Here is a 144,179-nt window from a genome sequence, read left to right on the forward strand (position 1 = left end):
TGTGAATCAAAAGAGATGCAGGGCTTTCTAAGTTATTTTCCAATACCTCTTGAGGGTCGCTACTGCATAGATCAACACCCTTCTGGTTAAGAAGATGGCTTGGACTAGGAAAGGGAGCCATTTTTCTAGTGGTTCTCAATGTACTCATCGCTACTCTTCCTCCTTTGGTTATGCCTTGGGCCTTTGATTAATGAGCATAACTTTTGTAATCCATTTATCATGTGGTGGATGCTCGAGTTAAGAATGCAGAATTAATGTTTAAGCCTGTTCCCAGGCAAAGAAGGATTATTAACATCAAATCATTGAAAAATGAATGGTCTCATTTAAATCTAAATTAGGAATATCAGGAGGAAGACACATCCTTTCCAAGGGCACAATGCTCATAGTTCTAACTCCTAAGTCAATTAAGAACATGTATTTTAAAGAACTAAGTGTATTAGCTGGGGAAAAAAAAAAGTTGACATATATATATATATATATATATATACATATGTATATAATTATCAAAAGAATACAAATATTTATGACTTGTATCTACTCAAGCATTGTGAAATTACTGAGACATCTGTTCTTTGATCCCTGTTTCCTCCTACAAACAAGGTAAAAGGCTTGGACTTAAGTGAGGAGGATTCTGCTAGTTTGGCTCTTGTGAATAGTTATCTCCCATCTGGAAGGTCAGTGGTATGGTTGACCAGCTTCAGTTTATGCCCATAAGTGGTTGGGTGTTATAGATTGTGTAAGCCTATCCTTGTAACCCTAGTGTAAAGCAAGACTCAATTAATAGAAACTAGATTTTTTTTTTTAAAGCATATGTAGTGAAACCCTAAGGTCGAGAGGGATCACTTATTTATGCAAGTCATCAGTGCAGGACACCTGGGTGGCTCAGTGGTTAAGTATCTATCTGCCTTCAGCTGAGGATGTAACTCCAGGGTCCTGGGATCGAGTCCCATGTTAGGCTCCTGCTTCTCCCTCTGCCTGTGTCTCTGCCTCACTCTGTGTCTCTCATGAATAAATAAATAAAATCTTTAAAAAAAAAATAAAAACATCATTAGTGCTGAAGTTCTAAAAAGAGGTTTGTTAACACATATCAGAACACATATTTTAAAAAAACACATATTTTCTTTTTTTATTATTTTATTTTATTTAAAAAAACACATATTTTCATTTAAAAAGCCTTATACAAATGCCTGTGTGTCAATGATCATAAATAACACTTTTAAAAAAGTATTTATTTATTTATTTATTTATTTATTTATTTATTTTCCCTATGCCAGGTGTTATACAAAGCTCACTACGTGCCTCAGCACATTTAATGCTACAGATTGTCTATATTGGTGGCTTTCAAACTTTTTTGGTCACAGCTCACAGCAAGAAACATATCGCATATACTACTAAGGAAACATGCATTCACAGATATATTTTGTTCTGTTCTATTCTATGGTGGTTGGAAAAATATTGATTTAACCTCCCATATTTATTATGCAAACCACTCATGGGCTTGAAAACAGTTGGAAAAACACTGCTGTATGTGGTTAATACTATTATTTAGGAGTTAGGCATCGGCCTATTTGATTTTTTAAGTGATCAGCCAGTGATTTGAAATATTGTGCATATGTGTGTTTATTCAGTGCATAGGAAATATTATATGTGTTTTGGGTGCGTGTGTATTTCTCTATGCCACACTATATTGTTATAATTTCAGTTTCAAATGGTTTAATCAACAAATGCTATGAAGATAACTGGTTACATTTTTTGGCAAAAGTAAAGTTATCCAACAATTTCACACCTTATTGTGAAATGCAAATTAAAATAACAGTGAGAGGGATCCCTGGGTGGCGCAGCGGTTTAGCGCCTGCCTTTGGCCCAGGGCGCGATCCTGGAGACCCGGGATCGAATCCCACGTCGGGCTCCCGGTGCATGGAGCCTGCTTCTCCCTCTGCCTGTGTCTCTGCCTCTTTCTCTCTCTCTCTCTGTGACTATCATAAATAAATAAAAAAAAAAGTCTACTCAAATTTTCTAAAAAAAAAAAATAAAATAAAATAAAATAACAGTGAGATACTTTTGTTTTTTAAACTATCAGTCTCTGCTGGAGTGAATTTGAATGTGTACAAACTATCTGCAGGGTAACTTGATAATGTGTATCAAAAGCCTTAACAATATGTATAAACAATGAACCAAAAATTCAATTACTAGAAATTTATCCTAAGGAAGTAATTAAGCATATGGTCAAACTTTTAGCATAATTAACTGCAAGGCTGCCTTTTTTTTACAGTTGTTTGTAGTAGTGAAAAACTTAAAACAACCAAATGTTTCAACAAAGAATGGATTAGATGTCATAGTGAATATTCATACAACAGAGGGCCCCTATGCCATTAAGATATCATGTGACAAATGCTTATATACTGACATTGAAATATGCTTGTGAGTTTTATCAAAAAAAAAAAAAAAAAAAAACAGAGAGAGAGAGAGGAGAGAGATATGATGGAAAGAAATAGCCATTACTCACCAGACTTAGGGATTGAAATTAGGGAAACAGAGGGAGGGATTGGCAATTATATCTAGAGATGCTACAGGTCAGGTATGAGAGTGCATCTCTGGAATATTGGAAATGTATGGAGTGTGGTGACACTAGGGAGAAATGATGAAGGTGTGGAGAAGGTGTGGTCGTGAGAGGTGTGACAGGAGAAAGATGAGTGGAGGCGAGGAACCTAGAAAGAAGGGGCTTATGATGTTCTCTCTCTCTGATTTTGCTCTCTGGTGTGTTTGCTTACAGACCTCTTAAGAAAAACTCTTGAACAGGGGTTCCTGTGTGCCTGACTATTTTGGCTCAGGTCATGATCTCAGGGTCCTGGATCCAGCCCCCATAGGGGGGGCTCCCTGTAGTGGGGAGTCTGCTTGAGGTCCTCTCTCTCCCTCTGCACTTCCCTTCACTCATGTCCCCTCTCTCTAAAAATAAACAAGTAAATAAACCTTAAAAAAAAAATAAAGCTGTAGGACAGCTGCCATTATTCACCAAGGAAATCTGAGCCTATGTCTGATCTCACCTACTATCCTTGTGCTTTTCCACTTCTGTGACCCTGATTTACTATCTTACTGGAATATGTCTGGATTTTTCTTTTCAGGTAACTCTTATTTCTCAGTACAGGTATTTCAAAACACTTTTTGTTGGTATTAGAGCTATTATAATTTCTTTCATTTATTTTCTAGCTGGTTACTGCTGGGACACCTATTCCACAATCAGGATTCCACATGATTATCTTCTAACCAGACACTAACTCCCTTTAATACAATAATGTTCTTAAATAATCTCTTTGTTTTTTAGATATATAACCACATAATCAGTGAATAGTGAAATTATTGGCCATTTTCTCATATAATCAACAAATAATGAATTTATTATCTGCTAAGATATAACTTTGTTTCCTTTTTCATCTAAGCTGATTAAGCAAGTTTTGGTTAATATTTGTTCTACAGATTTTGATAATTTATTTTATTAGCAATTTTAATGGGCACTGCCTGGGGTAGCTTTTCTTAATTTTAACATAAAATATGCAACTGATGATTTGGGGGAAAAAAACAATAACAACAACCTTTTCTTTGTTGATGGTATATCACATTTTATATTCATTCACATTCCCTTTTGAAATTTTATAAGTTGTGTGACATTATTCTTAAATGTTAAGTGTAGGTATGTCTTCATTTTTTGTTTTTTTGTTTTAAGTAACCTCTACACCCAATGCTGAGCTCCAAATCGTGATCCTGAGATCAAACGTCACATGCTCTTCCAACTTAGCCAGCCAGGCACCCCCAATTGTGTCTTCATGAGTAGTTTTTTCCTTTCTTTTGTAAACTTTCTATAATATTATTTTTAAAGATATAAATATATACAAATTAAGTTGGGGAAAACCTGAGCATAATGAATGAATAATTTTTGTATTTATCCCTTTTTTTAAAGATTTTATTTATTTATTTCAGAGACAGCATGCATAAAAGAGAATGAGTGGGAGGTGGGGGAAAGGCAGAGAGAGAAGCAGGCTCCCCAGGGAGCAGGGAGCCCAACACAGGGCTCAATCCTAGGACCCCAGGAGCTGGAGTCATGACCGGAGCTGAAGGCAGATGCCCAACCAACTGAGCCACCCAGGCGCCCCTGTATTTATTCTTTAATGGTAGCATACACATTTCTGTAGCAGCAGAAATCTACTGTGTGCCATTACTCTTTTTGCAAAGCCACAATTAAAAACTAATAAGCACACACTGTACATTACTTTCCAATGGTCAATGAGACTTTTTAATGCAAATTTTGGGGCTTAAAAATCATTAAGGGACAATTTGCTCATCATAATTAAGATGAAATTAAACAAGAGCTGCATCAAAGTTTGGAGACTATAGCCAGTAAAAACAGCTATAGAAGTCACCACAACTGAAAATATGCTGAATAAACGTAAAATGGAAATAGGCTGTTACACCATTTTAGATAATTGGTTATATTTCATATTAAGTCATGTCTTTCTTTGACAGATATGTCACAGAGTAATTAATATTAATCCAAACAGAGTTAAACTGAACTTCACAGTAATGATATAAGAATCATATATGCTGCCAATTGTCTTCCTTTTGCCAGAAAGAAGTTCGCAATACAGAATATTGGTTCATTCAATACTAACGAAGTCAACATAGTGATTGACACATAGAAGTGTGTTTAGCTAAAGGAGAAAAATTGTCATAGATCATAAATGAGTACTTATGGTTTTCTTTGACATTATTCAAGAGAATATATAAGGCAACGTGGGACATGAAATACTGAGACTGTCTACAGTCAATCCTCATTATTTATGATTTCCATATTTGTGAATTCATCTACTTGCTAAAATGTATTTATTAGCCCAAAATCAATACTCAAAGAGCATTTGAGATCATCCATGGACATGCAGAGCACAGAGAGCCCGTGAGCAAAAGAAAGACGAGAGAATGAAAACAAGCTGCTGCAGTTTTCTCTCCATTTTGGTTCTGTTCCTTTTGGAGGCCTATTGCACATGCTGGCTCTTGAATTTTCATTGTTTGCTTACGATGGAGCATGTGTGCTTTTGTTACTTGTAATCAAACAATCTGCTTTTATTCATAGACACAGAAAAATACCAAATCTCAAAAAAAAAAAAAAAACTGCTTCTCTTAATATTTTCAAGCCATTATTTCCATTATTGGCTTCTAATGAGGCTACTGAGAAGCTAGGTGTATCGGTACAAAATTCATTTCCCTGTGATTGCTATAATGACTTTATCTTTGGAGTTCTACAGTTTTATTATGATATATCCATTTACTTATTCACTTTTATGCATTTATTTTCATTTATTCTGCTTGGAATTCATTGTTGACTTTCAATAAAGAAAATTTCCATCCATTTTATTTTCAAATAGTTATATATCCTCTGTTCTTTCTATTTTTCCTTTCTGAAAATCAAATTAGTGCTAAGTATGAATTTATCACTCTTCTATTTACATATCCTAAATTTCTATTTCAGATGCATAAGTTTTTCTTGATGCATTCTGGATAATCAAGCCAGTTTTCTGGATTTCTAATTTCTCTCTCCCCATGTTTAATCCGCTGCAAAATAATCATTGAGTCTATAATTACAGCTTCACATTTTTTTTTCATTCTGAGGAGATGTATATTTCTTTAATGGAAGTACCTTTTTCAGAGTCAATAGTGTTTTATTCATTAATCTTATTTCCAGTTCTGTCTTTTTTTTTTTTTTTTCCTGCTATGGTTTGAGTATTTATGGCTCCACAAAATTTATATGTTGAAATCCTAATGCCCAATATGATGGTATTGTTGGGGCCATTGGGAAGCTGTTAAGTCCTGAGGGTGAAGCCCTCATGAATAGGATTAGTGCTCTTTTAAAAGAGACCCCACCCAGCTCCCCAGATCCTCTGTCACGTGAAGACAGTCTGCAACTCAGAAGAGGACCTTCACCAGAATCTGACTATACTGGCACTCTGGTCTTGGAATTCCAGCCTCCAGATCTGTAAGAAATAAGATTCTGTTGCTTTTAAGCTACCCAGTCGGTGGTATTTTGTTACAGAGGCCTAAATGAACTATGAGAATTTATATTCATTAAATTTCACTGCTTCATATTTTAAATCTGATAAAGTCAATGTTTCAAGATTTTGCAGGCACAATTCAGCAGGTTATTTTTGCTGATTCTTCCTTATGGTGCCATGTTTCTTCAAAGGGTTAAGAATTTCCTTAAATTTTGAGCTCTTTCCTATTGGCATTTTGCTTAATGAAACTCAATGAAGGCCCTGGGCCTAAAGTCTGTCCTTCTATATAGTATTTGATTTTGCTTCCGTCAGATACACTGCAAGGACATTGGGTTACCACATCTGGGGATTTGGTTTTCTTTCCTCATTTACCAAAAACTAACAGTGAAGCAGGTGTTTTCAAGCATTCACTCTGATAAAAGATCTGTAATTTAGAATACTGTTCTTTATAAAACTAATACAGTTGTCATCCCTCCTTCTGTACATGTTAAAAGTTGGCTTTAGCCATCATTGATTAGTCTGTTTCTGCAGGGTTATTTACAGCAGATATCTTACCTCTCCAAATTCAAACTGTTTATAGCCACTAAGGAGTTTCTATCTACAGACACGAATTTCTATGCAGAGATTGGTTATGGAAATGATATTGATATAGATACACTTTTATATTTCACACAGATTTTTATGTGTTCTGTAATATGAATATTTCTCTGGATCTATTGTCATCAATATTTCCAGATATAGAAATATGATTTAATTTAAGAATAAATTGTTTTATACAGGAGAAAGCTACTGATACTACCATCTTTGCTTTTCATGTAGCAATGATAAAAATAATTTCATTATTAAGCATATACCATGAACTTAAAAAGTATAGAAAATATCACAAAATGTTATCAAAGTCTTGATGATGTTGGATTTAATTATAAAACTTCTCTCTTTTCCTTAAATCACTAATAATTTGTCGGAATACATAGGTGTGTGTGTACATATATGAAAATATATATAAGAGTATTTAGTGGTAGAAATGTCTAAAATTATAGTTTAAAATATTAATGCAAAAAAGCTAGAAGTGTGAATTCCCTTTCCTCCCCAATTTGTAGCAACCAGAAAACAGGAGAGCTTGTTGCATTAGGACAAAAAAACAGTTTGTGAGCACCAGACTATAAAGGCAGACAATGACACACAAATAGAATGGGGATTTTTCAGTGCAAATAAATAAGGCAATAAAAGTCAATCAGTGTAAACCGTGTATTGATTCTTCAAGATTACTGTGGTCAGGGTTGAAAAAAAATATGCAGCTTGGACATGGGGGAAACAGGGAATACCAAATAAAAGGTAAACACACAACCAAAAAAAATCACAAAATATTACAAAAAAATATATAAAATGAAAGAAAGTTGACAACCTTAGCAATCAAAACTGATATCTGAGAAAACAGAGTTAAAATAACAGTTTAATGTATTTATAAAAGAATAAAATTATTATTGTAAATAAGGATATCACATACATAAAAAATTATATTGTGCAAGTTTTCTTAGAAATGAAAAGTAAGAAGGTCAAAATTAACCCAAGAATGAAGGAATGGATTGATAGTAGACAAGCTGTAATTGTCAGCCAATGTAATTGAAAAGGTTATATACTGTTAAAGTTTAAATTATTTTTTACTATGAGTCAGTTCTCCATGGGTTTTTCATGTTTCTGCAATGTTATGAGCAGAGACATGGGCAGTTTTTGTCCGAATACCTTCTCAACCATGCTAATACTGAGATCAGATAGAAATACAGTATCTACCAGCAGATTTGTTTGCTAGCCGCTATATTAAAACATAGCCTCCAGCTAGGGCAAAGGTTGGGCCATTTGTTTTACATCTCATTATAAAAAATTGAATTTCTTGAGCTTAAGATTCTTTGTGACATAAACTCATTGTATGCATAGCATCCATCTGAGCGGCTCTATGCTGCCTGGATGATATCAAAAGGAACCAAGGTGAGTAGGAAGCACATGACTCTGTGCCATGACTAATGAAATCCTTTGTCTTTGAACCAGAAACCTTAGATCTTCAGCCAACAGCCATGAGAATGTGGCAGTCTAGCTTAGTAGCTTGCAGGATGAAAAATATTTACCTAATGTGAATATATCATAGTTTGCTTTTTCATTCTCCTATACAAGGCCATACTGGATAGGGCTAATTTTGGGTAATTATGAGTAAAGCTCCTCTGAACATTTACATTGAAGTATCTGAGTGTTTTCAATCAGTTGAGTAAATTCAAAACTGTCAAATTATGAAGCAAGACAAGAAAGCTTTGTAAGAAACTGTTTACTATCTTCCAAAATGTCTGTAGCATTTTTCATTCCCACTAGTATTTTTTTTTTAAATTTTTATTTATTTATGATAGGCACACAGTGAGAGAGAGAGAGAGGCAGAGACACAGGCAGAGGGAGAAGCAGGCTCCATGCACTGGGAGCCCAACGTGGGATTCGATCCTGGGTCTCCAGGATCGCGCCCTGGGCCAAAGGCAGGCACTAAACCGCTGCACCACCCAGGGATCCCTATTCCCACTAGTATTAAATGAGAATTCCTACTGCTGCTAATCCTTGCTAGTTCTTAAAGTTGTCAGGTTTTTGGATTTTAGTCATTTTTTTTAGGTTTGTACAGGTATATCTATATCTTCTTTAGGGAAGTGTATGTTCAAATCTTTTGTGTATTAAATGAAATTGCTATTTTCCCATTGTTGAGTCTTAAGAATTCTTTATATATCTTGGATAAAAGACCTTAAACAGATGCATGTTTTGCATATAATTTCTCCCATTGTGTGGCTTATTTCTTCATCCTATTAATTATGTTTTTCATAAAGATGAAGTATTTAATTTTTATAAATTCCAAATTACTAGATTTTTCTTTCATGTACTGTGCTACTGATGTTTTATCTAAATTTTCATTGCCAAGTACAGGTCATTTAGACTTTTTCCCCATGTTTCCTTTTAGAAATGTTATATTTAAGTCTATGACCAATTGAAATATGTAATAAAATTTTAAATTCGTCATTTGAAAATAATTGGAGAGCTAGAGAGTACAGAATATTGCCTGGATATGGAACACAGGAACACTCCTACTTTACTATTCACTAAGGACTTAAATTATTTCTGGGGCAGCCTGGGTGGCTCAGCGGTTTAACACCTGCCTTTGGCCCAGGGTGTGATCCTGGAGACCTGGGATTGAGTCCCACATTGGGCTCCCTGCATGGGGCCTGCTTCTCCCTCTACCTGTGTCTCTGCCTCTTTCTCTTTCTCTGTCTCTCAAGAATAAATAAAAATAAAATATTTTAAAAATTTATTTCTGAAAAAAATTTTATTCAAGTTTTAGAAAATCTTTAGCTCAGGGTGCCTGAGTAGCTCAGTCCATTAAGCATCTACCTTCGCCTCAGGTCATGATCCCAGGGTCCTGGGATGGAGTTCCACATGGGGCTCCCTGCTCAGCAGGGGGTCTGTTTCTCCCTCTATCTCTCCCCCTACTCTTGTGCATACTCTCTTTTTTTCATGTTCTCTCTCTCTAATAAATAAATAAAATCTTTAAAAAAATCTTTACATTAAAATGGAAGAAAAAGCAGGGATGACTGCTATTACCACCATTATTTAATATTAGATATTCATGCAAATAAAATAAGAAAAGAAAGAGAAAAATAAAAAAATGACAAACATCAAAAAGATATGAAAAATTATATTATTTGAAAAGAAATGATTACCTTTATAGAAAATTCTAATTATTATCATAGGATGCCTGGATACTGTATAGAGTATATGTATCTATAATATATATCAGCAATGGTCAATTTGAAAACATAAAAAAAAGATTATAGCTACAATAAAAATTTAGATAAGAAATAGATAAATTAAATAAAACAATGCCTTAATGGTGAAAACTATGCTACTCTTGTGAAGAATATTATTTCAATCTCAATAAGAATCTCAACAAAATAGTTAAGAAATTTGGATGGTTATACTGTATGTGAAACTCTATAGATGGTGTGAAATCAAGAACAATGAGGTCAGAGAAGTACTAGGAGGTGAAAATGTTAAGAGCTGGAGTAATTTTAACATTCGTGTACTGGCACAAGAATGGATAAATATATGAGTAGTACTGAACAAAGAGTAGAGAAATGTATCTGCTGACACCAAAGAATTATATGACAACACTCATAGTTCAATTCTATGAGGGAAAATGCTCTTGTAAATAAATGACTTTGGGAAAATTTGTTAGCCATATTATTTCCACGGTTAATAAATCTTATTAAGAAATAATCAATGGGGGCAAAAAATTTCACAGAAAAAAATAAGACATCTAGTAAACTATAAGGTCAGCTTCATTAGCAACCAGGAAAATGCAAAAATTGCCACGTATGTTGTTTTTCTCATCAGGTTGGAAAAAATATAAAAAATCATGATGATGATTAATGTGTATATAGTAGGATACTCCAATACATAGTTGGTGGGAATATAAATTATATTGTCCATTTATGTAAAAAATAAAACCATAATGACATTATTTATTCTTTTTACATTATTATGGCTGGATATAGATATAGATTTAGATGGATAGGTACAAATGATATGGAGAATGTTTGAGGAAATACACGCTTTATGCAGACATATCCAGAACCATGAAACATAAATGTGAAGTTGACTGGGGACACAGGACAGGCAGTACATCCCACAGAAAAGAATGTTTAGTTCTGACATTGATGCCTCGTGGGAGGGGATCCAGGAGAGGGAACTCACCTCAGAACATCACAAATTTGTAGGAAAGTTGGAACGGGCTGCATGGAATGTCTAGTCAAATAATAGATCAGGATGAAAGCTTCCCAGGGGAGCAATAGTCTTTCTAGAAAGGGGAAACGTTGGGAGCTCATCAGCTGATGCTATTATCCACTTCTCTTGGGGTTGGCTAAGACCTGCTGGGCTAGATAAACACCATGAGGAGGAAGGAAGCAAGCTCTCAGATCCACTCTACGCACACCTACCTGATAATGGTGGTCATCTCTGGAGAAAGGTAAAGGACAATGTGTGGTGAGGTATGTTAAGATAACTTGGCTTTGTACATTATGCATTCTACGTTTTCTATGTATCCTTTGTATTCTTTGTTTGAATTCGTTGACCAGAAAATTAATGTAAAATAACACATTGCTCTTGCTTTGTAGTGGTAGGAGGGCTATAAACATCTGTTCTTTCTAATGATAAATGGTATGAGCGTAAAGGTATTCTAATGTCTGGGTAGATAAGAAATACTGAAATACAAGGAAATGGGTACAGAGTGAATTTAAAGACTTTCCTCAGGGCACTATAGGAGAATTCGAGAATTCCATGCTCTCAGCTAAAGTCACTCTGCAAAAAGAAAACAAAACAAAACAAACAAACCCAGAACAAGCCCACTTTGCCTCTTTAAGGGAGCAATCACAGTCATTGTGTTAACAGGCCAGGCCTTTTGTAACCATTTTGTCCTGCAAATAAATACATGCTGAATATTTGGCTTCTTGCCAATGGAGACCCATAACAGCTGAGAGAAGATGACAGAAAATGGCCCCTAAGCAGATAGGCAATCCACTGCCTTTTTGCATCTGACCACAGATGCTACACTGAAGTGTTTATTAAATCTGGCGGAATGTAGAACCTTTATGGCTTTTAATGGAAGCAGCATGTAAAGTGAAGGATTTGCAAACAGAGCTCCACTTCTTCATACCTTTGGCTCAACAAAGTAGGCATCTCCTGTTGTGTCCCTGCCACATCAGTATCCTGGTGCAGAAAAACAATTTTTTTCTAACTTTTATCTCTTGAAAGGGAATCTAATTAAATTGTGATTGCTGCATTCATTTTCCAGATGTAATATCTGTTTTGCTTCATGGGCTCAGCAGTTGTGACAATGGACCTGCCATCCTGCTCAGTAAGTGGGTCTCATGAATGCTGTGAAAAAGACCCGACAAAAACCCCATAACAAGTGCTGCTCTGCTGGAAAGGTCCAGAATAATACATTGTTCCCCAACTCCTCGCTGGATCTCTGATCACAGTATCAACTTTCTGTACCAATGGATCCTGCTGTTTTTTTCTTTTTTTATAAATGTGAATGTACCAATAAACCATTTATGAAAGGGAAGAAGATAAAATACATATGTGAGTATAAGAGCAAGAGAGTGTCCCCAAGTGATTCCATTCGTTGAAGCTCTATCTTTGAAAATATCAATTACATGACAGATGGGATGTGGAAGATGGTTGAAAAACTGACACTCAACCTATTTCATCAATAAGTGGTTTAGCAATAAACAAAAATGCTAATGGTGTGTTGTGGTAAATGCTATTGCTAACTGCTCTGCTCTAATTACCCAGAACTATAATATAATATAGAATCTTTATTTTTTTCTCCATGGGTTTTCCTGCTGTTCTCTTTTTATAAATGGTCTCCTCCTTAACTCTTCACCTGTAGAATCCTTACCCAGCTTTCAAGCAACAATTCCCCAAGAAAGCCCCCTGAATTTCCAGTCCCTGAGATGCATTCGTTGATCTTTAGTGTCTACGCATCTTGTGTCTGCATCTATCACAGTAGGGATTACGAGTGGGCTAGGTATCTTGCCTATGCTCCCTCCATCAGGTCTACACTCATGCATCTCCACCAGACTTTTGGCCCCAGAAGGCTGCCTTGTATAAAATACAAAGGACTGTCATAATCTGTACTTTCTGGAGCTTTGACCAATTGGAAGCCATGGAAGGATATGAGAGAGAATCAGGTCAGGGATCTCATCCCTGTGGATTCCTCCTTGGACTAATAATCTTCAATCCCAAATCAGTACTTCTTTCATGGTGTTCTCCTATAAATAACCACCCACTAAGGGCTATACTAAATCTTCTTCCCCTTATCCCTTATCTGTATAAGTCTGCTGGTTACTAGTTTTGGGTTATGGCTTTATCTTATGATCGTGCCACATTCTTTCTTTTTCTTTTTTTTGTTTAGAGAGAGTGGCACAGAGAAAGAGGGAAAAGAAGAACCTCGAGGTTCTCAGGGCTTGATCCAATGACCCTGAGTTCACAGTCTGAGCCTAAATCAAGAGTCAGACACTCAACTGACTGAGCCACCCAGGCACCTCCACATTGTTATTTCTGTAAATAACCCCTCTTCAAGATATGTATTCTACATAACAAACATCTCCCAAATTTAGTGACTTTATCAACAAATATTTTACTCTTACCCATAATGTTTTAGGTTACGAAATCTGGCAAGCCTTGGCCAGTCAATTCTTGTGTATCATGGAGCATTGACTGGCTTCACTTGGTGGTATTTGGCTGCATATGGACTAGTCTGGAGTCTCTAAGAAGGCTTCATTAATATTCCTAGAGCATTGTAAGGCCAGCTAGAAAGAGGCTAGGAGAGGCCTTTCCCTTTTCCATGTGGTCCTAAGGCATTTCCATCTTGTCTTTCTAGTAGGGTAGTCAGATTTTTTGCATGGTGAATTTCACATGGCTTGGAGAGATCTTCTCTCACAGCTTGATTAGATAAAAAACAAAACAAAACAAAACAAAAACTGCTGGTCCTCTAAAAAATGAGGCTAGTATCTGGCTTTATTAGTTTTCCACTGCTATAGGGCAAACCTCCCATCATATTCATGTGTCCCAATCACACTTAAGGGGATGCGATTATAAGGAGTGTGTACACCAAAGGGCAGGAATCTTAGAGATGGCATTAGAAGTTTGCTTATCACGGTCCTCCCAAGGATTCATATCCCTCCAAAATGAGAACTACATTCCCTCCCCCCTCTAAAGGTTCTCAAAAGTCTCATAGGATTAGCTCAAAGTCCAAGAACCTCATCATCCAAATCATCTAAATCGGATAAATATGAAACTCCAGGCAATAAGTAATTTATTAAAATCGGCTTTTGGAGCAAAATTTATCTCCATATGTGCACATGCGAGACTAAAGAGATCATGCTGTAGCCCTAACACTCCCATCATATGATGGCATGACAAGTGTTTGGTAATAGGTACTTATATTCCAGTTCAAAGGCAGAAAAAAAAAAAACAGAAGGTGCTAAGGAGCAACTGGTTCCTGGAAGTTCTGTAATCAGCTGGGCAAATAGTGAGATTTTCTGGACTCTGTTTCAAAGATTCAGAATAATCCTCCGGGTTCCTAGGCTTTGCCCTCTGAGCTATTGTTTCTGCTCTGAGTCTTCTTTCCTTTTCCATGAAAAGTAGCAAGTTTTGGAAATAGAGTAGTTTTATCAGCCCGCTTACTGCCAATAAAATGTTGGTGGCCTGGAAGCCTCCCTTCATTTCAAGTGCTGTCTCTTTCAATCCAAGCTAGCAGTATTCTGCTGAAAAATATTTCTCAAGAGCATCGGAGTCTTCAATGGACCTTACTGGGTTCCACTCCATTAGGCTAAAACTACACCCACCAATCTTCTTTTACCTTTCTGTGACTCAGCAGAAGGTTGTAAAGTCACACATTCAGTGTACTGCTTATGTTTCTCACTTTCCATATATTATGATGTTTTGACATCTTCAAAATCTTTCTGTTTCGGGAGCGACTTCCCTTCCCAGGGCTTGCCCATTCTTAGAAATGGCAAATGAGTATGCCTTTCATATGCCGTCTAACCAATCCAGAACTATGCCTCCTCTATCTGGCTCTTACATCCTGGCAGACAATACTCCTCTGCTTTTTCATCTCAGGGCCAGGCACCAGTGAACTGGAGACCACCCCCCACAGCCCAAAGTCCACCGGACTTCTTCAAATAACCACTCTTGAGATGTTGATTCTGTCCTGCCTTACCTTTCCTGCAGAAATCCCAAATAAGGCTCTGGCCTAAACTTTATCCTTGATCCTCTATTGTGCCCCCTGACTCAAACCAGGTGCTTCCCCCATGACCCTGTGTGGCATATGACGATCCCCTTTTTAGGACCTGAGACTTCGTAAACTTTTGCTTCCCTGAGCCTCTTGTCTCCTCTGGTGGCCAAGCCTGGTTGACCATCACATGAAAGAACACAGAACATTTGGCCTTTTCCTTATGCCAGGCCATTGGCAATATTATTTTATTTTTAGCATTATTGTTACCTAGAGCATTATTGTTACCTAGATGTCAAAATCTTTAAGTCCTATTTCTTTCTTAACTTTTCCTTCAATGCATGTCTCTCACATTTTACTATAAACACAAGAAGCCAGGGGGAATCTTCTATAATTTGCTTAGAAATCTCATCAGTGATGTATTTACACTCATCACTTATCAGATCTGCTGTCAACACTGACACAACAGCAGAAACAATTCTAGGAGCTTTCTGATAGCACACAATGAAGATCCCTTTACTTCAGTTTCCAATAACGTTCTTAATTCCTTCTGAGCCCTTGCGGGGAACATCCTTAATGTCCATGTTTCTATTAAAAGTCTGTTCAAGGCACCTGAGAATTTCTTCATTAACTTCAATATTCTTCCAGTCGCTACCCATTGCCTAGTTGCAAGGTTGCTAGCATATTTTAGATATTACAGCAGCAACTTAACTTGATGTCAAATCCGTATTGTTTTTGATTGTTGTGTAATCAATTACTACAAATTTATGCTGAAAAAAAAACACACAAACTTATTATTTCAAAAATCTGTAGGTCAGGAAGTCCAGGCACAGCATGGCAGGTTCTCTGCTTAGGGTCTGACAAGGCTGAAGTCAAGACATCGGCTGGACTGAGGTCTCATTTGAGGCTCAAGAGCCTCTTCAAATTTCATTCAGGTTTTTGGCAGACTTCACTTCTTCGTGGTTATAGCACCAAGGTTCTTGTTTTCCTGTTGACTATCACCCAGGGGCTACTCTCCCATCCTCACGGCTCCCAGTTCTGTGCCATGTGTTTCAGGCCATACGTCCACTGACAACATGGCTCACTGCAACTTTAAGAACCACCAAGAGATGGGGGCCTAGGTGGCTCAGCCGTTGGGCACCTGCCTTCGGCTCAGGGCATGACCCCAGGGTCCTGGGATCGAGTCCCACATCGGGCTCCTTGCGGGGAACCTGCTTCTCCCTCTGCCTGTGTCTCTGCCTCTTTCTCTGTGTGTCTCTCGTGAATAAATAAAAAAATCTTAAAAAAAAAAAAAAAGAGCCAGGAAGAGAATTTCTCTAATGATTTGAATCTCTTTCTTCATAAAAGACCTCTCCCTTTTCAGATTTACCTGATTAGCTCAGGCACACCCAAGATACTGTCCTTTTGATTAACTCAAAAGCAACTTATGTGCTGTATTTGCATCTGCAAAACCCCTTCTTCTCAATATGTAATAGAATCACAGGCGTGATAGCCTATCATAGTCACAGTCCTACTCACACTTAAGGGACAGAGATTATCGATGGTGCATATAGAAGGAGATGTCTATATGTCTCCTTCACCAACCAATTAACAACATGCAATTTCTATCAAGCTCTTTCGGTCGAAGCGATCCCAGGGTTCACAGGTTCTAGGGGAGGGGAAAAGACCTAACCTCTCAATGACAGTTATCTCGAAAGATGTGTGGCCATTTCAAACCTACCTCAGTCCATGTTCTGGCCACAATTTATTTATATTCCTACAACCTGCAGAATGTTTTCACCCTTTTCTAATGATGAAGGATAGTTGGAAGACAGGCAGGTAGGGGCAAGGGACCCCTGCTCTAAGAAGAAATCACCCTTAAAAGGATTTTACACCCACCCTGAAAGGAGCCCTCCACCCTCTTCCATGTGACAAAAATCTGATTGGATGACAGGTGCAGGGATGGTTAATCAGATTAAAACAGACAGCCAACAAGCCCATAAAAACCCCTAGACTTAAAACTCTGGTGACAACCTTCTGGGGTCCTCCCCCTTTTTGGGAGCTTTGTACTATCACTTCACTACCTCTCAATAAACTTCGCTCTGCTGCCCACCACTCTTCATCTGATCTACCTCTTCATTCTTCAAAGTGGTGCAACCAAGAACTGCGGGCACCGAAGGAGAAGGAAATCCTGTAACACTGAGAGCCCCAGAGTTGCATTCTGGCACTGGCTTCAAGTTCAGGATCTCATCATCTCATTTAGGCCCAGATAAAGGAAGCACCTTGAGTGCAGTTCTTTGAATGTGACTCCTTCTAGTAAGAAAAATAGTCGATTTCTACTCACATGTCAAAAATTACAATGGGGTAATGACAAAAAAAGGATAATCATAACCAAGTCCTCTATTCCAAAAGAGGGGAAATGGAAGACACACAACAGTTACTGATCCATAATTATTTCAAGAAACCCAGCAAGGCACATCTGGTGAACTCTTAATTAGGGCCAAGTCCTGCTCCCTGGGGATGATTCCCTATGGTTTTTGTCTCCACCTGTGAATCATCCAGCCTTTTCCATAAGAAATGGCTGGTGTTTGCAGCTGAGTAGGTTTCTCAGCTTATTCCCTGCCCTTAATAGATTGAGGGTCCTTCTTTTCATTTTGTTCTGTCTCTGTCCTTTTCAATCTAAGTCATTTAAAAAATGTGTTGGCTTCCTTTCTTGTCAAATTGTAATTCACTTCATTAGACACAACTGCACTCACAAATCTCTTACAGATAACCTTCTCTATCCCTGGGCTCCCTCTGAGGTGGTGTAGGGACTGTATTAATTTGCTCAGGCTGTTGTAACAAAGTACCACAGACCAGGAAGAGCAACAAATATTTATTGTCCGGCGGTTGGGTTCTGGAGGTCACAGGTGAGGACTTCGACACAACAAATTGGAGGGGACCACAATTCAGCCCACAGCAGGAATACTGTGCTGGATATTCTTAGAAGGCCTCATTTATAACTGAAACCACTTATAAGGCATAACTTTAATACTCTTAAAAGCTAAATCTTTTTAAGGTCTTAATGAGAGCCTTATAACTACACCCTGATTTTATCTTTGCTGTGAGGTCATACTTTAATGTCCTGGATTTAACTTTGCCTTGAGGCCAAGTCTTTAAGAGTCTTTTGCAAGCTGGAAAGACCATCCCAGGCTTCTGTATGCTTTCTAAATTCTGCTAAAAAACGAAAAACAAAAAACAAAAAACAAAAAACAAAACAAAAACAAAAACAAAAAATAAATAAATAAATAAATGAAAAATAAAAAACAATGAAAAACTAAAATCTCCTCTGAGTTTCCCTCTCATACCTCTCTTTTCTCAGAGGTAGCTAGAAAATGCAAGTTACCACTTTCTAGAAAATTTTCCAACCTCCACAAGTATGTGAAGTAATTGGATATTTTCCATGTTTCCATAGGCAAGTGTGTTACTCTCCGTCACAACATAAAAACAGTCTTTTTGCCCCAGCCTTTCATAACATTTTCTTATGTCCTCTAAACCTTCATCAATGGGGTGCATGAAACCCTTCCAACGAGCAGAGTACCTTGAACTACTTCTGGCTTCCATTCTGCAGCTCTTTCCAAGCCAGTGTCAAACACAGTCTTGTTTTATGTCAGGACAGGGATCCATTTCCTGGTATCAAATCTGTTCCTCTTGTTGGTTGCTGCATTACAAACCACCCACAAAACTAGCGGATTCAAACAATTGTTACATTATACTGCACACTTCTGTGGGTCAGGAATTCGGGGCAGGGCTTAGCTGGCCAGTTCTTTTGCCCCACATGACTTTAACCAGTGGTATGAACTGGGCAACTATTCTTATCTGGGATGTCTATGAAGGTTCACTAACACTTCCAACACTTTGCCTGGGATAGTTGGAAAGATGGGCTGACTGAACTGCTCTCTCTTTCAGTGTGGTCTCAGAGTGTCTCCGAGCTCTTTCCTGCATGGGGGCTAGCCTTACTTCTTACACCGTGGTTGGGGGCTTGGGTAAAATAAGATGGAAGCCTCTCTTCCTCTTAAAGGCTGGGCCCTGAACTCAAGTAGCATCATCTGCCATGCTCTCTTGATCAAAGTCATCACAAGCTAGTCCAAATTCAAAGAGAGTGGAAACTCTCTCAATGGAGTTTCAAAGAATTGATAACCCCTTTAAATCTCCACAGCCTCTTATAAACAAACTTTTGAAAAGATGATCCTCATTTGAATATGCCATCTGTTTTCTGTTGAGCCCTTGACTGATACAGTAATGGGTATCATAAGAGGTTTCAGGAAACGGATCTCTAAAATGAGATTTTGAATTTTAATTAATCATATATTTGAGGGTACAAAGTTAATCTACTTTTAACAGGAGGAAATGCGATATTAATTATCTAGTGCATATAATCACATCATGATTAATCACAATATCGGTGGTAGTGATACTAGATGCAAAGCAGGTGGAAGGCAAGGTATTGGAGGATCTTTGAATGGGATCGTTAGTTGCTATAAGAATAGCAAGTATAAACTCGTGGAATCATAAGTTTTCTAATAGTGCGAGAGAGCATCTACAAGAGTCAAGAGAAAATAAAATCTATGAATAACTAAAATATGTATGAAAACTTTAGGGCTCACTGGTAACTCTGACAAAGTCCCTCATCGTTTTGCAGTCATATGACAGAAATGACATAAGTCCAGGTCTGGGAATAAGAGCTACAAACAGTAAGACAATAATAATGAAAGTTGCACCAATTCAATCTGGCCAAGTCTCTTAGACTAACTCAAGGGAAAATACGTGATCCTGAGAAAAGAGATGGAGATATCTGGGCAGACATAGATAAGGCTGAAAGTTTGAGTCTCCAAATTTCTTTGTAAACCCCTTGCTGGCAGAAGCAGCTCTCTCTTGCAAAAGAGCCTTCCAAAATCTACACCTGGGAGGTTGCCTTAGAAGCACACCTGCATCACCCTTTTGCTTCTCCTTATAAGAAAGTTTAGACCCTAATATAGCCTAGATTACACAGGATAGGAAGTTTTAAGACCTTGCTTTAAGTAAAGAAATTTAGCAGTAATTTCATGTTTTTTTTTTTTTGTTTTTTTTTTTTTTTACTTGTGTGTGTGTGTGTGTGTGTGAGAGAGAGAGAGAGAGAGAGAGCATGAACAGGGTTAGGAGGAGAGAGAAGCAGGCTCCTTGTTCAGCAAGGAGCTCTATCCCAGGACTTTGGGATTATGACCTGAGCTGAAGGCAGATGCTTAACCAACTGAGCCACCCAGGCACCCCCATAATTTTAGTTTTAATGGCAGAGACAGCAGTATATGATTTTTTGTCATGCTCCAGAGTTATTTCAACCTTCCAACTTCCACATCATATATAGTCTGCAAAGACTTTAATCTTCTTAATATCCCATAGAATGTAATGCTGGCCCATATCACTGATACCATTTGGATCCTTGTTGTAGATGATGTTACTGGCCCAAATTACCCTTCCCTTAAGCCTTTTGCCATGTGACTTTTGCGTTCCTTCCATAAAGGTGGATATTTTTTGCTACTCATTGACATTAGGCTCAGTCGCATCCCTTACTCTGGCATGGCAGTAGAAATGACAGACTGTCTGTTCTGACCTACAGTTGAAGAAGCCTCGTGTGCTTCTCCTTGGTATCTTGCTCAGCTGCCATCACCAGGACATGTTCCCACTGGCACCCTAAGTAGCAGGGAAAGGATGAGATAGCTATCGTGGCAGAGGCTGCACTTCAAAACTGACACCTTCCCCAGCTGGCATAGACCGAAGCAGAGCCACCCCAGCGGATCTGTAAACTTGGCGTGAAATGGTTGTTGTATTATGTCTTGAAAGTTTGTGGTTATTTGCTAGGCAATATTTTACTGATAGACTCAGTACACCCAGAGAAAGTTAAGGGTGTTGTCATTGATAACATTTCTAAGGAGGTAGTAGTCTGGCATATGATGGACTATCTCTTTCAAAGTGAAAGATAAGTACCCTGCTCTGTACACCATAAAGAGAGAGATATAAATACGTGGTGGACTCTTCATATTTTAGCAGCAACATATACAGATGTTTCTGATATATGGTGGTATATGTGATCCCAATAAAATAAATGGTCTGCAGAATTGTGCACTAAATACAGCAGATGCATTTTATGTTACTTGATGTTTCTCTTCCAGTTTTCTCCCACTTCTAGCCCCATGACTTTCTGCCAGGAGTGCCAGTAGCAGATGATTTAAGTTTCAGGTTTTAGTAGGATCAAACTGATTCATCTCATAATGTAGAGGCTAAGGTAGGGGCAGCAGAAAACATTTCTCATTTTCCCTTCTAGGTTCTTTGGTTGATCTAATAATTAATTGGACATAAGACAGATTAACAAGAGAAAAAAATTTAATTTCGTAAGTACAGGGGCCATCAAGACACAGAGTCTCAAAGGCAGGCAGTTGAGGTTTATCTGCTATCCTGATCAGAAAAGGAAAAGGGGAGGGGTTTGGGGTTTCACAGGGGTGGAAGGTAATTTACAGGAGATGACAAGAAAAAAAAAAAAACGTTTGGCAAACAAATTTGCCATGCCATGCAGGTAAGTTTCTTATAGAAAAAGTTATCTCTAGTTTTAGCCCTCTATCTAAGTTCTTTCAGGCAGTTAAAGAACAGATTAACAGAAAATAAATAAATAAATAAATAAATAAATAAATAAATAAATAAATAATTTTTAAAAAGCAGCAACAACCACCACCTCCCCCCAAAGCAAAGCAAAACAAAACAAAACAACCACTGAAACCCTCTTCTGAGTCTATTGGATCCTAGTTGCCTTCGGCTCAAAAACATCCACATGCCAAAGCAGTACAATTTGGAGTGACCAGACTCTCCCTCACTGGAACAGAAATTTAACTATTTTTTCTTTAATTATTATAAACTTGTCCCCAGATGAAGGGAAAGACAGGGTGTTCAGAAGTAGGAGGGTAAACTCTAAACGATGTCTCTGCTTACACTGCAGATCTGTTCTTCACTCTCCTCTTCAGCTCACTTCTTGGGGGGATGACTTGCACCAACATATGGATGGGCTTGCTTATTCTCTGTCTTCTGGTTTGCTTCAGCCAATGGGAGTCACTCCAAGAGATTAGAGGAAGAATGACATCTTTTTTTATTCCCTGGCTTTCCTTCAAAGTTATTTTGGACCGTTTTGTTTTGTTTTACTTGACCGAAGACTTTCCTAAAAGTTGCCTCCTCTGTGAAATTATTACTTTCTGTTTCTGTTCATCATTTACTTCTCATCTTTTTGGGTGATAACAACTATCTTGGCTGCAGCATGCTGAACTATCAGCATTATTTTCTCCCTGACTGCACTTCTATAAAGAGTCCCTTTGTAAATTAACCCTCTTCAAATTACCCTAAATTGTCTGTGCCATTTGTTTTCTTACAGTAATTGGCTGACTCAACAGTCTGCTCTACATGTTTGATAAAGTGGCTGTTTGATGCCTTGACTATAAGCTTTTTATAGAAAGTGATCCCATCCTTATGTCCTTAGCAGAGTTAGCATTTAATAAATTATGACTGAATACATGAAAGAAGGAATACATGATGAAGATCATCCAAAGACATTTGGAATCAATGTTAGAGGGAAAATATTTACATAAAGAACTACAAGCTTCTTCTTATCTAGGGCTCTGGTTGGCATCTGCATCATCCAAATAAATCTTCTCCTCTGTGTTCCTTCTCTTTGGATTTCTTGTCCTGCTGGATAATTTCTACTTAACGTTGAGTTTCAGGAGCTTACGCATCAGTTCTAACCTCACAGAGGAGTATGAACCAAACCTGAGGGGAAAATCTAGATCATTGTGATTCTAAACTCTGCAAAAATGCCATCATTTAAAAAAACCCAGGTAGAAGTTCTATTATATCAAAATGTTCTTAGTCTTAGAAATAAAATGGAGCTCCATAGTGCCACATGAAGTCCTTCTTTTCTGGAGGATGTTAGATAAAACCTTGTTCGCATTGTCACTAAAATGTTGGAAAATAGAGAATATAATATTTACAAGCATAGAGACTCATGTGAGGACAAGAAATCAGCTAACATCTCTGGGCAGTCGAAGACATACTTAGGATGAACTCTTTTCAATAAATAAATTTCCAGAATTAGAGACGGCAGAGGACCTAGACTTTAATGCATAGTGACAATGAAGAATTGGCATGGTAGAACAGTCTGTGCATTTACACCTCCAGGACATTTGCCCCAAGAAATCTCTCCAGTCTCCCTTCAAGGAGAGTGATCTTTTGTGGGCCTCTCACATTGAGCAAGTTGACTACGCTACTAATCACACATCCACAGATTTCACACCTTCTCTCTGGATAGAATGCACAAAACTCGTATCACCTGTATGAGGCTGTAAGAGTAAGAGTACAACTTACTGCATCCAAACATTTTAGGAGATGGTTCCAGTTTTTTGTTTGTTTGTTTGTTTGTTTGTTTTGTTTTTGTTTTTTGTTTTTGTTTTTGTTTTTTACCTTTTTTATATTGTCATCATGAGAATTCAGTAAGAACAGAACAACTCCTTAGGAACTTTCAGGCTACTTTAGATGCTACACGGATCCAAAATATTTTGGATCAATACTTGAGCTATTTGGGATTAAAACCCAAAAACCACAATAGAGTTACAGAGTCCTTGAAATGTAGCACATCCTTTTTGATATACCATTTCTTTTTCAAACATCACACAAGTACAACTTTATATTTCCTTTGCTTCAGAGTGTGCAGCAAGAACAAGAAAGACTTTTGAGACAGTAGTGCATTTATACTATGCCTCTTAATGCCTGAACAGACTGAAATCAAATCAGAATTTAAAAATCCAGAGGAAAGGGATGGTACGAAATTAGATGAGAGAGAAGTAGAAAAAGATATTAACAACGACAAAAAGAATGAAAACAGAGAAATAAAAGAGAAAGACAGGAAAAAGAAACCAGACTTTCTCTTCCCAGGTGAGAGGAATCCAAGGGGCAAGACTCACTAGATTCAGATATTACATAGGTAAGCAGCAATTTCAATAGCCTTTTAAAAGATTCAACATAGTGGAGGATAAATATCAATGAAGCAAACAAAGCAGCACAGCAAGGGGCAGGGATTGGTGGTGTGAATTCAGTGAGAATCTTGCTTGAGAGGACACAGACTCTCCATAGTTCTCTCCTTCTTTTCATTGCTTATCTAGACTGTCATCTCCTTTCTTCTTTCTTTCCTGTTTAATGTGTATTGCTTACATGAAATCTTTAGTGGCCTCAGGTATGGCTCTGATAGATAATCTCATACTGTAATGGCAAAGTCCAAGGAACCACCATTAGAAAATTACTCACATTCCAAGAAGATGATCTTTATTAACAGGGTAATGTGGGCCTGCAAATGAGGGTATTCAGGTCCCTAAAAAAGACCCCAAGAACAGGCAGTCAACTTCATAACCAATAATAAAAAGCAATTTATACAGAGCTTGGTGTATTAAATGTATAAATTAAATTAATAAGGAAAATTGGCTCTTCTTTACGAGTATATTCTCCAACCAGAATAGGTTATTAAGTGCAGAATTGTTTAGACTGGAGATAGGAAAAGCTATGGAACGAGGAGAAGGCAGAGGAACACAGGTGAGTTGAGGGCTTGCTGGTTGAGACACAGGAAATTGGGAGGTAGTTAATGTAGATTCCTCCCAGAAAGTTGAGAGGATAGAAAAGCTTGAGCTTAGAGTCAGAACTTAGACATGAGAGTGTATGAAAGATACCAGGAGAGCGTCAGGCAGTCACCTGGGAGGAGAGGAAACCAGAGGACAATTTTGCTTGTTTATTTCAGCGATAGGGAAGCCAATAAACGTGTGCCTCTGTCGATACAGAATCAGTAAGGGAGACGCTGACCGACGTGTTGAGAGAGACCATGAAAGCTCGCTATTCCCGTTATTTTAATAACATTTAGGAAATTTTCAAGTCTCTTTGGCAGAGATGCTCTGCAGATGGATACTTTGTTGTTGTTGTTGTTTTTAATAGATTTTTACTGGCTTCATTTTTCAAGGAGGGCATTTTCTGACTCTGTCTTTATTTCTGTTTTAGCCTATTGTCAAGTATAAGAGAGAAAATACCTGATCTATTCTTGTATAATTAGAAATGGCATTTAAAGAAAATTTAAATCACACCTATAATGCAGTTAGAAGAACCATAATTATTAGTGGAATTTGGTTATAGGCTAGTATATATATACTGACAAAAAATATTGAATAAAATAAGTATTATTATATATATTTTACTCAGTTTTTTAAAAAGATGTTATTTATTTATTCTTAGAGACAGAGAGAGAGGCAGAGACAAAGGCAGAGGGAGAAGTAGGCTCCATGCAGGGAGCCTGATGTGGGACCTGATCCCAGGACCCAGGGGTCACACCCTGGACTGAAGGCAGCGCTAAACCGCTGAGCCCCCCTGGGCTGCCCTATTTTACTCAGTTTTAACTAGGCGATACATGTAATATATATATATATATATATATATATATATATATATATATATATATATTTAACCATGCTATCTCTCTATCTATATAACATGGTTAAAAGTAAAAGTGGTATGCCATACTTAAAAAATAAATAAAAAAATAAATAAAATAAATAAATTTAAAAATATCATCCCATAACTTGTTTTCACAATATTCCACTTTTAGCCTTATATCATCTTCAATAAGCATTTCATTTACCTAATGAAAAACATATTTAAAGTAATGAGTACACAGTGTTTTAATTTGCATATGCAAATATGTTTAATCACTAGGAATAGCTGGCAGAAGGAAAGTGTATGCATGTAATTATTTCAGTGACTGCCCACTCCTTCAAGTTTGGGAAATGCTTTATAGAGGGGATTAGAGATTAGTACTTTTTAAGGGAAAGAGACTAAATTCTTCAATGTGGAAAATGACCATAATGATAATAATAGTTGTCAATTACTGGATAATTAGTGTTATGTGCCGTCCATGTATCATTTCTATACCTAAACAAGGCAGACATTATTATTCTCACTTCAGAGATGAAGAAACTGGAGTTCGGTGAAGTGAAATGACCTACTGAAGGTCGTGTATTAGAGTAACAAAGTTGGGATTCAAACCAGATCTGTTGGACTCTTTAGGCTGACCTCTTTCCCTATTTAAGGAAAACCTTTAATTACCAATTCATGTTACCCACATTCAAAAACCTTTTCATTTTCTAATGCTTTATATTTAGTTTGCAGGTGGGGAGATGAGATTGCCGATGGAAAGTGGCATTTCAAAGAATAAGTGAATGTTGATAATACCACTTGTTTACATGGATACCAGGAATAGTTGTTTTCGATCCAATAAAATACGTAGAAAATGCCACATATGACTTCTAAATGGAACTGAAAATTAAGTATGAATACATCATTAAAATGGTGTTCCTCAGCTTCAAGAATTTGTTCTTTCTTGATATCAGTCTAATGGAAGGAAATGAAAATCTATATGGATTGAGATGCAACTGCAGCTCCAAGACAATGCAGAAGGTACTGTGAGGAGTAAAGGACTGTACTCATGAGCATACCTCCCATGCAAGGAACTATGGAGAGCCAGAAGGAGACCCATGGCAGGGCTCCAATACTTAGCAACCATTTTTCCTTTTATATTTTTATGTATATAAAAGTAGGTAGTTAATATTAAAGAAAATTATTCAAACCCTAGGTTTTAACATACCCTGTATGGTTTTTATTTGCCTGAAAGTGTCATTTTACCAATTCTCACCAAACAGAGCCTTTTTCAGTCATCCTTAATGAGAAACATTTCCCCAAGTGTATCTCTGCATCGATTTGGCTCGTACCTCTATACTATACTGTTTTCTGTTTCACAAATCATTCCCTAACCTTACATGAAGAACCACTGTACTTTCTTTAAGACTTAATTTTATTTGGAAGTGCTACATCTGACACACCAGTCTTTATTAAAAGCTCTGTCTCTGATTTACAATTATACCTTATGTGAAAGCCTTCATAACAACTGTCATATATTTGTAGCTGTTGTTGTTGTTTGTCTGGCCTGCTAATTTGTCAGTTTCCTTAAGGTAGAAGTTGTATTTTTAAAATCAGATTTCTTAGTACCCATCATAACTTAGTATGCATATTAAGAGTCCAATAAGAATTTTTGAGTTAAAAGTTAAATGAATAAAAAAAAGCAGGAAATATCTGATGCCTACTGTATTTTCCTTTGGCTAATTTAATTTCTATCCCATTCCTATGGCCATATAAATTTTTGTACAGTTGCAACTAGATGCATTCATTTGTTTTCATATCCCTTTGTAACACTAGCGTTCATGCATATATTCCAAATTTTGGTAAGGCATAACATATCAACTCGATGGACAACAAGGTTCTATAAGGAATGATTGGGAGAGAGACAACAGACTCTGACAGGCTTCCAGAAACTTGGGAAGCAATAGTAAAGATTATGATATCCTTTTGCTGCTCAGTGGAGTAGTTATAAATTTGAACATCTAGAATCATCAATATCTCTCATTCACTATCTGGATAGTTTGGGACTTTTATTGGTAATATATTTTTGCCCAGGGCCTAGGAACTTTCATATGAAGATTTTTATTTTATTTTCCATTTTTTGTCTATAGGTTTATAGTCTCTGATTAGGACTATTTGAAAAGGAATGAGAAAGAAACAGAAAATTCTAAAAAAAGAAAAATAAGGAGTGCCTAGGTGACTCAGTCTATTAAGTGTCCAACTCTTGATTTCACCTCAGGTCATGATCTCAGGGTCATGAAACTGAGCCCTGCATTCGGCTCCATGCTGGGTGTGGAGCCTGCTTGAGATTCTCTCTCTCCTTCTCTCTCTCTCTCATAAAAGAAAGAAAGAGAAAGAAAGAAAGAAGAAAGAAAGAAAGAAAGAAAGAAAGAAAGAAAGAAAGAAAGAAAGAAAGAAAGAGAAACACCTGGATGGCTCAGCAGTTGAGCATCTGCCTTCAGTTCAGGTCCTGATCCCGGGATCCGGAATCAAGTTCTGCATGGGCTCCTTGCAGGGTACCTACTTCTCCCTCTGCCTATATCTCTGCCTCTCTCTCTTTCTGTGTCTCTCATGAATAAATAAATAAAATCTTTAAAAAAAGAAAGAAATTAAAAAGAAACAGAAAAGAAACATGTGTTCACAGATTCAAATAAATGAAGAGGAATCTCCTTGTCTAATATATTCATAATCACCAAAAGAGGCCAAATCATTCTTAGGAATGTGACTTTTTACATTCCTGGTTAGGGTCCTCATTTTATCTCCACCTGTTGTACTTGTGTCAAATCCTGTGAACATACTGGCTTACATGGCAAAAAAGGGCTTTGCAGAGGTGATTAAGGACCTAGAGATGGGGATATTATCTTGGTTATTTAGTTGGGCTCAGTGTAATCATAAAGGCCCTTGTCAGAGAGAGGCCAAAGGGTCAGAAATAGAAAGAGCTGTGAAAACAAAGGCAGAGTGTCAGTGATGTGATGCAAATTTGAAGATGTTATGCTGCTGGTTTTGAGATGAATGAAGGGGACAAAACCATCAAATGCAGGTGGTCTGGAGAAGCTGGACAAGGCAAGGAAACTGGTTCTCTCTTAAAGCCCTCAGAGCCCTCAGAGTCTTCAGAGCCTAAAGTACTAGGAAGCCTTCTTGGAACATATCTTGAAACCTTTTTTGGAAAATATAATGGAAAACCATGTACTTGAAGTCAACTATGTCTGCCTGAGAGAGATTTCAACCTCTAGCTATGCTCAGTAACTGGCACTGGACTTGCCCTTCAGCCATACACACTGCAAAACTGGACAGAACATAGGGGGCAACTATTTTCATTCATTGATAAAGCTGGAAGATTGTATCTATAATTCTTAAAAGAAATTCAGGAATTTTCCCTGTTCTCTAATTAGGGGCACATCCCCCTACTGTGGTGCAAGGTGGAGAAACCCAAGTAGCATGGGTTAGAGGTAGGAGAGATTACATTTCTGTGATGCTGAAGCAGTTCAAATTTGTAGAACAGGACATAGGAGAGCATAAAGCTCCTAGGCTGTGCAGGAACAGAGCAATATTCCATTAAGCCCAGGAGAAAGGAGATTTTATGAGGCTGAAACCTCGCTGCTGCAGCCAAAGCAGAGAAACATCAGTGGGCTTGTCCATTCAGTCGCATCCCAGAGAGGTCATAATTTCTGGAAATAAAAGAAAAATAGAGTTTGGGCCATTCTCTAGGACTAAGAACAAAACCAAAAGAGACCTCTGCAATGCTAACAAAGAACAATTATAGCCTTTGACAACCAAAAGAATCAGCCAGGGATGCAACTGTCAGCCAGAGAATAACATAATGCTCTTTAAAGGAAACAATATAACTCCACAACGTATTTCAATATTTAACATAAAATAATACATTAGATGTATATAAATAGATACAGAAATATGCGAAACAATGCAGAAAGAGTGATACACAATCACAAAAACAACAAAGAAAAGATAATAGAAACCAGTCCCTAGAAGGTTTAGAAGTTGAATTTAACAGGAAAAAAAAAAAAACCACTTTTTTTTTTTTTTTAAAGATTTTACTATTCATTCATGAGAGACACAGAAGAGAGAGACAGGCAGACACATAGGCAGAGGAAGAAGCAGGCTCCAGGCGGGGAGCCTGATGTGGGACTTGATCCTGGACCCAGGCAGGGATCACGCCCTGAGCCGAAGGCAGATGCTCAACCACTGAGCCCAGGCAGTGGCATCCCAAGAAAAACACCTTAAAGCAAACATTATGAATATGTTATAGAACCTATAGGAAAGCATGATCATAAAGACAGAAAAGATAGAGAATCCTAGCAGAGAAATGAAAACTTCAGTAAAACAAGGCTCTAGAATAGAAAAATGCAATATCTGAAATAAATTCGCTGTATGATAAAACAATCAGTGAATTTGAAGATAGATAAATATAAATTCTCTAATCTGAAGAAAAAAGACAAAGAATTTAAAATTGTTTTGTGAAAGGAGTTTGTGTCACCTATAGGAGAAGTTGGACAGTTCATGGTGGAGAAGAGGTAAAATATACAAGTCCAGGAAAGACAGGAGGATGATCAAGGGAAGGATACTATGTGAATTTCGTACATTGTTTATGGGTTACTAAAATATTTTTGAAGGAATATTATAAAAATTAAAGATGTATATTGCATATAACCAAAAAGGCAATAAAGGACATAAAAGGAACAATTTAAAAAGTACTCAATTCACTGAAACAATGCGGAAAAGAAAGGTGAACAAAGAGAAGATGTAATAAATAGAAATCAAATAACCAGGTTGGCAGGATGAAAAGAAAATACTGTGATAATTACACAAATGTGAATAAACTCACTAACTAGGGGCAGAAATTAAAAAGAATGGGTAAAAAACAAGAACCAACTAACTTAGCTAACTATTGCAGCTGCAATAACTTCCTAAAAATTGAGTTGCCGGAATACGTAGTACCTCACAGATCTGGAGGTTGGAAGTCCGTGGTGATTAGCAGGCCTGTGCTCCTTCTGAGGGTCAATGGCATAATCAGTTTCCTATTTTCTAGCCTCCAAAGGCAGGTCTCAGCTATGTATCAACTCCAACCCCTGTTGGAGCTGTTTTGTCTTCACAGCTCTTTTTTTTTTTTTTTAAAGATTTTATTTATTTATTCTTGAGAGAGACACAGAGAGAGAAAGAGACACAGGCAGAGGGAGGAGCAGGGAGCCCCATGTGGGACTTGATCCTTGGGCCCCGAGATCATGCCCTGGGCTGACACTCAACCGCTGAGCCACCCAAGCGTCCCTTCACAGATCTTTGACCCTGCCCTCCCCCCTGGCTCCCTTTGTCTGTGATGAGGACTGGACCAGCCTGGATAATCCAGGATATGCCCTCTGTATCAAGATCCTTAATCACAGCTACAAAGTCCTTTTTAACACCCAAAATAGCATATTCATAGATTACAGGGTTCTTTGAGGACATCCTTCAGGGCCACTTCTCTGTCTATCACAAACAACGACAGACTTTTTACAAGAAACAAACTTTTATTTTTTAAAGATTTTATTTATTTATTCATGAGAGACACACACACACAGAGAGAGAGAGAGAGAGAGAGAGAGAGGCAGAGACACAGGCAGAGAGAGAAGCAGGCTCCATGCAGGGAGCCCGACGTGAGACTTAATCCCTGAACTCTAGAATCACACCCTGGGCCAAAGGCCGGTGCTAAACCGCTGAGCCACCCAGGGATCCCCAAGAAACAAATTTTAAACATAAAGATCAAATCAGATTGAGAGTAAATACCATGCAAACACTTAACATGACAAAGCTTGTAAGGATATATTAATGTCAGAAAATGTAGACTTCAAATGAAGAGTATTACCAAAGATAGAGGGCTCATACATAATAAGTGTCAGCTTGTCAGAACATATAGAAATCTACCTCTATGAAATAACCTAAGCCCCCAAATATGTGAAGTGAAAATTGGCAGAACTAAAGGGACATAGATACACAGTAATATTGAAACATAAGACTGCTCTCTCTGAAACCGGTAGAAAAAGTATATAAAAAATCAGGGGATTTAGAAGACTTAGACAGCACTGTAAGTCACTTGATCTCATCCTAATTTAACAAAAATACAGATTCTTTTCAGTCATACAGATCTTGGTCTGGGCCATGAAACAGTTCCCAATAAAATTTAAAGGACTAAAATTTATACAAGAATATATTCCAAGATCAAAGCAGTCTGATATTGAAAACAAATAACCAATAAGATATTTAGAAAACCTTAAAATATCTGGATATTAGCAAACACTTATAAGTAAGCCATCAGTCAAATAAGGAGTTCTAAGAGGGGTTAAAAATGTTACAATGATAGTTAAATACAATATACGAAAAATTAAAGGATGTAGCAAAAGTGGTGCTCAGAGGGAAGTCTCCTGTTTTAAATGCTGATGGTACAAAAGCAGAAAGGTACAAATTCAGTGATTTGTACTGCGACCTTAAGAAGACAGGAAACAGAAAAGCAGAAGTGAAATCACAACAAATAAATAAAAGGAAATCATGTAAAAACCAGGGCGGAAATCAACAAAATAGAAGAGACAAACAGTAGAGAACGTGAACCAAATTTATTTCTTTTATTTTTTTTAAGGTTTATTTACTTATTTTAGAGATTGAAAGAGAGAGAGGGAGATAGTGGGCACATCAGTAGGGGCAGAAGGAAGTGGGGATAATCCTCAAGCAGACTCCCCGCTGAGCACAGAGCCCAAAGCTGGGCTCCATCTCACAACCCCTGAGATCGTGACCTGAGCCAAAACCAAGAGTCTGATGCTTAGCTTAACCAACTGAGCCACCCAGGTGCTCTCCCAAAGTACCTTCTTTGAAAAGAGTTCAAAATTGTTAAACCTCCAAATAGAACAGATGAAGAAGATAAAACAAAAACAAAAACAAAACCAATATTAGAATTAAAAGATACCACTATTCCTCAGGAATAAGAAGGATAATGATTAAATACCATGAACAGTTTTATATTAATAAAGTCAAAAAAGTTACAAGAAATGGATAGAATTTTTTAAAACAACTTATCAGAATTAACACAACCAGAAATAGGACTGCTCTACATGTTAAAGAAATTGAATTTGTCATTAAAATAAATTCCAATACATAAAACCTTCAGGGCCAGATAATTTGAATCATGTGAAATCATGTGAAAGGAAATAATGCTTACCTTACACAACTATTTCAGAAAATAGAGGAGGAGGAAGCACAGTTGCCAACTCTCTAGGGTCAGTGGAACTGTGAGACCGAAACCACACGAGGACCTTACAGGAAACAAAAATTATAGAGATAACACTCTCACTACTATAGATTAAGAACAAACTTAAAATATTAGAAAACCAATTACACAGTACATACAGAGGATACAAAATATATTATCAACAGGGTTTATGCCAGGAATATAACTAACATTGGGAAGTTATTCAGTTAGTTAACTATATTAACAGGTTTTAAAAAATCATATGCTAATCCAGAAAGATGCAGAAAGAGCATTTGACAAAACTCAACACCCTTTCAAAATTAAATATCTCAGGAGGGTAGGAATTGAACTGAAACTTCCTCAGTCTGAAACTGAATAGGTAAAGCCTATGGCTAACACTATACTTAAGGCAAAATACAGCAGGCTCTCCTTGTAAGATCAATAACAAGAAAACAAAGGTCTATTGGTATTACTTTTATGCAACATTGTGCCATAAGGTGCAGCTAGTTCAATAAGGCAGGAAAAGTAAGCTAAAGGAATTACAGTTGGGAAGGAAGAAGTAAAATTGTTTTTATTTGTAGATGATATGATAGTGTATGTAGAAAATCCCAAGGAATCCAAAAAAGGGAGGGAAACTACTGAAATTAAATCACAGTATTAGCAACATTACAAGACATAGTGTCAATATACAAAACAAATTACATAAAAAAATCAATTGTATTTCCATATATTAGGAATAAACAATTTCTTACAAAGAATTTAAATCTATAATATTCAGAAACATTAAGTACTTAGGAATAAATTTAATAAAATGCTTTTAAGAATTCTACATTGAGAACTATAAAACATTTCTGACAGAAATTAAAAACAACCTAACTGAATAAGAAGGTACTCCCTATTTATTGGATTGGATGTCCCTATAGTATAAAGATGTCAATTATCTTAAATTGGTCTTTAAATTAATTGAAATACCAATCAAAATCCCAACAGGATTTTTTTTTTGTAGATATTGTCAAGCTAATTCTAAAATACATATACAATACAAAATACAAATCACCTAAATTTGACAAAATAGCTTCAAAGAAGAAAAACAAAGACTTATACTACCCGACTTTAAAATTCATTACAAAACATTGTAGTAGCAATCGAGATTAGGATGTGGATTACATGGGTCAAAGCTCATTGTACTATACTCATAAGATATATGTAGTTCACAATTAGATTTTATCTCAATAAGAAAAATATTGAAAGCCATAAAAAATAGATTATAAAAACATACAAATGGCTCTGTCTGAATCCTATTTAATCTATATGTGTTTGTGTAGTCACCTAAATGTCTTTTTATTCCTTAGTCTACAATAAAAATGCATAATACCAAAAGGTGTTGTTGAAAGTTATTCACAGAATTAAAAATGCAAATCCTCTTCTAGTCTTCATCCAACTGGCATATTACTTTTAGATATTTCCTTTTAGCCTGACCCCAGAATATAAGATGATACATAGGACTCTAGCCTCCCAAATTGTGCCTCCCATTAAGTCCTAATCAATAATAAAACTGGGTCTAAGCTGCCCAGACCCTGCTATCTTTCCTAGGTGGCCCTATGGAAGTTGAGCCTGGGCCTTAGGAACAGTGAGATCTTAATTTGGTTCGGCCTAGAGGGGCAGAAATGGGGTTGGGTGGGATAAGCTAAGGATTAAATATTATAACCTATGTAGAGTTTTTATCAGAGTTTATGATACAGTAGAAACTAAATATCGGCTCTTCTTGTAGTTAAAGGGACTATTTTTATCTATAAGTAGTTCACACTCTGAAAGGAATTGTACTATAAACTAAAGCTGGGGAGGAAAGGAAGATAGGTGAAACCATTTCCAATTTACCTAAGGTCAGTGGCCTGAGCGGATTCCCCTTTTAGAAAGGTCACCTTGTCTGCTGTGTGATTGACAGATTGGAAGGAAGAGTAACATGGCGACAACTGTAGAAATACAGGCCACACTTAACACCTGCCTCAGCTGGTAGCATCAGGAAGGTGGTAAAGGTGGATAGAATAATCCCGAGAGGCAGAATCAATATGATAATCACTAGACCTGGAGTTTGGTCATGATAGAAAAAAATCTATATGTGTTCTCAGATTTCTGGTTTGGATGTTCCATGCCATTGTCAGCTTGAGAATGAGCTCAGATGATCAATTTATCTGTGGGCCTTTTCAATTTTTAAGTAACATTGACCTGGAAGACTCGAGAAGTGTTTAAATGTGAAACATCTGAAGAGAGATACTCAGTAGGCAAATGAGAATGTGCCTGGAGTTCTGCAGTAAATTCAGAGATGGTCGTAACTGAATTTCTTGTTTTAATTAAGCTGTTTTAGCTCCCTGGCAAAATCACAGGTAGGACAATGTCATCTACTCTCTGGCTTCCATCCCATGAATCTATTGAAACCTTTAAGATGTGACTTTTCTGAGATGCAGTTTCCACTGATGGGGACCAGGATCTTCATGAAATTCATGTCTGGCCATTCACCCTACTGCTCTTCCCTAATTCTGTACCTGACAAACTATTTTTTTAGTCTCTTGTTTCTGCACCCATATTCAATGGATGCTCTTATTCTAACCTCTTTTTTTCAGGTGTACACAGTTTCCTTCACTTCCACACTTTGATCACGTACATACACCATAGGTTTTAACTTTAGCTCAATGCTTTGGCCAAAGCTATAGATTAAAAATTTTAACTGATTACTTAGCTCCTCTACATCTTCAGTTTACAGGCACCTCACCTCAGTTGGCCCATCTAAAATAAAGCCCATAATCACCTCCCAAACCATACTCCTACTGTTTTCCTGACCTAAATTAATCACATTTCCCTAGCTGTCTGAAATAGGTGTGTCTCAACATTCATCCTTGGATCTCACTTCCCATAAGTCATTGAAGTCTGATTTATCTTACCCCTTAAATCCTTGATGTCAGCATACTTTGAGATACACTCTTAACTGGTCTCTTTACTTCATTCTCACAATGTCATGCCTGAGTCAGCAGCAGCAGCTTCACCTGAGAACTTGTGAGAACACTACTGAATCAGAAACTCTGAGAGTTGAGCCTAGTAAGCTAGGTTTCGGCTCCTGGTGATTCTGATTCATGCTACTTTCAAGCACGAGCATGGCAGGGATTAGCGGTCTGATAGTTTGGTGTCTTCAGTGAAGATTCAGGCAACCTAGATTTAGTGCATATGACGATGCATAAAGATTTCACCAGCTGTACTTTAATTTCTTCATCTGTCAATTAAGCGGGTTCAATCAGATAATCTCTAGGACAGTTACAAGAATGTTTCCAGATGCTTTCTAGGTGATAAGTCCTGTGCTAAGGGTTTGCATGCATGAACTCATTTAGAACTAAGCAAGAATAATTGAGTTAGTCATTATTTTATTCCCATCATATGTATGAATAAACTGAAGTACAATAAGATCACTTCCTGAAATCTCACAACCACTAAATGAATGCAGACTCAGATGAAAGCTAATATCCGTGATCATTCCCTTAACTTTACACTCTTCTGCATCCAAGGCTCCCTGCTCTATGGAAAGAGTGGTAAAAGGAAAGAACTGATGAAACCAATAAAACATTGAATATAATATATCTCTCTCTCTCACTATAATATATGATAAAATGTCTCACATATAGTTAATATTGTATAATAAAGATAATATCATGGGGCACCTGGGTGGCTCAGAGGTTTGGCATCTGCCATTGGCTCAGGTCTTGATCCTGGGGTCCTGGGAGAGAGTCCTGCCTTGGGCTCCCCATAGGGAGCCTGCTTCTCCCTCTGCCTATGTCTCCACCTCTCTGTCTCCCATGAATAAATAAATAAAATATTTTTTAAAAATTAAAAAAGATAATATTACAATAATATAATATATCATATCATTTTATATAATATATAAATCATATATAATAAATTATATACCAATTATATATTATAAGTTGTCATTAATATAGTGTATTATATTATTGTAATATTAGAAGCCAAACCAAGCCTTGCCAAGCCAAGTGAAATAGTCTCATGTTTTGATGAGCACTAAACTGTTCAACTCAGAAAATTGGAAAATTGGATTATGGTTGATGCGCAGTACCATGGGCTTGGTTCCCATTGCATTTCCCACAGTTACTTGGGGAGAATTTCTCTAGATAAATGTCATCCTGAGCGTTTAAAAAGTATATTTAATCTCTCCTAGTAATTAGTCTGCAGGCATGTATTTATGGATTGAGTAAAGTAAGGAGTTTGTTAATTTTTGTGGAGAAATAAGGGCAAATTTGTGATTTTCAGAGGTTGAAATATAACACAGGCATTGGAACATTTTTGTAGCTCAAAATAAAGAACATTGAGTGAACAGTTCAGGAGAGGTATATTTGCAAGTTTAAGTGGGTATAATTTTTCCCCAATATATATATATGATTAGTTAGTCAGTTAAATGGCAGAAAATTGGGGATCCCTGGGTGGCTCGGTGGCTTAGCACCTGCCTTCAGCCCAGGGCATGATCCTGGAGACCCGGGATCAAGTCCCACATCAGGCTTCCTGCATGGAGCCTGCTTCTCCCTCTGCCTGTGTCTCTGCCTCTCTCTCTCTTTGTGTCTCTCATGAATAAATAAATAAAAATTTAAAAAAATAAGTAAATAAATGGCAGAAAATTTTTCCCTCTCAGTCTGTGCTCCCTAGAGTATAACCTCTCTCGTTGGATGAAAAAATAATTTACCATTTCTTAAGCCTGACACCAAATACTAATTGTGGACGTGTTACTGTTCCTCTCTGAAAATATCTGATCCACCAACAGCTTAGAAGCTCTTACTTCCCAATGTTCAACTCCAGACGACTTTCTGTTTCTCTACTTCCACTACACTAACCCAAAATACTGTTACCTTTGGCCCAGGCTTTTGCTACATTCCCTAATGTGCTCCCATTAAGAATTACATTATTTTTTTTGAAGACACAGACTTTCTTACATAAGATATAAAACTGGACATTAGTGTATTAATTATTTATTGCTGTTGTAGCAAATTGAGCAGGCTAAAACTGTACAGTTTTATTCTCTCACAGTTTCTGTTGGTCAGAAGCCCAGAAGTGCTCAACTAGGTCCCCTCATTCAGGTGTCTCAAAGCTGAAATCAAGATATTGGCAGAGACAGAAGATGCTTACAGTTATCCAGGTAAAAAAAAAAATGATAGGAGTTTAAGTAGGGAAAGTGAGGAATATTTTACAGAAGATAGATTATTCATTACAGGTAAATAAGGTCATCAGGCAATGATGCTCAGTTTCTAAAAATGTAGGTCTGGTTTGACTATATGCAAGCCCACCCTGCCTTCCTTGTAGAATATAACATGGTTCCTCCACTTTGCAGATGCCCCATGCATCTTCCTAATATTTCCCTATGCATTGTAAAATCTAACCATTCAGAAACTCATCATTCCTTGAAGAAACAAATGGATAAAATGAATGACTCATATATTTGTACCTGGAACATAATATCCTACCTCTGCCTAGAAAGGTCAAGAAAGAGCCTGCTCAATGTCACCTCCCCTATGAATCCTTCCCTGCCAACCTCTCATATAAAGCATTAATTTCCATTTATGGGCTTCCAAAGCACTCTGTTTATATCGTTATCACATGATTCACAAATAGGAATTGATATAAGGTTAAGGTTGTGTATATCTGTACTTCTCTATTGTGTTAGAGTCCTCTAGAGGAACAGAATAGGATGATAGATGATAGATAAAGATGATGACAGATAGATAGATAGATAGATAGATAGATAGGGAGATAGAGAGATAGATAGAGCTAGCCATGTATATTATAAGGATCTGGTTCACCTAATTATGTAAACTGAGAAGTCCCACAGCCTGTGGTCTGCGAGCTGGAGTTCTCGTCTAAGCCTGATGGCCTGGGAATTAGGAGCACCAAAGGTGTCTGTACAGATTGAGTACAAGAAAAGACCAACGTCTCAGTTTGAAGACAGCCAGATGGAAAGAGAGAATTCTTTCTTACTCAGCTTTTTGCTCTATTCAAGCCTCCAACTGACTGGATGAGACCTACCCATATTGGGGAAGGCAATCTGCTTTACTCAGTCTACCCATTTAAATGTGAATGTCATGCAGAAACACCCTCACAGACACACTCAGAATGATGTTTAACCAAATATCTGGGCACCGCATGTCCCAAGCAAATTGACATAAAATTTGCCATCATGTCTATCGACACCATGATTTTCAAATTAGGGATAACTTTATACCCTGGCAGTGTCAAGTGTATAAGAGGTGTTTAGTAAATATTTGTTAAATAAATAAAACACTTTATTAATATTATCAGCTCTCCAGCCATTTGGGGTAAAAAAAAAAGTACCATGAAACATGAACTCACTGGGTAAACAAAAAATCATCTAGCACTGATCTGTTTGTTGGTTTCAGGGCTGCACATGTTTCCTAAATGCAGCACAGCTGACAATCTTAAAAGTGAACAAGAAGAGCTACTTTGTCCCATAATATGCATTTATGGGATGAATAAATAAAACTTCCATTAAAGAAAGATCTGTTAGTGTGCAACCACATACTTGACTGAACTTTAGCTTCTTCATCAATCTAGTCTTCTTGTTCTGTTTTCTCTGGAATGATTGGTGCTTGGGGTGCAAAACTCTATCAAGGGGTTCTGGAATCCCTCAGGAGTTTCAGTTAAGCTATCTTCCAATCCGCTCATTTATAAGGAACTCTTGAGAAAATTAATAAACCTTCTTGTTCTTGTCCTCCTCTTCCTCTTCTTTTTTCCTCCTCTTCCTCCTTCTTCTCTACCACCTTTCTCCTTCCCTTTCTTCTTTCCCTCCCTCCTTCATTTATAGAGATGATTATTATAGGGTGTTATGGCAATCAAATAAGTCATAGCAGAAAAAATTCAGAAACCTTTTGAGACCAACCATTACCTATTGTTCTATCTCATGCAGTCTAAATACTCTCAGGAAGGTCTTTTCCAATCTGCAAAAGCCCTCCTTAAACAAAATTGGCTTTTGTAGATTTGATTTATAGTAATGCAATTGGTGCGCATTATGATCCTGAGATTTAGGGACATGATTATAATCTGGAGGAGACGTTCAAGAGTATAAATAAAATGGAAAAAGAGAGGTAAAAATCTATGAACTGTACATTAATATGCTAAGTTAATACACAGCTATATAAAGGGAACTTCCAGCCAGGACTTTACTCAGCCCCAAACAATGAGCCCTTGCATCTTCCTATAGATTTGTTGAACAAAAATGTTATAATATCCCCATAAAGCCATATCAAAATAATATTCAAGATAGTCCTTGTTTGGACAATAAAAAATACTGAGTTTTATCACATTGAGCAAATGCTACTAATGAAATATCAGGATGAACTACCTCTTCAGCAACTGGAGGCTTTCATTAAATATTTATATATACCATGTAGAGTGGGAAAGAAAGTAAAGATCTACAACTTTCTCACATTGTAATGAGCTCACTAGAACTTCACTTCTTGGGTGCTGAGAAAATTAATACTTTATCATGATGCATAGAAACATAGAACTTAGAGCTAGAAGATGATGAGTAATAAATTGGTCAAATACTACATTCCATAGATAAGGAATCTGATGTTTAGAGTTAGAATAAGAGAAATTGTAGGTTAAAAAATTATATGCGAAAAAAATTATATGCATTATATATATATAATATATATGACCTAGGATGAATATTCATATATATATTAAATATATTCACATGTTATATATGTATATATTTATATACATTATCTATTCATAGATGTTATCTATTTATGTATATCATATTTTCATATATATTAAATTTAGAGAGAAAAACTAATATGAGAATCTGTCCTTCTGGGAAAAACCTAATGTTTTTATTCCTATACTTTTAATCATTCAAATGCTACCTTAATTTTGCTTTTCTAGTAAAAGAAAGACTATTGCAGCACATCCAGAAAGAAGAAATCAGTATATAGACACTCAGGAAATTCAAGATTCAATTTCTGACAGATTGTACCATATTATTCCTGCAGCAGGGAGGGAGATTTATAGGTATTGGTCCATTCAGAACTGGATAAAAGTAGAACGAAGAAACCTGGTCACATCATGTCTATTATGATAATCAAAATAAACATCTGGCCCAACAGTAGACTGAAAATATACTATATATTTTTAATGCAGTTGAAGAAATACACATAACATTGAAAAAAAGTCACAAAGAGTATCCATATGCTTTGTTCTTAAGGTGAACACATTCCCAATATCTTTGCCAAACCTACCAAGAAAATCAAGTTCGTTTGATATATTCTGTGGTTCCCCACCTCAATGTTTAAGTTGATAGTAGTCAATAACTCATATTTAAACTAGTAACATTTAGGATTACAGAAACAAAAAGCAGATCAATTCCCTGTAATTTCTCTTCCTTGAACTCATACATGACCTGGGTAGGTATCCACATGGTAGTTCCCTCTCAAATATTTTTTTTCCTCTCAAATATTATTACTGACTTAGGTCAATTAACTCTTTCCTACTGTTGACAATTACAGTATATGCATCTCTTCTTTATTCACTCTAGGACTTTGCCAGTTATTTAAAAATCTTGGAGAATGAAGATTCTGTAGAATTTGTGGTAGAAGAATATGGGAAGAGATCATAAACCCAACTGAGCACATTGCGTTAGCATGGTACAGAGAACTGTGGAGGCAAAATTTCAATTAATAGGAGTATGAATGGAGACCTCATTTTGCACACCACACTCTATCACTGTTGACACCCATCCCTCCAAGGCCACAAAATAAAACTTTCCTTCTCATAGAGACAGGGCACCATTCAATGCAATGGCCCTCTCTACTGTGAGACTAAATTAGCCTTGCTCTGGGAATGAGATCGCTTAAATAGTCACATAGGCACAATGAAATAGAACTTTTTTCATGCATTGTTCCAGAAGAGAGAAAAAGATTGTCAAGCTTCTGAAAATTATCAATATCAATTTATAAAAGGAAGAGTTAAGTGGAAGCATATAAAACTAAAAACAGTATAGAGTCTTGGCCTGTCTGTCCTCACTGGACTAAGTGCCAGCAATGAATATAAAAAATATACAGGAGGAACCTATCAAGGTTTGGAGGTGTACACGTGTATGAGAGGGTCCACAGTACTAGTTACTAGATAAGGCATAAGGTTAGTAGTTTCACAGATACTCCTCATACCTTTGGGCAAAACTAAGTAATGACAGCTTATACTTACATACTATTTACTGTGCTAGACACCACTCTAATTGCTTTACACACATTAACTAATTTAATCCTCACAACACCATATGTGTGGAATTGTTATTCTGACTTCACAAATAATGGCTTGGATATACAGTTAAGTAACTTCCTTAAGGTCACAAAGCGAGTAAATGGAAAGGTTGGGATTTGGAAGGTAGCCTATGTTATAATTCCCCTATGCTTACATCTTTAGAGTGAGTCCCTAGAACACTGCCCCTGTCCTTCACAGGACATCAAAGGTTCCTGAGGGTTGCCTTGTCAATGGTAGTGGAGAATGCAGATCTATAGTCTTTCTAGAGATGACCAGGGTGTTGGCAGGACTAATACCTAGCTGGTGTGCCCAGTACATCTCAACTGGATATCAAAATGGAAATCCTTCTGACTGACAGGAAAAGAGCAGCTGCCCTAGGCTCTGAGTGCCTCCCACTCTCCAAACCCTTCTTAGCATCATTTTAAGAGGACTCCACACAAAACATGAAATAAAGGGTTAAAATGGTCACAGATTCCATTCCACTGCTCTGTTTGTCAGTTGCTGTACCATACCACTTGGAGTACTGTTTTGGATACAAGCTCTGGGTACCAGACGAAGGTGAGGTTCTTTAGGGAAATGCTATGATAGGCTGCATGTCTTAAGCTGCAATGAAGTTCCATCTGACTCTCAGAGGATTCCCTAAAGTAGAGGGAGCTGTACAGAAAATAAGCCTGCTCTTGAAGAGTACAGTGACCCATTCATCTCCACCAGTACTAAGGATCCCTTGTGCTATGGGTACATGAGGTATGGGGTAGCACAGGGCACCCCACCAGCCCTCGGGACACTAACTACTCCCTCTAGAGAGCCAATCCTGAAAACTAACCCTCCACTCCTAGTGCTCACTGTTATGACTGGCAGTGGTGGACACTTGATGGCTAGGAGAGATCAGTGACTGGTGAAAATGAAGGATCAAATATGGAGAAGCATAGAACTGAAACTGATTTAAACATCCCAAGTTGATGGAGAGTCACTGAAATAGATCACATGATCTGCCAATTTCAAGACTAAATCTCTTGGCAGAAAGCAGGTGGGGGTGCCAGTAGGAAGAAGAAATGACATTTGTTTCATGTTCAAGGGTCTAATTGTTAAAATAGCATTTCCCCCACTCATGTTACAATACATTATGAAATATCAGAGGTGGAAGGAATGAATAATAGAAGTGATTTAGGCAGATCTCTGACCCTTTAAGGAACTTTCTCTATAGCACTCTTAAAACATGGCCATCTAGCCACATTAAATAATCCCATAAAGAGGCAGTCATAATTTTACAATGAAATACTAATATTTAAAGGTAGATATTCATTAAAAGGTCTTCTTTGTATTTGCACAGTACACTGTAATTCGAAAAATGCTTTCACCCACATTATCTTATTGTCTCATCATTACAGCTCATGTTGGGGTACAGGGTCAGATGTTTAGAACATCTACTCCAATTGTAGGAACTTGAGAAATAGAAAATGTAGGCAATTAAATGAATTTATTCTGACCTCAGTAGAGTACTCCCAAGAATTAAAAAAGGGGTTTCCTGTGATTATTTTCTTCCCTTTTGAATCACTCCCTTTTGAATAAAAGCAAGATGTAGCAAAACTTCCTGCTTACTTACTAACAATCCAGTTAATTGAAGGTTAAATTAAGATTTTTCTTTATGAGTAGCCATTATTGGTCCTTGCCCTCTCACCACCTCTTAAACCTTATTCATGTTTCAGACTTTGCTAATGGAAGATGAGAAATATCTGTCCCCTAGAGAGCATGCACACAATACACAGACACACATTCACTCATCTATCCACACCATCAAACTGTTTGAAGACTATCAATTCTTAGTACTTGAAAATTTACCATATAGACAAGTGTTTGGCTTCATATTGGATTTTTAAAAATGAAAATACTTCCATGTGTGTCATTAACTTTGGTGTGAACCTTGATACTTTAATCAAATTCTTCCACCTTTTTTGGGAGCAATTAGATATTTAGGCAGGAATTTGAATTAGGGAATAGAACAGGGGAAAGAAAAGAGTAGAAAGAGGTGAGTTTTCAGTGTATAGTATGAGAAGACCTAGTTAGGGATATTTTTAAGTTAGAAAAAGGAAAGGAGTGGCAGAGTAGATCATGGGAGGGGAAGAATCAGAGACAATGGCAATGATAACATGGACAAATTTCAGGATAAAATTTCTAAACGTAGGCATTCCTCAGATATATTGCATGTTTGGTTCCAGACCACTGCAATAAAGTGATTATCACAATAAAGCAAGTAAAATGAATTTTTGGTTTCTCAATAGATATAAAAGTCATGTTACCCTATACTGTAGTCTATTAAGTATGCAGTAGCATTATGTCTAAAAAAACAGTGTTCATACCTTAATAAAAATACTTTGTTGCTAAAAAAAGGCTAACCATTATTTGAGCTCTCAGGGAGTCATAATGTTTTTGGTGGTGGAGGGTCTTTTCTTTTTTTTTTTTTTTTTAAGACTTTTTATTTATTCATGACAGACACACAGAGAGAGAGAGGCAGAGGCACAGGCAGAAGGAGAAGCAGGCTCCATGCAGGGAACCTGACGTGGGACTGTATCCCCGGTCTCCAGGATCATACCCCGGGCTGGAGGTTGTGCTAAACCACTAGGCCACTGGGGATGCCTGAGGGTCTTTTCTTGATACTGATCAGGGTGGTCGTTGCCAAGGTTGGGGTGGCTGTGGCAACTTCTTAAAATAATACAACGGCGAACTTGGCCACTTTGATAGCTTCTTCCTTTCATGAGCAATTGCTCTGTAGCTTGACATGCTGTTTCATAACATTTTATCCACAGTAGAACTTCTTTCAAAATTGGAGTCAATCTTCTCAAGCCCTGACAGCACTTTATCAACAAGTTTATGGAATATTCTAAATCATTTCTTGTCATTTCAACAGTCTTCACAGCATCTTCACCAGGGCTAGATTTCATCTCAAGAAACCACATTTATTGCTCACCCGTAAGAAGCAATTCCTCATCTGTTAGGCTTTTATTATGAGATTGCAGCAATTCACTCACATCTTCAGGCTACACTTCTAAGTCTAGTTTTCTTGCTGTTTCCACCACATTTGTAGTTACTTCCTTCCATGAAGTCTTGAATCTCTGAAAGCCACTCATGAGGATTGGAATTAAATTTTTCCAAATTCCTCTGGAAGTTGACATTTGACCTCTTATAAATCATGAATGTTCCTAATGGCATATAGAATGGTGAATCCTTTCCAGAAAGCTTACAATTTATTTTGCCCAGATCCATCAGAGGAATTATAATGTATGGTAGCTATAGCCTTACAGTTTTATTTCTTAACAACACTTGAAAGTCAAAATTACTTTTTGTCCATAGGCTGGACAACTGGATGTTATGTTAGCAGCCATGAAAACATTATTCTCATTGAATATCTCCACCAGAGCTCTTTGGTGACTAAGAACATTGTCAGTGAACAGTAATATTTTGAAAGGAATCCTCTTTTCTTCACAGTAGATCTCAGTAGTGGGCTTCAAATATTTAGTAAACTATGTTGTAAACAGATGTGTTATCATCTGAGCTTTTCTGGTTCCATTTATCAAGCACAAGCAGAGTATATTTAACATAATTCTTTAGGGCCCTAGGATTTTCAGAATGGTAATTGAGCATTGGCTTCAAGCCACCAGCTATGTGACCCCTCCACCCCCCAAGAGAGTTAGCCTGTCCTTTGAAGCTTTGAAGACAGGTATTGGCTTCTCTCAGGCTATGAAAGCTGTAGATGACATCTTCTTCCAACATAAGACTGTTTCATTTACATTTAAAGTATGTTGTTTTGTATAGCCACCTTTATTAATTATCTTAGTTAGGTCTTCGGGATAACTCACTACAGCTGCTACATTAATTAGTACTTGCTGCTTCACCTTGTACTTTCATGTTATGAAGACAGTCTCTCTCCTTAAACTTTATGAATCAACCTCTGCTAGCTTCAAACTTTCCTTCTGCAGCTTTCTCGCCTCTCTAAGCCTTCATGGAATTAAAGAGTGTTAGGGCCTTACTCTGGATTAGGCTTTGGTGTAAGGGAATGTTGTGACTGGTTTGATCGATCCAGAGCACTAAAACTATCTCCATCTGTGCAATAAGACTATTTTGCTTTCTTATCATTCACATGTTCATTGGACAGTACTTTTAATTTCCTTCATGAACTTTCCTTACCTTTATGATTTGGGTAATTATTTGGCACAAGAGGCCTAGCTTTTGCCGTCTTCCTCACTAAGAATCATTTCTAGATTTTGATGTAAAGTGAAAGACATGTGACCTTCCCTTTCATTCAAACCCACAGAGGCCATTGTAGGATTATGAATGGGCTTAATTTTAATATTGTTGTGTCTCAGAAATAGGGAGGCCCAAGGAGAAGGAGAGAGAAGGGATAGCAGCTGGTCAGTGGAACAGTTATAACACACACATTAATGGATTAAATATGCTGTCTTATAAGGTACAGTTCATGGGACCCCAAAACAATGACAATAATAGCATCAAAGATCACAGATCATACATCACCATAATAAATATAATACTCTTGAAAAAGCTTGAAATATTGTGAGAATTACCAAAAATGTGACACAGAGACTTAAAGAGAGCAGATGTTGGAAAAAAGACTTGCTTGACTTGGGGTTGCCACAAATCCTCAATTTGTAAAAACAAAACAAAACAAAACAAAACAACAACAACAACAACAAAACCCCCCACAATATCTATAAAGCCCATTAAAGCAAAGTGCATTGGATATCTGGGTGGCTTAGCAGTTGAACACCTGGAGGCATGGTCCTGGAATCCCAGGATCGAGTCCCATATTGTGCTCCCTGCATGGAGCCTGCTTCTCCTCCCTCTGCTCATGTCTCTGCCTCTTTCTCTGTGTCTCTCATAAATAAATAAGTAAAATCTTTTTAAAAAAAGCAAAGTGCAATGAAACAAGATATGCATATACTCAGCAGCATTCACTAGACATTTCCTTCAAGAGATTTAAGGTCTAAATAGGGGGCTAGAAGATGATTAAAAGTCATTAAGAAACACATAGTCTATTCCATATATGTGAACACTTAAAAAAATACCTTGTTAAATGATAAAATGTTCAAACAAAAAGCCACCAGAGGAGGTCTAGTCAAAAGGATGAGCATACATAAACAGAAAAAAGAATATATTCCGTATAAGAAACAATTTATGAGTAAAAACTTGACTCCAATTATTTCTCCATCTTTTATACATCCATCCAATCTATATTTATTGAGTTCCTACTATGTGTAAGACACAGTGCTGTTAGTATCTGAAGAAGAGCTGGGGACCCACCAGGAAGAAATGAAAAAAGTTTCCAGAGAAATGGTGAAAAGACTTTAGGATGATTATTTCTACACCATCTCAAGAGGCTTTTGAAAACCAGACTGAACACTTTGAATTTCATCCATTAGGCATTGGAAGCTATTCTATATTTCTTTTCTCTCCTTTGAGAATAGATTGTGTACCTAAACTTCTACTCTTTAAAGAACCCTGTTTTGAAATTATAGACTTAAGGTGGAGAAATTTCTGAAGAAACCATGTTATTTCCATCTAAAAATTTAATGTTCCACTCTTTAAATGGCATTTTCAGAGAAGATTTCAGTAAAATGAATGTTGCCAAAAGGAACCTATAATTCCAAAGGAAGCAATATTAATTAGAGAAATATGTGCCTCTGAATTCATCTAATTTGCATTTCATTTTATGGTTTATTTTTTGCAAACAGTTTACGAAATGATTGCAGTTGCAGATGGTTAAATTATTACCATCAGATGGCTGCCATGGCTGATATTACAGAAAAGGATAGAATCTGGTTCTTCATAAATAGAAGAAAATAAGTCTTCAGCTTAAAAAAAAAAAAAAGTGTGTCTTTCCACTATGACTGGACTTTGATGGCAGTGAGAAGGACTCAATCTTTTGGAAGGTCCAGATTGACCAAGAATGCTTGCCAAATCAAATTTGTCCTTCATATCTAGAAAGCAGCTACCCCAGTTTTTGTGACTTTCTTTAACAAGTTTGGCTGTTACAGACTTTGGAGTTAGGTGGGCCTTATAAGAGGATGCTAGATTCCATATCTAGCCAATACTAGCTATCATGACCAACCATTCTGGTTTGCCCAACACTGTTCCAGTTTTAGCACTGAAAGTCCCTCATTCTAAGAAGCTCCTATGTCTTGGGATAGACTGGTATAGTTGATCATTCCTGGCTCATAATCTTCATGGAAAATTGGTAATTGGTGCCAGCACAACATTTTTTTGTGTGTGTGTGTGTGTGAGAGCAAAGATAAAGTGTTTCCAGAAAATTATATAGGTCATTCATCTTCCACGTATCAATAAAAACTGGATTTAAGGATAATCTTTCAAAGCTTAGAGTATGCTAGGCTGTGATTATTGTAGTTACAAGCAAGTGAAAGATTTTATATGTGAATGCTATCTACTAACACTATTCAGGTTAAAGCACCATTTAAAAAGATTTCACATAGTAATAGAAAAAAGTCATTTTTAATGATCTCCACTTATAGAAAAGCATTTATAACTACAAAATAATTGTTGTATAAGCAACAAAAGTTAGGCTTCATTCCAAATGAATGCCAATGCATTTCACCTAGATACAGACAGTACTAAATCAAGCACAGCGTTTTCAGCATTTATTAAACATTCAATAGATTCTTGATAGACCTTTTCTCTGTTCTAGACTCTGATGGGCTTGGCAGTGATAGTGGAAAATGAAAATGTATAAAGCCTCTGTAATCATAAATATGCTAAGATGAAGAGAGACAAAGCATGGGTATCTCTGAGAGAATTGAGGGGAAAGAGGCAACTGGTTGGGTATTGATGGGGTTATGGATGTGGGTGGGTGGTAAGGAAGAAGAGGGAGGTTCCTTGGAGAAAGCAACTTTAACGTAACATCTGCAACATGTGCAATACTACAAGTTAGTTGGGAAGTATCATCATCAGGCCTTGGCAATAAATTCATAGACTAAGGGTATGATGTGGAGGGAAGTATTAGTACCTTCCAAATTTTTGGTCTTGTGTACTTGGGTTTCTGGTGTTGCTTAGAGGTAACAGATCAGTGAAGGAAGATAGTGAATTTTGCTTTAAAATTTAAAGACTATTTGACACCAATGGCAAAGCAAACCGGTTGGTTCAAGGGTTGCCTGGAGTAATAAAGGATGGTGAGCTTTATTTACCTGAAGAGTAATGTTTATGTTCCTGAGAACATACAGTAGAGCTAAAACAAAATGAATGAGTAAATGAAAAACTACTCCTGACAGATTATAATGATATAGATATAGGTGATGGGGCTCTTTCAAATTGCATTAGCAATTTGTGTCTTACACTGCATTGGCAGATAAACAGTACCCAGAATGAGAAATATTAATAATATTATAATATTAATATTAATATATTCTACTCTGCATTTTTAGACCATTGCTACTCAAACAGTTGTTGGTTAACTAGCAGCTTTAGCATCTCAGGGCAGCTTAGCAGAAATGAAGAGTCTAGGGCTTCACCCTTTCTAGTGAATCAGAAGTTGCATCCTAACAAGAACTTCCAGTGATGGGAACATTGAAAGTTAAGAAGCACTGTTTCAGGCCACCCTTAAAATACTTCTTTTGCTTCAGAGTATCACACTCTTAAGAAAATCACAGCCACCTGGAAAAATGTGAAGAGAATACAGTTAGAACAGTAAGGAAACTCAACAGAAGGAATAGAAAAGCTTAGCCAAGAGATACGCTGATGTTCTAGGGGTACGGATTTTCTTTCTTCAAAACTACTCAAGGTCTATCATGCGAATGCCAAGGTTAAAATTAGGACCAACGAATAAAACAAAAACAAAATACAAGAAATGTGTTTTAGCTCAATATAAAGCAGAATCCCGAAGAGAAAAAAAATGTGTCCAAAAATGTAAAGGAGATGAGGGTTGATGGTATCTGTAAATTTGCTAACACTAGAGATAAACAGAAGAGGAAGGAAAAAGGAAATCATTAGTATTTATTTTGTCAATATGATCCACGTACTCTATTGTGCTTTGTGTATTCCTCATTTTACCAGATGTATCCCTTCATAATCATTACAGAAGATAAAAAAGCAGACAAAACATGGTACAAATCACAAAAGTTAAAACACTGAAAGCTCGAGCTGGTTTCATTAACCCTATTGGCTCAATACCATGGCAATTAGAATGGCCATAGTGAGTTTTTCTCTTCCATTTTACTGCTTATAGCTAGCTGTGCCTTGTCTTGGGCCCTCTACCCACTTCCTCCCAACGCTATCCAACACATTTTTCACACAATTTTTATCTTTATTTCCTACATGTGGATGCACAGGTTCTCTTCCATTTTATTGGGTGGCAATTTTGAAATCTTTAAGTGGTAACGGGAGTTGAGCATGGTTTATGTTGGCCATTAGGGCTTGTCTGAGTTGGGAACTATGCAAGGTGTAAGGATGTCTGCAAGGTCAAGCTTCAGAGCTTTTATTAGTCTCAAGTCTCATTTGGTTTCAACCTGCACACTGATAGTGCCTCTCTTCTCTGTAATATTTCCTTTTGAAAGAGGATGCTTTCCATATTTCAGACCTCAAAATTGTACTGCATGAAATAACACAGAGAAATGAATCACTGGTTGCTGTTTTATTACCAAGACTCATTACATAAATAATATGGGTTTTATATAGCAAATATGTGCGATAGTGTTTACAGTGAGTTGACCAGTAAGCATGTGGAACTTCCATGTTACAAATTTTCATAAATGCCATTAAAGAAGTAATTACCTTGTAAAAATCAAATGAAAAATAGAATAAGTACTGATTTTTTCCCCCTTTTTGTAATACATGCTTCTGACCCTGGAACTGCTGTACAAATTCTCACTACAGCGTGATTGATCTAATACAATTCATGAGTGCTATCTTGTCACAATTGAAGAGCGAAAGAACTTCTCAGCTCTAGGGATCAGCTTTTATTTAAGTTGCATTGTTAATTTTTTTTTCTCAGTAGCTCATTAATTACCTAATCACCTAAGAGGATCAAAGTTCTGTCTTTTGAAGATTAATGAGAAGAAAGAAAGCAACTGATACTTAATGTTACCTACTGTGTGCTGAGGACCTTAAGCATATTTTATTTAATCCTCAAGTGATATTACATTGAAGCATGATTATGCCATTATTTTATAGTTGAAGAAACTGAACCATAGTGATGTGAACTGTAAGCTCACTCTGTTTTGAATGTTGTACATGCACTGGATTCTTAATCTTCTCAACAATACTATTAGGAAGGAATCATTAACCCCATTTTGTGGACAAAAATTGATGATCGTTATAGGTGGTTTAAAAATAGCTATTTTTTTAACCTATTTAAGTCTCGGTTACCTACATAAAAATGTTTCTCAGTCTTGACAGTATTAACATTTTGGATTGGACAATTCTCTGTTGTGGAGGCTGTCCCATGCATTGCAGGATATTTAGTAGCATCCCTGGCCTCTACCTGGTACTAAATACTCGTTGGATTTTGCCACCTACCAACAATTGTGACAACTAAAATACATTGTCAGATATTTCCTAAGGGGCAATATCACCCCAGGTAAGAACATTGACACATAAGGACAGTCATTGCAAGTAAGTGACAATCCTGGGATCCTAAGGGAGAACCAAAAGAATATAAATCCCTTGATCATTTAAATATTTACTATTAAGTAGTAATTATAGCTAATATCTATTGAGTACATATTTATGAGGTGACTATTATTATTCTTTTTTTCTCATATAGGGAAAATGAGTCACAGAAAGGCTGAATTATTTCCATAAGGTTAAAGACTTGTAAGTGGTAGTGATTTTCAACTCAAGAAGTATGAGCTCAACCCACTTTTTATATATCCCATGTCCTTTTTCTCATATGGTAGACACTCTTGGGGACCTACCCAGCAGCCACCCCAAACTCCTTCTGCCTTACAGGAAGAGTCAACGTTCCATCAGTGTGACTGTCCATGTCAGATACTAGATTTCCCTTTCCTTACTGCTGACTAATCCATCCAGGGTAATGGGTTTAGTCTGAGTTGATGGTATGGTTGTTGGTGGTGGACATTCTGACAGTTTTCCTCTTGGTTAAAAGAAAGACATGGTCAAAGGGAGTCCTTCTCTTTCCCTCCCATTTGGACTCTGAGATATGTGGTCATCCATTATGACCACGACAGCAAAGTCAGAGTGTGAAAGTCAGGGTTTTAAAGACTGGAGGCAGAAAAGTACTATCACTGAAAACTGAACTCACCCTTGGGGCCATCTATCTCCAAATATTTATTTTGAGTGATAATAACAATTCCTATTAGTTAAGTCACTTAAAGGGGCATTATTTCACTTGCAGCTGAAATCACCTTCACTTACTTGCTCCCAAGAAGCAAATCCTTTGGATATCTTTGGATATCTTTTTTATCTTTTTGGGGAACTCAGGTACAAAAGGTTTAATTATATTCCTCCAGTCCCAACAGGTGACTTCCTCTTCTAATAGCTACATCTTTCTTCTTCTTCTTCTTTTTTTTTAACTCCATTTCCTGCCTTCATTCCCACAAGCAACAAATCTGAAGGATTTAATGTATATTTATTAGTAGGCATTTATATCAAATGTGAGACTGTGTTTTGTTTGCATGTGTCACTAATTTGTATAATAAAAATCAGATAGTGATAACTGGTATTATGAGCATTTACATGTCCCAGGAATTAGTTAAGTGCTTATTAGGCATTGACTCATTTAATGCCCACAAAAACCATGTAAGACAGGTACTATCATTATCCAAACCTTATCAATAAGGAAACTGAGGTAAGAAGGGGTACATAAATGACACTGAGCTATAGATCTCGTTCTGCTCATTACATTTTTTTAAGGATTTTATTTATTTATTCATGAGACACACACACACACACACACACAAACACAGAGAGAGAGAGAGAGAGAGAGAGAGAGAGGCAGAGATCATAGGCAGAGGGAGAAGCAGACTCCATGCAGGGAGCCTGATGTGGGACTTGATCCTGGGACTCTAGGATCATGCCCTGAGCCAAAGGCAGATGCTCAACTGCTGAGCCACCCAGGTGTCCCACTCATTACATTTTTTAATCAGTACTTTGAGTTCTAGGTCTACCCACACTGATGTCTATGTACATATTGTATTGATTATGGCATGGTATTTTATTATGCACATCTTTCATACAGACCCCTTGATGGTGTCCAAATTTCTGCCACCAAAGACAAAGAAATGTTGAACATCCTTATCCATGTTCACTAAGAGACCCCTGTCTATAGGATATACAGAAAACTATATATACAGAAGCAGAAGGGCAGATTCACAGGAAACATGCACTATTTACTTTGAGTAAAGTTTATAACCTGATTGGCTGCACTAGACTTCATGACCACCAAACAGGCACGAGGGTACTTATATCCCCACATCCCTGCCAACATTTGGTAGTGTCCAGCACTGTAATTTTTGTTAGGCTATTAAGACTGAAATAATATCTCATTATGTTTACATTTCCATTTTTCTATTAAATGAATTACTAATACATTTAAGCATTCTTCCTATGATTTATAATGGGATTACTCCTAAGAATTTATTCTTTAAAACACAACTCAGGGGATCCCTGGGTGGCTCAGCAGTTTAGTGCCTGTCTTCAGCCCAGGGCGTGATCCTGGATACCCGGGATTGAGTCCCACGTCGGGCTCCCTGCATGGAGCCTGCTTCTCCCTCTGCCTATGTCTCTGCCTCTCTTTCTCTCTGTGACTCTTATGAATAAATAAATAAAATCTTTAAAAATATATAAATAAATAATAAATAAATAATAAAGACAACTCAGAATACCCCCTCCTTTACTAAAGATGCACATTATCTTCATTCTATACAATGTCCAAATGGGAAAATTCTTTCACATGCTAAATATAATAGCTTATTTGTGAGCGATCAATAGAAGAGGCAGACTTGATAGTAAAAAAAAAAAAATACAGGATAAAGATAATTCCATTTTGTTGCTTGGATAGTAAATAGAAAATACAAGAAAAGGAATAGGTATTTCATTGCTGGGGACATGTGCTATGATTTTTCTGGTCATCATTGTGGTTAAGATTCTTTAGTTATTTGAGTTTCATTTGTTTCCCCACTCCTAGCTGAAGATCTACGCTAGAACTCTGCATGGTGTGTGGGAGAGTTCATGCTCTCAAATCATTCAACCTAGAGTAATGATAACGCAATAATGTAAGTGAAGATAAATGAGCCTGGAGTTGGAACATTTAACCCAGCTGAGACACTGGAGTTCAGGGGTATTCTTTGAGAGGATGGTGCTTCATCTTGTGCTTCATCTTTCACTTAATTAAAAAGTTCAGGGGCACCTATATGGCTCAGTTGGTTAAGCTTCTGACTCTTGATTTGGGCTCAAGTTATGATATCAGGGTCATGAGGTTAAGCCTTTCTGTGCTGGGTGTGGAGCCTGCTTAAGATTCTCTTGCTCTCCCTCTCCTTCTGCCCTTTCTCCCTACCTCCCCCTACCCTCTATTAAAAAAGAAGAAGAAGAAGAAGAAGAAGAAGAAGAAGAAGAAGAAGAAGAAGAAGAAGAAGAAGAAGAAGAAGAAGAAGAAGAAGAAGAAGAAGAAGGAGAAACAGGAAAGAAAGAAACATAAAAATATTTTTTAAAAAATTCAGAAAGTACCGTAAGATCTACATTTCTTTCCTTGACTGTGAAAACATACGCACGCTCAATCCACTTCATCATTACCCCAGACACAGATGCAAGAGGCAGCAGTGTATTTGCAAGGAATGACAAGAAGCTCAGTGTTTCTGGGGCACAGAGTGTGATACAAGTGGGAAGACAGAGAAGAGATGGGCAAAGCCTCACATGCCATGGGCAGGAGCTTGGACTTCACTGTATTGTTGATGGGGAGCCAGTGAAAGGTTTTAAACGGAAGGGATTTGGTCAGAATTGCAGCTCAGTGGATGATGGATTTGAAGGGGATGGATAAGAAAAAGAAAGTGACAATAGTAATTCAGATGACCAGCAATGAAGTCCTAAATAGAATAGTGGCAAAGGCATAAAAAAGAAAGACTGATTGAGGAAATAACATCAGCAGGATACGTGCTTGGAAATATGAGGAGCTTAAGTGGAGAGAGAGGGAAAGGGGACAGTCCAAAATGTCCTCTAGGTTCTAGAAATCACAAATTATAGTGAGAAGAAAAATACAAGGAGGATGATTTTCCAAGACAGTTCACTACTCTCTTAGGCCCATCAATCAGGAAGCAAAGAAGCCCTGATGCCACAGAAAAAAGAGCCAGAGTTTTAACAGATGAACATGTCTGGGCAGTGTTATAAACACTTTATATCGAGTAACTCATTTAATCCCTGAAACAACTCTATGACACAGGTCCTATAATAACCTACATTTTACAGATGAGAAAATCAAAGATTGAGTTTAGGTGACCCACCAAAAATCACACAGCAGAGATGTGAGTTGAGCATAAGCAGTGTAGTTTCAGAGTCTGTGTTTCAGGGTCTGCGCTCTTACTGATGACACTACTGTGCTTAGAGTTCCAGCTGGGCAGGCCTTGCTGAATAAGCATTAGCCCCATTGCTCCCCACACATCTCAGGCAAACCTCTAGCACCTTTATTCACCTGTCCTTGCTGCTTGTTTCTACCATGAAGTGAGGAGCAACCTGTGTGAAGGCTAAGACAGGACAGAGTGGAAGCAAAGAGATTCTGAGTTCTGGTCCAAACATAAATGCTTCCTTGCTCTATTACAGAAGCTTGACTCTAGTCCTCAGAACAACCATGAAAGCTGAAGTCACATCTGCAATACACGTTTTGATGGATGCTCCCATTGCAGTGAATTGGTGTCCATCTGCAACCTGGCACTTTCTCGAGGTGACAGGAGAGAGGCTTACAGTCTTCTCTTTTTTTTTTAGAAGAATGGAAAATGTAAGTGAGGACATATGCCTCTGGTTGAGTGTATTCTCATGTCTTAGTTCTGGTGGTACAGAGAAGTACCAGCTATAGAAGGTATTACCGGTAGTCTCCTATCAGGAGAAGACTGCCTACATTTCTCCAACCTATTCTTTGGGAAGGCAGATAGCATTAGGCAGCACAGATAAGAGGAACATGTTCAGAGCAAGGCCCTCAGATGATGGTGACTTCATTCCCTCAGGAGGCTAGCATGAGTTACATTAATGAAACTGACTAAAAACACTTGGTTGCCACCACTTGAAAGAAAGGGTAGAAGAGGAGGTAAGGACTTGTAGGCATTAGATAAAAGGTCAGTTTTGGATATTTTGTGTGTGGGAACATCAGGGACCGCCGGGTTGAGATTATACAGCTGGCAGATGTGTCAGAACTGAAGCAAGACATCTGTGGTGAATAGTACCTTAGGAATTGTCTATTTCTTATTATGCTAATCTCTGTGTAATTTTTATTTTGCTGTGATCATGGTCAATGTTCTTTATTTCCTGGGTACAAAAGTCAATGACTTCCCTATATCTATTTCAGCATAACAATGATAGATTAACAATGTTCGGCAATGGCATTCACCAAGTAGAGACAAGCACATCGATGGGGGAGCCCCGTAGGTGCGGATGAGCAGAACCCTGATAAAAACCAACGTGTGAAGGTTGCAGAATGGAAGAGGAGTTAACTTAGCAGGCTACAAGAGTTGTGAGAGGGTCTTCCTAGATAAAAGGGTGTAGAGGTTCAAGAGCAAGAGAGCGATCATGAATGCGCATTAAGCATGGAGAACCAGCAAGATGAAGACCAAAAAGAGAAAAGTCCCATTAAGAATGTAGAAATATTAGGATGACAGGTTTCCTTAATCATAGCAGTTGATGGCTGATTGCTGTGGGTTGGGGAATGAAGGAGAGATCAGGAAGTGACATAATGTTTGATTAAATTAGGGGGAACAGTTTGACATTATTAAAATAATTTAACATTCTTTTGCAATTTCTCCAGTTCAATGAAATAAAACCTGACTGATGTGGAAATGTTGGGGTTTGGAGTTGACAGCCAACAAAGAATTCTAGAGGCGTCTTTGGGGCAAAAAGGTGGTTTTATTAAAGCACAGGGACAGGACTCAAGGGCAGAAAGAGCTGCATTGGGGTTGTGATGGGTGAATAATTATGTACTTTCAAGTAAGGAGGGAGTTGGGGACTGCACAAGCCTCCGTGATATTTTGGAAATAAAGTTTCCAGGACCCTGAGGGGGCTAGCTCTTGTTAGGAAAAGGTCATTTATGGGCATCCCAGGTGGCTCAGCCATTTAGCGCTGCCTTTGGCCCAGGGTGTGATCCTGGAGACCTGGGATCAAGTCCCACGTTGGGCTCCTTGTATGGAGCCTGCTTCTCCCTCTGCCTGTGTCTCTGCCCCTCTCTCTCTCTCTCTGTATCTCATGAATAAGTAAATAAAATATTTTTTTTAAAAAAAGGAAAAGGTCATTTATTACTGTTTAGTAAAACCTCAGTCATGTGACCCTTTGGGTGTGTATATTGGTGGGCCACATGCTTGGAAGATGACTGCCAACATATGTTTTGGGTGAGTAGAAACAAAGGAGGTTTCCAAAGGAATTTCCATATGTTTAAGGTAGACTCATGGGATCCCAGGAGGTGGGGACAATGTTAAGTAAGATTGCCGTTTGCCCTTAGAAAGTGTCAACATCTAGGGAGCTGAGCTGCTAGAGGGTCACTCTGCTTATTTCAAGGACTTGTCAATGGGCTGTAAGTAGTAAGGAAATTTAATTTTTTCTTTTGCTTTTGTTTCCCACATCACTGACTGGGTTAACTAGCAGAAAATATAATAGTCTCTATCAACAGAAAAAAATATGACCAGGATAGCTGAGAAAATTAAGGAAATTCTACTGAAACTATCGTGGTTGAGTAAGATGGTTGGATACACATTCTGACATGTCAATGTCATGTCAAAACTATGTTAATGGTTTTCCTATTCAGAATAATTTGTTGCATGATATACTGGAAAATTAGCCAAATCAGAAGAGCACCACAAATATAAATTAGCGAGATTTACTGTAATAAGAAATTGATCAACAAAGATATTTAAAAAATACATAAGACTTGGGATCCCTGGGTGGCTCAGCGGTTTGGCGCCTGCCTTTGGCCCAGGGCGCGATCCTGGAGACCGGGAATCGAGTCCCACATCAGGCTCCCGGCATGGAGCCTGCTTCTCCCTCTGCCTATGTCTCTGCCTCTCTCTCTCTCTGTGTCTATCGTAAATAAATAAATTAAAAAAAAAATACATAAGACTCTGCTTTCAAGATGGTATAGGCACACTTTCCCATATCCCTCATGATAAATAGAATTAAAATCCTGGACATTCTTTAAAACAGACATAAGAAGACTCAGAAAAGTCAAGAGAAGGCAGGCCAGCTCGAAACCTCAGGCCGTGAAAAATGACATCCTGGTGAATCTCCTGCATTTTCTTTTGGCCTCATGTAGCCCAGACTTGGAGCCAAAAAAGACAAGCCAGAAATGCCAACGTGGAAAACAACAAGAACACCTCAGTGAAAGCCTATTTTCTCTGTGAATAGAACAGTAAAGGGGCCGCCTGGCCCTTTTTAGACAACAACTGATCTTCCTCAACCAAACCCTACAAAACGGGTTCCCCCACCCCCACCCCCAGCGAGCAAAGGACTTGGGGGAGCTTTGATTCCCGCCACTGTGAAGCTCTAATGAGGCCTCCTTGCAATAGCAGTGTAGGCTCAGAGACCCAGCAGGCATCTGGGACTTTCATCTCCATCAGCTGGCAATAACCGCTCCCTCATGCAGCCACAAAAGCATTAGAAGCATAAATAGTGAACTCCTTTTCATAAACTTGCTGCAGGGAAGGACTTCTTATTTATTTTTATCTATTTAATTTTGAATAGATAACAAATTAACATTATTCTTGATTTTAAATGCACAAAAGGGCACACATCGAAAGTTTCTTATCTTCTTACACCCAGTCCAGTTCTCCCCGCATGAACACCAGGGTTCATGGTTCTCTGTATAACCTTCACAATGTATTACATGGAAACAAGTAAAAGTGCGCCCTTGTAGTTCCCATTTTTACATAAATAGAAGCACACCATTCACATTGTTTTGACCTCTCCCTCCCTACCACCACTAATTTGTCTCATGAGTGTAAATAGCACTAGCCTATGTGTCAGCTACTTTTTTTTTTAAGATTTTATTTATTTATTCATGAGAGACACATATAGAAGCAGAGACACACAGGCAGAGGGAGAAACAGGCCCCCCGCAGGGAGCCTGATGTGGGACTCGATCCCAGGGCCCCGGGATCATGCCCTGAGGAGCCAAAGGTAGATGCTCAACAACTGAGTCACCCAGGGGCCCTTATGTGTCAGCTCCTAGTCTTTCTAAGTCCTCTTCAAGTATCTATTCATGTAATCCTCACAACGATCCTATGAAGGAAGCAATATTGCCATTTTCATTTTTAAAATTAGAAAAATAATGTGCAGAGGGGTTAAGTTTCTCTTGTTCGGTATGCAGCTCTAGAGTCCAAACTTATAAAAACGTTGCTTTCATGTCTTGATAGCTCTCCATGTTAGTATACGAAGAGCTTTCTCCTTTCCTATGGCTACAAAGTACTATATGATATGGTTGTACCATATTTTTTGAACTGGCTGCCTATTGATGTTATTCCTATCTTTTGTTATTTCAAAAACATGCTGCACTGTGTGTCCTTGTAGATGCTGTGGGGGATGGCCACCAACAGTGGGATGACCCCATTGGGTGGAGGCTGGCTGCTTGGGAGGTGAAATAATTCACCCAAAGCAGAACAAAGGAGATAGAAGTTTTTTGAATTCATTATGAGGGAGTAGTGGGCCAGACACCAAAGGAAAGACTATGAGAAGGCAGCAGCGGGGGTGAGGTGGGGGAGCAGTGTTATTTAAGGGGGGAAGTGAGAGGGTATGGGAACATACAGAACTTTCCTTTTTTTGCTACCTGTGTCTGGGTGTAATTAAGCCATCGGTCAGCTAGGGTTTATGGATGTTTTGAAATTGGTCAACTAATGGGCCTGTATGGATTCAGCCCGGGGGTTGGGGGTCACTGTGGGCCCCTCTTCTTTCCTCAGGTTTCCATTGTTCAAGTCCGTTGCCTAAAAGCAGCCTCTACAGATACTTCCCTTAGTATTAGTCTGAAATGCAAAATGAATGTACTAGAGCAGAATTACCAGGTAAAAGCATGAGCATTTATAATTTAAACAGATATTTGCCAAATTGCTCTCCATTTTGCATTGCATTGATACATATATTCCACCAGCAATGGAAAACAAATGATTAGAAGGATATAAAACAAAATTAGTATTATGCGTTTTCCTTCCTTCAATTAGAAGAACAGGTAATTTTTTTTTTTGATAACTGATAATTTTTAAAAGTTGCCTATTGTATTTCGTTTTCCCTCAAGGTAAGATGATATATGAGGGACCAATTTTTATCTATTTGTATTTTCCCTTTCCAATCTATCTCACCTCATTCCCAACTCATTCCCCAGATTCATACTTTTTAAAGCAGGTTTTTATTTTTTAATTCTTCTTCTTCTTCTTCTTCTTCTTCTTCTTCTTCTTCTTCTTCTTCTTCTTCTTCTTCTTCTTCTTCAGATGTACTTATTTACTTGAGAGAGAGACAGGGAGGAGTGCACATGCATGGTTGGGGGAAAGGGGCTACAGAGAGAGGGTGAGAACCTCAGGTAGATCCCTGCTGAGCACAGAGCCAGACAAGGGGCTGGATCCCACAACACTGAGATCATGACCTGAGTGGAAATCAAGAGTCAGACGATTAACCAATTGAGTCCCCCAGGGGCCTTATTCTTAAATTATTGTCTTGCTCTTTTTTTTTTTTTTTCATGGTTGAAGAGATAAAATGCTTTGAAGTCAATACACATCCCTACCTTTGCTCATTGAAGAGATTGATGTTTATCAAGAAGACAGCCCTTTGGAGAGAAAAAAGGAGCAGGTGGCTCTTTGCTGTAGAGGTGGGGGCCGCCAAGGGCATCACACTGCAGGGAGGGCTCACAAACTCTTTTGTGGCAGTTCTTTGGTAAGGTGGCAAGATTTCAGAGGCAATGAATATGTAAAAACCAAGGAGAGGTGGATCCAAGGTACAGGAGGTCCCAGCATCTCCAAAGGATCCTGTAACACAAATACGGTCCAGCTGTGTTGAAGTGGCACACATTGGAACAGAATTTACCTCAAGAGTTTTCAATGAGGATGAGTAACCACAAAAAAAGAGGGACTTCCCCATAGGGTTGATGCTCTACTAGACTCCAGGGTATTAGATGGGTCTTGGGAGGATTTCAAATCCTATTAATGACCAGAAAGTTAATTTGCATTTGTTTAGTGGAATGCAGGGGGAGCTCAGAGCTGTAGCCTGTAAAGCTGTTTCATACCTAAAAGGCAGAAGACTCCCCAGAAGCAGATATTACCGCCCTCCTTCCTTTTCCCAGCAAGAGGCCATTGGAATTTCCAGCCTGCATGGAAGACTGCATGTGTGTGTAATGAAGAAACCACTGGACCTAGTATCAATTAACGATTAGTTTGGTGAAAAAGGCACAAAAGGGAAGAGTTCTACTTGGAAATTATCTTCAGAGGTCGATAATTTTAATGAATAACACTTTAAGAATCCTATTTCCTAATTCCGAAATTGCTCCCTTTAATCAGTGCCGTCCAAGTTGTGTTTGCACTGAGCATATAAGCTTTGTCCTGTGGAGACAGTGACAGAGTTAAGATCTTTCTTTCTTTAGGATATTGTTCTTTTATTACCCAAAGAGAGTATTCACCAAGCTAGTGAAGATTTTCTTGAAGATGTGGGCGGGGGGGAATACTGAATGTGTAGATATTGAACCATTTCTCTAGCCCTCTCAACGCTTAATGTGATTACCAAACCCCAGGACAGGTTCCTGGGGAAATCCATATGAATTTTGTTTTCATCTACCAATAGATATTTGAGGAAGATGATTCATCTCCTCTTACTTTAGTGCCTTAGGTCTGTCTTTAAAAAGGCATACCATCTAGTGAAATTGGAATTACTTTTGTCCTCTTCAATCTTAGTGGAATTTTACCAGGAACTGCTTTGAGATATCTGGTGAAAATACAACTGTTCATTCCTTGAAAAATGCTATAAATGGATTACTTATTTTTAGTTGGAAAACAAAACACAATGTGTCTAGAGTCACTTTATTTTTTTTTAAGATTTTATTTATTTATTCATGAGAGACACATAGAGGCAGAGACAGAGAGGGAAAAGCAGGCTCCCTGTGGGGAACTTGATGTGGGACTTGATCTCAGGACCCCAGGATCACGACCTGAGCCAAAGGCAGATGCTCAACCACTCAGCCACCCAGATACCTTTAAAGCACTTTAAAAGTCAGAATTCCATTTACCTGGAGGATATTAATTGAGAAAAAAACGTATTTTTAAAAAACACAAATAAAAAGTGCTGACCTGTAACTAAATAAGTACTTTCCAGTAATGGCCATGGTAACTGCATTTGAAAATCTTTATGAAAACAACAAAAAGAAAACTAACCTGGTTCCAAGACTAATTTCTGCTCCTTTTCTTTTTTTGCATCAATTTTTTTCTTGTATTTGCTTGTGGAAGTACCACGCATGATAGATCAGAGCAAGCACAAAGTAAAAGCACCTGTTAATATCCCACCGAGAGCCTGTTGACCAGGCTGGTGTGCCATCTGACAGTTGCTATCAATGTTTGATGCTAAGGACTCAACAACTCTCCCTTTTCTCTGGAGCATTTCCCTCAGCCTATGGGACCCATCTTACTCAGGAGGCATCCCACAGCTAAACGTTGACTGCCCTGAGAATAAAACACACCAAACCCCTTGCCTCAGATGGAGACATAGATCTATCAGGACATTCTGGATTACTTGAGACTATATCCTTGTTCAAATCCTTCCCCTTCATTCCCACCACTTTTCTCACTCCCTTACAGATTTCCCCTAAAAGGCACCCTTTAGTAAATGATGTGCACCCAATCCCTTTCTCAGGCTCTATTTCTAAGCAATCAGAGTTGTCATGTTGTATGTTCAAGATGAGTAGGTATTTCAGAGAACCAACTAGTGATTGCCAGAGGGGAGGGGAGTAACATGGATGGGCAAAATAGGTGAAGGGGATAAAGAGGTGTAAACTTCCAGTTATAAAATAAATAAGTCACAAGAATGAAAAGTATAGCGTAGGAAATATATGTTATACATGTCAATAAAGTTGTAATAACTTCATATGGTGACATTTGGTGACTATACTCACCACGGTGAGCATTTCATAATGTGTATAATTGTCAAATCACTGTAGTGCACCTAAAACTAATATAATATTGTAGGTCAATTATACTTCAACAAAAAATAATACTTCAGAAAGTTGTTTGGGTTAAATGAAGACTTTAGCTCACTGTGTATTCAAAACAAATATCACCATTATTAAAAAAAAAAAAAATGAGGGGCATTCCTGGTGGCTCTGTGGTTTAGCGCCGCCTTCCGTCCAGAGTGTGATCCTAGATACCCGGGATGGAGTCCCGTGTCAGGCTCCCTGCATGGAGCCTGCTTCTCCCTCTGCCTGTGTCTCTGCCTCTGTGTGTGTGTGTGTGTGTCTCTCATGAATAAATAAATAAAATCTTTAAAAAAAAAGAGTAGATATTTCAAAAAGAACAAGGTAGAAAAAGATGTATTTGTGTAGAAGAACAGTGTCTGCATAACATCCCCACTGTCCCACAAAAAGAAAAAGCTTAAAGCTGTGCTGCTCAGGAAGGTGTTACTTGGAACTTCTTGGGTTAAATGGAAGAAGACAGGAAGTGGAGGCCAGATGAGAGATAAGTCTGTAAAGATGGGTTCTAGTCAGCTTAGGAGGGAGGAAACATCTATCTATACCTCGTCCTCCCTAGAAGACCACAGAGACCTGTGCTGTGGTTTGAAGTTGGGGTGAAGCCAAATATCCTATATCAAGGCTAAATCCTCCCTTCTTTGTGATTCCCTGTGCCTTTCCTTCTTTCATGTGTGGGTTTCAGCGAGTAATGGCAACAGTCACAGGTATCCTGAGGCAAAAGGAATCTTTCAGGTTTCTTTCTTTCTTTCTTTCTTTCTTTCTTTCTTTCTTTCTTTCTTTCTTTCTTTCTTGATATGCACAACTGAGAATCAACACATCACTCTCCTTTACCTTTTACTCGGATTATTTTGACACCTGTGTCTGATAGTGACACATGTGTCCACAAGACGAATCCAGAGTGCTGCTGGATATAAATATAAGCTAGAGGAGTCACAGTCCAGGATGTAAATGGTAAATTCTACAAAGTCCCTAAGACACCTTCTGATTCTCACTGAACAATCCCTCCAAATGTTGGAGCTTTCATGTTACCACCAATGTACCCAATTCAGTGTAATTTCATGTGCTGCTTACAGACATCTCTCAAACTCTTCCCCTTGGGAGCTCTCTGTGGAGCCTGAATGAGGAATTCTAAGAGAAGCAGACCTGTGACCCTCTCCTCATGCCAGAGCAATCACCACCTGTCCAGTGTGAGAACTGGCTGGGAGATTCTGTAACAGAGGCAATGAGTTTTGGAATCATAGATGAGACCACATCACAAAGATTATATTTCAACTGCCTGCAGAGGTTGGGAATTGGGGTAACAAATACTAGCTCATGTCCCAACCTAGTCAACCTGAAGTCTCTACAATCCTCCAAACAGGCAGCCCTATTCCGAAGAGTTATTTGGGTGAATACAATCAGATTTGCCTTCAATTTACTTAAGGAGATCACAGGGAAAGTACTAGTGGGCAGTGGGGCTGCAGGGGTCACAGCTCACCAGTGGCTACTCATCTATGATATCTCTAAACTCTCGTCTTTACAATCTTGCGATTTTGCAGAGCATTTTTCTAATTATGATAATACATAATGAAAGCAGGAAAAATGCAAAGCACAGTACATCACAGAGGAAAGAAAATCCATGATAAATGCTGACACCAACAATGGTGACTGTTTATATTGATAAATTACGACATTTTGATGATTTGATGCAGATATTTTTGCAGGGATTTGTAATTGCTGGAGACATCATGAAGCAGTACTGTTGAACCAAGTCTTTTGCTGCAGCCTTATAAAAATAGCAACTTTAAAATGTAAAAGTCACGTGTACCATAGGTAGCACCATATAGGGATGGGGTCTGTGTCACTGCTCTAAACTCCATTTCCTCACATACACTCATTCCAAGAGATTCAGGGAGGGTTGAAAAAGAAATAGGACCAGTTGTAAACAGACCAGCTTGGTACATTTCTTCAACATACAATGTATCTTGGGGAAATGTGTCGCTAAGTGTCCATGTTCTTAATGCTTTCCATTTTAAATGTGCATTCTGAGAAGAAGCATTTTTTTTTCTGATAGAAATGAGTCCTTGGAATTAAACTGGAACTTTCTGTATATGTGTGTGAGTGCATGTACACACACACATTCATATATTGCACACACAGTTATTTCTATTTGGTTAGAATGTTCATAACAACAAAACGTTGTACAACCTAAATGGCAATCAAGTGGTGATCAATTTAAAAAATTTATCGTAAAACATATAAAGTCTAGGTAATAATTAAAAATATTTATACATACATGTGTATGTGTCTGTGTATGTGTGCAAGTGACAAGGTAAGCATATATGTTTTGAGTATAGTTTCTCATTTTACTTTTTCATTTAAAACTTTGATGAAACTTAGTGATAGGGACGCCTGGGTGGCTCAGTTGTTGATAGTCTTCCTTTGGCTCAGGGCGTGACCCTGGGGTCCTGGGATCGAGTCCCACATCGGGCTTCCTTCAGGGAGTCTGCTTCTCCCTATGCCTGAGTTTCTGCCTCTCTCTCTCTGTGTCTCTCCTGACTAAATAAATAAAATATTAAAAATAAAAACCCTTAGAATAGTATAAACGTTGAACTTTGTTCCTCAAAAACAGTGACTATGCCTTTTTATAAAATGTGTATAGAATGTTCATAAGTTTGACCAAATAATAATACACAAAACCTCCATGTATTTCAAAGTAGAAATAATATAGTATTCTCTGATCACACTGAACTGCAACAAGAATGTAATAACAAGACAAAATATCAAAAAGTCCTTAAGACCTGGAACTTGTGAAAAATTTTCCAAAACAATTTAAGAAAAGAAAGTAAAACCAAATTGTAAAATTTCTAAAAAACACCAATTGTGAAAGCCATTCATATCAGAAAGTATGAGGTAAAGGCATCAAGTTTTAATTGGAGATTGGAAAAATGAAAATAACAAACCAAGGGAAAGGCAGAAGGATGGATTCATTAAAGATAAAATGTAATCTTTTTGAATGTAATCAATTAGAAGCAAGAAAAATGTCAGAATAAGTAAAAAGAGCACTGAAGCTTTGAGCAAACTTTATCGGTTAGTAGAAAATACAAATACAAAAATAACAAAGGATGAAGAGTAAATCATCATATTTGGAGGAAATTAAAACATCGACAAGAAACTATATTGTTCAACTCTGCAAAAGCAATGGAAATTCCAGGAAAAAAAAAAAAAACATCTTTTAGGGAATTTTCACTTAATTGAGTGACCCCAACACAACCAGAATATCTATAAACCACTCACTAGGAAAAAATAAAGTTGTGAAAATGTTATCCCTCTATCTAAAATCAGCAAACTCAGACATTTCACAGGGAAATTTTACCAAAACTTTCATAGATCAGAAAATCACAAAGCTATTAAAATTTTTTCAGTAATAAGAAGAAAGACACCAAGTAAGTCTCTTTTATGAAGCTCATCTTACACTGACATCAAAATCCAGCAAAGAATTTATAAATGGGCCAAACCAAACACTGTTGAGATTATTAATGAAAATGCTAAATATTATCAAAGACAACATAGCCACATATTAAAACAATAATACTATGGCATCATTTATTCCATTACAGCAAGAATGAGCATTTAGAAACCTATTAATTTTATCATAATCATGGATTCTGGGAGAAAGACATAGATCATTTCATAGATGTTGAAAGGTCTTTGATAAAATTTAGTATCCTTAAAAGGATGCATTGGTGTTCTTTAAACATGATGAAATACAGCTATCTGAACCCCAAATTCTTTTTTTTTTGTCATGAAACTATTAGAAGCATTCTCACTAGAATTTTAAGACAAGGATGGCCACTATTACCATAATTACGATATCATTTTGAAAGCATTAGCCATTGTAGATAGGCAAGTGAAAGAAATTAGACATGAAAATGAGAAAGAAAATCATGCTTTTCTTGATTTGCCAGTGATGTGAATATACAATTGAAATATCCATGATTCAACTGGTAAAAGCAGTTACGGGGAAGAAACTCAGATTAATTTTCAGATATAAAATCCATATGCAGAAATTAAAAAGCTTCTTTTTTACAACCAAAACCAAAAAGCATGTAATGGAAACTATTCCATCACAAATAATTTCAATAATGATAAAAAATACCACTTAATAAACTTAATAAAAATACACTCTCCAGATATGAAGAATAAAATGTTCTTGAAAGACTCAAAAAGAAGGACTTGAAAAGATAGAAAGTAATTACTGTGATTGGAATAAGAAAACTCATATTTTTACAAATATTAATTCTTCCTAACTTAATGTGAGCTCAGTAATAATAATTGGCACTTAACAAATGCATACTAAATTTTATATAAAAATCAATAAGATATGAAAAAGATAAGCAACAAGAGATTACCTGATTAGTGTATTAAAATGCATTATAAAACTAGACAAAATACAGGAGTGAGATACTAAGTCACAGATGTAAAGTAATGGAAAAAATAAAATCAAATACATATAAAATATTACTACCAGAGAAGTATAAACTTTTTTAAAAATTAGAAAATGATGAGTTAAACAATAAATGTGTTTGTTTTTTTTTTTTCCTGATCAAAATGACCATTTAGAGGAAAAAAAGGCTTACATATAACTAATATACTAGGGGAAATTTCAAATGGACCAAAGATGTTATGATAAGAAAATCTGTAAGTATACTTAAAGGAAAAAATACTGTACAGGTAAAAATGTTTTATAATATAGGAGTGGGAAAGGCCTATCCAGTAACGACAACAAAACCTAGAAGTCTCAAAATTTGGTAAATTTTATTACATTAGAAATAAATTATGAATGTAAAAACATAAAAAAGTCAAAACATAAATGATCAACTACATTTCACAAATCATAGCACAAAGAATTAATTGCCTAATTAAGAAAAGAATTTCTATTAATTAGCAAGAAAAGTGACAACTAAATGGGAAAATGGACAAAAGTTTAGAGAATTTCACGGTAATTAACGTTTACTCTCACTGATAATACAAAAAAAGCAAAGACTCAGAAAACAATGGGGCCATGTTAAAAGGCCACAGAGGCAAGTGAATGAAGCTCTGCAAAGCCAAATGCTGGACTATTTGAGCAACAAAAGAAATGGGGAGAAGAATGAATTACTAACCCTAGAATAATGTAACATTCCATGGGTCCAGACTGATATGAACAAGGGGGTCAACCAATCAATCAATAAGCAACGACTAAAGAGGAGGGGAAAGAAAACCTCTTCCTTAGAGTAGAATTGCAGCCACTTGGTGTAGAATGAATGGTGGCAATCACCTTCTATCTTCAACAGATCTAAGAGTAGTGAGATAATTAATGATTTAACAACAGGTAGATAGTCTCAAAGCATCTCCCAGAAAATATCCAATAATTAGAAAGGGGAAATTCCAATACAGAGGAAAACCTACCAGGTACCATCTGAAGGAAGTGATCAAACTTGACATCATAAGTATTGGAACAAAACCCACTTCATATGCCTTGTGATTCAATAAAAGACACAATGTTACTTCTGCTGCACACTTACCACAGAATTTAGTGGTACAGAGACATAGGCAAGCCAAAATTAGAGACATTATACAAAAAAATCTGGCTAGTCCTCTTAAAAAATATCAAGGTAATAAAAGAAAGGGTAATAAAGATATAGAAACTTCCAGATTCGAGGAGAATAAGGTATCACAGCAACTGCACAATGTATAATCCTGAATTTAATCCTAAATCATTAGAAAGACATCAGTAGAATATTTAGTGAAATTTTGAAAAGGTGTATAAATTACAGTTTTGTCTCAATGTTAATTTCCTGATGTTGGTAATTGTACTGTGTTTATGTGAGATGTTAATATTGGAAGGCTATTGTTGATGTGTATACCAGATATTTAGTAATCTGCAACACTTGTAGTCTATCTTTTTTAAATGAAAAGTTAAATTTTAATAATGAAAAGTCCCACACAATTGTTTTATTACAGTAGCAGTAATTTTTATAACACAGTGTGGGTCAGTGTGTGGGAAAACAAAAACCTTACTATTATTAGTGGAGATAAAAACTGGTACAATCTCTATGGAGTGTGTCAAAATCCAAATCTTTATGGAATGCAAATTAAAATTTAAAATGCATATTATCTTTTGACTCTGCCTTTCTACATCTAGGATCTTATCCTCCGGTAAACATTCTCACATGCAAAATGGTTACGTGTAGAGAAACAGTCACTGCAGCATCATTGGTAACAGAACGACTAGAGGCGACATGAATTTCCATCCATGGAGGACTGGTTGATTCAAACAATAAAATATATAAGATAAAATAATCAATAAAACCATATTCAAATACTTTAAAAATGAAAGAATAAGGAAGCATTTATTTTAGGTAATCATATTGAATATAGAAAACAGTTACAGGCAGAAGACAAGATTCATAAAATTTTATTAATATTTGTAACTACTGCCATATATGTTTCTTTGAAAGGAAATGTAAGAAACATTATTTACATTGATAGTATGCTAAAAGGCAGGTAGTAAACAACATGAGCATTGTATCATTGTACCCAGACTTCTTGAATTCCAATTTATTAACTGGCAGTACTAGTTTTAAGTCCTAGAGTAAATTACTTAACCACACGAGCCTCAGTTTCCTTATCTGAGAAATAGGCAAATGACTGTTGCTGCTTAGAGAGTCGTTTTGAGGATTAACTGAGTCATTTGATTTAAAAGACTCAGTCATTTGCTTCAACGTGGATGGAACTGGAGGGTATGATGCTGAGTGAAGTAAGTCAATCGGAGAAAGACAATCATCATATGGTTTCATTCATATGTGGAATATAAGAAATAGTGAGAGGGACCATAAGGGAAAGGAGGAGAACTGAGTGGGAAAAATTAGAGAAGGAGACAAACCATGAGAGACCCCTAACTCTGGGAAACAAACAAAGGATTGCCGAAGGGAAGGTGGGTGGGGGGATGGGGTGACTGGGTGACAGGCACTGAGGAGGACACATGATGGGATGAGCACTGGGTGTTATACTATATGTTGGCAAATGGAATGTAAACTAAAAAAAAAAAACAAAACAAAAAACAAAACTTAGTACAGGGATGCCTAGGGGGCTCAGTTGGTCAAGCATCTGACTTCTGATTTTGGCTCAGGTCATGACCTTAGGGTGTGTGATCTCAAGCCCTGCAACAAAACGGACTCCTTGCTCAGCACTCAGGGGGTGTCTGCTGGAGATTCTCTTTCTCAGTCTGTCCACACTCCCCTTACCCCAGGAAGCTCTCTCTCTCTCCTCCAAATAAATAAATCTTAAAATAAATAAATAAATAAATAAATAAATAAATAAATAAATAAATAAAAATAAATGGCTTAGAAAGGTGTCCAGTGCTTTAAAACAGTTCAACCAACGCCATTTTTGTTACAGCCTTTAGGGAGAGGAAGTTTGTGAGTGTGACGCCAGGGTGGGAACAAGACTTTCACTGTATAAATGTTCACATTTTGAATTGTGAGCTCTGTGACTGACTCTATTAGCTCTTTAGAGACAGGAGAGAAGAGATGAGAAAAAAAATTCCAATCAAAAATAGTATTTTATTGTTCTATAAGGAGAAAAAAAATCTCAAAGGTCTCATGCCTGTTATCCAGTTGTGTCCCAATGGTAACTTCACTAAAAATAGCTCTTCTGCTGGAGATGAGTTTATACCTTATTAATGATATCAAATTATTTTTGCCAATATTTATTTTAATTATTGGCTTTATGTTTTCATTATAATTATTGTGACACGTTGTCTTAAAAGAATAATCTAAATTTTGGACACATACTGATTGTGTTTGTTCAACATGAAACACATTTCTATTTATTTTTATTTATTTTTGTTTTATTCTCAAACACTTGTTTTTATCAATGAAAATACATAATTTTTTTAACTAACAAAAATAATATTTTGTTTCAGTATTCATGCTAGCTTATGTATATGGGCTTAATAGTACATGGGTGGTTACAGGTAAGATACAGGCTCAAAATTTTATTAAATCTCTGTAATTTTAATTTAGAACCATGTCTCTATATTTTCTGTACAAACAAATTTCATGAAATTATTATCTTGTGAATAATTATTTAAAGTGGAGAGAATTTGCCAAGTATGGCCTATAATAAAATATGGCTTGATGTAATAAAATGCATTTAACTAATTTAGCTAAGTTAAAAAGCTTTATTATCCTTAATCTTTGATTCTAGAACTGGAAAATGAATCAGGGATTTCAATTTGCATAAAAAGCTATATGAGTATGTGCATATACTCATGGGGCTTTAATCTCATAAATTCTGCACTCTCTGCCAAGACCAACACTATCACTGAAAATTAATTTGATATCAAAAGCTCTAATTGTGTTACAATTAAAACCCATCATTACCTCCGTTTTTAGGAAGGGAAAGTATCCAAGCCCTTCTTGCCAAATCTGAGTTCTTTAAGACTTTGTATTAGACTGACTGCTAGAGACGCTTAATAAAATCTGAAAATAGGAGTTGCAGCCCCAAGCAACATACTGTATCTCTTTAGTTGTATTTTTAATATCCTCTCTTTGCTGCAGGACTAGTCACCAAACATGCTCCGAATCTTTCCCGGTAAGGAGAAAGAAAATGGCATTAATGAGACTTTGTCTCCTCCATGTCATGTACGTTGCGGGATGTTTAACATATATCACTGCATTTAATACTCAAAATAGTCATACGATATAGGGACTCAACCCCATTTCAAATAAGAAAACTGTCAAAGAAATTACATAGTCCAGGCTAGGTTAAAACCATACCCCAAGTCTCCTATGACTAATTTCTACTTCTCAGGTTCTATACGCTGTGCCCTCTTTCTTCCAAGTCTTTCCTCCATATGCCTTATCAAACTCAGGGGTTTGATGCAAATAGGATTTATGCTTTGACTTAGAATAGTGATTCTCCAGCTATAATGTGCGTATGAAACCTGGAGACCTTGTTCAAATGCAGATTCTGATTCTGATTCGGTGGGGCTGAGTTTGGAAATTCTGCATTTCTATCAGGCTCTGGGGAAATATGCATGCTGCTATAATGTGGGGAGTAAAGCAATAGTGTCTTCTCTCCTCTCTCTGGAACATTCCAGTTGCAAGCAGAGCCTTATTAGGCATCAGTTGTGCAACCTGCATTTCCTGAGTTTCATACTAAGGCCTCATTGGGTTGGCCAGGCCAGCCTAATTATAAAGTTGACTAATTTTATGGGTGATAAAGAAGACGAATATCCAGCTGTGTTTGTCTTCCTCCATTACACAAGTCATGCATATTCGTTATTAACAATCAGAAACTAACAAGCAAAATTGAACAATCAATTACAAAATATTTACCTGAAAACTACATTCAGAAGGAAGAAGTACTCAGAAAAAGATTCTGATCTATCATCTATCTATCATCTATCTATCTATCTATCTATCTATCTATCTATCTATCATCTATCTCATCTATTATCTATCATCTATCATCTATCTATGTCATCTATCTTTCCAGAATGATAATGAACATACCACTTCATATCTTTCTGGAAATTTGTTTTGCATTAATAAATCTACATCTACCCCGTCATTAAACAGTTAGAGGAACTAGCTATCTTCCTTGCAAGCCCACAGTCTGTAAGTCACTTTCTTTCTCTGGGCCCACGTCTTCTCACTTGTAAAATGAATTGAACCAGGTGATCTGATATACCCTCTCCAGATCACTGGTGGAAATTACCATTCTTCACATCGTTAGCTCAGTGTTTTACATTGCTGTATACTAATGACTACATCCCCATTTCTCATGAGCTTTCAAAAGAATAAGGTCGAGGAAACAGCAGGTGTACAATCTTTGCAGTCTCGAAAGGCTTAGCCTTAAGGAAATCTGCACGCAACAGCAATCTGCATTTATGCTTCCAGAGCATGAACGGGTGTGCAGTATTTGCCTGGGTGTCTGCCAGCTGCGGGCTCGGCATTGGAAGGTCAGCTGTGCCTTCCGTGGAAGAAACTGTCTTCCTTGATTAACATGAGTTTTACAGAGGAACATATAAAATGTACACACCACCAAAATGCGTTTTCACTTCTGCAAGATACCTCTGGGTATTCAGGCACTCATTTTGAGTTATTTATGTGGTATCTGGCACATATAGAGCCTGCCATTTCATTTCCTGTCAGAAGTCATTCTTGTTAAGTATTATTAAACCCCACTTAATGAAAAAGGGACAAGTTCTCACGTGTATTTGCATGAAGCTAATACAATCAATACTAGACAGAAAATTAACTTAAATTTGGGATCAGTGGGTGGCAACAAGTAGCTGAGCCTCTCTCCACCTCTCTCTGCAGATATTGTGTGACTCCCATGTTTAAGAGCGTACACTGAAAGGACTTTAGTTTACTGTGGTTCCATTCGAGAACATAGGCATTTTGCCCATTTTTGTTTGTTTTAGAGCCTCTCTCCTTTGTGTACATGATTCATACTCAGGATTTTTACTTGCCAGTGAAACACCAACTGCCTCAGCCAGCCCCACCTGGAGCCACCTCTTGATGGAGCCCATGTATTGTTGTAAAACATTTGGATGTCCCTCCACAAACATACCAATTGTTTTTTAAATTTAGAGATTTGGAAGGAGGAGATTTCCTTTTGTTCCTTTTCCTTCTCTCTGTCCTTCCTTCCTTTAATCTACTCATTAAATTTAGTATTTAGTATTGAAATGTCTAAAATTTCTGCCAAATCTTGCAATTTTATAAGACTGGGAATCTCTTTATTTCCAATCTAATAGGCATTCGAGGCAGGATACATATTTTATGACCCAGTCACTATGTTCCTGGTATAAAGCACCTTGTTTTCCCTTTGATACCCTTCCTTCTACAAGGAGCCAGTAGGACATACATGAGCCATGACATCCATCTTACTACCCTTCTCACATTTAGAAAATGTGGCCTATTGTTTCTTTGAGAGATGACCTCAATCACACATTTCTGAGTATGTCCACAGGTTGCAGTAGTGTTTACGAGGTTCAATAAAAATGTCATGTTTTTGTCTCTTTCACTGCCTCAAAATCACATCTTGTACAGGAAGAGTGAGGGCCAACATCCGGCTCTGGAAACAGGCTACCAGGGTTCACATCTCAGATCTGTGTGACCTTTGGTAAATTACCTCTCTGTACCCCAATTTCCTCATCTTTGAAATGAGGCTAATAACATCACCAACCTCAAAGGGTTGAGTTGAGTATGAAATCAGGTATAATATGTGTTAGTGCTGGAGCAGTGTCTGGCTCCTCGCAAGCCAAATACTGGCATGTTTTCCATTATTGTCATCTTCATTATCTCATAAGAGTGAGAAAAACGTTTCTATAAAGTTTCCTGTGATTTGAGGCTTTTATGCTCTGTCCAGTGAAATTTAATCCCAAAGATTACCTCATTGCTTCAAGTTTAGTTTTGACATTACCTTCTCTGTGAACTATTGCCAGATCCCAGCAGACTGACTTAAACTGTGATTTCACTAAGTCGAAAGAGAATATGAAAACATCTCCTTTAGAACTCTTAGAATAACTGTATTTTTTTCTTTCTTTGCTTCATTTGCCCTTTGCCCCATGTATCCTCTTGTTCTTTTCTAATAAATACCAGCTTATCCCCTTTTCAATCCTAGCACCAAAAATAGTCCTTGGCTTATCGCTGACATTCGTGAATGTTCATTCAATGGATGTGTGAATAAATGAAGGCACAAACAAAGAAATCTGTGGTCATCGAACGTGGTGTATCATTCCAGATCCATTCATATTCAATATTCCTTTCTTTAATTGCCTGTTTACCTCTTTCTACTCTTTGTTGCTGATTAAGCAGCTCACTCACTGAGATGTTGCTGCAGCAAAGCGAATCAGAAGCAGCAGAAGTCATCATGCAGACTGTGCTCATTCCTTCTTCTTGTAATAGGTAATAGGACGGTAGTGACCGTGGCATTCTGGAGGCGTAGCCCATGAGGGCCACTGAGAAGGAAATTCTGAACACTTTCCCCTTCTTTTTGAGCATGCTCAACAGGTACTTAATAGGACAATTTATCTTTTTAAGCCACTAATCCCCAATTTTCCCTATTTTGTGTCTTCCTCTGAACTTCTCAACTCTCAGCCTGAGGCTGCTTACCAAATAAAGAAAGACCAGAACCCAATCTCTTCAATATATCAAATCACTAATCCATCCCACTAAGGAGAGGCCTTGAGATATATATTGGGGAGCAAAATTACACCATTAAGGGGAAGTTAACATTGTTTGAGCCTTGTTTCGAGAACTACATGAATATTAGAAATGTAATGCAGGAAATAAAATATTGCTGTTACTTATATTCCAAAATGAGCCTTTTTTCATTATAAGAATTAGACATGTTTTATCACCTCTTACATTAACTTGATTCACATGTGTCCTGTTTTATTTCTAAATTGGCCAGATTAGCACTGTTGATGTACTTTGACCCCTAAATTATGGACTTTCACTTATTTTTCCTTAGTGATAAAAAGTGGAAAGCAGAAAACAGTCTCTATAAAATAATGAATGTGTATTTGAGTTTTGACATTACCTGACAGGCCTAGGAGAATGCCAAATGGACGGTATATATGGTTTTTATTTTTAAAGTCTACATATGTCATGGAAAATTGTCCATGGATTATATGATACAGAGACCTGAGGCTCATTTAATCTAATCTGTTTTTCACCTTGGAGAGGATCTTGAATGAAAGGACTTGAGGGAAGCAATGTAATTGCAACTACAGCCAGTTGTAGCTTTGTTTCTTTTAAAAATCTTTTTAGTTTGTTTTGCTTCTTTTTTTCTTTTCTTTTTTTTTTCATCTTGAGAGCTGGAAAGCCGGGGCAAATGTCTCTCATGGGAAGTCTACAAAACTAGATGTGTCCACAGGAAGACGTTGGTGTTGTGTAAGGAGAGGAGAACGTGGAGAATGGAGCTGAGAGGGATGAGTTTCAATACTTGCATGTTCAGGAACATGCATCCTCCAGGGTACTTGGGACTCCTGATATATTTAGTTGCACAGGAAACTATACACCATCATTGTTTATTTTTTAAAGATTTATTCATTTATTTTAGAAGAAGCACAGGTAGGAGAGGGAGAGAATCTGAGGCCGATTCCGAGTTGAGCGAGGACCCCGATGCGAGGCTTGATCTCACAACCCTGAGATCACAACCTGAGCTGAAACCAAGAGCTGGCTGCTTAACCAACTGCACCACCCAGGTGCCCCTGTTTCTCATCAGTTTTTATGTTGATGCCTCTCTAGTCATTTTGGTAGTTTAAAGTTCATTTTCTAGCAGAATCTTGAAGACGGCCTCCTGGCAAAAATATTTTCTGGATTTTTGCATAAGGATGACAGGTCTTCTTTTTTGTGTGGTGTAACACATATTACATTTTTTATGGAATAAATATTATTATATGTAATTTTGAATACTTTTTCTGTCAAATAATAAGTTTGGAGACAGAGCAGTTGCAGAGTGGGCTTATTTGGAGACTCAACCAAGTGAAATCTCAGCTTTTTTAGCTTTTTTTTTATTTTCAGCTTTCTGCTCTGCCTTCCTCAGCATATTGGCTGTTGTCCTCTAACTGACATCTTTTCTTCCCCCTTAATATTCAATTTATTTATTTATTTTAAAGATTTTATTTATTTATTTGAAATACAGAAAGAAAGTGTGAGCACACAAGCAAGAGAGGAAGGGGCAGAGGGAGAAGCAGATTCCCTGCTGAGTAGGGAGCACAATGTGGGGCTCAATCCCAGGACCCTGGGATCATGACCTGAGCTGAAGGCAGCTGCTTAACTGACTGAGTCACCCAGGAGCCCTACAATTTATTTAAATTAAACAAGCAAATTAAAAAACACCAAGACAGTTCATCCATTTCTCCCACCCCCTCACCCCCCCACCTCTGGCAACCACCAACCACCAATTGGTTAACTGCATCTATCAGCTTGGATTGATTGATTGGCTTCGATTCCACATATAAGATTGCATGATACTAGTTTTTCTCTCTAACTTATTTTACTAAGGATAATGCCCTCCAGATCTACCCACGTAGTTACAAATGGCAATATTTCATTTTTTTGTGGCCAAATAATATTCCATTATATATATATATATACCACCATGTCTTTATCCATTCAATGACTGATGGACACTTAGATTGTTTCCATATCTTGGCTACTGTAAATAATGCTGTAATGAACATGGGGGTGCATATATCAAGTTACTGTTTTCACTTTCTTCAGATAAATACCCAGAAGTGGAATTGCTAGATCATATGATAGTTCTATTTTTGATTTTTTAAAGAACTTCTGTAATTGTTTTCCATAATGGCTGTACCAATTTACAATCCCAGTAACAATACACAAATATCCTCTTTCTCCACATCTTTGTAACACTTGTTGTTTCTTATCTTTTTGGTGACAGCCGTTCTAAGCCGTGGGAGGTAATATCTCACTGTGGTTTTGATTTGCACTTCCTGCAGAGTATCTTTTCACGTATCTATTGGCTATGTATATATCTTATTCCAAAAAATGTCTATTCAGATGTTCTGCCCATTTTTTAATGAGACTTTTTTTTTTTTTTTGCTATTGAGTTATATGAGTTCTTTACATATTTTGGATATTAGCCCCTTCTCAGATGTATGATTAGCAAATACAGTCTCCCTCTTAGTAGGTTGCCTTTTCATCTTGTTGATGATTTCCTTTGCTGTATTGGAGCTTTTAAGTTTGATTTAGTTCCCCTTATTCAATTTTACTTTTATTGCTTTTGCTTTTGGTGTCAGATTTCAAAAAATCATTGCCAAACCCTATGCCAAGGAGCTTACCACCTGTTTTCTTCTAGGAGTTTTAGAGTTTCAGGTCTTAAATTACACCTTTAATCCATTCTGAGCTAATTTTTATGTATGGTGTAAGATAGCAGACAAATTTCATTCCTTTGCATGTGGCTGTCCAATTATCCCAACACTATTTATTAAAAAGACTATCTCATACCTATTGTCTATTCTTAGCTCTTTTATCATAAATTATATGAACATATATTCATGAGCTATTTCTGGGCTCTCTATTCTGTTCCATGACCTATGTGTCTGCTTTTATGGCAGCACCATACAATTTTAATTACTATAGTTGTAATAAAAGTTGAAACAGGATGCATGATGCTTCCAGCTTTGTCTTTTTTTCTCAAGACTGCTTTGGCTATTTCTGTGAAAATGCTGGAATTTTGATGGAAATTACAGTGAATATATAGATTTCTTTAGGTAGTATGGACACTTTAACAATATTGATTCTTCCAGTCCATGAGCGTGGAATATTTTTCCATTTATTTGTGTCTTCTTCAATTTCTTTCATTAATTTCTTGTAGTTTTCTTTTTTAATATTTTATTTATTTATTAATGAGAGGCATACACAGAGAGAGGCAGAGACACAGGCAGAGGGAGAAGCAGACTCCCTGTGGGGACCCCGATGGGGGACTTGATCCCAGGACTCCAGGATCACGACCTGAACCGGAGGCAGATGCTCAAGCACTGAGCCACCCAGGTGCCTCAATTTCTTGTAGTTTTCAATATACATGAAGATCTTTTACCTCCTTGGTTAAATTTATTCCTATGTATTTTATTGAATTTGATGCAATTATAAATGGGGTTGTTTTCTTAATTTCTCTAATAGTTCATTATTAATGCACAGAAATGCAACACATTTTTGCGTATTGATTTTGTACTTTACAACTTTACTGAATTCACTTATTAGTTTTAGTAGTTTTTTTTGATGGAGGATTTAGGGTTTTTTATATGTAATATCATGTCATATGCAAATAGTGGCAACTTTATATCTTCCTTTTGAATTTGAATGCCTTTTATTTCATTTTCCTACCTTATTGCTCTGGGTAGAACTCTATACTGTGTTCAATAAAAGTGGGAAGAGTAGGTAACCTTGCTTTGTTCCTGATATTGGAGGAAAAGTTTTCAGCTTTCTAGACTATTCATCCAACATTAGCAGACTATACATTCTTCTTAAGTTCACATAGGAATTTGCCTAGATATTCTTTGCCTAGCTAGAATATATTCTAAGCTATACAAAAAAACACATAAATAAATTTAAAATAATAGAAATCATACAGAATCTACTCTTAGATCACAATGGAATTAAACTAGAAATAAATAACAGAAATATAACTGGAAAACAACAAAATACATGGAGACTAACAACACACTTCTAAATAACACGTGAGTCAAAGGAGAAATCTCAAGAGAAATTTAAAAATATTTTGAACTAGATGAAAATGCAAACTCAAATGATCAAAATTTGCAGGATGTAGTGAAAGTGGTTCTTAGAAGGAAATTCATAGCATTGAATACATATATTAATAAAGGAGAAAGTTCTAAACTTAGTAATTAAACTTCCATCTTAAGAAACCAGAAACTTAAGGAGCACCTGCATGGCTCAGTTGGTCAAGCGTTCAACTCTTGGTTTTAGTTCAGGTCATGATCTCATGGGTCATGAGATCAAGCCCTGCATTGGGCTCCTTGATGAGCATGGAGTCTGCTTGAGGATTCTCTCTCCCCCTGCCCCTCCCCTCATTCGCACTCACTCCCTCTCTTTCAAAATAAATAAATGAGACCTTTTTTAAAAAAAAAAAAAGGAAACCAGAAAAATAAGAACAAATTTAAGGAGAAGAAAATAAAGAATAAGAATTATAAAAGAACTTGACAAAATTAAAAATAGGACATCAATGGAGGAAAATTAAAACCAACAGCTAATTCTTTGAAAAGATACATAAATTCAATAAGCCTATTTTGCTCTGGAAAAAGACATCAGGAGAATGAGAAGACAAGCAGACACTTGGAGAAAATATTTGCAAAGACAAATCTAATAAAGGACTATTATCCAAAATACACAAAAAACTCTTAAAAATCAACTACAAAAAACCAACCCATTTAAATAAATCAGAAAAAGACATGAACAGATACTTCATCAGAGGAGATATACAGTTGGCAAATAAGCATATATAAAGATGTTCAGCATCATGTCATTATGGAATTGAAATTACATCAACAATGAGGTACCGCTTACAAATCTATTCATGAAACCATGTCCCAAAGGGTCAATAAGGTTGAAACTAGCAGAAAGTTTAAAGCTTGTTTTTCAGAAAACTATTTCCCTCTACTCATATATTGTGCCTTTTCAGATCCCACTAACGAATCCAGTAGCTGTCTCTGCAGAGCCTGGACTCAGGGTCAACTGATATGATTCCAGCCTTGATCAAGCAAGGCCCTGCATTCCTGTCCTGAGATAAGGAGCCCAAGACCTCATTCAGTTTTTACTTGCTCTTAGACTATTCCCATAGCCTCTTCTCCTTGTCCTAAGATAATTTCCTGGTGTCAGAAGCTCACTTTTGCCTGCTTCTGATGTTTCCACCCGAAGGTAAAAACAAGATATGTGTTACATGTACATATATGCTCAATGCACATGCTCCATATTTCCTCATGAATAGGCACAAGTTTCTCTGCCTTTTTAATCAGTATGTATGTAATCTCCTGAATTTCTTTTTAATGAACGCCAGTCCTTAACCTAGAATCTTGGAGATGGTCTTTAGACATCAGTTTGCCATCTCCCCAGGTTGCCAGACCCCTGAATAAAGCAACCTTTACTTTCCAACCAACACTTGTCTTTCAAGCTGGCTTTCAAGCAGCAAGCAGTCTAAGTTGGGTTTCAGTAACATTAGGATGGTCAAAACCTGGAACCCTGACACCAAAGGCTGGCAAGGATGTGGAGCAAGAGGACCTCTCATTCACTGATGGTGAGAATGCAAAATGGTACAGCCACTTTGGAAGACAACTTGGCAGTTTCTTACAAAACCAAATGTAGTCTCATCTGGTGATTCAGCAGTTTTGACCCTTGGAATTGACCCAAAAGAACTGAAAACATATCCACAAACAACCTGCCATGAATGTTTATGGAAGCTTTCTCCAGAACTGTCAGAGATCAGCAGCAAAAAACCTTGTCCTTTAGTAGGTGAGTGAGTAAATAAATAAACCGTGGAATATCCAGACGATAGAATATTATACAGTGCTTAAAAAAAAAAAAAAAAAGAAATACCAAGTCATGAAAAGAAAGATATAGAGAAAACATAAATGCAGTATTACTGGGTGAAACACAGCAATCCGAAGAGTCAGTCATACTGTATGATTCCAACTATATGACATTCTGGAAAAGGCAAAATTATGGAGACAGTAAAAATGTCAGTGTTATCGGGAGATGGAGAGAGGAGGGGTAAAGAGCACAGAGGGCTTTTGGGGCAGGGGTACTCTTCTGTATGATACTGTAATGGTGGATACATGTCATTTAACACTTGCCAAAACCCATGAGGAGTGAGCCCTAGTGCAAACCATGGACTCGGGTGCTAACGATGTGTCAGCGCAGGTTCATTGGTGCCACTGTGGTGTGAGATGCTGATAGTGGGGGAGGACCTACCTGTGTGGAGAGGGGTTAATTCTTTTAATCCAGTAATTTTATCAGAATATGTCTTGATATTGGCTATTTCTAGGCAGAGGTCCTCAGGGATATGTTATAGTTTGTTAATATGTAGTTTCAAATCTGTTTTTTTCTTCCTTTTTCCTTCCTTCCTTCCTTCCTTCCTTCCTTCCTTCCTTCCTTCCTTCCTTCCTTCCTTCCATCCTTCCTTCCTCCATCCCTTTCCCTCTGTCTCTCCCGCCATCCTTTTCTCCCTCCTTCCATCCCTCCCTCCCTCCCTCCCTCCCTCCCTCCCTTCCTTTTTAATTTCAAGCAAGGGTTATTGTCCTCTTGCTTTGGTTTTGTTTTCAGAGATGTCTATCATTTCTAGGGCAATCTCTTTTACTCATCACTGGTATTTATCACTGTCTCAATTCCTTTTTATTGCTTCATTTCTTTTTAATTTAAAAAAAGTCCTCTTTATCTTCCGTTTTTTAAGACATAACCTTCTGTTTTTTCTTTCTTTTGTTCTGTTTCTTCCAGAGTCATTTTAATGGCTGATGTTATTATTTATTCTTTTCTGAGTTCAGTACCCTATTTGTGAGTTTTGCTAATTCCTATTCACATTTCCCCTTCATATCCTGTATGTTATTAATGTTTTTTGCTCTTTTTGAAATAGTGACAGTGTTAGCTTGTTTCGTGGATACATCTGTTTAGTGTGCCCCCATAACTTGTAAAGAACTTAGTCGGCTCTGATTCTCATTTTTTTTTTTCTTATAAGAGCTTTCGTTTAGATTTAAGCTTGACATTTTTTCATTACTCCAAATATGGTGTGTTTTCTGTTATTATCTTTATTATTTCATGAGAGAAAGTAGAAAACTTCTATTTGGTTTATGGTGATTTGACGCTTTTCTGGATTTTAGTGTGAAATTAGTTTTTCTGATCTTTTAGAAGGAAGCACATTGCTCAGGAAGGAAAGTTTTTCTAACTTCCCAGAGCTTCCTCGTCTGTGCTTTACTTTCTGAGATTTCCTGGCTCATGTTTTTCCTTTCCCACTTTTATGTAGATCTTCTCATATCTTCCCTCTCTTGCCCTGTCCTGATTAACTAGACTCCCAGAGGTTTTTGCTCACTGAGGGACCCCCTAAAGTGAACCCCTTAAGAGGCTATTTGGGGAATTCTTGGGGGCCGGGCTGCTGTACTTCTTTATTACTTCTTACCCTAGGTCACCCAGTCTATGGAGAGCTGACCCCTTTCCTTGCCTGTGGCAGCTGCTGTTCTCAGGTTGTTGGCCCATTATGTTTTACAGAGAATATCTGTTGGCTCTTCAAGGTTACCTCTAAGTTCCAAAAGACGCCACTCTACTTGCTTCTTCTGTTTTCTTCTCACAGAAATAGCGGTGCAATGCCTACCTGTCTTGTGGCCCTTGGTGTATTTTGCAGTTCATGGAGAGGGACTCAGTTTTGTTGTAAATGCTCCCCATGTGTTTTTTCACTGTGTAGTTGCTGTCTATTTTTATGCGGGAATTCAAAGAGATTGAGAAATCTTGCCAGGGCCCGATGGCATTAGAAAAATATTTGTGGGTCTTTTATGAAGCATTAAGAAACATGAATGTCTTGGATTTATTAAGTAGTCCTTTAGAATCTGTATAGGAGCCAAATTTGGCCAAATTAATCCCATTTCTTGATGGTTCTTTTGCTGTTACATCAGTTGATTTTAATAGGGAAGAGTGATACAAGTCTATCACTAGAGTGATGGAAGTCTATCGCCAATCACTGTTATTGTATGGATCTTCTGAATGACTTTTTTTAATTTAGGAAAAGAAGTGTCTAAGCATTATGTTGAAAATTAAAGCTGTCTAAACAAAACTGTGATCACTTTGGATGAGGTATGGGTTAGACATGAAATGGAAGTTGCAAAACACGAATTACTCAAGAAAACATCTCAGAAGAAAAGAGATTGTCATTGTAACTCCCCATAAGCAGCTCTTCACGTTTTAACAACTAATGGGATTAAGACACATCCACAGCCATGAGTCACTGCCCTTCCTTTGAAGAGCCAGCTGTTTGGCATTTTGCTAGGTTGATAAATACCGGTTATTACACTTTTATTTAACTTTCCATTAATCAGGTATTCCAATGGACAAAGTATGCTGAAATTACAGAACCTTTATCTGGTAGTGTTTTTCCTAAAATGCTTGCCAGAACCAAGCCCAGAAAAAATCCTTAGGAAGCATGTATTGAATACTTACTGATAGACTGAATGGTGCCATGTGTTATGTAGGACTGTGTGGTTTGCACTGAACTGCCACCTGTTATTGATATTTTTAATTCCCATTCAAGACAACAGTGAGTTGGATATTTTACAGATGAGGAAGTTGAGGTCAGAATAGGTCTAGGACTTGTCTGAGCTTCCCGGTTCATGTGTGTTGATGTTTCTACTATTTCATAGTTTTGAATAATGATTATTTTGTAGAAATAGTGGAAAATTCATCCCCTGTTATACTGACTTAAGAAAAATGTGCTTTATGTGTAGGCATCATTTTCATCAATTCATTTTTCTCTGCTTGTATTTCCCATATACTTATTTTATCATTTTAATGATTCTCTCACTAATAATTATGTCTTCTAAGAAATATATTAAAGGATTTTCTTCTTGCAGTTAATGTACTATAGAAAGCTAATGATAATTGATCACCTGACACGTGCTAACTACTCTGCTAAATTTTTTTCACAGGATGTTTTATCTGACAGTCACACCACCTCTGTTACACTTTTTACAGACTAACCACTCCTTATTTTATAAGTTGAAGAAGTTAAATTACTTTCCCAAGGTCACATAATTTGTTAGGTGGAGAGCCAGAATTCAAAACTATATTTGAGTTCAAATTAATATGACTTCATATAAAAAACACTGACCTTCCTCCTTATGTTGATATGCAATATATGAAATTTATCACACTCCATATGTGCCCAAGGTCCTTCTATTAGAATTTTTCTTTTTTTATTTGTTCCTTTTATGACTTGTCCAGGTACATTTTTATTACCTAGATTTTGCAAAACACCAACATGTTTATACTAACAAAGATGCTTTGGTCATCATATGAGCTATATGGAATGCTTAAATGTACTAAGTAGTCAGCTTTTTGGCTTTGAAATAGTAGCTCCTTTCCCCTGATAATGAGTTAAAGCCCTTATTTTATAAGTAGTGCTCTTTAAGAATATAAGTGGTTCATATTTATATCCTAGCCAGCTTTCAAACATTACTGTGTTGATATTCTGGGAATCAAAGAACAAGTTGTTCAGGGAGGAATTTTATGGAGCAGCACTTGATATTTCAGGGGGTAGAACAGAATATGTATATATGACTAAGTCCATTGAGTCCCAGAAGACGGTCCATCTGAAGGTAAAAAGCAAGAGTTGAGTAATTCAAGAAGGGATTGAAAAAAAAAATGTGATCTGTAGCTCAGAGGGTATAAAGGAACAATTTTATTAGCTAGAGTGGTTTATCAGTATATATGTTGTTTCTTATATGTATAGCAAGATATATACCATTTTATTCTTTGTCAAATACTATGCAGAGAGAAAAAGAAAGCTGTATACAGATGGTGTTGTAAATAAAATATTTCAGTAAATTGATGACAAATAAGGCTACCATTCATAGATGCCCTCTTAAGAGGGTGATGAAGGAGCTAAACTAAAGAGATTCCAGATTCTGTCTGCCAGAGTTGAAAAATAAAGGCAGATAGTGTAACAGAATAGCAAGGCGTTCTTCTCCTTGGACCACACAAGAGAAACCATCAGTCCATCCTGCAGAGTAGATAAGGACAATGGTGAATGGTCAGTGTCTAGCTAGGAAGCCGCATTGTAGCAAAGTACAGCTGTGAATATTGGTATTAAAACTGTTCATTTGGAAAGGAAGCTAAGACCTTACTTTTCTCTTTAGTTCTCTCCAGAACAAGTGATTGTGTAGACCCTGTATGATCAGGGATAGGTCAAGAGAATTGAAATATTTATTGCCATATCTTTAGAGGGTGCAAGTGATGATGGTGCATATATCTCATCTGAGAATACAGCAGTAGATGGTAAACCAGGCTCCTTGTGTCTCTCTTTATTTAAATAGCTTCAACTTAGGAGTGTCTTATTTGATTAAGTTGACTCACAGTGGCTTAAGACAAAATTATAAATAAGAGTTAATGTTGAACTATAAGATTTTAACTGACATTCAGTTTAATCCAGGGCTATCAGAATCAAGGTAAGTTTCTTTTTTTTAAGATTTTACTTATTTATTCATGAGAGACAGAGAGAGAGAGAGAGAGGCAGAGACACAGGCAGAAGAAGAAGCAGGCTCCATGCAGGGAGCCCGATGTGGGACTCGATCCTAGGTCTCCAGGATCCCACCCTGGGCTGAAGGCAGTGCTAAACCGCTGGGCCACCCAGGGTGCCCTCAAGATAAGTTTCATGTAAGGAAGACATGGTTTGAAATCCATGGGTCATTGGAAGGAAGAGATGCTTTAGAGGGCTGAGCTTTGATAGGGATTAGTGACTTTACAAGGGTTGAACAAGAATTGAACTCAACACTGAATAAGCAGATGTGAAGAACAGAGCAGGGGCAAACTGGGTGTGACTGTAAGAGTCTGAAGTTTATAGAAAATAATATGGATAATTCTAGAAGTAATGTGGATTTGGGACTCTCAAAGGATCCATAAGATCAAGGAAGATAATGAATAGTCCTTATGAACCAAAGTTCTTAATATGGGGCCATCTTTTTTTTTTAATTTTTTACTTATTTATGATAGTCACAGAGAGAGAGAGAGAGAGGCAGAGACATAGGCAGAGGGAGAAGCAGGCTCCATGCACCGGGAGCCTGATGTGGGATTCGATCCTGGGTCTCCAGGATCGCGCCCTGGGCCAAAGGCAGGCGCCAAACCGCTGTGCCACCCAGGGATCCCAATATGGGGCCATCTTTGTTGGTTATTCATCCAGCATCTAATTAGAACACAAATGTCCCATAAGTGTGAGTTTAGGGTGAAGTGATCTGTGCATTGAATGGATAGGTGCTCAAGTACCCAAGACACAGTAACTCTATGCAACATACCAGGTCGGTGAGGTTAGTAGATAGCAATTTTGAAGGTCTCCCCAAAGTGGCCAGGGACAATAAAAAGTCTCTAGCTTACTTGGTTCTATGTCCTCTCTAAGAAGAATGAATAGTTATCCACCTAAATATTCTCCCTTAACTCACCATCTAAATACTGATAGCTTACCCTTGTCAGAACACAGAACTTGAGCCAGGAGCCAGGAAAGGAGTGGAAAAAAGAGACATGTAGTATGATGAGCTGTCTGACAAATAGAAATGAGCAAAAGGGGACAAAAACAGCAACCAATGTTAATTAGAAAGCTTTATGGAGATCTGAGGATCACTGGTGAAAAATATCAACAACATTAATGATGTTTAAGATGGAGACCCAGATCTTGCTGCCCGGCACCCTATAATATTTTATTCAACAAATATTTACAAAAATTGGGGCAGGCAATGTGCCAAATACAAAGGAATAATAATAATAATAATAATAATAATAATGACAGTAATTACTCTCAGGGTGTTATACTCTACTAAGGAATACACACAAGTGGTCCAGAACTATATGCTGATTTATTCTTGGAAAATTACAGGGCTTTATGAAAGCATGTTGGAAGAGCTCCTATGTCAGTCTTTGGGATGGGCAGGGATGAAAGAAGAAAAGACCAAGTAGAGTGGAGTGAATAGGTGGCCTCAATACAGAGAACGAGCCACTGCTCCAGCAGACTGGCATGAACCTCAAGCATATTACATAATATGAAGAAAGAGGTGGTCCAGAAAACTAGCACAATGGATGAAGATGCCAAACTCACTTCCTTCCAAATTATTTCAGGTGTCTGGTAGGCGTGCAGTCTATTTGAGAGAGCAATGGAGGAATGACATCTTCAAGGAAGATTGTTTCTAAAGGCATGGAGTCAGAGAAAGAATTCTATGAGGAGATTGAAAATACAAGGGGATGTTTCTGCCACACAGTGTTGAGTTCCAGGAGTAGAAGTGATGGATGAAATAGTTGGAAAAGAAGAAAGAATCATGAAGTATGATGAAGCCGAAGTTATCAGAGAGAATTTTTGAACCAAGATATTTTTGACTCAGAGCAGTAAACAAGAATAATGACAATCTGAACAATCACAGGTCAGCTACTTACAAAATTTCTAAACATATTTGCTCCTACTCAGTGTTGGACTGTGGGATTTTTCCCCTGGCTGGACGAAGTCATCCATGCCCTGAATATACACCATACCTCTGAGAGAGTGCAAGCTTCATGCGAGGCCAGAGTGTTGTGAACCTTGAAAGCTGCCTATAAGTTATACAAACTTAATATTTTTCATAAAAAAACTCAAGTCACTCTTCTGTCACTTGACCCTTGGTCCTATGATTAACTTCTCTTCAAGAGCCACTCTGCAAAAACAAGAGCAATGGGAGAGGAAGAAAGTTGCATGAAAGAGTTAAAGATAATTTATACACATTTAAATAGGCTAGCAGCTCTTTTTTTTTTTTTTTTAGGCTAGCTGTTCTAAGCAGATTCTTTTCACTTCTTCCCCCATTTCCCCCATTACATTTTTGGGAGAGTATTTCGGGCTTGACCTTCATATAAATTTTTTGGATTCCTTCTATATTTTTTCTCTTCTTTTCCCACAATTTCAAATAGCTTTTCTTGAGCATCTGTTACTTGACAGGCATGGTGTTAAGCGGTGCAGATGCAAACATAAATCGGCACAATCCCTGCCACTGGGGAATGTGCAGTCTAGTGTGAGGGATGTTTAAACAAATGCCTTTAATATAATGAGATAGTTATGCATTAATTCCATGAGAACACAAATGTATCCACCTACCTGCCCATTAGCAACTCAACACACATCTACTGAATTCCATCTATGTGCTAGGTACTGGCCAGTCACTGAGTTATCAGGGCAAATAGTGACCCAGCCTTCAAGGAGCCACGATTCTAATTAATTAAGGATCTTTTCTAGTGGACAAGTGACTGATTGCCTTTCCTAGGCTACACCATGGAGGTGACATATTAAATCGTTTTGGAAGGACAATGAAGCGCTGTATCAGGTAGAGTAAAAAAAAATCAACACAGGTAGCAGAAAAGGCAAAACACAAAGACACAATAATTCATGGGATGTTTGAGGATGAACAACAAGCAGACAAAATATAACTAGAGTGGTGACTGCAGAGTGTGTTCATAGTATACTGGTTCTGTGGCTAATTTATTAGGAACTTTGAGGCAAAAAAAATATTTTTGTGAGGAAAAGAAAATTGGGAAATACCAGCTAAATAAAAATAGAATGGGTTTGTTTACTGTTGAATTTTTTGCCACCCTTAATATGGAGAATGCATATCCAGAAGAAGCCTATAGCTTGCACAGTTAGCAAGCTATTTGACCACAAAGTACCTTTGCTAGTGAACATTTTTCAGGACAACCTTTCTGTGGAAATAAGGCCAATGATGGGCCAGAGCAAGAGAGCACGCCGGCATGCAGCTGCATATGGAGCTACATAGGCCAGTTTGAGTCACTGGAAAAGGCTTTTGGGCAGTAAAGTGGACTCTATTGACTGGACAGGAATACAGAAGAGACATGGTTGATTTCTGTCATTACTTTTCTCTGAATTAATTTACTTTATAAAAATGTTTACTCCTCAAGATTTAATATAAAGGAATATACAGGAAATAATATACCAGACACACATGTGCTTTCATTTAAAGTTTAGCAGCTGTCAATATTTTGACATATTTGCTTTAGATCATATTTTAAAGAGCTAATTATATCAGCAAATACAAATCTCAAAAAAAACCACAATTTTCAGCACAAACAGCAATCAAATTGCAGAGTGTCTTCTATGGTACCACATATAGAGTTTAAATACCTGTAAAAATTACTATGTAATGTTTATAGATTCATGAATATATACTAGAGTACAAAAATGTTCATGGGAATTATAAACACTGAATTAAAGATTGAGGATTTTCGTAGAGATAATGAGAAGGAAGAGTTTTGAATTGTGGCTAAGTTTGAAATTCCTCAATGAAAACAAAAATCATATGTAAAACAAGTAAGAAATGGGAAAATCAGTCAATTAAAGGTCTGTCTTTGGCTCAGGTCGAGGTCCCTGGATCCTGGGATTAAGCCCTGTGTCAGGGTCCCTGCTCAGGGGAGTCTGCTTCTCCTTCTCCCTCTGCTCCTCCCCATCACTGGTGCTCTCTCTCTCCCTCTCTCTCAAATCAGTAGATAAAATCTTTAAAAAGTAATAAATAAATATAAAACAGATGAGAAACAATGCTAACATATATAAAGCTGGGTGATGATCACCTTAGGTACAGCTTCCCGGAAATAGAATTTGGGACAGTGATTTGTGGGGATGTATTTTTGTGGGTATTTTAACAATTTTTAAAAGAAATGAAAGAAGAAGTATTGGATGGAGGGAAAAACTGGCCTGCAATTTAGTCAGAGCGAGGACACCATCTGATTCCTTCAGGAGCTCTGGAACTGAGATGACTCTTCAGAGATTTCCCAAATGGAGACAAAGGTGTCAGGTATTAGAACCTCATGGTTGGAACATGGCTGTTTTCCCTGAAGTGTCAATTCTGAATTGATTCTAAAGAAAATATTGCCATTCCCATTATTGGGTTACAGTACTCTTTTTTAATCATCTAGATTTCCCTCTCTCTACTCCAGCATAAGGATCTTCAATTCTATACAAGACTGTGTCAGTTCATTTTACCTTTTTTTTTAAAGTTAGTACCATTCAATTGATTTTTAATTTCTGCCTGATTAGCTCTAAATTCTGCAGTCATGAAGTCTCTTGAGTCCTTTATGCTTTTTTCTAGAGCCACCAGTAGCTGTATAATAGTGCTTCTGAATTGGCTTTCTGACATTGAATTGTAATCCAGATTTTGTAACTCTGTGGGAGAGAGGACTGTTTCTGATTCTTTCTTTTGAGGTGAGGTTTTCCTTCTAGTCATTTTGCTCAGTGCAGAGTGGCCAAAAGCAAGTTGTACTGGGAAAAGGAGAAAAAGAGAGGAGAGAAAGAAGGAAAGAAAAGAGAAAGAGAAAAAAAAGGGAGAAAAAAAAAACGAAAAAAAAAAAGAAGAAAAAGAGAAAGAAAAAGAAAGAAAGGAGAAAAGAGGGGAGTGGGGGAAGGAAACAAATCAAAAAGCAAAACAAAAAAAAAAAAAAAAAGAAAGAAAAAAAAAAGAACCACGGGGGAGTATGCAATGAAACGCCGGGACACCTGCACCCCGATGTTTATAGCAGCAATGGCCACGATAGCCAAACTGTGGAAGGAGCCTCGGTGTCCAACGAAAGATGAATGGATAAAGAAGATGTGGTTTATGTATACAATGGAATATTACTCAGCTATTAGAAATGACAAATACCCACCATTTGCTTCAACGTGGATGGAACTGGAGGGTATTATGCTGAGTGAAGTAAGTCAGTCGGAGAAGGACAAACATTATATGTTCTCATTCATTTGGGGAATATAAATAATAGTGAAAGGGAATATAAGGGAAGGGAGAAGAAATGTGTGGGAAATATCAGAAAGGGAGACAGAACGTAAAGACTGCTAACTCTGGGAAACGAACTAGGGGTGGTGGAAGGGGAGGAGGGCGGGGGGTGGGGGTGAATGGATGACGGGCACTGGGGTTTATTCTGTATGTTGGTAAATTGAACACCAATAAAAAATAAATTAAAAAAAATAAATAAAAGTTAGTACCATAAAGTCCATATACTCGCTAATCAGGGCCAGAAACTATGGCCCCAAGGGACAAATCTGGATTGCTGCTTGTTTCTTTCACACAGCAGTGCTCACGCATTTACACATTATTTGTGGTAGTTTTGACCTACAATGGCAGTTAGTAGTTGTGACACAAGCTGTGTAACCCACCAAGCCTAAAGTATTTACCACATGACCCTTTATGTAAAAAGTTTGCCAATTCTACTTTAAAAGCCTTGGCCATTTTTATATTTTGTTTTGAGAAAATCCATATGTGGTGACACAGCAGTGGATAAGGGCTAACATCTTTGACTATTTGACATTTCTTTACTCTTTTTCTAACAGAAAATTAAAAAAAAATGTACTAAAGCCAGTGGACAGGGGCAATGCTTTCTTGCATCTCTGCAAGGAAAATCCTAAATGCAAGAAGCCCCTGTGGTGAAGTCATTTCTTGTCCTAAAATATGTCTCAACAACAACAGGGAACAAGTCAAGGAAAAAAAAAAAGTGTTAAGATCTACTTTTACAGTTTGTAGGCAATCGCAAGTTACTTGACTTGGGTGGCAATAAGTAAAAGTGATAAATATATATATATATACACACACACATGCACACACACATGCATGACACTACTCCCTTCACACAAACTGGCTTCTTTCCTTCTCAAAGGACCAATCCCATTGAAACGTCACCTAGAAGCATCTTGTCTGATGCTGTTATACATTTGTCTATTTTGGATTAATACTCTTAAAATTGTGTTTTGTAACCTTCTCTAGGAAAGTCTACTTTAAGAAATCTCATCAGCACACAAAATAAGTATAAGGCAACCAACCTTTATATTTATACAGAGACAGATATTATAGACCTACATATACATGAAAATACACAGGTAAACACAGATATGGATACAGGAACAGAGCTACATATACAAATATATGTTCTTTTGAATCTTTCTAGGTATATATTTCTCCTTCCTTATGGATGTGGACTTTTCCATAGGTCTAATCTCAGCTTTTGTTTATAGGATTACTCTGAATGAGGGGATATCCATCCACATCACCTATGTGTTTGTCCATAAATGGAGTGGATTTGTTTCCTTTATCATTTTTTTTCTCAGTACTACTTGGTTTTTGTTAGTAATAACCTTTGATCAGACCTTAAACTCAACAGAAGGTTAATGAAAATTCATGTGATGAGTTCTGAAGTCCAGAAACAGTGTAATTAGCAGGCTGTGTGCAACCGAGCTACGATATTTATCTGTACTCTTACTGAAAAAAGAATCTCTGAGCTGGGATGATTTCTCTACATGCCTGCAGCTGGAGATGCCACATGGACCCTGGGCTGTGCCAAAGTGAGGACATGCAACTGTTACCCATCAGCAGTAACAAGACAGATCTCAAGTGCTTTTCTTTCCACCTGCCCTCTCCAGTGGCTCTTTGCCTTTCTAGATTAAAAACCATACCAAGAGGAGGGATGCCTGGGTGACTCAGCGGTTGAGTGGCTGCCTTTGGCTCAGGGTGTGATTCCGGTCTGGGGATCCAGTCCCACATCGAGCTCCCTACATGGAGCCTGCTTCTTCCCCTGCCTGTGTCTCTACCTTTCTCTCTGTGTCTCTCATGAATAAATAAATAAAATCTTAGAAAAAAAATAGCAAGGAGAGACCTTCCAAGATGGTGCAGGAGTAGGGGATCCTAATTCATCTGGTCCCTGGAAATCAGCGATGGTTATCAAATCATCCTGAAAACAAGCAAAATCAACTGGAGATCTGAGAAAAGTTTTGCTACAATTCTACAAACAGAAAAGCGACCACTTTTTGCCAGGTAGGAGATGCAGAGATGAGAACATGAGGTGATATATCAGATAAACCGGGACTGGGGGAGCCTCTAAGCCAGCTACTGGAAAGTGCGATAAGCAGTGGGGTACAAAATTTACCTTTTAGAAGTTTACCTGAAAGGTGCTCAGGAGGTGGAGCAGGGTGGAATCCTAGGGGGGCCCATGTAGTCTCAGGATCCTCAGAATCACAAAAAGAATCGGGGTGCCTGAGTGCAGCAGAGTTCCCAAGCATGGGAGCTGGGAAGCTGGCTGCAAAGAGCCAGCCCTGGCATAAGCTCTCTGCTTGGTGTGGCCATAAAACCAGAATCCCTTTCCAAAATACACCCAGGATCTAGTTTATTGTTCTGTTTTGTTCAACTTCTTTTCTGATTTTACTCCCATTTTTTCCCCTTTTCTTTTTAGTTTTTTCTCCTCTGATTTATGTAGTATATATTTTTTCTGGTGTCATTGTTGCTATATTTGTATTTTCCTTCACTTTCATCTATTCTTTTCTGGACATTGTGACAACAGGGAAGAACTCACCCCAAAAAGGAGAACAAGAAGCAGAACTCACAGGCAGGGAACAAATAAATATGGATATAAGTAAGATGTTGAAACTAGAATTCTAAACAATGATTATACAGGTACTAGTTTGGCTTGAAAAAAGCATAGAAGACCCTAGTGAATCCCTCCCTGGAGAAATAAAAGAACTAAAACCTAATCAGGTCAAAATCAGAAAGGCTGTTTCTGGGTTGCAATAAAAAATGGAGGCTCTAACTGCTAAGATAAGACAGAAGAGAGAGTCAGTGATATAGAAGACAAAATGATAGAAAATAAGGAAGCTGAGAGCTTTCACCTAAGGTCAGGAATATAGAGGCGATGTCCACTATTACCACTACACTTCAACATAATACTAGCAGTCCCAACCTCAGCAATCAAATAACAAAAAGAAATAAAAAGCACAAAAATTGGCAATGAAGAAGCCAAACTCTCATTCTTTGCAGATGACAGGATACTCTATGTGGAAAACCCAAAAGACTCCACCTCAAAACAGCTAGATCTCAGACAAGATTTCAGCAAAGTGGCAGGATATAAAATCCATACACAGAAATCAGTTGCATTTCTATACACTAACAGTGAGACAGAAGAAAAAGAAGTTAAGAAATTGATCCCATTTACAATTGCAACAAAAAACATAATATGCCTAGGAATAAATCTAACCAAAGAGGTAAAGGATATGTACACTTAAAACTATAGAATATTTGTGAGAGAAATTGAGGGAGATACAAAGAAATGGAAAAACATTCCATGCTCATGGATTGGAAGGACAAATATTGTTAAAATGTCTATGCTACCCAGAGCAATCTATACATTCGAAGCAATCCCTGTCAAAATACCATCAACTTTTTTTCACAGAGCTAAAATAAATAATCCTCAAAATTGTTTGGAAACAGAAAAGACCCTGAATTGCCAAAGGTATGTTGAAAAAGAAAACCAAAGCTGGTCGCATCACAATTCTGGAACCCAGACTATATTACAAAGATGTTATCATCAAGACAGTATGGCACTGGCACAAAAACAACACATAGATCAATGGAACAGAACAGAGAACCCAGAAATGGACCCTCAACTCCAAGGTCAACTAATCTCTAACAAAGCAGGAAAGAATATCCAATGGAATAAAGACAGTCTCTTCAACAAATAGTGCTGGGAAAATTGGACAGCCACATGTAGGAGAATGAAACTGGACCATTTTCTTATGCTATTCACAAAAATAAACTCAAAATGGATGAAAGTCCTAAGTGTGAGACAGGAATCCATCAAAATCCTAGTGGAGAACACAGGCAGCAACCTCCTACACATCAGCCACAGCAACTCCATGCTATACTTGTCTCCAAAAGCAAGGGAAACAAAAGCAAAAATGAACTATTCAGACTTCATCAAGATTAAAAGCTTTTGCATAGCAAAGGAAACAGTTGACAAAACCAAAAGAAAACTGACAGAATGGGAGAAGACATTTGCAAATGTCTTATCAGATAAGGGGTTAGTATCCAAGATCTATAAGAACTTATCAAACTCAACATTCAAAAAACAAATTAATCCAATCAAGAAATGGGCGGAAGACATAAACAGAAATTTCTCCAAAGATGACATACAAATGGTCAATCGACACACGAAAAAATGGTCAACATCACTTGTCATTAAGGAAATATAGATCAAAACCACAATGAGATATCACCTCACACCCATCAGAATGGCTAAAGTTAACAAGTCAGGGACAATAAATGTTGGTGAGCATGCAGATAAAGGGAAGTCCCCTTACACTGCTGGTGGGAATGCAAGCTGGGGCAGCCACTCTGGAAAACAGTGTGGAAGTTCCTCAAAAAGTTAAAAATAGAGCTACCCTATGATGCAGCAATTGCACTACTAGGTATTTACCCCCAAAGGATACAAATGTAGTGATCCAAAGGGTCACCTGCACCCCAATGTTTATAGCAGCAATGTCCACAATAGCCAAACTAAGGAGAGAGCCCAAATGTCCATCGACAGGTGAATGGGTAAAGAAGACATGGTCTCTATATACAATGGATATTACTGAGCCACCAGAAAGGGTGAAATCTTACCATTTGCAATGATGTGGATGGAACTGGAGGGTATTATGCTGAGTGAAATAAGTCAATCAGAGAAAGACAATTGCCATGTGATCTCACTCATATGTGGAATTTAAGAAACAAAACAGAGGATCATAGGGGAAGGGAAGGTAAAATAAAATAAGATGAAATCAGAATGGGAGACAAACCATAAGAGATTCTTCAACTATAGGAAACAAAATGAGAGGTGCTGAAAGGGACAGGGGTCGGGGCATTAAGGAGAGCACTTGATATAATGAGCACTGGGCATTGTATGCAACTGATGAATCACTGAACTTTACCTCTGAAAATAATAATTATGTTATTTAATTGAATTTAAATAAAATTCAATAAAACCTATGACAAGATTCTTTGAGAATATCCTCTATTTAGTTCCTTGGTAAGTTAGAGGTATGAATTAGCCCTTGGTTAATGCTATCCTTCTATTAGTTCTCTGCTGCTGGGAAAATGTTTGAAATCTTGGCATGTAAAATACATCCAATGGTGAAATACAAATTTTCCTTGAAACATTAGTGGAGTTTAATGGAGGTAGGGTAGGGAGGCATATGGTCCATTGGTTTGTTTATATTGTTATCCCATAATATAGATTTTAATTCAGAGATTTCCTCCTGCATGTGCCATGTGAGCCCAGTAATTTTCAAAGATCATTGGAGATAAGAACACAAAATTAAACACTCACAATTTACATTTTGCTAAAGGAAACACTATAAAAGAAAGAAAGAAAGAGAAAGAAAGAAAGAAAGAAAGAAAGAAAGAAAGAAAGAAAGAAAAGAAAGGAAAAGAAAAAGAAAAAGAAAGAAAGAAAGAAAGAAAGAAAGAAAGAAAGAAAGAAAGAAAGAAAGAAAGAAAGAAAGAAGAAAGAAAGAAAGAAAGAAAGAAAGAAAGAAAGAAAGAAAGAAAGAAAGAAAGAAAGAAAAGAAAGAAAGAAAGAAAGAAAGAAAGAAAGAAAGAAAATGACCCTTTACAACCTTTCTCCAACTTCTAATGATGATATAAGATATGCTGGCCTCTTTTTTGATAACCAGTTTGTGGGCTCATAGTCTATTGAATATGCGATGGACTGAGAGAAATAGAGAAAATATTTTTTCTTGTGTTTCAGCAGTTCTACGAGCTATTTTAACAATTCACATATTTATTTTGTGTTCTCTTCATTTCTTGGTGTGACAAATAACTCATTCATGCTCTTTTACATTGATTTCAATAAACTATGAATAAAATATTTATAGAATGAACATTTCATCTTCCATAGTCTCAATATTCAGATGTTTGTTCTTACTAGACATAGCCTTTATTTTCCTTTAAGTAGATCTAGGTGATGTAAATGAGTGTTTGCTTATGAATACAAAACATCCACTAACACTTATTAACAAACAAAAATATTCAGACCCACCAGATGACCATCTGAAAATTGAATGGGCACATCCTTCTTGCTTGCAGGTAAAATTTAAGATTATAGTATTGATGATTATAAAAATCTGAATTCTACTTCTTAAATATTTGTTCTGAGCCAGCACCACACTAGATGCTTTGCATGTATTTTATGATATCTTTGTTAGATAACATATAAAAGATATGCATATTTTATGCTTGTCTTGTTAGATAATGTTTGCCATCCCCATTTTCAGAGAAAATAACTGAGATTTAAAGAGCTTATATGACTATTCCATAGTCACTTACTGGAAAATGGCAGAATTAGGATTTCAATTAAGGTCTGTGATACTACAAGTCCCAATCTCTTAATTACTAGAGTACATGACTTTACACAATTAAAATATGCTTACATTTACCACTGTAGTTTTTCAGGCAACAAATCCTCTGTGACGACTGAAATCATGAGATGTCAATAATGGTCCAAACCTGGCCATTCAAGGTATTAGTATCTCAAATATGAGTCACATTTTTAAAATTCACATTCATTTCAATCTCTTTTTCTTCCATTTACCAAAGAACTTACAGAATTTCCTACTATATGATGCCCTATAAGTGCCATTCAACTTTAACATCTCTAATTACCTTCCAGATAGTATTCAACCGCGAGCATGGCCTCTTGCATAGAACGGCAGGCAGCAGCTGTATCTCCCCCAACCTAAGATATTATTTTCAATTTTTAATTTAATATTTGGTAAAGGATACTAGGTGGACAAAAACATGTCAGTAGGCATATCTGAGTACACACACACACACACACACACACACACACAAAGAAGCTGGATTCATCAAGACTTTTGTCATTGAAATTAGAAATATTATTTTGCTCGGTATTCTTGAGCAAGGAGTAGTGGGTATAGGGAAGCTCCCTCTAGGCGTGGATGGGAATGTTTATCTTTTATCTAACCATAGGATCAAAATATGAACAGGAGGAGAGTGGTCCCGACTCTGTTTATTGCAACAGAGTTGGAAAAAATCTGACTAATAGAACAACTTAGTAAATACCAATCACTTTTGAGTCCTCCATGGGCAAATGACATTGAATAATTGGCTCGAAGAACATGAACTTCCTTAGGAACCTTGAATAAAGTCTGTGTAGTTCAGGGAGGTGGAGAAACAGAACAAACTTGTGTTTTTGGCCAATCTCTTTTGCTGTGTTCTGATTGTTAATTTCTTGAGAACTATTAAGGTTTCTTACGAAATCTAATTTTAAGGGATGAAAATCTAATCAATAGGTGTGGATAACTACATCTTTCTTTGCTTTTTCTTTTTTTTTTTTTTTTTAGTCAGGTTTATTGTGTCATAATTTACAAAATAAAATTCACCTTTGTATTCAATTTTATATTTGCAAGTTTGACAAATATATGCTGTCATGTAAATACCACTAACACAGTAAAAATAGATTATTTTCTCACTTCCCACAATTCTCTCCTCCCTTTTGCAGTCAATCCCCTTCCCCAACCTCTGGTTCATAGTATCCACTGTTCTAATGTCTGCTCCCATAATTTGTTCTTTCCCAGAGTGCTGTCCAAATGGAATTGTATAATATGCTCTCTTTGTGTAAGAATTTTGAGATTCACTCATGTTTATGCATGTGTCATTAGGTCATTATTATTATTGAGCAGTATTTTGTTATATTGGTGTACCACCATTTGTTTATCCACTTACCAGTGGCTGGACATTTGAGTTCTTTCCAATTCTGGGTTATTATGAACATTCCAGGAAAGGTTTTGTGTGATCATATATTTTCATATTTCCAGGAGTTAGATTGCTGGGTAATGTGCTTATCTTCATAAGATACCACCAAACTGTCTTCCAAAGTTGTGCCACTTTGCATTTTCACCAGGGATGTACAAAAATTCCAGTTGTTCCACATGCTTGTCAACACTTGGTATTGTCAGAATGTTTTTTCAATTTTAGCCATTCTATAAGGTATGTGTTCACCAACTTGTGGTTTTAATTTGCATAAGGTGATCTGACACCTAAATCCAATGTGGTATGTTGGATTGGATTCTGGAACAACAACAAAGAAAGAAGACATTATTAAAGATCTGATGAAATCTGAATAAAGTCTGTAGTTGAGTAATAGTGTTGTGCCAATGTTAATTTCTTAGTTTTGATAAACAGTTATGAAAGATAGTGATGATTATGTATACAAGGTGAGTTATAATTAGGGAATTAGTTACTATACAGAAATTTCTATACTATTTTGCAAGTAAAAGGTGCCACGAATGTAAAAGATACAATTAATAAAGGTGCCATGTGACATTTATTAACTTCCCCAGGGTGCCTGGGTGGCTCAGTGGTTGAGCATTTGCCTTTGGCTCAGGACGTGATCCCAGGGTCCTGGGATCAAGTCCTACATCAGGCTCCCCACAGGGAGCTTGCTTCTCCCTCTGCCTGTGTCTCTGCCCCCTCTATGTCTCTCATGAATAAATAAATAAAATATTTAAAAATAAAAATAAATAAGAATAAATAGAAATAAATAGAAAAATCATAATTAGACCCCTGAGGATCTGCAGCAAGTTCCTGTTCTGTAGTAGAGAACCATACACCATTTGACAAACAGTTGCTGGTCTGTTACTGCTGGTGTGCTACTGGTCTGCTACAGTAAAATGCTGACCATGGGCATCATTTGATCACATGGATATAGTGGCATCCTGTCAAATTCATGAAATCCTAGGCTGAATGAGCTCATCAGCAATTTATTGTAATATGAAAGTGGTATATCCAGATATAATACGAGTCAGGTGGCTCGTTTATTATAACTGCATGAGCAGATGCGCCAGACTTTGACATCATTTGCTAATGTTGCATCTGTGATTCTTTCCAAGCATCTACCAGAAAACACATGAAAGAATTCTTTTGGACCAGCCAATAGAAGTAGAAAAAGGCCAAGCTTCAGACATCTGGTTACCCACGTTGTGTGGAAAGAGAAGCAGTCCAAGATAGAATGCAGATGGACTCATGGGCAATGGCAATTGACTGGCTGGATTTCTGTGGGCCTAGAAGAAAGTTGGAAGATAACAATGGTTGAAGACTTTATGGTGTATATTGATGCCCACCAGCAAATAGTCAATGGAGTAAGTCCTGAATTGCCAAGCAAGGGCCTCAGTCAGTCCCTGTCATCTATTACGTCATTCCTAACACCATGAGGTCATGAGTGGAGTAGTAGCCATTGTATCAGAGATACAGGATGCACATGGTCCCAACTGTATGTATTCCAGCTCACTAAGACGGATACAGTTACTACTTCTGCTAAATGCTGAATCTGCCACAACACAAACCCACACTAGATCTTAATAAGAAATTATCTGCCAAGAGGGCTTTTTGGTAGCAAGTTTATGACATTGGATCCCTGCTACCTTGAAGACAGCCATTTGTCCTGACTATAATCCATATCCAATAAATTTTGGGTATGGATTTTTCTTTCTTGGTAATATAGTCTCAGTTAATATGCTATCCAACGATATTCAGAATATCTGATGCATAAACACAGAATCCCGCATAATAACACAGAATCCTGCATAATAACACAATAGACAAAGTGATCAACCTCATAACAAAGGAGATATGTCAGTGGACACATGACTGGATGTCATTATACATATGAAACTACACCGAGGCTGATATCTTAACCAGCTATACCAAACATAAACATAAGATAAACATCTAAACCAAACATCTACCAATTTGGAGATGTGAGTATATGAGGTCTTCAGTAAGGAAAATGAGTATAGGAGCTAAGGGGAGAGAAACAGGAATGGCCTTAATTACTATAACTTGCAATAATCCATGTAGGAAATTTGTACTTCTTCTTTTTATTCTTTTGTTTTCTTTTTTCTTTTTCTTTTCTTTTCTTTTCTTTCTTTCTTTTTTTTTTTTTTTTTAAGGAGGGTGGAGTGGCAGAGGAAAAGGGAGAGAGAGAATCTTAAGCAGGCTCCACACCCAGCATGAGGCCCAATGTGGTGCTTGATCTCACAACTCCGGGATCATGACCTGAGCCAAAATCAAGAGTCAGATGCCTAACCAACTGAGCCACCTGGGTACTTTGAAGTTTATATTTCTATTTTCCATTACCTTAGACTTTGAGAATCTCGAGCTCTTAATTGTTGGAAGAGTAACACTGCCAGCAGAGTACATAGTTGGAGTCCATTCAAATCTATTTTCAAACTTTCACCTACTCTTTTTTTGATTGATCCTTTGCACCAAGAGAACAGAGGCAAGAAAATGAGTCAACATTCCACCAGGGGTAATCAGTATGTGATAAATTTATTTATTCATCAGTAGGGGTGTATTTATTTATCCCTGGGGGCAGGGGTAGTACCTACATGATCCACTTGGGAATTGTTTAGTACTCCATTATCTAATGTTGATGGTAAAAGGAAGTATAGCAGCCATGCATGAAGAGAGTTCCTGGTTATGGAGATAAGTCTCCCCTCATCAGTTATGCCTCTTTGACCAGCAGAGGTGCTAGCCATGCTTAAGGGGAATTTACAAGGGATTGTAAAAGAGAAAGGAAGGAAGATGATGAGTACAATTTGTGGTTTCAAGGTCTTCTAACTAACTGTTATCTTCTAAGTTACTCAAGGGAAAGAGACCACTTGGAATTCTGAAGAGATGTTTCTCTCATGATGTGAACCTACCACCCAAAGCACAAGACTCTGAGTGATGAATGGTGTAAAGTGTGCTGTGTGTCATGCTGCACTGCTCAAAGCTCCCCTTTCATGACTGGGACACTCATTTCCCTGACTTCTGGGATTGTTGCTTGCCAATGGCTCATGGCTGAGTACTTCTCTGGACATTGCTTTCTGTTAAAGAAAACCACCTTGCCCAAGGATACACCAGAGTACTGTGCTGGTGAGCTAGTTCTCCAAAAGCAAAGCCCTGAATAAATATCCCCATGATGGCCAATGTCAAGGTATCAACAGTTTAATAACCAGCTCACAGACTTCTTAAATATTTAGCAGTTGGCTCTCTTGAGGCTTGACGCAGTACAGATTCCATCACTCCTATGGCTTATAGGCCTGTACACTCCTCTTTGGGGGCAGCCTGCCTCCAATGACTAGTCAGTGAAGGGGCAAATGGGAATAACACATCCAGCTCCAGAATGCCTCTGCTACCCTGCTTCATAGTTTAACCTACCCTTCTGCCTAAACTCATCTCCTTCCCCCTTCAGGTATATTCCTGGAAAATCTCTAATAAAATTCTTGAACATAAATCTTCTTCTCAAAATCTGTTCTTAGGGACCAACCCTGGATAATGTAGAAACACTGAAAGAATGAATACTCATTCTTTTCTCATTATTTTTTCCCTATCATTGTAATTTATATTTTAGGAAGCAAAAAGTGAATGATCATAATATATTTTCCACATTCTTAAGGTAGCAGTAGAGAGTAGAAGAGAATGGATCAGAAAAGCAACAGGCACAAAGGATAATAAAAAGTAACTCCAACATCCATGTCAGTGGTACATCTGCGCCATGCTCACGTGGACCTCGTCTCCATTTAAGATGCAGAATGTTACCCTGACGAAGTTACACTTCTCTTTCTATAAAAGCTTGTGTAAAAAAGATTTAAACTTTTTTTTGAGCCCACTATTTTCAAAATGTAAGCATCATGGCCTAAAATGGAATTTGTGATGTGGCCATAATGTTTATTTCACAACAATATAAGAAACAGTTTTATAGAAACCTCATTCTGAAATTCTAAGGGAGGCAAATAAGAATAATTTCCCTGCATTCTCCTCCCATCAACAGGAACCTAATTTTGCCAGTATGATATGAAATGTGAGATCGTTAAATCTTTTTGAAGCATTTGACTGGCAGATAAGGATGAAAATTGTCAGATGCCTGATGGTCAATCTCAGATTTCAGCTGTACAGCATTTCTAAATGTGACATTAAATAATTTTGGAGGAAAATACATTTCTACCCATCTTCTTTGAATAGATACCTTCTAACTTCTCGTTGCTTAAAAAATTCCCAGGATGTTACACTAAGAAAAAAATACACTATTGAATAGAAATTTCTCAACAGTCAGATGGACAGAATAATAATGAACATGAATAATACTAAAAGTAAAACCTAAATCATTCTGTAGCTAAGTCCTTAACATGCCCCTTCCTTAGGAATATTTGTTCCATATAATTCCAATAGTTGCACACTTTGATTAAAATCTTTTACTGTCCTTAGAAAATGAGTTTTGGAATGCACAATTTAAAGGAAAAAGAAGATATGTAAAAGAAGCACAGTCAGCCTAATTTGAATTTAATTTTGAAATTTTTACATACCACCATGTTCGCCTGAACATCTGCGATCCCGTTCTGTTAATGGGAATGAAAACCTAAAACTATGGTGAGTAGGGTACAAACGAGAAGGAAAATACAAACTGAGACTCTATAATGTTTCATAAACTGTATTAAACACATTATAAATGTTATTCATTAATCCTCACCCACATCACTATAAGCTCTTCTATCTCCATTTGATGGATTGGGAAAATAAATGCCAGTAATTTGCCAAAGTCATATAGCTGTGTCTTCTCCTCCTGTCTTCTCCTCACTGCTCCTGATAAACACCACTAGGCCTCATGCATCACTTCCCTAACAGCATGACTTTGACTTCTCTATCCACCTTTATCTTAAAGGAGTGCTTCCCAGAGCAATGCCTTTTAAAAAACATTACAGTAGATACCTACTGCTGTGTAACAAATGGCCCCAAATGTAGCAACCTAAAACAACCAATATTTATTATCTCACATGGTTTCTTGGCTTTGGCAGATGATTTTGATTCAGGGTCTCTTATGAAGTGGCAGTCTTGCTGTCAGCTATGCTGGAGCTCATCTGGAGTCTTAACAGAAGGTGGGTTCCAAGATGGCTTTCTCATGTGATTCTTGGAAAGAGGCTTCAGGTCCCTCCTGGATGGTGGAAGAAGGTCTTGGTTCCTCTTGACGAGGTCCACTCCACACTTCTGCCTGAGCATCCTCACAACGTGACACCTGCCTTTCCCCGGAGCAAGGATCCAAAAAGAACTAAGCAGAAGACACAATGTCACAGCACATAGGCTTGGAAGTGACATCCCAAGACCTACCATTTTCTACTGTTCAAACAGACTAATCCCAATACAATGTGTGGCAGGCCTAAACAAGGTTGTAGACACCAGGAGGTAGAGATTAGGCCCAGGTATAAATGGTGCTCTTTGAATTTAATTCCTTACGTACTCTCAAGTACAATTCCTCCCTCAATCTGAAGACCTGTGAAATCAAACAGGTAAGTCATCCTGCCACACGTTAGACAAAAGACACAGCTACATGCCTCTTTGAGATAGCTCTTCTCTACATTAGATTTATCCTGAGCCACCTGAAGAACAATGCCCTTGAACGTCTTAGAAGTTTGATTTGCACTTAGAAGTTTGATTAAGGGTATCTGTGAGCTACAACCTTACACTCTTTAGAGGACCTGTAGTCAGACAGAATTAAACACTGATGCACCACATTTTTTTTAAGTGAGCTCTATGCCCAACATGAGGCTTGAACTCATAACCCTGAGATCAAGAGTGGCATGCTCTACCGATGGAGCCAGCCAGGTGCCCTGCTGATGCACCGCTTTTGATTTTTCTCAGGTCTTAACAAAAGATGTTACTGTCACACCTTAGGTTTTATCATTAGCCCCTGTGTTCCTAGCAGTGCCCTGGGGTGGATCATTGTTTAGAAGTCATTTCTTAATTTTAGCATCATTTTCCCACTGAACTGAAAATGTTCAACACTGTTAAATCCCAGCTCCTTCGTATTTAACAGACCTCCTTTTACTTTCTCTCACTTCACATTTTACTTTAAGCAGCGGGATGAAAACAAGTGGTGCCTCTAACACTCCGGCTGGAAATCTTAGCTACATCACAAAATTCATTAGGCACATCTTCTATGTTCCTTGTTCTCGCAGGGAGTGGTGTTGCTAAACACTCTGCCACTACATAAAAGGATCTCCTTCACTCCGGTTTCCGAGATTTTCCTCTTTCATCCATCACTGCCTCCTTGAGGGCAATGACATTTCTACAAAATTTCCTCAAGGCTCCTCAGGCTTTTCCGAACCCCCCCATCAGCCCTCACTTCCACTCACTGACTTACTTCAAAACCGCTGCACATTTTAAGTATTAGTTCACACTTAGACACTTTGGCACCCAAAGCTGTCTTAGTTATCAATTGCCACGTACACATTCTCCCAGAATGTTGCAGTTTGCAAACAACATTTATCATACTACATGTTTTCTGAGGGGTAGAAATTCAGGAGCCACCGAGCTGGGTGGTTTCAGTGAGGATCTCTAAGGAGGTCATAGTCACGTTCTGGACTGCAGCTGACCCTACTGAATATTTGATGGGGGCTGAAGGATGTGTTCTGAAGATGTCACTTATGTGGCAAAAGGCTCTGTTCTGTGCCACGTATGCTCCTCCATGGGGCTGTCGAGTTTCCTCATGACATAGCAGCTGAGGAAGTGCTGGCTTCCCCAGGAGAAAGTGACCCAAGAGAGAGCCATATAAAAGGTTATATGTCTTTCATAATTGTGATGGTTAACTCTATGTGTCAATATGGCTGAACTACAGGGTCCAGATATTTTGTCAAATGTTATTCTAGATTTGTGTGTGTGTGTATGTGTGTGTGTGTTTTGAATAAGAGTCACATTTAAATCTTTGAGAAAATCAGATGGCTAGGTACACTGTGGGTGGGCCTCAAACAATCAGTTGAAGGGCCTAATATCAGCAAAAGAGTGACCTGTCCTAAGCAAGAAGGAATCATGCCAGCAGACAGCCTTTAGATTTCAACTGCAACATTAGTTCTTCTCTGGATCTCTAGCTTGCTGGCTCATTCTTCAGATTTTATTTATTTATTTATTTTTAAAGATTTTATTTATTCATTCATGAGAGACACACAGAGAGAGGCAGAGGCACAGGCAGAGGGAGGAGAAGCAGGCTCAAGGCAGGGAGCCTGATGCAGGAATCGATCCTGGGACTCCAGGATCACGCCCTGGGCCAAAGGTAGGCACTAAACGGCTGAGCCACCCAGGGATCCCACTCTTCAGATTTTAGACCTGCCAGTTTCTATAATTGCATGAGCCAATTCCTTCAGTGAATTTCTCTGCCTCTCTCCTGTTTCTCTAAAGAACTCGAACTAATACAACAACCTCATCTCAGAAGTGACATGCCAGCTTTTGTGTGTTCTATTAGTCACGCAGATCAATCTTGGCAAAATGAAAGAAGGGACCAAACAAGGTCATGAATACCAAGGGGCAGGAATTCTCTGGGGTTGTTTTGAAGGTCAGCTACCACAACTATCTACCATTTAATGATACCCAAGGTCATGTTTGCAGTGAGAACGTCTGCTTGGAATTACAGATTTGCAAACCCAGTTGCATATTTGACATCACAGCTAGTTGTAAATAAGCAATGGACATTTAATAGCGCTCCTGACCACTGCCCATCACCATCACCTAACCTGTTCCTCTGCTGGTGTTCCCAATTACAGTTAATAGCGTTAGTGATCATCATTCTTCAGGTGAAACTTTTAGTCCAATCTTGGTTCTATTTGTCCCACACTACACATGTGATCATGAATCTGTCAACTACTTTCCAAAACACCCTGGTATCAATGAGTTTTCACTTTTCACAGCCTTTATAACCATTGCTGTCATCCAAGCCTCTACCATTACATACAAGTGGAATCATAGAAAAATAAATACTGTCTCTTCTTTCTGCTGTCATCAAGGACCTAAATTTGCCAGTACATTTTGGAATATAGTATTTTTAAGATTAAAAAAAAAATCATTCTATGCCTGCGTACACAGAATGCGTAATGCCTGTGGTTTGTGTGTGTAGTGGGGGGGGAGCCCTGATTTGGGTACCTTCGTAAGAGTTTCTGAATATGGGCCCAGCATGTTCTGATGGGGGATCACAATTTTTTATACAGACTTGTTCGTTTTGCTTTGTTTCTGCCTCTCCTGAACTCTTTGTCAACTACCACTTGGCATTTTGAATGGGAAGGTGTCACCATTCATCAAATTAAAATGCACATACAAATGCATTTTAATGTGCAGTGTACATTAAAAGGCCTCCTTCAGATATTATATGACCCAGCTTAACAATGTAATTTTACCATTAAGACATTTTATCACAATAGAATTACCAACTCTAATTTGTTTATTTATTTTCCCCCTCTCAATTAATCTTCTCCCAGACCAACAAGTATTTTTTCCATTTATTAATGGCACAATGGGAAAATAATTACTAAGATGAGTATGGTTTGGGTCTCTGAGTTTTCAATAAATAGAGTAAATGGAGTAGAAAATGCTTCTTATGTACCCATATCAAACTCTGTATGGGGCACAGATAAAGATCCTCCTAGGGGGTCTTTATGTAATTGCAGACTGATAAGGACCCCTTCCAGAAAGTGAGTGTTCATACTTTGTGATAAGACTACATACTGATCAAGGAGGTGATAAGAATCAACAATACAAAAAATGTTGCCTTTTTTCAACTCCTGTTACACATTACCCTTTCTGGATAACCTAGGTCAGTATATTAGTTATCTATAGATATGTAAAAATTACTCCAAATCTTAGCATCTTAACACAATATTGATTGTCTCACTTTCTGTAGGTTAGAGTCGATGTAGATGGATAGTTCTGGATCCGGGTTTCTCAGGGGTCAGAGTAGTAGTCATGGGCTAGCCAGGCCTGTAGTCATGTGGAGCTTGAGGACCTGCTTCCAAACTCACTCATGTGGTTGCAGGCAGGCTTTGGTTCTTTACCATCTGTTGGCTGAATAGTTGAGTTCCTCGCCTTATAGGTCATCCCACTGGGCTGCTCACAGCATGGCAGCTTGCTTCCCTGAGAGCAAGTGATTGGGGAGAGAGCCCAAGACATGAGCCACAAAACAATAAATTAATCTCTTAGGTGACATACCATCAGGGCACTGGATTCTCTCTGTTACAAGTGATTTGCTAAGTCCAGCCCACATTCAAGTTGAGCACAGTAAGGCTCCACCTCTTGAAGGGAGAAGCATCAAATAATCAGAAATTTGCTTACAACCACCACAGCCAGATAATCACCCACTTCACCTGGGCCATCGCTGGCCCAGATCTGTTATCAGCTCTGATACACCTGCCAAGCCATCCTCCAGAGATTGGCACTTACTGTGAAAGGAGACAGCCTTCTTCCTCTGGCTGCACTGTCTATATGAAACTTGCACAATGTCATGTAGAGTCTCATTCTGAAGCAACAGAAAACCTGCAGAAGGAAAATGAAACTTCACATTTTATCATGGAATCATTTTCTAGTGGTTTTGAGAGTAAATTCTAAAGCCAAACTCTTTTGTTCCCATACTGGCCTTGACACTCAATTACTGTGCGACTTTGAAAAATGATTTAAACATTATGCCCTTAAAGTTTACATTTGCAAAATGCAGATAATAGCAACGACTATCCAGTAGGCTGCTGAGATGATTAAATGTGTCAGTAAATATATATACATTATATATATATATATATATATATATATATATATATATATATATATAGTGCTTAGAATATTGCTGGACAGATATTTACTATTAATATCACTATTTTATTAATATCATTTTTATTATCATTATTTTAATTGAAATCTCTTCTACCCCTAGTCCCACTCATGGTCCATAATATCGGCATGCATTCTACAAATATAAGAACTTGGTAATGAGCCAGACTTTGTTTCAGGCATTGGAGGTGCAGTAGTGAACAAAACAGACTAAAATTCTGCTTTGCAGAAGCTTCTGTTTTTGTGCCTTTTGCTCACATCATTTGTGATATCCTCTTGGCTTTGCCAGTAACCTGTCAATCTGAGCAAGTCATTTATTCATTCTTTCTCAAGGTGTTTCCCATTTGCAAAATAAGGGTGATGAAGGTTTTACTATTTTCAGGGTTCTTTTTTTTTTTCATAATGGTGTTCCAGATAGGGTCAAAATTCCCCAGAAATGTTTCCAGCATTTTGCAAATATTTCATTGTAATTTGACCCAATTTATCCATCAATATTTTATTTTTGTTTTTAAACACTTAAATATGAACTTCATGCAATCAAGTGAGCTATACCAAATATTAGTATATTAGAGTCCATATGGATTAAGATTTGTCTGCAATAATCTGTTCATGAATAAGAAAAGAATCATACATCTGAACTTACAAATAAATACAAACTCTTACTTTAATCTGTTTTATATATTGCAATTCTATATAGGAGAGGAATTGAAAATAGGGCATCACAAAATGGCATTCAAATTCATTTGTCTACATAATAATGACTAAAATTTTGAGCCACTATCATTTGCCAGAATCTCTCCTTATGTGTTCCACATACTTCATTTAAATTTAAAAATAATTCTATGATGTTCACGTGCATTTCTTCCTTTTAAAAAGTTAGGAAACAAGCTATAAAGATTAACTAACATGCTAAAGTTGAATAATTATAATGGCATAGCCAGAATTTTAATTCCACTTAAGTTGATTTAATTAATATAATATAATATAATATAATATAATATAATATAATATAATATAATATATATAATATAATATAAATGTGTTTTAACTACAGCAACTATAATTATTTTCAGGATCCCTTATTATGATAGCCACCATATTTATCTACCTTTCCATTCTTTTACTTGTAAAAACAGCTCTTGGCATTGAAGGGTGAGAGTCAACAAGTCTGATGATAAAAGCTTCAATGTAAATAACTTCCCAGGAGACATATTATACATAGCACTGTGATTCCAAATAATAATCTATTCATCTGCTTCTCTTTCATTGTAATAATCAGTTACAAAACTATTTTGCTTCTATGTTTGCTAACACTCACCATACACATGTTCAGTATTTACATGATGTACTCACTGTAGCAGACGTACTTCTGCTCCCTTTCCATTCAGTCTCATCCCATACATGGGCATCACTCAACCTGTGACCATAATGTCATTGCTGAAGCATGGACTATCATGTCACTCTCCTGAGTGTTGTCTACAATGTCTCCTTCTGTATTTACAGCCCTGGGCCTTGCATTAAAGTTCCTCACAAACCAGTCCTGGTCTACTTTTCTAGAAAATTTTACCATTAACTTTTTGCATCTTAAATTCTGGTCTTGCTTTAAAAACAAGCAAACAAACAAAAACCATTTTATTTATTTATTTATTTGAGAGGGGGGGGGGAGGGAGAGAGAGAGAGAGAGAGAGAAAGAGAGACAACGAGTGAGGATCCTAGCTGAGTGGGGAACCCAACATGTGGCTCAATCCCAGGACCCTAAGGACATGACCCTGGACGAAGGCAGATGCTTAACCGACTGACCCACTCAGGTGCCCCTCTGGTCTTGCTTTAAAACAAAGATACAGATGCAGTGAAACATCGGGACACCTGCACCCCGATGTTTATAGCAGGAATGTCCACAATAGCCAAACTGTGGAAGGAGCCTCGGTGTCCATCGAAAGATAAATGGATAAAGATGTGGTCTATGTATACAATGGAATATTACTCAGCCAGTAGAAACGACAAATACCCACCATTTGCTTTGACGTGAATGGAACTGGAGGGTATTATGCTTAGTGAAATAAGTCAATCAGAGAAGGACAAACATTATATGGTCCATTCATTTGGGGAATACAAAAAATAGTGAAAGGGAATAAAGGGGAAAGGAGAAAAAATGAGTGGGAAATATCAGAAAGGGAGACAGAACATGAGAGACTCCTAACTCTGGGAAACGAACAAGGGGTGGTGGAAAGGGAGGTGGGTGGGGGGTGGGGGTGACTGGGTGACAAGGCACTGAGGGAGGCGCTTGATGGGATGAGCACTGGGTGTTATGCTATATGTTGGCAAATTGAACTTCAATAAAATAAATAAATAAATAAAATACATATATTTCTGAAATTAGCATTTGGTATTTCATAGTGCCTAGGACAGTGCCTGACATGGCTAAAGCACCAGTCAATGCTTGTTAAAGAAAATGGTCTATGACTATGTCCAGCCATTGTTAGAATTTGAATCCCATTCCTTATTTTGACTCTTAATGAATTAAACATGAGAACAGAAGCACAGCATTCAGTCATAATGATGTAGCAAATCTCAGTCAGTGGCCTCAAACCTCTTTAGAACTTTACTTCATTGATATGCACAAAGTAAACATTCAGTAAATCAGGAGACTTAAGAGAATTTTGTAAATATTCTTAAGTCCAAGATTTAAACTGAATTAATGACTAAAAATCTGAGGGAAGTGGCTTCCTAAATTGTAAATGCCACATTTCTTGTTTTCTCCAGCTTGATCAGTTTATGGTTGAGCAGCACAATTAATAGCTACTATTTTTGTAAAGTACGTGAAAAGCAATATTTTGTCTAGCTCTGTGGGTGGCATTAAGCGAGCAAAACATTTTACTTGGCATTATCCTGACACCAGTCAATGAAGCCATCAGGCAAATGAAACTGCTTTTGTGATAAGCAGCACAGTAATTGAAAATTGTCATTTTTTTTTCCCCAGGAAAATTTGAAACTTTCATTTCAACATTTTTCAAATCACCAGGAAAGAAATGAATATTTATAAAACAAGAAAAAGGGCAAAGTCAGGGTGTCATTTTTCTCAGTGAATTATACACAATGACGAAAGATAGTAAAACAATAATTCAATTTTAAACCTGAGTTGCCACAGTAGCTTAATTGTACAGGCATTTATTCAGTTCTATAGGCAAATGTGTAGGCAATGATTTGCAACAACATGGATGGAGCTAGAGTATTATGCTAAGTGAAGTAAGTCAGAGAAAGACAGATACCATATGATTTCACTCATATGTGGAATTTAAGAAACAAAACAAATGAGCAAAAGGAAATAAAAAAGAAAGGGCCACGGGGTGTGGGGGGGCAAAACCAAGAAACAGACTCTTAACTATAGAGAACAAACTGATGGTTAATATAACACTGTATGCTAAGTAATTGGAATTCAATAAAAACTTAAAAAGAAACTATTAGCTAACATTTCAATTAGAAAAATTTGTGTAGGCAATGATGTCAGGGCAAAGCGCATCCTGGTACATTGGTGGTGATAGGGAGGCGTCACTAAATTGAACTGGGAGGTGCTCTCTTTTCATTAAAATCTAGCAGTCAACCTGTTAGAGGTGATGACTGAGGATCCAGGTGTGAGGTCTGAACAAATGGGCCAGAATCATCAATCAGTTCAGGCTACAAAACAGGATCAATCTTAACCCAAAGAAGTCAAATTTTGCGGAATTCTACATCAAGACAGTAACTAAGCATACATGTTTAGCTCTGTTCTTTCCCCAGATCACACCGGATCAACAAAAAAGTTATTGGAAAAAGAATAAATTCACAATTGTGTCAAAAACAGGAGAAGGGAAATTGAAAGACTAAAAAAAAAAAAAAAGTTGAAGAATTTCTATGTAATATAAATCACATGCTATTGATTAGTGAAGAAATAAATTGAGGATCAATAGATATTTAAGAAAAGCACAACTGAAAGAGAAAAACCAAAATGAACAAATTAACAACTGACTCTGGAGGACATAAGAGATTCTGCTAAGAACAAAACAGATTTTAAATAATTCTGATAATTGTCCTCAGAGAAATTACAGAGGGTATTAAACTCAGGAAATGCAGTAATATTTTGTTAAAAAAATAATGGTAAAATGAAAGAAATAGTTTGCAGAATTAAAAAAAAGCTGTATTAAAAATTTGAAATCAATGAAAGTAACTAATAATAGATTAAAAATGAGTTCATTTTTTATTTTTAAAAAATATTTTATTTATTTGAGAAAGGGAGAGAGCATGACCAGGAGCAGGGGTGGGGCAGGGGCGGGGGCGGGGAGCATTGGGGATGGGTGGAAGGAGAGGGGGAAGCAGACTCGGGGCTGAGCAGGGAGCCCTGACTCAGGGCTGGATCCCAGGGGCCCGAGATCATGACCGGAGTGGAAGGCAGAGGCTTCACCAGCTGAGCCATCCAGGTGCCCCCCAAAGGGAATTTAGATCCAATTAATAAGCTGTGTAGAAATTCAAAGAAATTCCCACATTGTAGATAGAAAATCTATGAGGAAATATTAGAGACTTGGAAATTAGATCCGGAATAGTCTATTCATGGGCTAGGCTAAAATCCTGTTTCCAACTTATTTCCACTTTCTCTAACAGAACAGGTAATGTGCTTGAGATTCAATCTGTTGCCTTTGGTTTTAAATTTCTCACTAGCTTTTTCTTTTGGGCTTGTGTAGTTGCCCTTTGTCTATTTTTTCATTCTGGTTAGGTGATAGTTCATAGGCATTTATAATGTATGTTCTATTTTGCATATAGAAAATTGACTGATAGAGAGATAGATAGTAAAGCTTGTGCTGTTTTATTCAAATAGTTTTTCGATTCTGAGAGCTATGATTCTGTCTTAAGTGAGGCTGCACTGAGGTAATAATTGCTATCTTCTTTCTTTTTTTTTTTTTAAGATTTTATTTATTTATTCCTGAGAGACAGAGAGAGAAAGAGAGGCAGAGACACAGGCAGAGGGAGAAGCAGGCTCCCTATGGGGAGCCCAATGCAGGACTTGATCCCAGGACCCTGGGGTCACGACCTGAGCTGAAGGCAGATGCTCAACCGCTGAGTCACCCGGGCGTCCCAATGCTATCTTATGTCTTATTCATGCCACATATATCTAATATGTGGTATGTACTGGAAGGAGTGTTTCTCGGTTCCACACAGCCACTCAAGCCCCAGGCAGAGGCCCCACCTTCTCGTGGCCATTCCATCGGGCAAATGCATCCTTCTCATTTGGGGGAATGGAGAAGACATGGCTGGAGAATGAGGTGTAGTCCTTCCATACTTCAACCTAGAGGTGATAACCCACACCTCTGCCCTCTGCTAACCAGCTACTGGTTACACCACTCCACCTAACTGCAAGAGGTCCAAGGAAGGTAAGAGAACAGAAGAGATTGTTGGTGAGTTCTGCCGACTTTACTGTGGTGTGTGTAAGAGTTATGCTAGGACTGGAGCACATGGAGTGGTTAAGATAGCAAGTTCTGGAGTCAGACTGCAGGTGTCGAAACCCTGAGGTCAACAGTTACATCTCCACGCCTTACACTGGAAACAGGAATAAGAAAGACCTCTACTTCATGGGACTGTTGGGAGGACAAATTAAGTTAAAACAAATCTAGTACCTAGAATAGAGTCTGACATTTGGTGAGCCCTCCGTAAGTATTAGCTATTAGCACAATTATGATCTTTTTTTGCACATAGAGCAGTGTAGGCTTTCAGTGTTGCTATAGACTATGTTCTTAATTACATAAAGGTTTATGACTGTCATATGCTTGGTGTGGACAATCGGAACAGAAATTTTATTTTATTTATTTATTTTTTGGAACAGAAATTTTAAATAAAGCCCTTACTTACCAGTTGAAATGAGGGAGGGGAAGGCCCGAGAAGTGTCCCATTTCAATAAAAGATTGAGGAGTCTCCTGAGGAACAACTTTCAGAGCAGTAGAGAGAGTTAGGCATGGTGAACCGGATACCATAACTAAGCCCTAGAGGAGGCAGGGGAATTCTGAATAGGGCCTGACAATACATGCAATCAGCTTTGCTTCCCATTAATTTCCTTCTGATTCACGTACCAACCCTATAGGCAGAAGAGGGTTTCAAGTTCAGTATTAAAGCACCGTTGGGCTCAGCCTTCCGTATTGCACTTAGCACAATGCTAACAGCTATTTCCAAAGGCAACACCCAGCAGGTGCGGTCCCAGTTCACAGGACAGGTCAATCCAGCTTTGATCCCTTGAGGTCCTGCTGGCTCCAGAGGAGGCATTCCCAGTGCGATACCTGGAGCACTCAGGGAAGCTTGGTGGCCGTGGGGAGTGTTTTGTGTGTTTACATCTTAGTCTGCTAAATTAGTTCTTTGACTATTAATTCTCTTGCTGTGATTTTGTAATCAAAACAATAAACTAACAGGTGATAGTGTCTGTCTGTTGGGTGCCGGGCCCCTGGTTTGACACATTTCATTCATTACATTATTTTCAGATACTCTCATCCTACCCTATAATTATTATTTCTATTTTAAGGATGAGAACACTGAAATTCGATTTTACCTTGCAATTACATCTTCTATCACGATTTGGAATGAGATTTGATGCCAAAGGCTTCCTCTTTCTCCCTAGGCTGCTTTGCTCTGGGTGTACTCAGGTCGCATATACAGCCAAAAACAAAGTGCCATATGTAAACAAAGTATTTCAATGGTTTGAACTCATAAAATGTATTCGTTCATTTTAGTTGTTCTTAAGGTTCATTTGGATAATTATTTTTTTTTTAATTTCTGGTCACCTGTAAGACAAACAAATGAATAAAACCCCATGTGGATTGTCTTTATGGATTTTGAGAACATTCTTCTTGGAGCTATATTTGTATTTTGATCTGTCTAGATTTCCTCTGTTAAATATCAGTAGGAGTCCTCTCTGGCTTCCTTATTCTGGGTGATTTTCTTTGAGATTATGTTTTACCTCTGTTGGCAGCAAGCCCAACATTTCAACATTATCATATTGTTTATTTTACTTTGTTTGCTAATGCACTGTCACAGCTAAGAAGACTTCACAACTTTGAATATGAATGTAACATCTGGTTTAGTTTTAATAACATTTCATGCTGCAAATGCTAATATGATTTTTTTGTTTGTACTTCAACAAAAAGTCTCAGATTGTCATTCTAATGAAGGCTGATTTCCACATTCCGATTCCTAAAAGCTATGGTTTTGCCCTGTTTTTTCTTTTTCTTTTTTTTTTTAATTTGGGAAGATGCATGAACATATGTTGCAAGCATATCCCATACTGCTATTTCCATTTTGTCATAACTTTAATCTGCAACTTGCCGATGTCCTTCCTCTGTCAGATTTGGGGCACTCTAGGCAATAGGTAAAATATCTCCTTCTCTATCCTACCCAATCTTGTATATTAAGACAATTTTGTGACACGTGATAGCATATGATTCACCTCTCATCCAGAAAAATCAGAATCACATATTCTTTTTAAAAAAAAACAAACATTTTACTTATTTATTCATGAGAGACACAGAGAGAAAAAGGCAGAGACACAAGCAGAGGGAGAAGCAGGCTCCATGCAGGGAGCCCGATGTGGGACTCGATCCCAAGACTCCAGGATCACACCCTGGGCCAAAGGCAGAAGCTCAATTGCTGAGCCACCCAGGCATCCCAAAATCACATATTCTGATAAAAGTCATACTGGAAAAACTTTTGATCACTCATGTGTACTCTAAGTTTTCAGCAGAAACTTTAAAAAGCATCTTGTGATGTTTATTGGAGCAAGAGTTGAGGGCAGGGTTGGTATCCACATACATAATCCACAGGCCAGTTACTTCTGCTCACAGTTAATGATGCCAGGATCCATGGAAATACTCTTCACACACAGCTACAAGTTTGAAGTAGTGAGGTTAGATCTAAAATGACATTCTCAAAATAAAAAGTTTGTGTCTGCTATAGGCCAAGGTCCCAGGAAGAACTCAGAGATGTATAAGCACCAGCTTTCTTTTCCTCTAAGCATTTTATTTTGTTGGGAAGAATAAAAACATGTATAAGTAAGAAAACTTAAGTCAAGATATGAGAGCACTCTCTTTCACCATACACAAAGATAAACTCAAAATGGATGAAAGATCTAAATGTGAGACAAGATTCCATCAAAATCCTAGAGGAGAACACAAGGAACACCCTTTTTGAACTCGGCCACAGTAACTTCTTGCAAGATACATCCACGAAGGCAAAAGAAACAAAAGCAAAAATGTACTATTGGGACTTCATCAAGATAAGAAGCTTTTGCACAGCAAAGGATACAGTCAACAAAATTAAAAGACAACCTACAGAATGGGAGAGGATATTTGCAAATGACATATCAAATAAAGGGCTAGTTTCCAAGATCTATAAAGAACTTCTTAAACTCAACACCAAAGAAACAAACAATCCAATCATGAAATGGGCAAAAGACATGAACAGAAATCTCACAGAGGAAGACATAGACATGGCCAACATGCATATGAGAAAATGCTCTGCATCACTTGCCATCAGGGAAATACAAATCAAAACCACAATGAGATCCCACCTCACACCAGTGAGAATGGGGCAAATTAACAAGGCAGGAAACCACAAATGTTGGAGAGGATGTGGAGAAAAGGGAACCCTCTTACACTGTTGGTGGGAATGTGAACTGGTGCAGCCACTCTGGAAAACTGTGTGGAGGTTCCTCAAACAGTTAAAAATATACCTGCCCTACGACCCAGCAATTGCACTGTTGGGGATTTACCCCAAAGATTCAGATGCAATGAAACGCCGGGACACCTGCACCCTGATGTTTCTAGCAGCAATGGCCACAATAGCCAAACTGTGGAAGGAGCCTCGGTGTCCATCGAAAGATGAATGGATAAAGAAGATGTGGTTTATGTATACAATGGAATATTACTCAGCCATTAGAAATGACAAATACCCACCATTTGCTTTAACGTGGATGGAACTGGAGGGTATTATGCTGAGTGAAGTAAGTCAATCGGAGAAGGACAAACAGTGTATGTTCTCATTCATTTGGGGAATATAAATAATAGTGAAAGGGAATATAAGGGAAGGGAGAAGAAATGTGTGGGAAATATCAGAAAGGGAGACATAACGTAAAGACTCCTAACTCTGGGAAACAAACTAGGGGTGGTAGAAGGGGAGGAGGGGGGTGGGTGGGAGTGATTGGGTGACGGGCACTGGGGGTTATTCTGTATGTTGGTAAATTGAACACCAATAAAAAGAAAAATAATAAATTAAAAAAAAAGATATGAGAGCTAATTCGTGAGATGTTTGCAAATACTATGGAAATTTAGAAAATGAAGAAAGCAGGCATGGCTAAGTGTTTGAGAAGAAACACAGAAAAATGAAACTAGGTTTCATTTAGGTTAGGTTCTGGATATTAAAGTGTTAGGCTGTGAGTGGAGGGGGACACTATAGGTAGAGAATGAATTGGCTGAAGGAAGGCCTGGGGGTAGAGACATTTAAGGTATTTGGAGGGCAGTTTTGTACACCCCCTGCCTCAACACCCTGGAAACCTGAGACTGATTTTCAGGTGTGCCCAGATACTGTGTGGTTCTACTTGGGCTTGGCCTGCAGCTCAGAGGCTCTAGGCCCTTCAGGATAATGAGGACTCGTCCATTTATCCTAACACACCTGTATTAGTTCTCTACCATCTTCGAGGTGTGCCATGATTTTAATAATATTTTGAACTTCTGGATCATTCTAACTAGATTAAAAGTTTAAGGAAGATAGTAATTAGAGGGGTGCCAGGTGGCATATGATTTTGGCTCAGGTCACGATCTCGAGGTCCTGGGATTGAGGCCTACGTCAGGCTCCCTGCTTAGCCAGGGTACCTGCTTTTCTCTCCCTCTGCCCCTCACCCCACTCATGCGCGCGCTCTCTCTCTCTCTCTCAAATAAATAAATAAAATCTTAAAAAAGGAAAGATAGTAATTAGATGGATTTCAAAGACAGATTATTTTCTTGCTCATCATACATATGTTATATATGAATGTATACAATTTTTGTGAATATATTGCACATATTATATATTATAAATATATATATGATACGTACATATATGTGATGTTCATTTCATTCTCAAAGCAAGCCTATGTGGTAGCAGAAACAAAATGTTTTTCTTGACTCACAGCCATGAAATTACGTTGATCAAGGTTAAGCTGCTTCTTCATGGCAGGCTCTAGGTAGATTTCTCTAACATGCTTTGGAAGGAAAAGAGATGTGACGACAACAATGAAATAGCTTTATAGTCAGATCAGACTTTCTGAGAAGCCCATTCTGAAACTTCCTAGCCTTGAGCCTAGTTAATTCCAAATCTCTGAAGTAAGGAAGACAAATATTAAACATGGACTTGCTATAAATTAGGAAATGAGAAGCTAAATTATTTATTTATCAATTATCCACCTACCCATGTATATGTAAAATACATACATATACATGTATATAGTGTGTGTGTGTGTGTGTGTATCCCTGCTATTTTAACAAACTACTCTCAGTAATTTTTATTTCTCTCTTAAAGAAAAATGCACAGGATTCCCAATCTTTTCTAAAGCTTCCCTTTACATATTTCGATTCCCAAAGATACCTTAAATTCCAGAAATATTTATTAGAATGTGGATAACTTAATTTTTCCTAATATATTTTGTATACACTTTTTAATACCTGTGTCAGAAATTACAACAAATTCTTTTGATATTGAACTATTTTGATCACTTAACATTTTTACGTTCTTGTGGAAATTGGTTATAATTCACTTTTATAGAGTAGCCTTTCAAAGAGCTTTAGATTTACAGAAAAATTGAGAAGATAGCACAGAGAGATTTCATATGCCCTACCTATACCTAGTTTCTATTATTAGCATCTTTTAGTAGTAAGATACATTTGTTATAATTAATAAACCAATATTGATTATTAGTCAAATCCACACTTCTTTTCAGATTTCCTTAGTTTTCATCCAATGTCCTTTTTCTGTTCTTCCTTGCATATTGCATTAAATTTATTTGTCATGTCTCCTTAGGCAACTCTAGACCTGTGATAGTGTCTCAGATTTTCCTTGTTTTTAGTAACCTTGAAAAATTTGAGAAACACTGACAAGGATTTTGTAGAATGTCCCTCTATTGGGATTTTTCTAATGATTTTCTTGTGAGTAAATGGAGGTTATGGTTTACTGTGTGTTACAGAGGTAACATGCCATGTACATCACATTGAGAATACATACTATTAATTTGACTTATGGATATTGATGTTAACCTTGATCATTTCACATGAGATAGCATTTGTCAGATTTCCACATTATAAAGTCACTCTAGCTTCCCTTTTCATATTGTACTCTTTGGAAGATACCATTATGCACAACCCACAGTGCAGGAATGGGGAGTTATGTTCCAGCTCTGAGCGAGTGCAATATCTACATAAATTATTTGTGATTCTATTGCATGCAAAATTTGTCTCTTTTCTTTCACGTATATATATCCAATCACTTATATCTATATGGATTAATGGATATATAGTTTATACTTTGGATTGTATCTCATTCTACTTTTAAATTTTGTTGCTCAAGTTGTCCTACCTTTTCCAATGGGAACTCCTTAACTTGGCACTAGTCTTCTTAGTCAGTTAGATGGCAATACTGTTTTGTTATGTAAGAGACTGTCAAACAGCCTTTCAAAGTTGCTGTACCATTTTGTAATTCCACCAGCAATGAATGAGAGTCACTGTTGCTCTTCATCCTTGTCGGCCGTTGGTATTGTTTGATTTTTTTATCTTAGTCGTTCTAATAAAATATGTAGTCGTATCTCATTGTTGTTTTAATTTGTAATTCCCTAATGGCAAATTACATTGAGAATATTTTCACATGGTTATTTGCCATCTAAATATCTTCTTTTGTGAGGTTTCCGTTCATGTCTTTTGCCTACGATTTTAATGGGGTGGTTTGTTTTCTTGCTGTTGAGTTTTAAGAGGGCTTAACTCTGGGAAACGAACAAGGGGTGGTGGAAAAGGAGGTGGGCAGGGGTAGAGGTGACTGGATGACAGGCACTGAGGGGGGCACTTGATGGGATGAGCACTGGGTGTTATGCTATATGTTGGCAAATTGAACTCCCAATTAAAAAAAATATGTAAAAAAATAAATAAAATAAAAAAAGAGGGCTTTGCATATTTTGGGCATAATCAAATGTGTATTTTGCAAATATTTTCTCCCTATCTGTGGTTTGTTGTTTCATTCTCTTAATGGGGACCTTCTCTGAATAGAAGTACTGAACTTTAATAAAGTCCAATTTATCAATTTTTAAAAATTTCACGTGTCATGCTTTTGATGTGAAATCTAAAAACTCATTGCCAAGCTAAGTATCACCTAAATTTTATTTTATGTCTTAGTCTTAAATTTTTATATATTGTGTTTTGCATTTAGGCCTATAATCTATTTGAGTTGATTTTGTGGAAGATAAAGGTTTTGTTACAAAGTTAATGTTTTGTTTGATTTGTCATGTGAACATCCAACTATTCCAGCAGTAGTTGTTAAAAACAGTATCCTTTCTCCATTGAATGACTCTTAGTCTTTGTCAAAGATCAGCTGGCTATATTTGTATGGGTTTATTATTATTATTCATCTATGTGTCCATCCTTTTGCCAATACCATATCATCTCAGTTACTACAACTTCTTGAAATCATGTAGTGTGATTTTTTCCGACTTTATTATTCTCTTTAATATTGTGTCGATAAGAAATAGTGAAAGGGATTATAAGGGAAAGGAGGGGAACTGAGTAGGAAAAATTAGAGAAGGAGACAAACCATGAGAGACTCCTAACCCTGGGAAACAAACAAAGGGTTGCAGAAGGGGAGGTAGGGGGTGGGGGTTGGGGTGACTGCTTGACAGGCACTGAGGAGGGCACTTGATGGGATGGACACTGGGTGTTATGTTATATGTTGGCAAACTGAATTTAAATTTTTTAAATGTAAAAAAAATAATAAAGAAGGGACAGAGCCAAATTTAAAAAATATATATTGTGTTGACAATTCTAGGTCTATTGCCTTCCCAAATAAGTTTTAGGATCAGTTTTCCAACCCGTTTGCTAAAAAATAGCTTACAGGGATATTGATTGAGATTGTTCTTCAGATGAAATTGGGAATTGAAATGTTAATAATACTGGGCCTTCCAATCCATGAAAACAGATTACCTCTCCCTTCATGGTGATTTTGACTTTCCTGTCAGTGGTTTGTAGTTTTCTGAACTTAGACTCTATACCTGATTTGTGAGATTTATAGCTGTATATTACATTGTTTTGTGCTTTTATTTTATTTTTTAAAATTTATTTATTAATGAGAGACAGAAAGAAGAGACAGAGAGAGGCAGAGATGCAGGCAGAGGGAGAAGAAGTCTCCATGCAGGGAGCCCAATGTGGGACTCGATCCTGAATCTCCAGGATCAGGCCCTGGGCGGAAGGCAGGCGCTAAACTGCTGAGCCACCCGGGCTGCCCTGTGCTCTTTTAAATGGCATTGATTTTTTTTTTTTATTCATTTCCAATTCTAGCTTTTCATTGCAGTTATGGGAAAGCAGTAGATTTTTGTATGTTAGTAATGTATCTTGTGACTTTGTTATAGCCACTTAACAGTTACAAGTATCTTGTTATTGTTGTTGATTCTTTGGAGTTTTCTATATAGACAATCCTGACATGTGTAAACAAAGCCATTCTTATTTCTTTCTTCCCTGCCTATATAACTTTTACTTTTCTTGTATTTGGTAGCTACAACATCCCAAACGACTTTGAAAAAGAGTTATAAAGGAGGTCATCATTTGTAAAGGAGTAAAACATCCTTACTGAAGTTTTCACTGTGAATGGATGTGCTCAGTATTTTTTTTTTTTTGAGAGTACTTTGTTAAATCACATGACTTTAGCTATTTTGAGATAGTGGATTATATCAACTTTTTAAAAAAAATGTTGAACCAGCCTTGCATGCCAGCCTTCCATGTCAACCTTGGTTATGATATATAAATATTTACAAATAGATAAAGATAGGGCAGCCCTGTGTGGGTCAGCGGTTTGGCACCGCCTCCAGCCCGGGGTGTGATACTGGAGTCCCGGGATCGAGTCCCACGTCAGGTTCCCTGCGTGGAGCCTGCTTCTCCCTCTGCCTGTGTCTCTGCTGCCCTCTCTCTCTCTCTCTCTCTCTCTCTCATGAATAAAAAAACAAAATTAAAAAAAAATAGATAAAGATATATGGTTATATCCTTAAGTGATTTTCTGTTGCTTGAACTATCAATTACTGAAAGAGGGGAGCATTACTCTAATGCTGACTTCATCATTAAAAAGTACGTGGAGGGATCCCTGGGTGGCGCAGCGGTTTGGCGCCTGCCTTTGGTCCGGGGCGCGATCCTGGAGACCTGGGATCGAGCCCCACATCGGGCTCCCGGTGCATGGAGCCTGCTTCTCCCTCTGCCTGTGTCTCTGCCTCTCTCTCTCTCTCTCTGTAACTATCATAAAAAAAAAAAAAAAGTTACGTGGAAGGTGGGGAGCCTGGGTGTCTCAGTTAGGTAGGCATCTGCCTTCAGCTCAGGTCATAATCCCAGGGTCCAGGGAGCCTTCTTCTCCCTTTCCTCCTGCCTTGTGCTCTCTTGCTATCTCTGTCACTATTTCTGTCTCTCTCTCTCTCAAATAAATATTTTTTTAAAAAGTACATAGAAAGTAATCTTTGCTTATATTTTCTAGACAACATTTTAGAGAAATTGCATTTTCTTTTCCTTAAAAGGATGAGTTTGGATCATTTTGTATCTTTAATGAGTTGGTTCATTTCATCTAATTATCAAATTTGTGGGCATAGCATTGTTCATACTTTTTCTTTATTAGCCTTTGATATTCACCAACAGTAATAAAGATTCTTCTTTAATTTCTGATATAGGTAATTCCGTTTTCTCTCTTTTTCCTGGTTAGCCTGACTAAAAGTAACCAACTTTATTGATATTTTCAAAGGACCAGCTTTTGATTTTACTATATTTCTCTATTGTCTTCCTGTTTTCAATGTAACTGATTTCCCTTGTAATATTTATTATTTCTTTTTCATATGTTTGCTTTATTTTTAAATTGTTTCCTTTCTCTAGTTCCCAAAAATGGAAGTTTAAGATATTGCTTTTAGATCTTTCTCTTTCCCCCTAATATATGCATTTAATTGCTAAATACTGCTTTTGCTATATCCCACAAATTTGGTAAGTTACATTGTCATTTATATTTGGCTCAAAATATTTTTAAATTTCTCTTGAGATTTCTTCCTTGCTTCATTGTGTTATTTGGAAACATACTGTTTCACCTGGGGAATTTCATAATTAAATTTCTTTATTGAGTTCTAGTTTAATCTCCTTGGGCAGGCCTATGAGTCTATATTGTCTATGTTTCATTCTAATAAAATTTTTAAAAATTTTGTTAAGGTGTGTTTTTTAATGTGAGTTGTGTTCTAATCTGGTAAATTTTATGTGAACCTGAAAAAAATAATGTGTATTATTCTATTGTTGGGTATAATTTCTATAAATATCAGATCATGTTGATAGTGCTGTTTATTCATATACAGATATAGATATTGATATAGATAAAGATATATGGTTATATCCTTATGTGATTTTCTGCTGCTTGAACTATCAATGACTGAAAGAGGGATTTGAACTTTCCAACTAATCTGTTTAAGAGATGTTCTGTGGTTAGTGTTTCCTGTATCTGGAGGAACTAGAGAATTCAAATTCCCCTAGTGTCTTTGTTTTTGTCTTCTCTGTTAACTTTGAGCTCCCCGGAGAATGCTTTTTAAATAGAATTAGTACCTTGCAGTAATTTGGCTATAATCCATTTGTATTATGCTGGATGCTTGTAATTGTGATGGTTACATGTGTGGGGAGGAGATGTTATACAACTTTATGATTTAAACTCCATCTTTTAGCCAGCTGGTTTCCCTTGGCTGTAATCTTTGCAAATGTCTTTCCTCACTTCCCTTTTAGGTGCCTAGGAAGACTAGAGGGGCCTAGAATCAGGTAATTGCTCTTTGCCCCAGTGGGATAAATTTTCTGTGAAGTGTAGGTCTTTATTATGAAGAATGCTTTGATTTATTTCACAATGATTGTTCTGTTCCTCTTCCTGTTGGATCCAAGAAGGGATCTTCTTTGAATCATTGTGAGAAAAGGGTGGGATCCTGGAGGTAAAGCCCACAAGTCTCTCTTAGGACTGCAGTTTCTCACTCTCATTCTCACATCGGTTTCTCACTCTCATATCAGTTCACACTTAGCATTCAACAATTCATTAAAAGTAACATTTAAGTGTTCCTGCCAGTTTATGGCTCTTGGGGCTTTTGCTCTAAAAAAAAGATCTCAGCTGTGTCCCTCTGGATGAAGTTGTTTCTCTAGATTTCAGGGTAGCCATTTGCCCTGCAATAGCTGTTTCCCGATGGGTCTAAGAAATGGCCACTGGTTTTCAGGTTTGCTCAAGTTTTCTTTTAAGAATGGAAATGATGACTTCTAAGCTTATAAATTAAAGGTGGAACTGGAAGTCTTCAGTCAAAGGTGTTTTGTATAATTGTTTATTCTAGACTTAGTCTAGGAGTCAGAAAAAAAATGTGTTAATTAAAATAATGGCCCCAGAATTCAGCATTGGTGCCACAAAGACAGGACAGACACAGAGACAAAAATGTTCTCCAAAAGCAGGTAGAGTTTGATCATTATTTGAAATTGTTCTTACAGTTGTCAGTTCCACCCAGCTGATATGCCACCGACATGAATCCTACCTCCAGTCTATTTTCTGGTTTGGAACCTAGATGTAAATGATTATAATGCACAGTGATTGAAAGCTATTACCTGGTGTCAAGCACCTAAGGCAGCTTTGCATCATGAATATCCTTTTCTTTTAAGACCTGTATGCATCACCATCTATGCTTTGAATGGGTAGAAAATTCAAACTTCACATTAGAGAAAAAAAAGTATGATATTTTGAATGGAGTATGAATTACTTTGAGGTTTAGGGGTGTGTTATTTGCTAATTACTTGCCCGCCATCCAGAAAAACAGACCCTTATTAGAAAGTCCAGAAGGCCTCCCATGACATGCTCTTGACATAAGATGGTAAAATAAAGCTTCGGTTCAATTACTCTTCTGTTTTACTGAATTAGATGTGTCCCTGTCTTAAACAGTTCTTCCTTTTCTATTTGTCATCAAGACACTGCAGAGATTCTCAACCACATCCTCACTCTAAGGAAAAGGTTCCTTTTCAGCTCCTTTCCATCTCATGCTCCCAGTAAGTACACAAATGTAAGAAAGTATCTCTTGCCACATGTATTTCTTCTCTCCAATGCCTAGTTCTCAAATGAATTTGAACTGGAGGATAGAAGTTCTCTGAAGCATTTCTAAGTTTCAGGTATAGGGACAGGGCCTTAACAACATTTCATGAATTCATTTTTTTTTTTTAAGAAATTGAGTATTCATCTTCTTCACCTTAGGTCCCTTATTTCAAGAGCAAGGTCATTGTTCATGGGTAAAAAATAAATCATCCAATCACTATGAATGAAATAATTTATGATAGAGACAAAGCTGGCATCAGAGGTCATGGTACACCAGGCATTCTGGTAGAGGTTCCTGCCAAGTTGTCAAACTCTGATTGTGTCAGTCATGGCATATGCTATATGTTGAACTGTTTGCCCCTTCATTTCCTTCTATCCTATAATTATGTTGCCAGGAGCAATTTCTTCCCAGCAATAAATTTATAAGGTAAAACAGACTACACTTGAGAGTACCATTCATAAAGATTTTCCTACTGTCAGATGCCATGAACCATGTATTTAACCTACAAGTGATGGGGAGTATGCATTTAATTATAACTGGCCTGGTGTGCATCACTAATTAAGAATCAGGATGAGTCCTCATTTGCTCACAAGAGCTCAGACTGGAGACTTTATAAGACACGATAAATTTCACTAAGAAGGAGGTCTCCTCTTGATCAAAATAGCAAAAAAAGAAAAAAAAGAAAGAAAGGAAAAAGAAAAGAGAGGAAGAAAGCATTTTGTTTGTATCATGCAACCCAAGTTAGATTTTTATACATTTTAATTTAAATTAACTTTTCACATCACAATATTCTAAGATATGCATTACCTACATTTTACAGATGTAAAAAACAATGAATGAGACAAAAGAAAGAAGTAATATAGAAATGATAAGATATAGTCAGCAAGCTTGCTGTCATAGATACCTATAGGATATTGTGGGGAAAACAGAGAATCCCTTCTTTTTCAAGTGCAAGTTGCAGGGAACAAAATAATTTGCTTGCATGTCCCCCATCTTCACTTACCAGACACATAGGTTTCTATTTCATAAGAACAGAACAGATGTGAGAATTTCCACAAGTTTCCACCTCTACTCCTATCAGTGATCTTTATGCAAGGTTCCTGAAGGTCAACTTCTCCACTTGCACATTATCTGCCATTCCTTGTAGATTTTCTCCTTTCTTCTGTACCACCATTCATTTCTTCCCCACTTTTTATTTCTCATCAATACACATGCATGCTATGATTCTCATTTAAAAAAATATTTTATTTATTTAATTTTAGAGACAGAGTATGTGTGCCCCTGGGGGGAGGGGCAGAAGGAAAGGGAGAGAATCTCAAGCAGACTCTTGGCTAAATGCTGAGCGGGGAGATATCACAACCTTGAGATCGTGACCTGACTTAAAACTAAAAATCAGATGCTCAACTGACTGAGCCACCAAGGTGGCCCTCATAATATATATATATTTTAAAGCAAAACCTTTTCTTGGGCACGTATCTCTTTAGCCACTTCCCTACATTATCATCTCTCCTTTAGAGTGAAACTCTTTTTTTTTTTTTTTTTTTAAATATATATTTTTTATTTATTTATGATAGTCACAGAGAGAGAGAGAGAGACAGAGACACAGGCAGAGGGAGAAGCAGGCTCCATGCACCGGGAGCCCGATGTGGGATTCGATCCCGGGTCTCCAGGATCGCGCCCTGGGCCAAAGGCAGGCGCCAAACCGCTGCGCCACCCAGGGATCCCTGAAACTCTTTTTTTAAAAGATTTATTTATTTAAGGAGGAGGGAGCAGAGGGAGAGAATCTCAAGCAGACTCTACTCTGAGTGCAGAGCCCAAAGTGGGGCTTAATCTCAGGACCCTGAGATCATGACTTGAGCTAAAACCATGAGTTGGTTGCTCTACAAACTGAGCCTCCCAGGCGCCCCTAGAGTAAAGTTCTTCTTAGCAATTGTCTGCCTGTATTCCCTTAAACTCTTCTCCTCCCCTTCCTCTCTAAAATCTACTCCACTTAGGCTTTTAGGCTACCAATGATTTCCTCTTTGTTATACTGTAATCAACTTTCTCTGTCCTCATCTTACCCAGTGTATGCACAGCTGACGACTTCCCAGGCTTTCAAACCCCTTGTTTTGTGGATTTCAGTCCCTCATTCTCCTTCCCAAACTCTCCAGGTTTGCCTTCTGTCCCAATTTCCTTTGCTGCTTCCTCTCTTCTCCCAGACTCATACATGTTGGTATGGCCCAGAGTTTTCCCATGAACTGCTTCTTCCTATATATTCTTTCTGGGGTGATTTCATCTCTTATCATGGGCTTATATATTACTTTTATGGTGATGGTTCCAAAGTTAATGTCACCATCTCAAAGTGCTCCTCTGTACTTGAGATCTCTATATCCAAAACCTACAACATACCTACCTACTCAGATGTCCAACAGACATCTCAACTTAAGTAGATGTAAAACTGAAAGTCTGACCTTCTCTCAAAACTTGCTCTCTTTTCATTGCCATCATCTCATACACTGGCAACCTCATCCTTTTTTTTGCTTAGGAAAACATAACTCTAGATTTATCCTTAGCCTTTTATCTCAGAATTTAAATCCAATCTACTAATAAATCCTATGGACTCTACCTTCAAAATATAAGTTCTAAATATTTTTACCAATCTGAGTTGTCTCTCTGTAGATAGTCAGGATGCTGGCCAATTCAACTTCACACATTTATACATTACGATTCACAGTTTTGAATATTTAGAGCTCACGGACGGGAAAAGAATGTAACATTTGAAAATATTTAGAATATAATAAAATTGCAGTAACTCCAAAGTTTGATTTTTCATATATTGGCACATTTCATACATTCAAGTTATCAATAGCTATATAGTCCTCTGTAAAAGACAATTATTATTATATCTGCTCCCCAACATTCTGGAGTCAGCAATGTTGCCTCCCTCTCTTTTGTTGTTGTTGCCTAGAGTTTGGCCTTGTTTATTATAGGTATACTTTACATCAAATCTAAAAAAAAATTACATAAATTCTAAGACATACAGCCATTTTATCTTCTAAAAAATTTTTTTAGAAGTGCTTCCAATTAATCTACAACAGTACCTTGGAGTAATCACTCAGTGTGCCTCTGAAATTTGAAATTTCTTTCAGCATTTTGAGGGAATTGACGATTTCTCAGGCTTTAGTTGCACTCTTATCTTGTAATAGTCAATACCTATGCATGCGTCTCAGTAACACAAAATAATAAAACGCTATAAAAAAAGTCTTATTTTAAAAAATAATATAATTTCTTCTACCAGTGAATAACTTCTTTTCTCATGTCCTGTATAGCTCTTGCTTGCTACTATGAAACAGGTTAGTGTGAGATGGCTGTCAGTCTTCCAATGATGAATATTTGCCTTAATGTCATCCAATTTATAAGTTAATGCTATATTTCTACACCTTTCTGAGTACAACAACTTTTCACTTTGGTTTAAAATCATATTATTCCTTCCAAAAGATATTTAAAACAACAATTTAACTCCACTTATGTAGCATTAACACTGCACTTAGCTAAACAATATGATGATGGCATGAATAGCTATGCTCAAGGTAAGCATAAGCCACAGTGAAAACTACATCATGGCTATTTCCTAGCTAAAAATGATTATGAGACTCATTTAAATTTCAGACATTTGAAAAATCTATATAATTGTGTTTTTTTGAATATTTTATTTTATTTATTCATTAATGGAAGACACAGAGAGAAAGAGGCAGAGAGAAGCAGGCTCCATGGAAGAAGCCTGACATGGGACTCGATCCTGGGTCTTCAGGATCACACCCTGGGCCGAAGGTGGCACTAAACCGCTGAGCCACCCAGGCTGCCCATAATTGTGATATGTGAAAAACATTGTAATCTTAGTCTCCATGAAATATAGTACTTTTTCCTCTATTTCTATCCTTCTCATTTTTTAATAGACAGTTAATTTACTACTTGATCACCAATAATTCCCAAATCTTTTCCAGCACTCATAATTGCCATCTTTTTATTGGAGTCATTCATCTACTAATGTTTTTAATTTTTGTCTCTATGTGACAAAGTTTATGCAGTATTATACACATAAAGGATATGTTTGTTGTTCCCCCACATTTAGATGATAAGGTTTTTTTGAATATATAATTCTGGATGTTTAAATCTCACTGCAACTTATCTAGGTTTGCAGCTTTTATTTTTGTACCAATTGGCATTCTGAATAGGATGACCATGTAACTTATTATAGTTTTTGAGTAAACATTTCCACAGATTTTAAAGAAACTGCAAACTCAGTATGGAGGGCCCATGAACAGAAATAGTTTAATGCCATTTAAAGAGATTTAGATTGATTTACAAAGTTGATTTTTAAAGTTCAACTGATTTTACCAACCTGGTGATAATGGATGGACAGCAGAGACAGAAATCATGTACTGTTGTGCTAATATACATTTGTGTATTTATTATTTGTACCCTCATGAAAGTTTTACAGTCACTCTAAATGTGTGTTCATAAACTATATGTAAATTTCAAAATGACAATGTCTATTTGGATTGTACAAGTTTGAAGATTTGTTTGATTAAATTATGAATTATATGTGTGCCATAGCTAATTCCAAAAATGGTTTTGCTCTGAAGGTTTCTTAATTAGGTATCAGATTTCTCTGTACCATAATACTCTGCTCCACCAAAATTTGTGTTTATATCATCAAGCACAGAAAACAATTATCTTCAAAGGAGGACTTTTTAACCTTCACTTGCAATGGCATAAACAGTAATGTCAGATGCTTCATATTTAACGGAATGAAATTCCAGACTTTCCTTTGATATAGTACACTGAATGAAACATCAAACCATCATTAGAATTAACTTAATTTTTTATTTGAGGCAACAGCTGACAGTGCTATACAACTGGCGCCATGATTGCCAAGTTACTGTTCTGCTAAGGGAACCGACTCCCAGAAACCATCCCTGTTTATTGGCATCATCTTACTAATAACTCACCCCTTAGGAAATCTCCTTTGAACTCTTTAATCAAAGCAGCACCGGAGATAATATGTTTAAATTATGGTCGATTAGCCCTTGGGATGTGGATAGGAGAGGCAAGAGGAGGGCATGCCCCAGCAGTTTATTAGTCTGCTCAATTCTCCCCTCATCATGATAGAGGGTATTCTTGTCTTGAGTCCAGTAGGAATTCATGAAATATTTGATCATTAAGTATGTTATTGGCTATTGGCATAAGTTATATATATCTTTAGCATTTTGAGGAAATATTTCTCTTCATGGCCCAATAAGTATTGTTTTTTCTTTTCACATGGACACTGCATTTCATAAAAACTTTATCAGAATATACGGATATGATACAGTATTCTTTCTTCACTCTTGAGATATGCTGTTTATTTAAAAAAAAAATGGCTGCAATTATTCCCCTCCTCGTGTCGACCTGTCTTTCAGCGTAACAATGGGAGCGCAAGCACAAGGAAGAGAGTCTGGACCAGACTGGAGCCAGGCAATCTCCAAACATGCAAGAAAGTCTCACCAAGGTCAGCAGGGATGCCTACTTTGCCAACCATGAACCCATCGACTCCAGAGCAATAACAAATGCATATTATTTTGAACTAAGTTTTGGAATGTTTTTTTACACAGTGAAAGATAAATGCTTACAGAATAATTGATCATATACTGCTATAGACACATGTACATGTGTTGATAGATGTATGTTACACCGAAAATTATCTAAAAAAATACAAGCAAATTGATGCCAGCAGTTATCCCAGGATAACACGGATATTTTAAATTGGTAGGTAGTCAAGTCTTTTAGTGTCTTCTGGTGTGATTTATTTTTTAATGTGATGCTTATTGCTTTCAGATACCAGGTTTATATAAATAGGTTTTAGTTTCTCTAACCCTTAAAGATTTATTTATTTATTTTGGAGAAAGAGAGCGAAAGGGAGAGAAAGAGAGATAGAGGGAGAGAGGGAGAGAGGAAGAGAGAGAGAGAGAGCACAGGGGAGGGAGAGGAAGAGAATCTCAAGCAGTTCTCCCTGCTGAGTGTGGCATAGATGTGGGGCTTCATCTCACGACCCTGAAATCATGACCTGAGCCAAAATCAAGAGTTGTTCACTTGACTGAGTCACCCAGGTGCCCCAAGTTTCTTTAACTCTCAACTGTAATGAATTATAATAGAATAACCAATATCATACCATATGTGTATTCTCTGAATAAACTATATTTACCACTCTTTTTTCAATATAATGCTGGATAATGTTTGATATTGCATTTTTTAAGATTTAGGGTCTTGATATTAAAGGACACTGGTCTTGAGTTTTCATTTTTTATGCTACGTTTGCTCCATTTTGGATGTTAGTATTCTTTAAAAAGGAACTGGGAAATGTTGTACCTTCATGTATTTTATGTCTGCTTACTCATCCTCCTGAGGGCATCTATATTTCTTTTTCTTTGTTGTTTGTTTTTAAATGTTTGCCATATATCTATATTATTCAATTTTTCAAACGAGTAATACTTTGTAAGTTTTACTATGATTTTCTTTTATGATAGTCTGCATTTAAAATGTATCCTTTCCTCCTACTTTGTTTGGGTGAGTCTTTCAGCTCTCAGATTTATGAGGTTATGTTGCAATTTTGTGTTTGGAGAGAAGATGTGAATAGGAAGGCCTGAAATTTTGGGCAGAATAAATACCTTAAAATCTTTATGCACATATGAAGGTGGTTGACCCAGGGAGGAATGATCAGAATATCTTGTAACTAAGCAGATGATGTTGTGTAGGAGTAATATTCTGGGATTGTTATTATTACCAAGAACAGCTGTAACATTAATAAAATGATCGATGTATACTCATTGAACAAATACTAGTCAAGTACCTTATATGTTTTGTTATTTTCACAGCACCTATGAAAAAATCCAAGATAAAAAAGAAATAGTCTCATTCTTCAAGAAATATATATATACTTTAGTAAGGATATTAAAAGTTAAACCTAGCATGAATGTGTTTAAACGACATTCTAATAGGAGGTTGCATTTAAATAAGTTGAAGTCCCAGCATTTTGTCTCTGTTTAAATGACAAAATCTTGGGGAGTCTGGGTGGCTCAATCACTTAAGTATCCAATTCTTGATTTCAGCTCAGCTCATGATCTCAGGAGTTGTGAGATGAACCCCTGAGCTGGGCTTCACACTGGGTATGGATATTGCTTAAGATTCTCTCCCTCTCTCTCCCTCTGTCCCTAACCCACCCCTTGAACCCCCATCCCCAATCTTAAGTCAATCAATCAATCAATCAATCAATCTTAATATTGGCACTGATATTTGAGAATGCTGTATAAATTTTTGAATCCCGTGACGACCAGGTAGCTCAGTGGTTGAGAATCTGCCTTTGGCTCAGGTTGTGATCCTGGGGTACTGGGATCAAGTCCCACATCAGGCTTCCCATAGGGAGCCTGCTTCTCCCTCTGCCTGTGTCTCTGTCTCTCTCTCTCTCTCTGTGTGTGTGTGTGTCTCTCATGAATGAATGAATGAATAAATAAATAAATAAATAAATAAATAAATAAATAAATAAATAAAATCTTTAAAAAATAAACTTTTGAAACTGACTTAGAGGTTGATGGTGTTAGTAGTAATCATAAAAGATTTGTGTATGCAACATTTCAGTGAAGAACGGTGTTCGTTTCCCTTTAAAGAGGAAAGATGCAGAGGCAGGAGGTAAGCCTTCATATCAGCAAGTTTTGTGCCTGAGTGATCAGAATTAAAGTGGGATCAGGCATTCTGAGCAGGTATAGAAAGCTATTTATAACCAAGGTCATGATTTTCACTCATGTGGTGATAGGCTAGGTTTCACCAGAATATCAATGGAGGCATCATGTGTGCTCCAGGTGCTGATCCCACCAGGCCTGGCTCAGGCTCCACCTGAGTTCCATCCATGCATCCCACCAGGCATTCAGAGTTTGCTCCTCTGTGGTTCCCTGAGCCTACTTCCTCCCATCAGAAGAAGCTGCATTGCCAGCATCTCAATGTGAAACGTGACAACATATCTCTACAGGGTATCTGCCAAGCTTGAACCTGGTAAATACAAAAATCCGAAGGGGCTACAATAAACAAAAATAAAAAATGAGATGGCTTCATAGGTGAAATTTACCTAATATTTAAAGAAGAGTTATCAGATTAAAAACACTACCAAAAAAGAGAACTATAGGGAAATACCTCTGATGAATACAGATCCAAAAATCCTCAACAAACTATTGGCCAAAGCAATCAAAGACTATTTTAAAAAACCATTCACCATAATCAAATGGGATTTATTCCTAGGTGGAAGAGTGGTTCAATATTTGCAAATCCGTCAATGTGAGAAAGGATAAAACCCATATGGTCATTTCAATAGATGCAGAAAAAAAGATTTGACAAAGCACAACATCCATTCATGATAAATTATGTCAACAAATGAGGTTTAGAGGGAATACATCTCAGCATAATGAAGGCCATATATGAAAAACTCAGTGAACATACTCAGTGGGGAAAACTGAGAGCTTTTTCCCTAAGGCCAAGAACAAGACAGGGATGTTTGCTCTTATCACTTTTATTCAGCATAGTACTGGATGTCCTAGGCGCAACCATCAGAGAACAAAAAGAAATAAAAGGCATCTAAATTGGTAAGAAGTAAAACCTTCACCATTTGTAGATGACATGATACTATGTACAGAAAACCTGAACAACTCCACCCAAAAAACCTGCTAGAACTGATAAATGAATTCAGTGAAGCTACAGGATATAAAATCAATGTACAGATATTTTGCATTTCTATGCACCAATAATGAAGCAGCAGGATGAGAAATTAGGGAATCAACCCCACTTATAATTGTACCGAAAGTAATAAAATACCCAGGAATAAACCTAATCAAAGAGGTAAGAGATCTTTATTCTGAAAACTATAAAACACAGATGAAAGAAATTCATGATGACACAAACAAATGGAAAGATATTCCATGCTCATGCATTGGAAGAACAAATATTGTTAAAATGTCTATACTATCCAAGCAGTCTACACATTTAATGCAATCCTTATTAAAATACTAACAGCATTTTTCACAGAGCTAGAACAAACAATCCTAAAATTTACATGGAAACACAAAGACCCCAAATAGCCAAAGCAGCCTTGACAAAGAAGAGCAAAGCCAGAGGCATTACAGTTTCTGACTTCAAGTTATATTGCAAAGCTGTAGTACTGAAAATTGTGTGGTACTTGTGCAAAAATAGACACATAGATCAATAAAACAGAATGGAAAACCCAGAAAACCCACAACTATATGGTCCATTAATCTTCTTCTTCTTCTTTTTTTTTTTTTTTTGGTCCATTAATCTTCAACAGAACAACAAAGAGTATGCAATTGCAAAAGGACAATCTCTTCAACAAATAGTGTTGGGAAAACTGAACTGCCATATACAAAAGAATGAAACTGGATCATTTTTTATACCATACACAAATAAAGATTTAAAATGGAGTAAGGACCTAAATATAAGCCCTGAAATCTTAAAAATCTTAGGAAAGAACACAGACAATAACTTCTTTGACATTGACCATAGCAAATTCCTACAAGATATGTCTCCAGAGCCAAGGGAAATAAAAGCAAAAATAAACTATTGAGACTACATCAAAATAAAAAACTTCCACACAGCAAATGAAATAATTAACACAACTGAAATACAACCCAGTGAATGGGAAAAGATATTTGCAAATTATGTATCCAGTAAAGGGCTAGTATCCAAAATATATAAAGAACTTATACAACTCAACACATGCAGACAAATAATCCAATTAAAAAAATGGGAAAAAGACATGAACAGACATATCTCCAAAAATGACATCCAGATGGCCAACAGATGTATGAAGAGATGCTCACCACTCATCCCTAGGGAAATGCATCCCTACAGTGAGCTATCACCTTACACCTGTCTGAATAGCTAAAATCAACAACACAAGAAACAACAAGTGTCGGGGAGGATGTGGAGAAAAGGAACCCTCTTGCCCTGTTGGTGGGAATGCAAACTAGGGCAGCCACTGTGGAAAACAGTATGGAGGTTCCTCAAATAATTAAAAATAGAATTATTACTTGATCCAGTAATTCCACTAGTGAATATTTACCCAAATAATTCAAAAACACTAATTTGAGAAGACATATGCACCTCTATGTTTTCTGTAACATTATTTACAATGGCCAAAATATGGAGCAGCCCAAATGGCCAGATAGATGGATAAAGAAGATGTGGCATATACATACAATGTAATATTACTAAGCCATAAAAATGAAATCTTGTCATTTGCAACAACATGGATGGATTTAGAGTATAAATGCTAAGCAAAATAAGTCAGAGAAAGACAAATACCATATGATTTCACTCAAATGTGGAATTTAAGAAACAAATGAGTGAAGGGAAATACAAAGAGAAGGAGAGGCAAATCAAGAAGCAGACAACTCAAAGAACAAACTGATGGTTACAAGTGAGGCGTGAAAAATGTGAAGGGGATTAAGAGCACATTTATCATGATGAGCACTGAGTTATATATGGAATTGTTGAATCACTATATTGTACACCTGAAATGAATATTACACTATATGATAACTACTCTGGAATTTTTTCTAAAAGCTTATTATGGGCTTTCAGAGAAAAAGAAAAATGAATTATGGGTGTATTTAGAAGTTTATGAAACTCAATGTATCCTGTACTCCCAATCTCCTAAGCAGAGTGTCCCACAGCAATTTTTCTTAAGTAAGCTCCATATCCAGTGAGGAAGCCAACATGGGGCTTGAACTTGAGACCCTGAGATCAAGAACTGAGCTGAGATCAAAAGTTGGACACTTAACCAACTGAACCATCCAAGTGCCGCCCCCCACCCTCGCCCCAGAGTGATTCTTTTTTATTTATTTATTTATTTATTTATTTATTTTTTAATTTTTATTTACTTAGGCACACAGTGAGAGAGAGAGAGGCAGAGACACAGGCAGAGGGAGAAGCAGGCTCCATGCTCTGGGAGCCCGACGTGGGATTCGATCCCGGATCTCCAGGATCGCGGCCTGGGCCAAAGGCAGGCGCTAAACCGCTGCGCCACCCAGGGATCCCCCCAGAGTGATTCTTATGCATAACTTCCCACGCTTTCTATCATATGAATCTGTTAACCTGCTGGGATGGATTATATCAGAAGTCTACATATGGGTCAAAGAGGAGTAGTGATGGGTCAGTTAGAAGGGGCAGTTTAAGAAATAGTCACAAGAATGCCTAATGGGTGTGCTCTGAAAATGAGTAGTGAATAACATGCCCCATCAGATTATCTTGAAGAATGTTGGTTGGAATTGAGTGGGAGAAGGAGAGGGAAGAGGTTTTTTTTTTGTGTGTGTGTGTGTCTCTGTGTTTGTGTGTTGTGTGTGAGAGAGAGAGACAGAGAGAGAGAGAAAAAGAGAAACAGAAAAAGAGAAAAATTAGAAAAATTGGTCAAAATAGAAAGGAAGAAAAGTAATGGAAGCTAGGACAGGCTCAGAGAAAATAAATTTATAAATATAGGTACATTCTTCTAAAAGTATGCCAAAATGCATGACAAGGTCAACAAAATTACTGCTAAATTCCTAGAATTTCTGTAGTTAGTAGTACAATGGCAGCTATTGTTTGCCAAGTTCTTCCTGTGTGCCCCGCACAGTGCTACGTTTGGCATCCACCATTAACAATTCTACTGCAGTCATTAGTTTCGCTGAGTATCCTTGGAGCTGCGTTGGTACTTTCAAGGTGATGAACACCATTTCCATAAATATGAGGCCCAGCCTTGACATTATTCAAAGAGATCTCTGTGCCTGCTAACTTCTAGGGCATCCTTATAAGTCTCCATCATCTGAAGGAGAGACGCACGTTTCTATTCCTAAAACCTGACATCTCCTACCCTACTGGAAATTGACAATCTAAAAGAAAAGTAAGCCAAGACAGATGATGCCGAATTGGTTGTTATCACTGTTCCTTTTTAAAATTTTTTTTTTTTAACTTTTATTTATTTATGATAGTCACAGAGAGAGAGAGAGAGGCAGAGACACAGGCAGAGGGAGAAGCAGGCTCCATGCACCGGGAGCCTGACGTGGGATTCGATCCCGGGTCTCCAGGATCGCGCCCCGGGCCAAAGGCAGGCGCCAAACCGCTGCGCCACCCAGGGATCCCTGTTATCACTGTTCCTTACATGAGTAATGAATCAGTTAAATCCTTCACTGTCTCAAGAAATCACCATCTGTTCTTTAGTCTTTAATTGATGTAAGAGATGTTTCAAGAAATCTCCAATGGGAAACAATTCTGGCATTCACAAAAACTGGCTGTCAGATGAGTGGGTCAGCCAACCAGATGGTGCCAGGGCTATTTGGTATCCGGGGCAGCTGCCGTCCTCCCTGGGCAAGGTGTCCACTCCCTCCACTGCACGAATCACAAATCTGCCAGTACCACTCAAGCTCCCAATGTCTTTGCATCAAATAGAGAGTTTATTCTGGAGACAGGGTTTGGGAGGTGGGAAATCAATGTAGCAGAAGGCACAATACACCCTTCAATGTTAGCAGCACTACGAGGGCATAGGCAAGGGTGGAAAAGTTTTGGATAAAACAAAACAAAATTTCATCAACTCGCCAAGAATTCCAGATGGCCACTTTATACCTCTTTGTAGGCATTTAGGTGAAAATCAAAAAGTCAGGGATTTGATCTCAGTTTTTTGCAGGAAATTTTACTTTTTGAGGGGGAAGATCTATGTCATGTTTACTTCATCTCATTTCTCAGTTCTATGGGGTAAGTGGAGGAAGTTTCCTGATTCCCTCTTGATGATTCCTCAGGAATTTCAAAGAGTCCATGCTGAAAGCACTGTGGTATCTTCAGCAATTCTTAGGATACTTTTGACCCCAGGCAAAATCATGAAGTAGACAAAGCTGGATTTAAAGCTGTTTACATTCCCTGTGCTGCTGCCTCATTACAAATGTGTGTGTGACTCTTGGCATGTGGACATCATGGTTATTACGTGGCGTTACTGTGGGCCTCTCCTTCCTAGAAGGTGCATGCTGTAATCCCTGCCTCTGCCCTGTGAGTTCAGAATTGACATGGTAGGGACACCTGGGTGGCTCAGTGGTTGAGCGTCTACCTTCAGCTCAGGTCATGACCCCAGGGTCCTGGGATTGAGTCCTGCATCAGGATCCCCGCATGGAGCCTGCTTCTCCCTCTGCTCTCTCTCTCTCTCTCTCTCTCTCTCTCTCTGTCTTTCATGAATAAATAAGTAAAATCTTAAAAAAAAAAAACAAAAAACAACCCTGACACAGTAGTCCTAATCCACCATACATTGAGGGTCAATGGTCACATTCCAAGATGTGTGAAGGAGCAGGACATTGGCTAGTAAGCTAGTATCCTAAAGTAAGTCCAGAATGAACATATTTGGTGCAGTAGGGGTGTGTTTTTAGTAGTTCTCAACACAAATATTTTCTTCTTGAGAAAGAGCAGAAAGGTCTGTGAAAACCCTTCTCCCCACAGACAGGGGCACAAACCCTGGCAGTGACTATGACTTGCTCTGTAGACCCGAGATTTGTATTTGCTTAGTCTCCAGATCCCAGAGGAGTTTTGGGAGAGCAGTGACTAAATGCTAATAGAAAGGGGGTTATTTATACTTTGGGTTGCCAGATTTGGCAAATAAAAAATACAATTGAGTTTGAAATGCAGGTAAACATCTAATAGTTTTTGAACAGTGAATTTTGTCTTTATTTTTTAATCTGTAATTCACATTTAAATGAATGTCTTAGACAGTTGGGCTGCTATAAGAACACCATAGGCTAGGTGGCTGAAACAACAAAACCGTGTTTCTTATAGCTCTAGAAGCTGGAAAATCTGAGATCAGAATGCAAGAGGTTGAGTTCTCCTGATGTCTCTCTTCCTAGTTTACAGAGAGGTACCTTGTTGCTGTGTCCTCACATAGCCAAGAGTAGAGAGAGGAAATGCAAGCTCTCTACTGTCTCTTTATTTGAAAGCGCTCATCCCATCACAAGGGCTCCCCCATCACCAACTAATTACCTCTCAAAGACCCTATCTCCAAATACCATCTTATTGGAAATTAGGGTTTTAACATATGAACTTTAGGAGGATGTAAACATTCAATCCACAACATTGGTATCCTGATTTTCCTTGTCAACTCTATAGTCGATCTGAATTTTGGGTACTTGGAGGCAGATTGAGAAACCTCTGCACAGGAGCGAAAAACCTCCCATGGACCAATCCAGAATGTGGAATGGCCGGGGTTGCAGTTGTCAGAAGATGGGAGGGCATCCTCCCCTTTAGTGCCAGCAAGAGGCAAAGCCCTATGTGGTGGTTTTCAGGACACAGATTAAGGGGGAGAGCAGGGTACATGTTGAGGAGTGTGGTAGAAAGGGACCAAAGGAGGACTCTAGGCCTCAAGTTGGCCAGGGGGCACAAAAAGCTTGACTCACCAAGGATGAGATGGCAGCAGAGAATAAGAAAGAGATATGCAAGAAAAGCATTTGGGAACCAGAACTTGGGAAGCACCTGGAGGGAAATAGGATGGGAAATTAAAAAAAAAAAAAAAAAAAAGCTTGTTATTTGGCCCTAAAGTGACCCTGAAGTTCACTGAACAAGTTTTGACAAGAAGATCCAAATACGATGATGATAGAGCAATTTCCCTGAGGTACTCCAGTCCCTAAGTGAGGTGGGGTTGGAGCCAACACTAGGGTCACCTGTGTATTAATTCTTCATTGTTGAAGCAGACGTTCACTGAAGTTGATTGCATCTGCTGAGACAGATCACATCCATTTCATCTCATTATTTGTGACTCAGGCATTAATCAAATGATACCTGCTTTGTCATTCTAGGATTTCCAAATAAAAGGATAGCTTTTGGTATTGCTCAGGAAAGGAACCTAGAACATCTGCAACTCATGAGGCCACTGGAGCCAAAATTATTTTACCAATTGGTCAAGCAGGTAAGAGATTTCCTTTACTGAATGTGTCCAGACAGATTGTGCTCCTCTCTGGTGTGTCCTTTTCATCTCTTCCCCACTTTCCTGCTCTTTCTGTGAGACTCAGGCAGAGTGACTTTTATTTGGTTTATGCTGAATATCCAGATGACTCATGACATGTGTGTCATGGAGGAAAGATTTGGGATCCTAACTTATCATTAATGGTAGAGATTTTTAAAGCAAAAGTTATATTTGGATTGCAAGAGCTTATTGAACATTTAGGGGATTCTGATAAGGGGCAAAATCAGAATAAATTTCATGGCTCAAAACAATTATGTGGCTAACATCTCACCCGTTGAAAGCAAAAGTTGTTTTACTTCTACTAATGCTGGCATTGCTATAATTGGACACCAACCTGTTAGCTATAGCCTTAAAGCCACCAGAGAATAACTTTTAGCAAATTCACTGATAAAACCTGCTAGATGTGTAGACATCCTCACAGCAGAGGTGACATTCAGATACAACCAAAGTGAAGGCTGTCTAAAAGTTTTGAAGAAGACAAAAGTGTCTGATTGAAATGCTTTGTAAAGAGTAGCTGATTGAAATGAAAATGAGTTCTACAAGAAAAAAAAAAAATCATACATGTAGGGCTAGAGTCCAAACAAATGCGATAAATGCAAAGATGCTACCTCCTACACTACGGTTCAACATTTACCCATTAACATGCTTCACGATTTACAAAGCAAATGAAAAGTTTTTTCTGTTCTGAAAAGCAGTATGGAGGTTCCTCAAGAAGTTAAAAGTAGAGCTACACTACGACCCAGCAATATGTATTCCAAAGGTACAAATGTAGTGATCCAAAGGGGCATCTGCACCCCAACATTTATAGCAACAATGTCCACAATAACCGAACTATGGAAAGAGCCCAGAATTCCATTGACAGATGAATGGATAAAGAAGATGCGGTGTGTACATATATACACACATACAACAGAATATTACTTAGCCATCCAAAGGATGAAATCTTATCATTTGCATCAACGTGGATGGAACTGGAGAGCATTATGCTGGGTGAAATAAGTCAATCAGAGAAAGACAATTAAAATATGGTTTCAATCATATGTAGAATATAAGAAATAGCACCAAGGATCATAGGGGAAGGGAGGGAAAAGTGAATGGGAAGAAATCAGAGAGGGAAACCACGAAAGACTCTTAACTCTAGGAAATGAACTGAGGGTCTCTGGAGGGGAGGTGTGTGTGGGGGGGATGGAGTAACTGAGTGATGGGCATGAAGGAGAGCACGTGATGTAGTTAACACTGGGTGTTATACACAACTGATGAATCACTGAACTCTACATCTGAAACACATGATGCCTATAGGTTGGCTAATTGAATTTAAATTTTTTTAAAAAAGAAAAAGAATGTTCTCTGTTTCCATTTACTTCTAAAGTAAATCCAAATATGCAAAGTAAGGTGAGAGGTTAGCAGAAGAGGACAAGACTTGGGATCAGAATGTGGAGCTTTGGTTCTAAGAGCACTTGTTAGGTGGCTAGGCAGTTGCAGTGTATCGTGCGTGGCTTCAGGAACTGAATCACTCTCACAGTCTTGGGGTTAGACAACATTATCGTCCTCATTTAGGAGGCAAGGAAACGGACTGCTTAAGAGGGGACACGTCGCCTTCCCAAGGTCACACTGCTGGTTGGTGGTAGGAAGAGGTGGGCCCCTTGTACCCTCTGAACCTCAGCTTCTTTATCTATATAATTTAATGAGAATAATTGATGCAATAATGAGGCACGTTTGTTGCACAGCAATTTAAAGGTTTCAATTTCCTGCAATGGAGTTGACTCTCTTGAATTCAAAACCCGTTTGAGAGGAAATTGAAATTAAGTCACTAGGTCACAAGGTAGAGGACATAACTCAAAATCAACTGCAAGAGACAGACACAGAGAAGGATATGCATGGACCTCAAACAAAGAAGCCGCTGTGCTCAGGGAGGACCACTGTCGCACCACATTTCACTCCAGGCAGGGTTTCTCTGAGGCTCAAAAAAAAAAAATAAAAATAAAAATAATTGAAACAAAACACAAAGGGAAGTCACTTAACTAGTCCTCCTTGTCTTACTTTCTTCTTATTCCACATGCACTTTATGGAATAGAACATTTCTAAAATGTGCGGAACGTTATTGGTACCCTTTTTTATATCTAGTGCCTATGCAGATTTTCTCATATTTCCATATATTACAATAATTTTGGTTTGTGTAACTTCATTTTCTTATGGAATTGAGGGAGGTAAAGCCATCAGATAAAGAGCACCAGGAAGGAACACACTTGTAGTCAAACGAGCTAGATTTGTTAAGTTGCTATTATCAGGGAGAATGGACAAAAGGAGTCACAGAACCTCTCACTAGGAAGTGGGAAGGGGATTTTTATGGAGTTTGAGCTTGTTCTGGGTGATTCTAAAAAAAAAGGAAGTGAGAATCAGCTTTGAATGTGTACATTCCTGGATGGATTTTGCAGCTATACTGTAGCCTTGGAAGAAACTTTGTTTTACATTGGCTTTGCCAGTGGCCTTTGTCTGTGTCTGCTGCTGACTAATTATCAATAGGGCTGAGTATTTTCTTTATAATCCAGGATGGATCTTACTTTTTCAAGTAACAATATTGTTACTCATGTTCCTGTATTGTCATGTCTCCACAGTTTTATGTATATAGTTCAGTGTCAACTTGCATATATAACAACACTAATTTCATATTAGGGCACAAAGAAAATCTCAATCAATGTAATTAAACAGAAATTTTAAAGCCATGTTCAATAATAAAAATGTAATAAAGCTAAGAATA

This window comes from Canis lupus, chromosome 4 (assembly GCF_011100685.1).
Source record: "Canis lupus familiaris isolate Mischka breed German Shepherd chromosome 4, alternate assembly UU_Cfam_GSD_1.0, whole genome shotgun sequence".
NCBI lineage: Eukaryota > Metazoa > Chordata > Mammalia > Carnivora > Canidae > Canis > Canis lupus.